This window comes from Cricetulus griseus, chromosome 5 (genome assembly GCF_003668045.3).
Source record: "Cricetulus griseus strain 17A/GY chromosome 5, alternate assembly CriGri-PICRH-1.0, whole genome shotgun sequence".
In the NCBI taxonomy this organism is placed as follows: domain Eukaryota; kingdom Metazoa; phylum Chordata; class Mammalia; order Rodentia; family Cricetidae; genus Cricetulus; species Cricetulus griseus.
Genome location: NC_048598.1, coordinates 8,001,445 through 8,145,623, shown reverse-complemented (window position 1 = coordinate 8,145,623; position 144,179 = coordinate 8,001,445). Strand labels below are relative to the sequence as shown.

Genomic DNA, 144,179 nt, shown 5'->3' with positions numbered 1-144,179 from the left:
GTGTGACCCAACCCCTCCCCCAATACCCAGAGAGTAGTTTAAAAGTCATTTAAACACAGGCTACATGTGGTAAAAGTTTCAAGCAGAAATCAGGTTGAGACAAAGGGAGCCCTAAAAATACTCGTGAAGTCTGGCTACAGATATGAGAACCCAGGCCCAAGTGTTCCTTTATAGCCCTTGTGACAGCAACTTGAACTCGCTGAGGGAACGGGGTCTCACCCAGGTATCCCTGCAGCTGGGGATGGGAAGCCACCCAAGCATAGCTTCCCACTTTTCATGCGGGCTGGGAAGTCACTTCTCCGCTCCTGCTATGCCCTGGGGATGCTGAACTTGCCCTAACTCACAATAAGAAAAATACTATGTGTTTGCTGTTGTTGTTGTTGTTATTGTATTTTTTTTCTTGAAGAATGACATAAGGATTTTAATTGAGAGTGCACTCAATCTATAAACCACTTTTGGCGGGATGGTCATTTGACAACATTAACTAATCCATAAGCACGGTGGAGGGGTCTTTCCATGTTCGAGCATCTTCCTTAATTTCTTTCTTGGGAGTTTTAAAGTTTTCATAGTAGAGGTCCTTCACCTCTTTAGTTAGGTTTGCTGGAGGGCTGCCGTGTGTAAGTCTGTTTCCCCTCATTTCCTCCTCAGTGTGTTTATCATTGGTAGACAGAAAGCCTACTGATTTCTTACACGTTAAGTTTGTATCCTGCCTTTTGCTGAAATGAGCTCTGACACAAAGTCAAACTGCCCTCAAACTATCTATGCTTATACCTATAGACATTTTACTCTCAGACTTAAACAGAGAGGCCTTTCTGTCCATTGCGTAGGATGAATACAGAGACTCGGGGCTAGGATTAAATGACCAAGTGATCGTTGAGATCTCAGCTCTAAACAAGACATTTATACCATCCCCTCTAAGGTCCAGGGACGCTTCAGGAGACGGTGGAATGAAAGATAGGGAGGAGCTAAGAATCCTGGGTAAGACACTGCCATTGCAATCATGCAGTTGCCCCAGCCATGGGTGGATCTACACCCAAAACAGGCCTATCATCAGGCACAGAGAGGGAGGGGAGGGGGAGCAAAGGGGAAATGAGAAGGGGAAAGAGGCCTAACTCCCCCTACCGAGCTATTTGCTACTGATGAATCCAGAGAGACTGGGAAGTCGGCCCTCAGTGTGTCCAGCTGCCTACTCCACTGAGCTCTACCAGATAGATCCAACTCATTGGTCACATGGATGGCCTTGATTAAACTAAATGAGTTATAAAACACAATCAAAAGTATGATCGAGGAAAGGGAGTAGTAGGGATGAGGAGGAGCTTGCAGAGAGATGGGGAGGGAGACTCTGGGAGCAGAGAGTTAGCACACATTCTATACATGTATAAAACAGCAACTAACAAAATTCATAAGAGAAAGGAATATACTGTATGGAGGGAAGAGGAAGTCAGTATTCCTTCATCATGGTGGAGAAAGAGAGAGAGAGAGAGAGAGAGAGAGAGAGAGAGAGAGAGAGAGAGAGGTTCATGGTGATAAGTTTTTTTTAAGCCTGTTAATACTGCTACATTTGGTAGACACAGCATTCCTCCAGGTAGGCAGTGAGGAGCTGGCCAGCCTGCCATGTGTGGAGAAAAAGCATTATGTGGCTAAAACCAGACCTCTCTTCCCTAGAAGTCCTCAGCATGACGCACAGTACCTTTTCTATTACGGTGCGTATTTGCAAAATTCAGTCCCTGTCTCATTTAACAAATATTTATTGGAGGCCCCAATCTGCCACATTCCTTCCTGTGGGGGAGACAGCAGGCTCTGGACTACTATGGAAATTTTTGAGTCCTGCTGTTTAATGGGTGCTGGTAGAACCCCAATCTTTTAACAGGTGTTAGAAAATCAATGCGCTTTAATTAAGTAGCAATTGCTGAAATTCACCAGGCTGAAAACAAAACAAGAAGAAAAAACAAACCAAACACAGTTGTTTAGACAATTGTAAGGATTTTATATCACTTACTGTAATTATTGACCAGAGCACTCATCCTGCATCTAATGTGTAGGAAAAAAAAATAGTTTTTGCTCTTCAAAGAACATGTATGAGCCCCTGCTTCACTCTGATGCCAACATTGGAACCCATGGATGTCATAAGCTTACAGGAGAGAAGTATTGCATTGAAAGGAACAAAAAAGAAAAGAAAAAAATCATCGTTCTCTTTGTTGGAAAAGAATGACTTCCTTGTACATGAGGCACAGATGGTCCCTAGCCCTTGGGGTCTCTTTCTGTCATCTCATTCCTACAAATAAAATCTCACATAAATTTGCAGTTTATCCCTTAAGGAAGAGCAGCTAATAGGATGACTCTGGAGTAGAGAGCCAAAGTTCACGCTCTGGCTCTGCCATCTGTCATCTTTGTGACTATGGGAAAATGACACACGGTATCTGTAAGCCCCTACTTCCTGTCTATAAAACAGAATAATAATGATCATATAAGGGCCAATACAGACATTAGCCCAGAACCCAACTACTCAGCCACTAACTGTTAGCAGTATTATTCATGTTTTTGTTTATTGTGTGTAATGGTGTGTACATGGGTGTTTGTGCTCATGTACCTATGGGTAACCATGTATGCATGTACATACAGAGACTAGAGGAAACCTGGCTGTCATTCCTTATGTGCTGTCCACGTTATTCATCTGACACAAACACATTCTCTCACTGACCTGAAGATTATCTAGTAGGCTAGGCTGGTTGCATTGAGTAGAGGGATCTGCTTCCCTCCCACCCACCCCCATCTCCAGAGCTAGGATGACACCCACATACCACTGGCCTGGCTTTTTTATATGGGTTCTGGAGATCAAACTCAAGTCCTCTTGCAAGGCCTCAACAGCCTATGTATGCTGTCTCTCCTGCCCTTATGCTATCAGGACAGACAGAATCTGTTCTTCCCATTCATCAACACTCCCACTGTAGATGCCTTTTCTTCATGCAAATATTTCCTCAAAAATAAAATATGGACAGAACCCCACAGTTTTAGTAGAAGCCATAGGTAGCCATCCAAAACACAGGTTCCCAGACCACCTGGGAAGCCTTTTGAAAGCTAAAATGCTGGGTCCCTGCACAGACAACTGAGTCAGAACTTATCCAGATTGTCGCTAGCACAGGTAGGGTGGGCTTCCCAGTTGGTTTGGATACACCTCGGAGGTTGGAACTCCTGAACTCACGATACCACGCCAGGACTAGTGATTTTTACATGTGAAGTTCAGTCACTGCATGCCTGCAGGTCAGCCATGCTGGTGATTTGTCTTGTTCAGTTTCTGAAAAACAAATGTCCCTCTCCCTGACAACACTACAGGAGTTAATGATCCTTGAAGTGGTCTCAGGTCCACTGGTTTCCCCGAATAGGGACAATGGATGAAGAAAGCAGCAGCCAGGCTTGGGAAAACAAGCCATGTGGGCTATGAAAAGACCCCTGCTGTCTGTGTGAGCACAGAGGGAGTCAGCTCCACTTGGGAGCAAAGACACAGTCCAACTGAATATTAGAAAAATATGCTCTGACCATTTAGAGTTCAGAAGGATCCAAAACCAATTTAGACTCCAGTTGGTGGACAAAGTTCACATTCAGCAAAACAGCTCCAGCAGTTGCATCATACACACAACAGGGCAATTCAGAAATACAGATGTCCAGCCATGTGCAAAACAATGCTTTAATTTTTTTTCTTCCCCTTCCCACCACTGACCCCGGGAGCAGGCTGGGAAAGCTTAGCATCTGTTGCTACTAAGAATAGGCTGTGCCGGCGATTATCTATGAACTTGTAAGCACTATGCTACCTTGCACATTCAGGGGCCCTTTCAGTAGAGAGCTGGCCCTGCAATAGGGCCAGCAGAGGTCCTTGCCAGGCAGCGATATTCCCAGTATGTTCACTGGGTACACAGGTAAGAGTCCAACTCTAAGACCTAAGTGTCTCTATCAGGAGACCAAAGTTCTAGACTCTAGAATCAAGAGGTTAATGTGATACAAAGGCTTAATTTATCATGAAGTTCATAGGACATACAAGCCGCAGAAGATCTGGTTCCCTCTAGCAAACTGCTAGGCATGTAAGGACGCCAATCCACAAGGGTAACTAGCCAGAATCTTTGCTGTGGAAAACCTCCACAGACACCTCCAGGAGTGTGAGGACCAGGAGGACAATGAAGGACCCCAAGGCAAGGGAGGGAGGCCTATTTCAGCATTTTTCTGGCAAACATAAATGTCATGCACCACAGCAAGACATGCCTCAGAGACCTGGTACCTCCAGCCATGCCTCTGCTACCAAAAAAAAAAAAAGAAAAAAGAAAAAAAAAAAAACTCATCTCAATCAGAGGAGCAAGTCATTATGAAAATGAAAGAAAGTGACATGTACATCCATCTTTCTAACAGCAACCCACTCAACAGTAAGTTAGTCTCCACCTTAAAAGCTCTTCAGAACTGTACAGACTAGGCCATGGTGTAGACTTAGTTCATATCCATAATATATAGAGAGAGTCTTCAACACTGGGGAAATCTTTCTTTCCCAACTCCTCCACCTACCATGTGACAGGCGGTGTTATTTGTTTAAACTGTTGGCTGTCCTCTTCTGTAGGCTGCTCCTAATGCATCCTTATCTTCCCTTGTGCCCTCTTCTGACCCTTCTAAAATCAGGCTTGGTGGTGTGACTTGCAGAATATGGGTGGGGACTATCACCATGCCTAAGTTAGGTTCACTGAATGGAGAGAGCCCCCAGAACACAGCATAGTCAACTCAGAATAACAGAATAACAATTGCTGTGGGCCATTGGGACTGACAGCAGAGCTTTTGAGGTGGACCTTGAGCTTATAGAATAATACTATGTTTCACAGAGTCCAAACTACCAGAGCCCACCTATACATTCATGTTTACAATCAATTGGCTAAATGTATCTTCTCAATGTACCAACTTTGAAAAATAAGCACTTCATATAACTCTACAATTCTATTCTCCAGCCTCAGAGCTCTCTTGTAGACTATAGGAAGCCTTCCTAGCTGCTTTACAACTCAAGATGGTGGCAGTCAGGCAAGCTCACACAAAAGGACAAACCCGCTTCCAGAAAACAGAAAACACCTCCTGCTGCTGCTGTGTGGCCAAACTATAATCTCAAAGGTCATCTTTCAGGTTGCAAATATCATCTCCCTCTAGAATCTGTCCTTTACCTCCCTAAGCCACGTTAAGCGATTATTTGGCCTCTGGGATGCCTTACTTGAAACCAATCACAGTGTCGACTTTTGTTTTGGTTGTTTGGTTTGGTCTGCCTGTCTTCCTCACTAAGTTCCAGATTCCCTGAAAGTGAGGCCTGTACTAGTTAGCTGTAATTGTTAACTTGGTACAGCCTAGAGTCTCTTGAGAGGACAAGCTCAGTTGAAGAATCGCATAGATCAGACAGGAATGTCTGTAAAATATTGCCTTGATTGTTGACTGATATAGGAGGGCCCAGCCCATTGCAAGTGGCACTATCTATAGTGATTCTGCACTGTGTAAGACTAGCTAAACACAAGCCTGGGAGGGAGCCTGGGAAGCAGCATTCCTCCACGTTACTGCTTCCAGTTCCTGCCTTGGGTTCTTGCCCTCAATAATGGACTGTGATCTGGAAGCCAAATGAATCCCTTCCTCCCCTAAGTTCCTTTTGGCCATGGTACTTGTTACAGCAATAGAAAAGAAACCAGAATAGAGTCCATGCTATATTCCCGCATATGCTGTCTGCAGACTCAATTGATGCTTCTTACTCAGATAAAGGGATGAAATTGGCCTCCCAGTGTGAAGTCTTGCTGTTCAAAATTTAAGATTCAGAAAGCAGAATCCAGCCCAACAGAAATCTTTTTGAGTGGTAAGAGGCATGGCTTTACACATTCCGACTTAAACGCTGACTTTACTATTTAAACTAAGGCACTTCCATTTCAATTTTTTATACTCGGCTCAGCTGGACAGACCCAAAGACTTGAGAGACTAACCTTCTGCTTTGCACAGGGAAAGGGGGACTGCCATTCTTGGAGGCTAAGGCATGGTCACCTCTGAGTGTGTTCAGCTCTCTGTGTCCCTGGCCACCGAGTCAAAGGGGACTATTACTAAACATTACAGCATAGTCCAACAGCTGCCATGTCGTGTTTGTCACTGCAGGATGGGAGACCCAGGGGATATTTTTCACACACAGAGGGCTGCCAAAATGGTTTCCTGCGAGAAGGAAGAAGGTGAGTTACTAATTACCCAGAATTACTAATCAAAAGCAATCAGCAAGATCGCTCAATAGGTATAGGCACTCACAGCCGGGCCTGACAGCCTGAGTGCAATAACCCATCTCACGGAGTAGAAAGGAGAGACCTGACTTCTACACTCAGCGTATAATGTACACTTGTGGCCCCTGCACGCCCCTCCAGGCACCATACATCAAAATAAAGACGGCTTCTGTGTGCCAAATGTTCACGGCACATGCACGCCTGCACGCAGTGCCACTGGGGCATAGATTTCCGAGGCAGCGTTCTTGGAAGATCTCACTCTCGTGCTTTATAAAGATCTTGCTGGACTTCCTGCTTCTGCCTGGGCTACTCTGTGTTCCATTCTGCACTGAACAGCCATAGTGAACCTTTAGTGAAACCACCCTGTCTTCAGAGGACTAGCCATAGCTCTTAAACGGCCAACAGGATCCTGCATGGACTTTTCCTCATTATCTTCCTAATCCCATCTCCTAGGATATTTCTGATCGATCGTCCTAGGACATGCCAGGGACAGTCTGGCTGCTTCCTGTGCAGTGATGCTCCTCCTGCGCAGCCACTCTGATCTCCTTCCAGTCTCTGCTGAAATATTACCTTCTTAAACAACACTTCCATGCCAGGCCATGTGAGAATGTTACTCATCCTTCCCTCTGTCCCCCCAAACCTGATCTACCCATGGTCTCTGGAGCATTTATCAGACTGTGCCTTCTCCTTGAATCCTTAGTACTACTTGTCTGTCATCACCAGAATTACAATCTCCAATGGCAAGGGTTTGCTTCTGTGGTAACCACTTGGTGCCAAGAGAAGACACTGGATAAGTACTGTTGAATGAGTTAGTATCCCTTGAGGAGGTCCTCTCTTTACTTTTGTCTTTCCAAGATTGCTGCAAGTGTGAGACATTTATCTTAGGATTCTATTTGTACCTGTCATTAATGTAGAGATCTTCCCATTTTAAAGCCTTGTGAGAAGGAAAATTAACCCTCTCAGCTACCCTTCTCACACCTCAGTAGTGAGGTAAGTCATGAGAGCAGAACTGGGAAGTTCTCGAAATAGTGCGATGCCCAAGAATAGCAGTAAGAACTGTACTGAAATGTTCCTAGTCCAGGAGAGAATGGAGAGCACGGGGTGGTTCAAAAGCACATCAGAGTCCTGGGAGGCGCAGTGCTGCCCAGGTCCAGTCCCTGCTACACTTCCCGAGAGCTGGTCACAGTCCCACCTGCTTGAAGGAAAATATCATCTGGAGAATGAAAACCTCCGTTATTGGACGCTTAGCTTGGTTCGGACAGTGGAGTTCACATTCCATTCTTGGCTAGATCCAAACCCCATGGAACGTGTCAGGATGGGATTCAAGCCATAACATGGATGTCAGTGTTTTGACCAAACACTATCCTAGGGAATTATACATTAACTTCTGTCTTAAACCTGTCTCATGTACATTAAAAATCAGCTTCGAGGACAACCTTTGGAGGCTGAAGAGATGGCTTGGTGGTTAGGAGTGCTTGCTGCTCTTGCAGAGGAGCCATGCTTGGTTCCCACTGCCACGTAGCCGCTCATAACTGTCGCGATTCCAGTCCCAAGATTCAGGACCCTCTTCTGCCCTCCTCAGGCACGGCATACTCATTGTGTACACACATGTACACAATCTCACACATACAAAACACAAAAGAATCTCCTTCAGAGCCCACAGTTGCCTAGTTGAAGACACCTGAATGAAGGGATTACTCCCTTGTCCGATGTCAAGATGCTGCTCACCTCATGTGCCCAATTCACTTCCCTGTGCACTTATCAAAGACCCTTCCATATGGCAGACAGGGAGCAAGGGTTCTGCATGATCTGTCAGTAACAGATCTACCTCAACGTCTGTAGGTACTTTGGAAATGGGAAAGCACATGGTAAGAACTCTGACTGTGCGGTGGATTTGGGGGACCTCCCTTGCAGCACCAGCTGATCAAACAGAGGCCCCACTGGATCTGAAGCCTTCCACACGGGTGTCTGTGAGTAAACAGACCTGCATCGTCAGAGCGTCCACTGACTCTCACAGCTGCAAACTTGAGTGACGTCAGGAGCACCTGCAGTCTGTTTAGAGTGTGCAGCCTCCCAGATGTGCCCCACCCAGTGCCTTTGACTCCACTGGTCTGGGACAAGCCCAAGGACGCTGCTTTGTAAGATGCCTTCAAGTATACAAACACGTCTGTGCTTGGAATGCCAACTTCAAGGCTTTGTTTTTTAAGTTTTATTTGATTTTATGTGCATGCGTGTTTTGCTCACATGTAGGTTTCCAAACTATGTTTGTGCTCAGTATCGTGGAGGCCAGAAGAGGCATCAGGTCCCCTGGACCTGGAGTTATTGATGTTTGTGAGCCCCTAGCTGGTTACTGGGAACCAAAACTGGGGCCTCTGAAAGAGCAGCAAGGGTTCTTAAAGCACTAGCCATCTCTCCAGCCCTCATCTTTAAATCTTAATGGGGCCACTAAAAGCCTTGCACTAAATCCTTCAGTGAGTTCATTGTTGTGACTGTTCAGCTAGGCATTCACAGAGAGACTACCAGCTATCTCTGCTGTAACCTAAGTCTGGAATTCCAGTTCTTCCTCCCTCCCTCCCTCCCTCCCTCCCCTCCCTCCCTCCCTCCCTCCCTCCTCCCTCTCCCTTCCTCCCTTCTTCTCTTCCTGTTTTCCTCTTGCCTCCTTTTACACAGAGTCTAGCCCAGGCTAGCCTCAAACTCATGATTCTCCTGCTTCTGTCCCCCTAGCGCAGGGATGGTTGACATGAACCTCTGTTCCCAGCTGCCTCTAGAATCAGGCGCTTCCAACCTTTTGACATTGCAAAAAGAAGCTGTCATCTACAAAGTTCACGCTTGGGAAACACACAATTGGATTTTTTAAATTGAGAAACAAAACAAAACAAAACAAAAAAAGCCCTCATAAAGTCTTAAGTGTGTTTGTGTTGGGCCACATACACAGCCACGCCCAGCTATGAGCAGCCTGAGTGATGGACAGGTCTGTGAGAGTCCAGCTTTCACACTGAGGCTGGTCCACCTCACCTTTATGTGTTATTGGGACGATGAATTTAACAGGAGAAAAGAACAGGACTGCTTGAGGGCGAACCAGGTCAGGGTCAGTGTGACCTGCATGTCAGCAGCTCTCCTTTGACCTGGTGAAGAGAGGAAGAGGCGCCCTGCTGGCTACTGCTATCTGTTCCCAGCATCTCCTTGGAATGGAGGGATAGTTCAAACAAAGTGACAGGGAGGCTCTTGAGCTGCTTGACACAGGCTGACTCCACTGAATGCATGTTCAAATCACAGTCTTGAAGAGAGATTCACCCACATCCTGGATGCTTGCACCCAGCACTCACTCACTCAGCTACTATTTCTAAGACAAAAAAAAAAAAAAAAAAAAAAAAAAAAAAAAAAAAAAAAGCAGAGCTCCACTGCACAGAAATCTGCCCTCCCGAGTGTGTGTGTGTGTGTGTGTGTGTGTGTGTGTGTGTGTGTGTACACACACGCTCTTTTGAGACACGGTCTCTCATTGGTCTGGAGTTCACCAATTAGGTTAGAGGGGTCGGAAAGCCTCCCACTATACAGGAACCTAGAAAATCTGTGCCCTCATCTGCACCTTCATCCTCAGAGATGTTCAGGACAATACCAGATTCCCCGAGGAGTGCTGGGGTTTCATATGTCTTCTTCACTAAAGGAAGAGGAAAGCTCTAGACAACTACTAACTGAAAATAACGAAACAGGAGAATCTAAGGAGAAAAACTACTCCAGGAACCAGGAAAGGGCTCAGCCTGCTTGCCGGGCAGAAGGGGAGGGGAAGATTCATAAGGTCATAGGTAAAACAGTTACAGAGTCAATGGGTCTGGCTTCCCGAGGGAGAGGAAAAGCAGGAAGAAGTGAGTTTGGAGCCTGTGGGGAGCATGGAGCAAAGCCAGGTCACACCTGAATTCCAGTGTCAGCTCCACTACCAGACAGTTCTGGGACAAGGACAAGGAACTCACTTCTCCAAACCACAATTTCCTGAAGAGAGAGAGAGAGAGAGAGAGAGAGAGAGAGAGAGAGAGAGAGAGAGAGAGAGAGAGAGAGACTGTCCCCTCAGCCTTCTGTCACCTTCCATCACTAACCCGGATCCTGAGGATGGGTAGTGTGACCTGGGTTAACAGGAACGTGAGGGGTTTGACAGAGGTTTGCCTTTACTCATTGTTTCCATTTTCCCTTCCAAAACACTGGTCAGTGAACGGAAAGAAACAGCACATTTTAACTCTTTGGTTAAGAAAGTGGAATAAAACTAGAAATTCAGAACTTAGAAACCAACTGTAATTTGCTTCATACAAGAACTACCCCAGTACAGATCGAATATTTTACTGTTTTTATTCCCATTGTTTCCCCCAGCCACTGTGAGCCTTTCTATACCAAAATCAAATGATAAACATAAACTCTTAACAGAACTGGGGCTATTGTTTTGCTTTGTACTAGAAAACCCCAGCTTCAGTCACTCTAAGTCATGATAGCTCTTAAGAAGCGAGGCCAGGCATGGCACGGTACAAAATAGGATATCCAAAGAATTAGGCTTTGGCCAGGGTAGTAAAATCATCCCTTTCTATGCAGGACCTTCACATATAATTCAAGAGACCTAACTAACTTGATCTGTTTTTCTCTTCCTGTCCTTGGCGAAGGGACAACTCAGCCATTGAATTCCTTGAGTGTTGGCTTGTTCAAATCTTATATTCTGTGGATTCACGCCCCCAGAACAGTGGTAGGCATTCAGTCAATGCTAATGGAACCAGATGATGTTCCAAATCAGAAAGTAGCAGACATCTGTGGCTTTGGTGACCCCCATTCTAATATGTGCAGCCGAGGGGCTTGTGCTTGGTCTCCAGGTCCAGCTGGTTGAGGGCCTAACCTGTGACAATCCATTTTCTCATGCAACCCAGACATGTCAACAATAAGGCTAGAGATGATGGCACCAACATGACTCTCCCAGGAGCCCCCCTCCATCACTTTAAAGGGGGGAAGGGGATCTCCTTTTATTTTGGTTCAGCACAAGAATCATTAATTGAACAACTACAGTGTGTCAAAAATAGGAATGCAGAACACAAAAACTCTGCAAAAGGGACCTTTCATTAACACCCGAGGGCCCTCCAGAAATGGCTTCTGCATGGATCAAAGGATCAATACTTTAAAGCCCTCTGTAATCCCTGCACACCTGGTAGTCATTCTTGCACGTGGGGCAGTGTGTTACTTCCAAGCTAGTCATCAGCTCTGCTCATGAAACTGACTCGACTAGAAAATCCCAGGCACTCTGATGACTGCTCACCTACAAGCTCTTTTTCAAAATCCTGCCTCCCCTCTGACCAGTTCCCAATGGAGACAGACATAAAAGACTTGGTATCGCCATGTCAAAGTAGGAAGAAAGGGGACAAGTATACTCACCAAGGTACCCACAGAGCACCTGGGACTGTCTGGAGCAAAAGCTGCCCACTGAGCCAGAGGGTGTTGTAACAACTGGGCAGACAGCTAGGAGTTTTAAAAAGCAGTCATTAGCTATTTTACTGAAGACATGCCCAGCCCAGAACTACACTAAGATTCCAAGTAGAAAAGATACTTGCTGGCTAGTCTTACCATCCCCCACACCACCCCTCAAAATCGCAGGCATCCATTAACCAGGGCAGGACATTAAACACTCAAAGGGTTTACTCACACCCCAATTTCTAGTCCCTGATCTCCTGCTATGCCATACCCAGCAGCCCAAGTTGCCCAATGCAATTGTCCTTTTGACATGCTCTAGTAATAAAACAACAATTTACAATTTATATACTGAAATGGGGAAAAGTAATACCTTGAATTATACTAAAGATGAATAAGAAAGGTCTTGACCCCCTTGGACAAAAGAGTCTATTGTTAAGAACAAAGCTTGAGTTTTTGTTTGGCTGGCCTGTTCTTAAAAACCACCTGTCCTCATTTTTCACCCACGTATGAAAACCCTTTCCCATTTGGGTCAGAATTCCAAGGGCCTGCTGATTTAGAGCTATGGGCCTACTATTTCATAAGTCAGCATGTTTTGAAAGAATTAAACGTGTCTTCCTTGGAGCTGGGCTATTCATTTGGACACCCTAAGGTTTCTATGTTTAAAAGAACAGCAACCAGATTTAAATGCTGCTGCTTTATTCTCAGAGAAAGAAAACACACTGAAAAAAAAAAAAAAAAAAAAAACCAAAAAGCCACACATGTATGCAAGCATGTCAAAGGGAAGAGAAACCTCTGTTGAGTGCTCAAAGCAACACCTTTCTTCTCATTAATGGGATCTTTGCATGAGAAGACAGGGATTAAAATCCATTGATTTCCCATGACCTTACCCATGTTTCTGTATGTGCAAGACAAACATGTAACCTCCCTGCCCCCCAAAACGATGCCAGATTTAAAAGACTGGCAGAGAAAAGGCAATTGAGCCATGCGATGCTTTCCATTATCTGGCTGGTGTGGTGACAGAAGCTTCACCTACATCGAGGTCTGGCATGATGACAGTCCTTTTCTAGTGCTTTGCATGGGCCTAGAATCTGTGTGCTTTCTGTTTGCGTGCTTGAATGGGTGTATCTTCTACAGGTAACCAACACCCTTCAGAACGGGCTAGAACCTTTTTTTAACAAGACAAAGACCTCATGGACCCCTCCACACACGTCACTTTAAATAAGACAGGGACAGCCCTTCCCACACTCTGTAACTGACCATCTCCAACAGTCACCCCACTAACAAGTCCCCAGTGACACATGTTCACCCACACGTGGATCTGACTTCCAAGCCAGAGCACTCTTTGGTTCTGGAATGGGGCTCCGAGTGGCCAGTGCGGGCGGGAAAGGTGAAGTCTAGTGATGACCCTTTCACCCACACACGCTGTTGTCATGTAGCTAACATATGCTGCTTCCAGCTGACATCTGCGCCCATATGCCCCCCCCAACCCAGGAAGCAACTGTGCTGTTTACTTTTAGAGTTTCTCCACAGTCTGATAGGGAGAGGGTATCCCTCACCCTGAGTGTAAACAGTTTGTCACAAGATTAGCAAGTTTTCTTGCTCATATCTGACCTGTACAAAGTCACGCTGAAAGTTATCCTAAATAAGAATCTTACGGCATATAATCAGAGATGGGCAGAGATGCAGAGGCAACTGCTTGCTCAGCCTCACTGGCTCTTCTGTGGAATGGCCCTATGCATTTCTTGGGGGGAACCTAAGTCCTTTCCCTGGGAAACAGCACCTTCTTCAGGCCAGCGTGTGCCTTGATAGTGAAGAGATACCATTCTGCCCATTGAACTGGAATGACTGACACTGCCCAAAGCTACCTCGACCTCGGGGACACAGGTGAGAGCCGAGGCAGGGAAGTGCTGCCCTTGAATCCTTAAGTATGCACCTTTGGTTTGCTTCTATTCCACAATGAAGTTGAAATATTAATATCCTTCTTTTCCCTTTTCATTCTGTCCTGTTGCCTTTTGTTTGTTTGTTTTTAAGCAGGGCCACAGTGGGGCTATGAAGAGGACAATAGTGACTTCTGGGGCCACAGAAAGAAGCCCTCCCTGTTTAAGCAACCAACATTCACACATGACTGTATAAGCAATGATACGGATGCACATTTTTGGTTCTTTCAGGTGACTGAAGCTCTGGTGGTCTGTGCACTTTGTGAGACTAGAAAGACGACTAAAACCCCCGACAGAGTCATGTCTTAAGAGATGAGACTGGCCAGAAGAACCTGTATCCTCACAGTGAGAAAGAGGACTGGGAACTGTATGTATAGACTATAAGATGGAGTGTTTTGCATGGATACTTTACAAAGAATCTAAAGACTATGATGCCAATGATGAAAGCTCTGGTGGCTGTTTTAGCCTAGAACTGGTATGACAGAAAGCAGTGTAATGAATCCACTACTTGCAAAGAGATACTTTTTCTTTAATCTAGCTGGTTGCATAATCTTGAGGGACCCTGAGGTTTAGCCAAAGGCCCTTGTAGATTCTGAGCGGGAAAGAATCAAAATAGTAGTTTTCAAATTTGACTGTGCCCAAGAGTCCCCTCTGGTGCAGGTGAAGAATGCAAGCCTTCTTCTCTCTCCTGGTTATCACTCACAGTTATACAAAGGGTTCTTGAAACCTGGTTCTGGGCAAAGAGGTCAAGAGCTCCCAGAGGACAAACCACCTGGGAATACTGGGTAGCACTTGTTGAGTGTCATTGAATGGCACCTAAAACTCTCAATCAGGGCTGAAGAGATGGCTTGATAGCTAAGAGCACTGGCTACTGTTGCTCAGGATCCGGGTTCAGTTTCCAGGCTCAAAACTGCCCTCCAACTGCACATGGTACACAGATGTACATGCAGGCATGCTCATACACATAAAATAAATATATCTTTTCAAAAGTCTCAATAAACTTCCTGTCAAATTAGCTCCTGAAAAATCCCCACACGGTCCCCACACAGTATCTCTCTTTCAGTAAGAATAATTGCACAACTGGGTGCTACCTTTTCCTCACCACACTAAACTACAAGGACTTTCAACTGTTCTCAGAATGTTCCTACGACTATTACAGGGAAAGAGAAGGCTGGAGTTTGACTCATGGTCTTCCTTCTGTAGCATGAACACACATGAAATGAGAGCTGGTTGTACACCCACTATTTCCTGACTGACGGTGACATTTTCTGAGAGTGGGATTCTCTTGGACTATGTCCCTCTCTAAGACAGAGTAGTGCCCACCACCCCCATCTACAGAAACAGAAGAAAAGTGGCATGTCAGGGCACAGTTCCCTGAGGCCTGCCTAGTGACTTCAGCTAACACATTCAACAACCTAGCAACCTGATGAAGAGGTGAGGGGATGTACACTGTCAAATCAGCAAGGTTTGTTGCGGTTGTTGTTGTTCATTTGTTTGTTTTCGAGTTTCAAGATGCCTCGGATATAAACAGGATGGTGAAAGACAGGAGAACCCAGGGTTTCACAGACATCTCTACATGTGGTCCTTACTGTACCAGTGCCTGGAGTGAAGTCTACGGTTTAGATCTGGTGCTGTCCCACCGCTTCCAGACCAGGGAGAAACTCGGAAGGATTCCTTCCGCCATGCCTATTCTCAACTTCCAGAGCGGCAAATGCCAAGGGATAGACTTGGATGTGGGAAGATACACTAACAGAGAGACATCCCAGGGGACAGTTTCCTCAATAAAGCCTCTTCCTCTGCAGAGAAATGGCCTTTATCTGGGACTGCTCTTTTCTTCATCTGCCCTAGGGTCAGAGTACACCGTCTACACTTTTCAGGACTTTCTGAGCTAGCTGCTCCATTGCAGAACTTCGTTATAAATCAAGTAGAAATGATTTCAGTGTGACCATGAAGACGTCAAAGCAGAAGTGAAAATGAGATTGATTAGTGGATGAACTATGAGTGGCCCTCTTAAAAAAAAAAAAATTCCCCAAATGGAAAAATGACAAAGTCCTGCCACATCTGGTGCAGACAGAATAATCGGTGATAAATTTGGTCTAAGCAGCACTGAAATTACCAACAATGAAAACAGTCCAAAGCTTGAGAATTAAATTGCATTTCTCAGAATATTCCCACTTACGTTTTGGCAACAATAAATATCCCTGTGCTGTTAAAAATCCACCAAGAAAAACTACCAGGTGATTTTGACGCTGTTGCTCTCAGGTGGAGTGACGGGAGAGCTCACCAGTCCTGTTTCTTGGGCCAATTGGATCGTTCTTGTTCACAAGCAGGAAGGAAGGAGTGTTCTATGGCAGCCTGAGGTTATGAATGGATGGTGATCTGTGAACTGGCTTGTTGGGACAGAAGTGGTGTTTGTCAGTGTGCTGTGGGCGAGACAGGGAAAGGCACGTGAACAGAGCCAGGATCCAAGTCATGGCATTTTTCTTTTTCTTTAGTGAGACTGGTAAGATCCTGTTGCATTTCCTGCAACTAATATCACGAGAGAGAAGTTCTCACATAGTTACTCCATGACTGTGCCTTCAGATCTGTGGAGTCTCCTCTTCAGGAACAACCTGCCTCTTAATTACCAGTGAGGAAAGAGCCAGGAAGGCCTGAGGCAGCAGAGACACTCTCCCTGGGAACAGAGTTGCATGGAGCCGGCTAGTGTGAAGGAAAACAGCTGCCTGCCGAGGCTTGGAAATGCATTCAAACTATTTTCAGACGGTTTGGGCTTCACAACATCCACAGAGGATTTTCCATCTGCCTTTGGTTTCTCAAGTCATTGTGGCTGAGGAAAAATCCTAGCCAAACATTTCTAACTTATCAGGCCTAACGAATCCTAATGCTGTCTGAGAGAATGAAGAGAAGGTGGCAGTCCACAGGACAGGGCTTGCCCAGCTCTGTGATGCTTCCCCTCTTTCCAAAAGACCTAAACCCAGTCAATTGCCTCATGAAGAGCAGTTTTCTGGCAACATCGAAGTGGTGTCCCTGGGCTGCCCTAAGAAATCCAGGGTTCAAATTCACAGAGGAAACATCATACAGGCTACTCTTAACCAAGACCAGAGTGCTCAGAGTGGGTGCCCCTTGTTTGGGTTTGTTTGTCCTCCTCAGATCATTTGGGGTAACTCCTGAGAAGTCCCTTCCAGCCCTCGAACCTAGCTTCCTCCTTGAGACTTCCAGGCTCTAAGCTCCTTCACTGGCTGTAGCCTTCATATGTGATAATTCAGGGTTAGGACAGAGGTAGTCTCTGGTCAAAGTGTGTCTGCCATGTTTAACCATGGCTGCCTCACCTGCTCACCTGGTTAGCGCTCTCTCCACATGTCTTGCTTCCTTCTTCTCAAGGTTCTCACTAGGGGAGTTGGGACAGATCACCACTGTGAGGAGGTAAAACCTGGCCCTAAGGGCCAGAAGCAGTTGTGGTAGGTGTTCTCATCACATGTGCGGTACCCATGATTCACAACGCTAGCTTAGCTGTTATTTTCTTCATGATTACACACTGAGAAACTGAGGTCCAGGCAGGTGAAGAAACAGGAACTCATGCTACAAGGCCAGTAACAGCAAAGGCACACTTTGATGTCAATGTCACAGTTCTGAAAGCCAATATCAGAAGGCCATGTTATCAGTCAAGATGGGACCCCGTTTTTCCAGCCTCCACTTCCCTTCTCTTTGGAGCAATCTCCTTCCATCTACTCTCTTGCTTCTACTTATTGGATCTGGCTAGCTCTAAAGCTCAGGCTCATTCTGCCTTCCCAAATCAATGAATTCTGCGAAAGCATCGTAAAATGTTTGGGAGGGGTTGCAATACAGGTCAAAAGCAAGGACCTGATAAATCATAATTTTTCTATCAACCAAGAGCACAGATAAAAGTTGAACATTTTGAAGGGGGACAAGCCCCCAGTTCTGTGCAATCTGCAGAGATCCATTTGCTTTTCTGGGATAATATTCTGAACTTGCAAATGCAATTCTCCGCAGACTGACCAGTGATGCCTGCAATTCTAGCACCTAGGAGCTAAAGCAGCAAGAGAAAGAGTTCAAGGCCAGCCTGAATTGCATATCCTAAGGTCTGGCCTGCATATTAAGACCCCCATATTTACCAAGCAAACAAGAAAAGTAGTAGTGTCTGTTTCCTGGGTCTGTGTATTAGGGCCACTATTATCATCAGAGAGCAAACCCTTCATTTTTGGAACCTATTGTGGATACCCTGACATCTGTATCCTCAGATGTCAAAGTGGAAATGCTAGGCCAACTTCACAGGGTGACTTATGAAGATGAAATGAGGCCCATGTAAATATTTCAAGCCAAGTCTGGCACAAAGAAGGGCCCAGTGAAGGTTTACTTTCTTCTTGTCCACATCATTATAATTCCCTAAAAGTACAGAACCAGGAAAGGAACCTGTGCTGCCTCAGCCAGAGACACTGAGTCCTTTCTCCCCTGATGTTTAAGGGGAGCAGCCTTCATCTCCAGGTTTCCTGGTGCAGGTCATCTTGCTCAAGAGGCAATGCTCACTCACTGGACACTTACCGAGCAAAGACAATGTGCTAAGACAGAGAGGAATCAGGGCAGCTACAAAACCAACTGAGCAAAACAGTGAAAGGAGACAGAAATAACAAATAAACAGCGGGGTCGAGATCTTGGGGTGCAGAAGAAGAGCAGAGCTTTCTAGACCTTAAAGGGTCTAGAGTCCTAACTTCTTAAGAGAGCTGAGGCCTAGAGGCCACCTGAGAAACAAGCAGAGGGAACAAGGGAACTGGACCCACTGGGTGAAGCTTCTACAGAATGATGTGGGGATGCCAAGACATCCCAAGACATTAGCAGTGGTACCCGGGCGTCACATTTAAATACCGCTAAAACCCATGCTATCTCATAACCAGTGGAGCACTAGAATAACTGGACTAATTGCCCCTTTCAAGTGGTGTGTGAAACAGGGGTACATCTAATGTCAATGGCATTTGCAAGTCAGTGAATAATGAACGACATGCAAGGGCCTACTAAGTGCCAGAAGCTGCCTGGGGCTTCTTCACACATAATACTTGTGCAATCTGCTCAAGCAGGCGGCTCAGTGTAGAAATGTGAAGGTCTGCCATATCTCACAAACACTGCAAGGTGCTAGACAGAGCACAACGGCGGTTTGAACACCCTACAGAGGGATAACCACCATCTTGAGGGGCAAGGGGCAATTGGATTGGAAGCCAGGAGTCAAGGAGGGTTTGATGGTCAAGGCCATCCAGCCCCACACTGGAAGCATGGTGTTGAGAGAGTACAGACAACCCTCTTCTGGCTTCCAGAGGTTAGAAAAGAGACACCCACCACCCAAGGCAGCTGGAGGTTAGAGCAAGACACACATTTCTTCTAAACAAAAGGTGGAAGTAAACCTTGCGGTCTAAACAAGCCCATCCCAGAATCCCTGACATGTTATTAAATGTAAATTAAAATACCTAGAGAACAATGAATTCCTGGGTTAAATACTATCTCTGTTTAAAATATATTAAAGAGCGGAACACGAGCACACCAGATGCTTTTAAAAATGACAACAGAAACATCTGTTTATCTCAGCCCAAGCCACATTTCGTCAGGCTGCTGGGAATCTGCAAAGTGGATTCCTTGCTGAGGCTGAAGGACAGACCGGAAATGCGAGAAGACAGCAGAAAGGGCTGCTCCAGGCAGGCACCTGCTTGCTGCTCACCTCGCTTGGGAACCTATGAAGGAGATGGCAGGAGCTATGGGGAACGACCTGGGCCTTCTCCCAGGTTCCTCCACCCTGCCTTCCCGAACCTTCTAAACTTCAGCCTCAAGTGTGTTGTAATCTCCGGGCAAAGGCCCCGGAGTCACTGACCTCCTCGATTCTAACCCAGATCTGACGTGGGGTCAGTAGTGAGTCATTAGCCCTTTTTTTTCACATCTCCACTTCCTCTAGGAAAAACGATTTGTCATCCTTTCATATCTTTACACGGAAGGTGCTTGAGGACGTTACATCAGCATCTTTCCACCAAGAAGACAACTTTCAAAACCTGCGCCTCCTCGCCTTGACCACGGGAGGCGCTGTGGAGACCCAGAGGTGCAGTTAAGTGGACCACACCTGCTCTTTAATCTTGGGGAACCCCAGCCTTTAAAACATGGAGGTCTACTCAGGAGAGGGGCAGCCTCACTTGGCAACAAAAACTACCTTCCTGTTTCAGCTATAAACCATGTTTTAATTTGAGGTTCCTCTCACCTAGTCTGCAGAGTAAAAATGCAGGAAATCTTGAAGGAGGGGCATGCAGAGGAACTCAAGCGTAACCACAGTTAGGCATTAGAGGTAGTGCTGGCCACAATGCAATAAAAAGAGGGAATTAAAGTCTGGCCTGTTGTGCATTAATAACAGTCATTATGGAAGTCAAGAGGTCCAAGCCAGTCTTTCTCTCCAACCCCCCCTCCCCTCTCTGACACATATTCATATATAAACATACACAGACAACCTTTCATGAGAGAATATAAAAATAAATCCTCTGTGTTCTGCTAATATTCTCCTCCATTGGGCAGCTGGCCCAATAGACCAGCAATCTGTACATAGAAAGACAGATTCATGAATTGAATACTAAGTCACATTCCCCAAAACCATCATGTCATTGGTATTCATTCTACAGCCCACAATTTCACTTGGAAAATTACAGGGGTACCAGAAAAGGAGAACTGCTTAGCATTAAATGTTTAGCCTTCATGTGAAAGAATTACAAAGGAAACCTAGCTGTGATTTTTTCCAGGCCATACATACTTCAGGCCACCTAATTCTAGGAGACAGAATAAGACACCGTTGGCTCGCTACTTCCTTCACTTGCCCCGGCTACAGATTCCGCTCTTCATTAACACAAATGGAAAATCCAATATGATTCCTCTATTATTTTTTCTATTTGTTGACTGGCATCTTACTGATATTGACAAGTATTCCTAGCAAATGAGGGACCAACCCGGCCACAGAAGGTGAATGAATGGGAAACTTGACTGTCTCTAACATAGGAGCGTCAATATCACAGTCATAAAGTATATGCCACACACAATAGCCTAATCCATATTCTATTCCAATTATTCTCTATCTTATGATTTCATTCTATTATCTTTTCATCATAAAGATACTTTATTGTTGCTATTACTTTTAAAATAGTATGAGGAGCAGAATTCAGCAGCCCAAGCTAAACGCCAGGGAACTGTGGCTTCCCACCATGGGCACCATTGAAATTTGAGTCTGGATAATTCTCCGGTATATGGAGAAGTTGGATAGACTGCCTTCTTCATTGTGATAGGCTAGAAATATCCCTGGATTCCATCTAATGAAGACCAGAAGCAGCAACACCCCACCCCAGGACAAGGAAAACTATTTTCAGACATTGTCAGTTGTCACAACAGAAGCAGGAGAGGAAAGGGCGGGATACAACCCTGCCAGAGTTAGACCCATAACGTGTGCCTGCTTTGCTGTGAAGAAAGCACAGAGGAGAGCCAAGCATGTGGTGAATTTCTCAAGTCCCAGCACTAGGGAAGGCGAGGCCAGAGGGTTTTGAGTTGGAGGATGACCTAGACTATATGACAAGTTTTAAAGCCAGCTTGAGCTATATCATGAGGCCCTACCTTAACAAACAGAGGTTGGGATACAGCCCAATGGTGGGTTCTGCTTCCTTGAAATACAAATTCCTCAGACTTAAAACAAACAAAAAATAAACAAAAGGAAAAACTACTTCCTTGTCCCCACCATGTCTCTACAGATTTGAGTATCAATTTAGATTCTTCTTAAATGCAACAGAGTCAAATTTCCAGAATTTCTAAAGCCTTGCACAGCGCCTTTTGAGTAGCTGCACCTTGAACTTCAAAGGTCAAAGTGCTCACCATCCACTAATTTCTGCTGGGCCAGCAATCAGTAAACTACAGCCCAAATCCACTTCGAGTCTTAAACTAACAGTATGTGAAAAGATCAATATGAAGAAATTCAAAACTAATCAGATCTCTTCTTTAAATGTTGACATAGTATTATTTATACCCCCATAAATACATTCTTGGCTAAAATTCATTCTAGGAGCTTGGCACCTGGCCAGTTCTATTAATATCTACTTTATTTATATAGCACACTTGGCCAAGGATAATATTTAAGACAAAGTATGCCTGAGGGCATATACAATATCTCTTATATTTTCACTTTTAAATCTCCACATTGCTAAAAATAATGAGTTTGAACTTTATAAAATGTCCCACCAAGGGCTATCAACCATCTCTAGTGATATATAGTCACCAAGTCTAATTAGGGCGTATTTGTAATACTTGAGTTGAAGTCACTCCCTGAACACTAATAAGTTGGTGGATGGAAAAAAGAAAAGAAAAAAGAAGCGGTGATCTTTCCCATGCCTTCCTCCATGCACTTATGGCCCCTCTTCAGAGTCACTGCAAGACATAACAGGTACACACCCTCCTTTGGGGCACCACAGTGACAGCCGAAGGCGCCAAAGGGGAAAAGCTGGCATATAAGGCAGCCATAGCTACATTTCCAGTTTTCTTTGCTTTAAAAATACAATGGAATGATTTTCTTTCTTTTCTTCTTCCTTTTTTTTTTTTTTTTTTGGAAGCTCTCACTATATTCCAGGACTTTCTAGTCCTGGAAAATCAGTTAACCTACTTTCTATAAAATTATCCACAGTCCCTGTGCAGTTGTGTTGAATCTACTATTAATATGACATTCTACCCCTAAGAGTCTACACTGGACACACAGTGTCTCAAATCTCTGTTTCTCATGTGAAAATACGATGGCATTTGTGTGTATAGTGTGTGTGTGTGTGCACATGCACATGTGTGTGGTTTTTAGGCTTTCATGTATTTGGAGGTTCAGTGATGGACTAGAGATGAGAATCCACGCGTTAATCTTAGACGGCACTGTCAAATCCTCCTGAGAACCTGGGAATGTTTCTTCTTTGCTCATGACCATGGTCCTGGGTTGTCTGCTCACCTTTATCCATCAGACTGAAGTGCTACCTCTCTCCACACGCAGGCGATGTGAGACTGTGTCTTCTTTCTTTGCAAACATCCTAGCAGCTAATTTGAGCCTTTGCATGTAAACACCAAAGGAGGAGTTACTGACCCCATATGACATACCTGTCTGTCAGCCCGAATATTAGTGGAATCAACACACACATGCAGGAGAAAGCTAACTGACGCAACCCTTTGCTCAGCCTCAATGGTTCTGGACTAATTAGAATGCACTCTCTTCCCTAGCCATGCTGTGGCTCCGCCCCAGATAGAAAGCCTTATTTCCCAGGGGCTGAAAAACAGGGTGGTGTAAGTGTCACCACTGTGGTGGTAAGAGCCATAATTATAATAATAAAATTACCCTGCTGGGCAGGGTTCCCTGCCTCTGTAACTCTATGAAACAGCAAGAAAATCTACAGGGTAAGAAAAGTGACCAGAAAGAGGGCGGGTAGACACATGGGTAGGCACTCTGAGGACACCAAGTACAAGACAAGGCAAGTCGAATAGCGATGGCTCGTCAAACTAAAAATAAATATTAGAAGAGAAAAGCACAACCCTGCAATTCTAACTTCTGGGATAAAATTACCAAGATGGCTGCATTATCTATTTAGGCAAGACACCGACTTCACTCACAAAGGCAGCCATCGAGGATATAGGCATGAAAAGGGGAGGAGAGAAAGGATCAGCCAATGAAAAGTTTACGACGGGGACTTGGAACACAGGGATGCTGAAGTTTTTATTTTTCTTTTAGTGTTTCTTCCTGGTGTTTAACCCTCTCAGGTAATCACTCAGTGCTCTTGCTGCTGCAATCACAATCTCTCTTTCTCCCCGCTTCTCTTCTCCCAACAGCACTGCTTCCCTTCCCCCCAAAGAGCACCACAATAAATCACTGCTACTGTATGCCAGCTGTTTTGAGGACAATGCTCGCAGGGAAACAGGGTGAAGATATTTAAAAAAAAAAAAAAAATCAGCTGTCTTTCCTAAACTCGATCTCGGAATGCTCAAGTGTCTCCGCTGCTTAAGAAAGTGCAGGAGCAGAGTTCAAGGTTGAAAAAGATATCGGAGAATCCCCCAAGAAAAACGTCCTGCTCTCAGCCTAGTAAGGGCCAGCTAGAGAAACGGAACGGGAAGTGAAAGCGACTCAGCCCAGTTAGAACCGTATTTACCCTTTCTACTCTCCACGTGAGGTCAGAAAAGGACTTGGCTACTCGGTTTTGCGAGGGGAGGGGGTGTGAAAACACCCAGAGAGAGCCATAGTAGATCGAGGATTTAAGGGGTTTTCAGTCGTCGTCCCCCCCCCCCCCAACACCCCGCACGAGCGCCCGCAATCCCGCTTGGTGCTGGTGATGCTGACATTCTTAGGGCAGTGAGAAACAATAGCGAAAGCTTGGGGAGCCCCCAAATAGGTCAGCACTGAAAGGGGTGCCTTTGGGAAGGCTAGTTCGGAGGCACTTCTTTTTTAACTCTTTGCGCACCGGTTGGAGGACACCCCTACCCCCACCCCACGCCAACCCAGCAAAGAAAACAGGTCTACCACTGTCCCCTAGCCTAAAGTCATCCGGGAAGCACTTTCTTTTTGACAGAAGGGACCTGACTCCCTAGTTGGTGGACCAGGGAAGAGGGAGAAAAATCAAAGGTCTTTAAAAAGGACTGGGGCGTTTGGGGAAGGGAATTATAGAGAAAAAAAATTAAAACAGAAGGTGAAGATTTGTAAAACTGCGGATCTCCATCCCGCGACTGGAAAAGACGTGGAAGGAGCGAGGGACAGAATGGAAAGGGGCCGATGGGGACCTGGGGACCTGGAGAAGAAAAGGCGGACGCCTATGGCTGCTGTGGTTCTGGGGAGCTCCGGGCCAACCTCACACTCGGGGATGGAAAAGGCGAAAACCACGGAAACTGTACTTACTTTCGGAGGGGAAGTGAGACGGCATGTCGATTTTATAAACCTCCTTAGCGTAGTACTCTTCATCGCTCCGCTCTCGCTCGCAGGCAGCTGCCCTCCGGCTTGCCTTTTCCTGCAGTAAGTCCCTGGTACTGTTGTATATGGAAATCACCTCCGGGGGGACCTCGTCCGGCTCAGGGTAGTCTTCCGGGGGGCTGGTGAGCTTCAGCTTACTCAGGATCTGCCCGCGGATGGCTTCGATCCTCTTGCGCATAAACTGGTCCATGTCGAGGGTGCTGCAGGTAGACAGGCTGAGCGCCACCGGGACCAGATGCAGGAGCAAAAAGGTTCTCAGCACACAGTAGTGCATGTTTCTAAAAGGTGGAATCGTCGCTGGTGTTGTTGTTTAAAGTAAGAAAAAATATATATATAAAGAAAACAGTAATTCTCAAAGCGGGTCAGGTAAAGTTTGTTTTTTTTGTTTTTTGTTTTTCTTTTTTAATGCGAAACTTTTGCAAAGCAATCGAAAGTCAATGCCCAATAGAAAAACGTCCCTGGCTGGGATTCCTTTAAAAAAAGAAAATGCAACGCGTTCCCAACGTGGAGATATTACTATGCGATGCTCAAGGGTGGGGGTGGGGGCTCTCACTTTAGGGAGTAAGAAAGGTTTGTTTTTTCCCCTGGAAGGGAGGGGGTGAGTGGCTCTGAAGTAGAAATAAACTTAAAAGAAAGAAATGGAGTTCAGTGTGTCAGGCTCGGGTGCGGAGTGGCGGATCTGAACTCGGATCCTTCGGCCAAAAGGGAAGAGACGAGAAGGTCCTGGGGCTGGGAGGAGGTGCTCAGGGCCGCGGGGAGAGCGGAGCCGCGGCCGGGGCTGCGCCGGGCTCTAACTGAGATGTTCAAAGACCGAGCGGCTCGGCCCTGCCTTCCACACGTGTGTGGATGAGTGTGCGTGTGGATGTGTGCGCGCGTGCGTGTGCGCGCGCCGAGGGCGAGCCTGGCGAGCCGCGGGGAGGCAGATGCGCCCCGGCGCAGCTCACTCGGGGACTCGGTGAGGGTACTGTCCGCCCCGGAGTTCCTCCGAGGTCGGAGCAGGCAGCGACGATCCTGCTCCTGTGGCCGCGCTGTGGCCTACACCCGGCCGGGTCGCTCCACGTTGCAGCCGCCGCTGATGCCTGCAAAGGGGGCTAGCCTCCAGCTCCGTCCTGCAGATCCTGCTCCTCTGGCTCCAGGCGGCCACGGGGCGACAGAAACCGGCCACCTTCTTCACCCCCTGTGGAACAACACCGCCTCCTGGGCGCGTCGGCCGCGGGGCGCCACGGAGACTCGCACCCTTCCCCAGCCTCTCCTGGCTTCCAGCAAGTTTGCACTTTCTCGGTTAGGGTAAGAAGTACCTTGCGACCCTAAAATAGACCTCTGCTGAGACCGACTCCTCTCTGCAGCCGGGTAGCTCCAGAACGGCTCCTTAAACCCTAACGCTTCTGCTCCTCATCCCTGTCCCCTGCCCCGGGGCTCAGCTCTCTGCTTGTTCTCTCACTCTCACGCCCTGGCTCTCTGGCCGGCAGCTCCAGCAGCTCCGCTCCGAGCAAACCTTCTGCTGCCAGCAGATAACATCACGATCCTGCCCGGAGCAGAGATTTATAAGTGCTCCCCAAACCACGTGTTTGCCTTCAACAAAGTGACGCGCTAGGATTACAGTCAGAAGTCCTCTGTTACTAAGACCACGAGCTCTCGACCGTTGAGGGGGTGTGGAAAGGGGGACGGCCCGAGGAGGAGGGCGACTGGCAAGAGAGATCCGCAGCAGTCACAGTCTGTGATCTCCGAGGGACAGGCAGCTAAGCATCTCCTTTTTACACGGTGGGGCTCATTCATTCGCAGGCTCCCTGATTTTTATTGGTCTGTTTACAACCTAGCCTTCTGTTTGTGAACTAGCAAACTAGCTAGCGGAAACAGATGCACCTCTCCCCCCCAAAGATGCTCTGTTTTACTGCTCTGAATAAAGGAATCACTGCCTTCCTCCTGTGAACCCGCTTCTCGCATGGCTCGGTCCTTTCTTCCTAGACAGGTATTATCTCCCCCCCCCCTTCATTCTATCCGCAGCAAACACACAGGAAACCTGGATTTTAGATGTTGGATGTCTACTGTTCCACAGTACTCACAGGCTGACATCTTCTACACACCGACCCCGATGGACACCAGAGTCATTCTTGCCACTTCGCCTCTTCACCTTTAGTCAAAGTCAACATTTCAATTTTAGCAGTGACTCTGTGCCCACACTGACTAGACACATAATTTAAACTGGAAACTCTGTGTTCCCCTCAAAGTCGACATCTCTGTATCATTTACTGGTTCAGTCACTTCCTAGTTGAAAACGAACCAAGCCTGTAGGGATGCATGCGGTAGACGTGTGGGAGGGACCTGTACTATTGGTAGAGCGAGATGGGCAAATAGTGATGGTAGCTGGCATACATTACACACAGCAATGAAGAGCATTGTTTCCATTTCACAGCCAAGGAGACAGAGGCCATAGGAAGTGAAGCCCGTGGTTGCAGAGAACAGGAAGTGATGGGTCTGGACTTGGCAGGGACTGCCCGCTGCCTGAGTTCTCTCTCACTAATGCAATTCTGAGAGACCCCAGTCCCAGAACATCTGACCACCAGGGATTCCGAGGTCAAGTCAGTGTGGGTGATTGACAACAGTCTACTGCCCTCTTACAGAACCAAGATTCCCACCGCCACAGTCTGTGTTCTAAGAATTCTGCAGAAAACTTCCTAAGTCTTTGATCCCGTCCCCACCCACCTTGAACACAAAATCCCTCTACTCCTCTGGACCTGTACAACCCTGGAATGAACGAATTGTTCCAACACATGCCTAAATGACTCTGAAAACTATATAGAAACCTCTGTCATCGGCAGACTTCACCATCAGCTTCACATGGAGACAGCTCTCCTGGCAGGGTTAGACAGCTGTCTATGATCCTGTAAGCTGGAGAGGAACCCACCCAGAGCTACTGTTGGCTGATAGTTTGTTTCATCAGCGAAGAGAAGACACAGAGCCATAGCTAGAGCTGCTGGGAGGGCCAGTGCCACTTTGGAATACAGGGGGGGTTCTGCCACGGTAATCTACTGAACACCTAGGGAGGGCTTCCCCTGAAGCCAGTGAGCATCTCACCGGGTGCTGAGACTGACCTGGGGAACGGGCATGGGTGACTCTTAGGATAGGTGGGTGCAGATAAGGATATGTGCAGAGCAGCAATAGCCCCGTGTTAACATGTACTCCAGTCATGCAGACACGCACCCCTATATTATCAATACCCACACTCTTGCCCAAGGCAGTTATTTGAGCACGTGCAGCTCTATATCCCTTAGGCCTGAGAAGGGACCTCTTCCTAAGAGGCTCCTTTAGTTTCCCCAAAGCCCAGGAGGTGACAAACACATTCTGGGATGGGCAAGCACAGTCCCCATGTCAGCAGAAGAGGGAGCCCGGGAGAGCAGCTCTCAAAAGCTGTGCTGGTGCATCCCATCCGTCCATCTTCAGCAGCTCTCAGGCCTTTGTGGCCCATAGTCAGGAAACAAAGCCACCGCATCTATTACTACTGGCGTGGCCTCGGGGCTCCCTGGGCTGTCTGGTGAAAGAGCACCCTCGAGTACCCCAGTGCCCAGGAGGACCATCCAGGAGTTCAAATTCCTGTCCCTGTGGCTCATGAACCTAACAAAATTATTCAGAGGCTCTGTTCACGTCATGGCCCGTGGGAATGGGAATATACGCAAAAGATTATAGTGAGGAATCATTATACCAGGCATAGAAAGCGTTTACATCAAGTGGGGCCTCGAGTCTGCTCCCTGAACTTCAGCCGCCGCTCTCTCAGCCTTTCTCCATTGCAGTCAGGGGTCACTGTCAAGCATGTCTATGTCTTCTTCATCAAGTAGAAACAAAAAAGGGTTCAGGGAAGGATCCATATGGATCTGCTTCAAGGTCACACGTGTCTTGTTTTAAAGCTTACAGAAATTTGGCCCTCCATAATTGTAGAAAGAACAGCTAAACACACACTTTTGAGGAAATGCAATAGGAACTTGCTATCAAAGTTCAGTCAGTCATTCAACAGAAAGGTCTCTTAACACCCTAAGTGAGAGGTTTGGTTTCTAGGCCAGAGGTTGAGGGGTGAGGAAGCAGCTGTTCCAACAGCAGCCTTCACTATTCATTGATGGGTCTGTTATTCACTTGGGTGATGTGGAATGCCTAAACTGCTCATGGAGTCCGTCCTCAGTGTCACAGAAACAGCCTGACCTGGATCTCCTTCCTCTCACCAAGAAAAATTAACTTATTTATAACAATTCTGAAAGTTTTCTCAATGCCTTCTAGCATTAGAAAACAACAACAGGAAGTGGGGAAATATATGAAGCTGAAAAACATTTTTTCAATCATCAAATTATGACAACGAGTACAAGAATGATTGTTTTCCATTCTTACTTGTAACTTCTATCTTCACAGTCATTTATTTGTGTGTGTAGGCATGCCACGGCACACCCGTGGAGGCCAAAGGAGAGCTCTCCCACTCTTGTTGTCTTCCTTCTACCATATGGGTAGGTTCTGGGAATGGAACTCAGGTCACCATGCCTTTACCCTTGGAGCCATTTCACTGATCTGTGAGTTAATCTTTGATTCCACAATTTAAAAACAAGGCTTGGTCCATATTAGTCGCCCCCCTCAGGATCAGTGTACATTTTAATAAACAAGTTCAACTTAAGAGCTAGATGCAGCCCCAGTGCTGGGAGACAAGACAGATGGCCAGCTGACTGCACCCCCCCAGCTTCATGTTCAAATGAGAGATCCTAGCTGAAAAAAATAAGTTGGGGGTGTGGGGGGTGACAGTTAAAGACATCTGACAACAGCCTCTGGACTACACACAGACACACAGACACACACACACAAACACACACACACATACACACACACACCCCACAGAAACACGTACCACAAACACACATATTCACACACATACACACACAAACACACACGCGCGCACACACACACACACACACACACACACACACACACACCACACCACACAGAAACACGTACCACAAACAAACACACACACACACACACACACAGAGAGAGAGAGAGAGAGACAGAGGAGAGAGAGAGAGAACAATAATAACCTATTACTATTTCATTTGGCATCTATAGTCTGATCTCAGTAAGTGATGAGACAAGGGCAGGGAACATGAAGAGAAGGCCTTAAAGAGACCTGTGGTTGAGGCAGGGTAGGGGGGTGGATAGTTAAGTGTGGATGGTTAAGTTTAAGCAGTTAAAAACAAGGAAAGGCAGAGCCCAGGCAACCTTACAGAACTCATCAGTATGTGCTGACAATGCTCATGGCCCAGGCCAGTCATGTCTCCCATTGGCTTGGACATAGTTCCATCAAGAGTGCGGGTGCCCGGTAGCTTGCGCTGCCATCCCTCTCCAGGTTTCTCTAACGTTTAGCAATGCCTCTAATTTCTTGACTATGGTGAAATCCATCCATTAAGACAGAATTTAACAAGTGGCATAAGCACACAACGGCAATGCTGAGAGGCAGGGGCCAGCAGCAGAACTCCCTGCTCATGCTTCTATTATAAACCACCTGTGTGGCCCATAGAGACCCCACACAGAGCCAGGGCACTAGGGAAGATGAGCAAAGTATTTGAGCCAAATAAAAATTAAAATGAAAGAAGAGAAGACATGTGACAGAATAGAGTTAGGGTTCTCATAAGTGAGTCTGACGGAACGTAAGTAGGCGTCTTCTAGTGTTGTGTGTGTATGTATGTGCCCACATGAATGCAGACATGTTTATTTGCATACTGGGTGCTTGTGTGTAGAGGTTAGAAGACAACCTCTGGTCATTCTTTAGGCCCTATCCACACTATTTTGAAACAGGGTATGTAACTGGCCTTGAATTCCCTGAGTAGATTAGGCTGACTGGCAGTGAGCCCCAGGGATCCTCTGCCTCCACATCCCCAATGCTGAGATTATAAACACATCTGTCATAAAGGACTATATGTTTCTAATGTGGACTTGGGGGATCAAACTTAGGTCCTCCTGCTTGCAAGGCAAGGACTTCACTGACTGAGCCATCTCCACAGAGCCCAGATGGGAATATTTGTAAGATGCCTAAGTTGTAGATGGATTTGTCATTGCTCACCTCAGGGGGCAGCAGGCTGTGTGAAATCCCACGTATGCACAATTCTCCTAGCAAAGTCACCAAACTATACTTGAAGCGGCTCTGTCTTTCTACTGCTTCACGATGCAATTTAAAAACAGACACACAAAAAAGACAGCAGCAACTGAATAAAAAGAAAATCTCTTTGTGGCTTTTATGACTGATGGAAAAACTGGTAAATAAGTGTTTTAAGAAGTAAAATAGATGTTAATAAGTATTTTTGAAAGCACAACTAGATAGATGGCTTTCAGAGTCTTGACCACAACTCTGGTGACCACTTCAACTCTCAGAAAAGAAAGTTCCAGAACTTATAGACTTACTGAAAGCTCCTAGTAATGAAATTTACCACATATTTCTCACACAAATCCAGGAACTCTGGGAAGAGGATGCAATTCATAAATGCACCCAGCACAAGGAGGCAGGGTGTCACAAGGCTGTCCTAAACGTCCGGTGAGGATGAAGCCACTCTCAAACATTCATCTGGAGGAATGGTTCCAGCTTTCACCTTTTCCAGTTACAGGGACCATGTGACATGTCCCCAGGCCCTGTCCTTGCATAAGCAGTGGATCCCAACATCATTTCACTGTTCCATTTCAAAAATACCTGCTCTACAATTTTAGCAGTTCATATAAAACTACAACATCACAAAAGTCTCTAAGAAGTGTGGGCTGCAGGGAAGCCTATCTCTATGTAGGAAGAAAATGGGTAATTAATAAAGAGGAGGAGGCTAGCAAAATGCTTCCATGGATAACAGCTCTGGCTCTAGAAGCTGGTGGCCTGAGTTTAATCCCTGGAACTCATGCAAAGGTGGCAAGAACACTCTACAAGTTGTTCAAGTTGTCCCGGGACCTTCACACACTGACTCCACATGCACTACAGAGGAGCTACTGATAGCATAAGAAAGATGGGACTAACAGGCATTGCATGCCTTCAGTGTATTCATAAAGTCGCTGTAGAAAACCAATGACAACTTCCGAAGTGAGAAAGCAGTGCTACCCCTCCCGTGTAACACCAGGACACCAGGAGGGGAAATAAGCACAGAAGTGGGACTGGTGGGTTGACTCAAACCTAGCCAGCGGCGTTCAATCCCCGGGACCCACACAGTGCAAGGAAAGCACCGGCTCCCATAAGTTGTTCTCTGCCCTCCATGCTCAATTATAAACTATAACTTAAAAATATTTAAGTACCATGACTCACATAATACTATCTTTTCATGCTGATCTCTTCTGTTTAATAAAAGCGGTTGCTCCCGCAAACCAAGAACTCCTGGAAAGTTAATGTCATGCACCTGAAAGAGTTGTATCTGAAAATGTTTTGTGATCAATATTTCTACCATTTATGGTTTCTGAGTCTGGTCTGTATGTCTTTTTAAAAACAGCAGCATCTTTACAGTTCCTAAAAAAATGGCAAGCTATTCATCAACTAAAGAAAGAAATCACACACAGTATGTCACGGTGACCCAAGCCTCAGTGGCTCGGAAAGGACCTTACAGATGACTAGGTTTACTTGCTCCTTGGAGAAATCCAAGTTGGGATTTCATGTTGAGTGGGGTCATTAGTGAACACACTGTTCTAGGGTCAGTCTGGCTATCTGACCAGCTGTAACAATTTAATCCATGCCAGTTACTCTCATGTAGAAAGCAACTACTCAATTTGCAGGGGAGAGCAATTCCATCAGAGGACTCAATGACAGCAGAAACTCTGCCACCTGGGGGACAGTAGTGGTATTTTACAACTCCCTCACAGCTCTACACCACCTGATAGAGATCATATCACTTGTCTAGTATAAATCCCTTTTAAAAACTAGCACACTTAACATTTCAATTCAAGGATGTTTTTCTATTACTGAACATTAAGTAAAAATTACAGGTTTTAAAGTATAACATTTTTAAAAACATCCTTGGTGCAAGAGATGTGGCTCAATTGGTAGAAAGATTGTGTAGAAAGTGGGAAACCCTAGGTTTGATGCTGAGCAGGGGATAAAGGTTGTGCTGGGGCACATGGGTCATCCCAGCACTCAGGAGACAGAGGAGGCAGGATCAAGAGTGCGAGACCACACTCATGTTGAGGCTAGCCTCAGCTCCATGAAACCCTGCTTCAAAATAAACAAAAAGGCCTTGATCAACAACAAAAGGACATCCTAAATTATGCTTGAGTAAGCTGTTATGTGCTAACATCTTCTTTACAAAGCATAACAAAAAAACCGCCAGCCACTGTGTTAAGCAAAAGGGAACAGTCTGTGGCAATCCACTGCATCTCAGTACTAAGACGATGGATGCCAGACAGCACCCAGATAATCAAAGTATAAACTCTGAATTATCAGACATGCTCAGGCAAGACCTGTAATGGCTTCTGCAGCAACACACTGTGCAATAAACTGACCTCAATGACCAAAACACGCCCTGGGGGTGAGAGAACTCAAAGCTGCTATTGCCGGGAGGAACATCTCTTGTTACCTTGTGTGAGTATTTCACACTGTCTCACATACACATGTCACACTTAGGACCAGTAACTTAAAACACGCTCTATTCTCTAGAACCTAATGAGATATTAGTAGCAGCTAACATAGCAGACATCCATTCTCCACAGGGGACATTTAAAGATGCCCGAAAGCCCTGTTTACACTATCTTTATTCCTTTATATACATACCTAGGGCTATTGTGTATAATTACATTCAGCATATAATTAAAAATAATTACTAAAATATAACTGCAATAAAATAAATGTATAATCTAAAAGTAGTTCACCTTACTACTTTTGCAATCCCTGTCACTAAGTCAACAACTTCATCTTTTCATTTTAAGGAAGCCTTTTTAACAGCTGCCCTTAGGCACGAACTGCCAGCATCCACTATTGTATTTGCCATTTAGGGTTATTTGAACACAAGCACTGCCATACAATGGCTAACATGACTACTCCTGGGTTGGTAGTATATACCCAGTAGATACAGTGGACAAAAGGCTAATTTATTCTCAGGCAGGATCATGAACATTCTCTCACTCTGCTCAGAACATCGCGTGGACTATTACTGAAATTTTCCATTTAGTACTTTTGAAACATGGTTGTTCATGGGTTCAAGTGAAATTACTGAAGGCACAATCACCTTAAAGAGGAACTACAATAAACCAAGAACACAGGTGTCCACTTAAAAACCAGCTTTCATTCATCAAGAGGCACAGGGAAGCAGGAAGGGAGAAGGGGAAGAGTAAGGCTTCCTTGTTTAATGTTTCCCTGGGGTAACTGGTCAACCTGCTGAGACCACTCCTCCTTCCCTTTTCTCACAAAGAGACAACGACTTTGGTACTTCAACAAATATTAATATTTCTCAGTGTAAGGTTTGTCTTCTCAGACTCTGAAAAAAACAGTCTTACAAAAGACCTCACTATATTTAACTATCTCTAATACATTTGACATTAAATTTTCACTTAAGTCTATCCATGACATTTTCTGTGACATCATTGGTATGTTTTCATGTCTTCAGTGATCATTCTAAATGGGAGAAATATGAGATTTTCAGGTAATGATAAGACCCTCAAATCACTGAATTTTATTTAATTTTTGACCTATTAAAAACAATTCCAAAACACAGCATTTCCTGTAAGTGGGGTCTTGACCTAAAAGGGACTTCCAAAGAGAATCAGTAGACTGCTGAGTAGCTACTGACAATGCTGGCCTCTCTGAAAAATGCCCTCTGCACCTATGTCACTTACTGTGAGGTCATGCACTCGAGGGTCACAGTGTCCTGTGCAGCCTGGCTGCTCCTCACACCGCTGCCCTTGTGGAGGGTAACAACACAGTGACCCTCTTGGATCTGAGCCTTGGTTACACACTCAGAGAACCCGGTGCTATTGTACAAAGACAAATATTATTGTGTAGATGTTATGCTTCCGCTACTCAGTATTTGGGGATAACTGCTGTGTCTGGCTGCCGACCTGCTGTTTTGGAGCTGATGTCAGCTCACTGTTTATGTCCTTTCCATGGCGGGGTATGCTCTTTGCCTAAGACTGGTCTGGTTCTACAAAGGCAAAGAGGCAACTGTCTAGTAGCCTGATCAACAGCTGCAAGGCCACCCACGCACACACAGACACAGCTCTCAGCTGTCTCTCTACTACAAGCCCAGTTGGTCCTGACCCCATACAAATTTGGTGTTCCCACTTTGATGTTTATGAACTGATTGCATTAAAAATGCAGTATAATGATTCCAGGGTTAGAGAAACTGTTATTTATACAAAATGTGGTTAACACCTCATCATTTAAACCGGCTGGGCTAATAACACCCACTGTGTTGTTTTCTATTTCTCCTCAACTCTTAAGGTTTGCTCTGGCAGCAGGTCCAGTGTGCACTGGGACAGGAAGGAACCCTGAGATAGCTAAAGGCATTTCCCGAGGAAGCTCCCAAGGAGGGATCCAGATGCAGATGGAACTCTGCAACAGGGAAGCTCATTGCTTAAATGGTGCCCAATGTCAGGGCTGGGAAGTTCCTCAGTGGTGCAACATAACCTACTCATGCCGTTTATAGTGGCGACACTTAAAGTACAATATTATTCTAAAGCTTGACTCATGTTAAAACCCTCAACTATTTGTTATTAGCAATGCCCCAACACTTGAAGACAATAGCTGCTCCACAACATTTAATTGTATAACAGTGTGTGTAACATACATATATTTCAAAATGTGTGCCCCAAACTGGACAGCACAATTACTGTTAGAACAGTACTTTATGTATATATGGTATAAGTTACAGTCAAGAAAGTATAGGGGACCATCAACACACATGCCCATGCTACTGTCTCTTCTGTTGCTGTGATGCAGCATTACCAGGGAAACATAGAGAAGAAAGAGTTTGTTTGGTCTTATTGTCCCAGAGGGATAGGATTTCATGATGGCAGAGTGGAGGCATGGTGGAGGGGACAGAAAGCTGAAAGCTCACTTCCTGGGTTACAAGCAGAATGAAGCCCGAGTCCCATACTTCCCTCAGCAAGGCTGCATCTCCTAGGCCTCCCCAAGAATACCACCAGCTAGGGACCAAGCATTCAAATGCCCAATGGCATTTGGGTAATTTTTTACTCAAATCAGCATTGAATATAACTCCAAAATTCACCCGTTTCAGATTATACACACACACACACACACACACACACACACACACACACACACAGTGTGACTTTATTATCTTCAGTGTCAAGACATGCTGAGTAGCTATAGGCAGCTTTGAAAATTTTTAATGTAAAATTAAAAACTTATTTCTTCTGTTATTTCTACCCACAGTTAAAATGGTCACCAGCCATCATCTGTGCCAGTGGCCACCAGAGTGGAAAGGGCAAACATACACCGTGTCTGTCACCAGAGTGCCAGGAAGGCACTGGCTTAGGAAAGCGGAAGGTGCTACGCTCACTGTGCTGGTCTGTCTGCTGACCTGTTGGGATCAGTCTTTCAATGTGCACCCCTGCTGTGAGTAGGTGAGAGGGTACCTCAGACACAACTCACAAGAGGTCCCCCTTCCCACATAAAAAGCCATCAATGCTGACTCACCAGGTTACACTCAGTGAATGAGATGAGAACTTCTGGGGCCCTCTAAACTACCATGTACAGACTGGCTTACAGGATCAAGGGTTATTTAAGAACAGCCAGAATCCACTTTCCATCTGTGGAATTGTGACTAGCTCCAGGAGTACTCAGCCTTGAGTTCAAGCACGTCACCCTTCTAAAGGCCTCAATGCTCACCAATGGCACCACCCCTTCCTTAATCTGCACTCAGGTCCCCGGGAGGATATATTTAACAGGGCTTTAGAAAGGACTGGCCCAAGAAAGCCACACAGTCAGTCCAGCTCTGCTGTAGCCACCAGTGATATCCATCTGCCCTACTGGCCAAAGTTCGGACTCCTGTTTGCTCCCGGAAGGAGTGTGAGCTGTTTGTAGGCATGGGGTAGTTCTCTCGTGTTTGCAAAATTAAGTTTTCTCTGCCAGCTAATCTCAAGTAGTCTTTGTGCTCACAATATGAGTAAGGCTCAAAGTCTTCTGCATCCATGACACCCAAGAAGTGACAATGAGGATCGATCGTCTCCTTTGCAATAGATGACTGTGGGGAATGGGCATGGCCGGGCGCAGCACCCTCTGTCAGATGCAAGAGTGATTGCCAGCAAAAACAAAGCTAACACACGGCATCAAGAAATCATGGCCACAGCTTTGCACTAGCTTCCTATTCTAAGGCCCTTAGTAGCAGAAAACCTAAATTCCATTACAGCTCCTTTTTTAAAAAGCTGTTGGGGACAGCGCACATATGGGTGTGTGAGGATGGGTCAACTTTAAGTACTGCTGTTCCTCAGGAGCCATCATCGTGTTTTCAGACAGGTCCCCAACTAGGTCCTGGGGACGACTGGTTAGGCCAGGTTACCGCCTGTCACCACCCCTAAAACAGGGATTACAAATGTTTGCGAGTTCTGAGGAATCAAATGCAGGTCCTCCATGAAGCCCTTTAGCACTGACTGTGGAGTGTAACCTTAGGGTGAAAGAGGAGATTAAACTTCACCATTACCGCTTGAAATAACCCCTTATTCTGCTGTCGACACAATCCATACAACCATGGCCCAGCACCTAAAACAGCTATCCCGTCAATGCCATTGGGATTTGAGAATTCACTTTCAGACTCTGTTAGCTATCTAAGGCAACAGATGTCAGGAGGTAAAATTTCTGAGGTTAAAAAAAAAAAAAAAAAAAAAAAAAAAACCTGGGGGCTAGAGAGATGGCCCAGCAGTTAAGAGCACGTGTTGCTGTGCAGAGGACCTGGGTTTAGTTACCAATGCCCACACCTTGGTTCACAACTAATGGGGTCCAACCCTTTCTTCCAGCCTCTGAGGACACCAGGCACACACATGATGCACAAACATACATGCAGGCAAAATACCCACAGACAAGACATAATAAAAAACTACCTTAAAAAAAAATGTATCACTGGTTTCTTGTCAGCAAGTTTCTTAAACACCAATGCTGTCTGGTGTGGTGGGATGCACTTGGGAGTCCCAGTTCCTCAAGAAGCTGAGGTAGGAAAACCCTGGGCCCAGGAGGTTAACGCCAGCCTAGGCCACACAGCAATGCTGACCTCTTAAAATGTATTCAAAAATAAACGAATAATCACACACACACACACACACACACACACACACACACACACACACACACGGGGGGGGGGGGCGTGGGTCTCTGTTTAAAAGTGAAATTCATACGGCACACAGCACACAGCAATACACTAAGCACATTCATGAAAAGGTCCTTCCTCTCTCACTCATGACCCTTTTAACACTTTACACAATGCAGGTAACCAAAAACTACACAGGGGAAAGGCTGCCCAAGCCTGCCATGGGCCAACTCATCTATCCACTCTCCCATCTTTTTATAGAACTGTTATTCACCTTCCTTGACGTTCCTTCGAGATTGCACTTGAGACATTTTCTCAGACCTTACAATTTCTCAGCTCTCTGCAGCAAAACACATTTTCTGCATGTTTGCTGTTTCCATCCACACTTCAGCCTCCAGCTACGCGGTGATGACATTTGCCTTTGCCTTTGTTAGACACCCATAAACTGCTTTATATCCATGTAGTCCACAGATGCCCAGAGAGCAGGACGAGTTTGGTGATGGCCAGTAGCACAGAGAACATTTATCAAAAAGCCCTTGCAGCATCCATAAAATTTAAACATCCCTTTCTTCACTCAGCTTTTTATATGAATCTATTTTTTAAAAGAAGAATTTTTTTAAATTTTAATGTGAATAGGTGTGTTGCCTGCATGTGTGACTGTGTGATGGTGTGAGTGCCATGTGAGTGCTGGGAATTGAACTGAGCCCTCTGGCCTTCACAGGTACTGGATGTCCATGGTGCACAGACACAGATGGAAACAAAACACCCATACACATATAATACATAGAAAAACAAACAAAAATAACCATACAACAAAATGCTGTTATTTTTAGATAATGACATTGGACAGTGTGAGTCTCCACTTTATAGAATTCAATGTGGAACCAGAAGAGACTTAAAAATCTTAGATGACAGAGGAATTTTAATATGTTTAGAAATCCAAAGGTCAAACGTGACAGAAGTAGGCCATTTACAACATGAACCCCCAGAATGAGCTTAGCAACTGGGTGTGGTGGTGCACACCCATACTTCCGGAGAGGATGGAGTTTCCAAGACAGCCCTGGTACCTCAGAAGTCTGACTCAAGAATCACATATAAACATGCTCACCTTAGACTTCTCAGACACACTGGTTCTGCATAAGTATTCTGAAGCAAAACAAAAAGACACTGAAACCTCAAAGACATGTATGTCCACATGACAAAATTATGTCATGGCCTCTCTCAAAAGCGACACTTTCCTTCAGCTGTAACTCGATTTTAGTGATGGAATAAAGGTTTCTGCAAGAAGAAACCTGCGAACATTTTCCTCCTTACTTGCATTTTGAAAGCTAAGCTCAACTAACACAAATCTACACCAGGACAACCTGTTCCTCCTAAGCAGCCATCCACCCACTTTCATCCAAATCAGAGCTTCAGGAAAAGCTGCAGACACTTAGGATGGCCCCAAAACAGTCAGCAGAAGACAACGAAGTGTGATTTTCATTCTGAAGAGTAAAAACGTGTGTAGGTGGTTCAATCTTTCCCAAATTAGCTGTGTGCTGTACTATTCGGAAGTGTTAGTCTGTGTTAAGTAGTATCCACGCTAGCATTCCTGTATTGTTACTGGGAAAAACGTGTTCACGGTTATTTAGAGTAAAATGACAAACACACCAGCCACATCATTTACTACAACACGTGAGCTTCAAGGAAGTAGTACGAGTGAGTCCTCTTCAGTCTGACAGCAAACTCCAGCCAGGGCTAATTCTCCTGTAGTTACAGAGTATTTGTAGCCCTTGAACTGATCTCAAAACACAAACACCTGTGCCCCAGCACACCCTGGGAAGGGCTAGGTTCAGCACACAGCAGCTGCAGGTGCGTGCAGGGCTCATTTCACGAAAAGACAGAGAAATGGGTCCTTCTCAAAGAGAGCGCACCATATCCAGGACCCAGTTCCCCCACAAATTTTATCTCTTGAGCTGAGTTCCATGGAAATCTTGGATGCATATCAGACAGCTTTATCAGTGTTTCTAAAATTCAAATAAAAACATTACAATTTAAAATTTTACTACACAGATTTTCTAAGGCTTACCAACACAAATGGCATCACTCACCCCCACAATAGCTATATGGATCTGAGTACAAACAAGGAAAAATCTTACATCAAATTCAATTTAATCATAAATGGTCAGCACTTTAGAAACATAGCTGCATGATGGGTATGTGCTCACATGTAAGGATCCCAGAGAAATGGCATCTGAATGCTCAAGAAAGGAAAGTAGTTCTTTGTACAAATATTTTGGGAAAATGCCTAAAGTTACATAAGGATTAAATACACAATTTTACTACAGTTTGCACATGAAGGAGCTCACTGGAGCAGGTGTTCTCAGGAAGTCCGGGTATTTACCAGATGGCCTCATAGCTCCCAACAGTCAGACACAACGTCTTTGGAGGAGAACTGGAGGCTCCCATCTGCTCAGTCACTGGCCGACCCTGCCCTGCCGCCCCCGGGTTCATCACTCTCCTTGTCCCAGTCCTTCATACTGGCTCCCATCATGAAATCGTCTTGCAGAATCTTCCACCCGGGGCCCTCTTCTGACTTCATTTCAGTCTGAGAAAAGTTATAAAACCAAAATATTCACAAATCAATTTAGCCATAAGAAAAAGTTTAAAAATTGTATACTCCAAAACAAACTTCAATGTGTAGTTTTAAATGAGATTAAGCCAAGATAACATCAAATGACCTTATAAACTATGCTCACGGATATACAAATACAGATTAAAAGAAAACTTTCAACTCCACCAACAACACATGAAAGCAAAATAATTTCGAGCTGGGAGAAAAACAGAAAATAAAGGCTTGGCAACAATTTTAGACATCTAGACATTAATCAGCCTTCAGTGATAATTTATTAGAAGATCCCTGGCAATTATTTTAACGGAAGACTAACCAGGGTGTTCAAGGTGGTACCACACCCAGATTTTGTAAAAGTGTGAACAAAATACTCCCCAATTCTGGTCACAGTCTCACTACCTGACACAACCATGGAATCAGAGACTAATAACAAACCAAAATTATAAATAACTGAAGCAGGCAACAAACTATGTAGCCAATTTGCTTCGTGTGGTGTAATACTTGGAGCTAAGTGCACATTCCTTCCTTTTACAATACAATGGCACCACCTTGTGGCATTATGCAAGTAACGCAACACATTTCTCTGACATTTACTGCCTGTCAGGAACACCAAGGCAACAAAACCAAGTCCTATCCTCACAGAGACAGTCAGTCTGTGCAAATCTATTCCATTTGGGGGCTATGTATATGTAGTAAGCATTTTTAAAGGAAAAAAAAAAGCATCAAAATATTGGCAAGGTTTCACAAGCTAACTCTGCTAAAGCCTCTATTTTTAAGGACACTGTCACATATTAAGAGGGGGGGGTGGGTGTTCTACTCCATCACTTCTAAATTTGTGGAATGAAAAACTAAAACACGATTTGAGCCATACAACCCAGAGACCAGGCAGCATATAGATTTGGTAGACGGGGAACCGACTTAGTATTAATACCAGACACCCTGCTGTAATCTAAGCAGAAACCAGAGCACCAGGTACCCTGTGCTGTTGAGAACAATATGGTGCAGCGCTTGTCGGACTGCAACAGGAGGCAAACCTCTCCTGGGGTGCAGCCAGGTCCTCTTCCCCGATGACCTCTGAAAGCAGAGCCCTGATGCTACCCCAGGTTTTCCCTAAGCCCCATTTCTCTCGCTGGCCTCCTTAAGAGACAGCTGCTCCTGAGTGGCTGGCTCCTGAAACCAACAGTCACAGCCAATTTAACTAGTCAAAGCTTTCAATTGGGAGGGAGGGATAGAGGGAGGAAGGGAAGGACCGAGGGAGAATGAATTTGAACTAGGGTCCTACACTGTAACCCAGGTTATCGTGGAACAGATTACTATGGCCAAGCTAGCCTCCAGCTCACAGTAATCCCTCTGTCTTAGCTTTCTAAGTGCAGGATTACAAGCATGAGCCGCCATGCCCCGGTTTCAATTCAATTCAATTTTGTTTTTTTTAATTATTAACAACATAACTCAGAATTATAAAATGCAGTGAAAAAACAAATTACTCAGTGATTTCAAGTTCCGAGTGTATTACCCTTTTGAGAGTCAGTAAAAATAGCGTGGTACCTCAGATAGTCTTGGGGTTTCCAAACATATATTTTAAAAAGACTTCAGAGTCAATAATTTGAATAACTAAAATTCACGTTTAAGGGGTAAAATACAGAAAGTTTAGCCCACAGGATTAGGCAACAGAAACTTGTTTTCAGATTCACTTCGGTTTCAAAGTGGCCATTAGAAGCATTAAGGGTAAGCAAGGGCTGGCTTGAAGCTACTACACACGATGATAAGGAAAAAGGATGAAAAGATAAAACTAAGAAAATTACATACAAAAAGAGAAACAGCACAAGAAAAAGCAGGGGTCAGTCAGATGGCTCAATACTTAACTGTGCAAGCAAGAGGACCTGAGTTCAAATTCCCAGTGCCTATGGAAAACAGTGGGGTATGGCAGCATAAGCCTGTGGTCTCAGTGCTGCAAGGCAAAGACAAGAGGACGAAATACTGAGTTCCCAGTACAGGGACAGACTGTCTGCTACTGAGGAGGGCACCCACTCAGTGTTCACCTCTAGCCTCCATGCACACACCCATGGGTAAGAAGCCTATGATGCAAAGAAACAATGTGCCCCTCACTGGCCTGCTTTTACAGAAATATCCAATCGAGATCATTCAGAAGCAGCTGGTGTAAAGTTTAAAGATGAAGACAGCCCTTAAAGTGTTAACTAGTTTCCATTTAAGTTCAGACACACTGACAGCCAAGGCATGCTGAGGAAGACATCTGGAGCTATTATTAGTTCAATAGCAAATAATTAAACAATTTAACCTCATTCCATTCTGAAGAAAAAGTCAAACCCTAAAAGAATGATCAAATCTAAATTTAGCAGTCATCAACAAGTTACTGTCAATTTATCTAGTAGCAGTGAGTTTTACTTTAATTTTAGCTAAACTAAACAGTTTTAATATTGGCTAGTTGCATCTAAATAACTTTTTTGTTTAAAATGTCTAGCAAACTATTTTCAACTACAGTTATCTACCTACAATTAACTCAGCCTATTTCATCTCCCATTCATCCCATGAGATGAAGGGTACACAGGGCATTTCTTCACATTTGGAGGTACGTAACAGCACAAGCAGCCTTTCCCTCAGAAGTGGGAATGAACATCAATGGCTTCTCCTCGTGCAGGATATCCCACCGTCACACTGGTCAGAGGAACTGAAAACACCCCTCATGAATGTACAAGAGCTTCCATAAAGACGCTACACTACAGATGGAGACTCCAGGACAAGAGTACCAACACAGTGCCACTTCTCCCTGGTCCTCAAAAACCCTTAGCAAGTGACACTTAGTAAGTGTCCTACTTTCTAGCTTACAACTTAAAAGGCACAATGATAAACGAACAAACCCAAATAAATGAAACCCAAACATTCATCGTTAATTCTTCAAAACAACTACCTTGTTTCTTTTAAAAAGTCAGTGGTATTTTTGTTTTTGATTTGTCAGTTGTTTACTGGGCTAGAATGAATGACAAGATAAAATCAAATATAGTATGTTAACTTTGACTGGATTTTGGTACTCAAAGTTATAAAAGGATCTTCTGAATTTTATGGTATGTGAATCATATCTCAAAGCCCTAATTTTTAAAGATAATCTTTGGTGTACACATAGCTACAGTCTTCAATTATCAGTAACCAAAATTTAAATGAGAAGATGGGCAGGCAAAACAGGAACAAAGCAAAGAAGGGTTAATGACTTAAGAGACCTAGTAAGAGAAGCAGGCATCCTCACACTACTGTCAGTTAGAGTTTCTTCCTATGTGGTTTTCATAAATAACGTGGAAGAAGGTAGTCTACATTTTGCATTCAGTTCCCAATACTTAAATAAAAAAATACACTTGCTTTCTAGAAAATCCTAATTTCTTGTGAAAACAACTAAAAAGCCAATCCTAACAGGTAAATTTACAAAGATTCTTCTACAGGCATTCCATTATCTTCTACATCAAAAGCATGGGATGAGGAGCCGAGGAAAAGTCCAGGCTGCGGCTGTCTCTCCAGCTCTCTTTCTAGTCTGTGTCTGCTCCCGTGACTTCGATCAGATCTGTGCAGGCAGCAGCACCAACAACCTGCACAGTGACTGCAGCAGGGACAGAGCCATGCTGCATTTGAGTCTCAACTCCACTGAATGTGGTCAGTGTGAGCTGGATTGACTGTCTTGACTGGTTCTGACTTGGGCTTTTCAATTCTAAGAGGAGTCTACTTCCAACAGCAGAATCGAGAAAGGACACTTACACACCACCTAGCACACAGTAAAACTTCCCAGGCCCACTTACTCTAACTGAGGTCCTGTGTCAACATGTACCTAGCAGATTCCCAACTGAGAATGTGTGTGATCTTCTAGTGAGGTCTGAACACATTCTTAAAGCAAGACCCTGATAACAGTATGGCAGTCTCCACACACCTTTACTCCCAGCACTCGGGAGGCAGAGGCAGGCAGTTGAGTTCAAGGTCAGTCTGGTCTACAAAGTGATTTCCAGGACAGTCAGGCTGTTATACAGAAAAACCCTGTCTTAAAAAACAAAACAATTAAAAAATAAAAATAAAAACAATCCACTTTCTTGCTTCTTGTTAAGGAAGCCTTCTAAGCAGCAGTTAGAGATAACAGCAAGACAAAGTGGACAAACTATCCTTTTGTAAGAATTACATGTTAAAGACTCAAAATGTAAAATGAATGTTCCAAGTCTAATTTTTACTGAATTACTTTACGAATCTTTTGAATTTAAAACAGCGAGATAAGCAGCTGTAACAGCTCCCTTTAGAGTTGGCTGCAGGTGGCAGAGTTCCTTCTGTCTCTTATTTTCTAGGAAGACAGTACGCAGAAAGGACAGAGACCTCACTTTACTGACAAAGCAAAGCAAAAATAGCCATGACCTCAGACAGCAGCTGGATGCACAGACATTGTCCTGTGCACTCTGGGCTGTGACTCTCACCTCCAGGGTGCAGGCTGTTATTCTTCACATAGAATACAGCTTTTTGAATTTCATCAGATTCCAGAATCTGTGGCCTTGTCACTACATACAATATCTAACATCCCCAGAAAGACTCTCTCTCAACTGTCTGGTGCTCAAAATGATGACTTTTTACAAGAAACAAGAAAATACTCTTCAGATTTTAAAGTATGTGCTACAGGGTACTAACACACAGGTGCAGACTTCACAAAACAAGACAAGGCTCAACCTCAGCCAGGGTGTTGTTAATTTCAAGTTGAGGATAGACTCTTTACAGCAGCTTCACAGTGACTAGTTTACTCCACACTTAGGCCATATTCCTACTGCAAACACAACTCACTCCAATTATAACTGCTATTCATGTCAGATAGCGTCCTACAGCACAACTGCAGTGTTGTTGTAAGTGACTACAATGAGAAACTGACTTTGAACTCTTCTCATTCATAGTAATATAGAGGGCTCTGCTTGGAGTCTTGCTTTGTCTAAACTCAAATGTTTAGGCATTTCAGTAAACAAACATTAAGCTGGATTATTTACAAAGTAGGCATTCCACACATTCCATCTGCAGATCTTAAGGGGGAGTAAAGCCCTGTCCACAGCCCTGCGAGGGGCAATCTAAGGACAGTACCTTTCTCTACACATTCCCAGGCTTCTAGCCCTCCAGACCAACTGAAAATGCTGAGGCCATTGGAGACCTGTGTGACCTCCCTTCTAGGCTTTCCACCCAGGGGCAGGGAGTCCACAGGTTTAAGCTCCAGAGGAGCCCAGCTTTAAGAGGGCCTAACCACACAGGATCTGGGCTCTGAGACACCAAGGAAGCCAGTTTCATTGGAGGTGTCCTCAACACTGAGTGCCTGCTTATATTCCAGGGCAGCACATCCCTACCTCTGCTCACCATTTAAAGACCTCACACCACAAACAATTCTATATCATAGAAATAAACAGCCCTGCCGACTAGGCCAATGACTGCTTTCGGTAAGAATGTGCACCAACACTGGTTGTCCTGCACTGATTCTGAGATCTCTGTCCTGTAGATGCAGCCAGCTATCACTACTCCTTTCTAACATAGTGTTAGTTTCTGATGAATGAAATCTTGCATAAAGTCTGTAACTAAGGGCAGAAGTCACAGGGCAATGCTTTCTTAATAGCAACCAACAGTCTCCTTTGAAACTCACATTTAAAATACTGCACATGAAGTCCTGGCTTTGGGGAAAGAACTAAATCCCACAAAAGCTAATCAGAGCTTATCTGGCTTTTGAAGAAAAAAAAAAAAATGAAAGAATCACATTTTTTAAGGATAAGTAAAATAAACTAACCTATCGTCACAAAATCTTAAGAAAATCTTTACTATTTTAACATCTGTGAGAAAACAAATCCTTCCAGAAGGTTCCTATCTGAAATGGAAAAACAGTCGTATCTCTACAAGTCCAACTTTGTAAACACAAGCACTCATTGCCTCCTCACACAGCACCCTACACAAAGTGCCCAGCCACAGATGCCTATGTGAGGCATCTCTTACCTAGTCCAAGGAAGGCCTATGGCCTAAGGAAAATCAGTTCCCTACTATGAACCAGTTATTCAAATCCTGCTCACCATGTCAGACTGAAGGTAAACTGATTCCAACCTTTGATCTGCCTCTGCAATCTGTTCTTTTCTGGACACCAATAACCACCGCCTTTCCAACCCACATATGTGGGCCTCAGTTCAGCCTCTCCCCTCTTGATGATTCTGGCAGTGGCCTCCCATAAGCTGGCCACTAAAGCTGGCCTTTTACTGAAACTACCTTGCCACCCCTAACCCCTTTGTTTTCCTTAAAAACAATCAAATCTGGCCAGAGTACATACCCGGTGAAATCGGACTCTAAGAACTCAAGTCCAAATCCCTAAACAGAGAATGAGATTTACAATCTGACCCCAAGCTGTCCTAAAAATCCCTCATGGCCCATCAGAAAACACCTTACATGCCAACCTCTACAAAGAAGAAGACAAAAAAGAAAGAAAGGAGGTTGGGTTAGTCCTATTTGCCTGTGGGTTCCAACAATGGGGGGTGGAGAGGAACGTCCAGCAGCTGACATACCATTGCAGCCTGGCCTAAGAGCACCCAAAGTGAGGGGTGTTTAAAATGTACCTGCTACACAGTCTGACACCACGGATGTGTCTGCAGGAGTCTTCCCACACACTGACACACAGTGCACATATTACACAGTCTGACTGACACCACGGATGTGTCTGCAGGAGTCTTCCCACACACTGACACACAGCTACACAGTGTTTGGAACACCAGCAAACTGGCAGACACAGCTCTCTACAAGGCATCTACTTCACAACAGCTTTAAACCCAGGCTGGGTTCCCATACTCTGAGCACAGGGCTCATGACAGTCACAATTCCTGCTAACATCATCACACATTTTCCCAACTTATTTTTTCTAACTTCATAAGCAATGAACACAGCCGGCTTGCTGAAAATTGTGCAAAGGGCTCCTCTTTCTGTTTGTAAATTTCTACTTGGGAGTTAGGAACACTGGCTGCTGACATCTTCTCATTTCAACAATAGTCTTTCCAAAACAAACAAACGCCTATCTGTTACATTTTAACAGTGTCTCAGGTGTGATTCCCACCATGCAGTCTTTCTTACCTGTCTGGCTTTGGGGTTCGTAGCAGCAGAACTGTTCTCATTTGTACTATCCATTCCTCGGAGAACACTGATGAAATCCTTCTTGGAAACAGTTGACATCAACTTAGCTCGCTTCCTGATGGAACCTCCTGCTTCCTTAACCTTCTCACCAACATTCCTTTGGTGTTTCTGGACAGCATTGAATAACTGCACCACACCCCTGGAGTGTGAAACAGCGAGCAATGGAGGACAAACACAGCAGAATACTGTCTTACCACCACAGTCTAGAAAAAGGCAAGCACTCTCAGGTGGCAAATATGCTAATTTATTCTGGAAAGCAAACACTGAGCTGAACTGATTGGGGTCTGCTTAGTCGACAGTATAGGGACTTAATGGGCACTGTCGCTTTTAGTCAAATCAGGTAGTAAGCTTACTTTACTGTAAAGCATGTTGAATCCAATATGTCAATAAGCTACGTTTTCATATAGTTATTTAAAAATAATAATGATTAAGGAGCTATTGAAAACTTGAGTTTGATTTTTTTTCAAACTAAAATGATTACAGTGTCTCAATTTCTGGGGATCCTCACAGGCTAGGAATGGAGACAGAGAAATCCATAGCATGTAGAGACTCTCTGGTATCTATCTCACTGTGTAACTCCCACACAGATCAGAAAGTGACCAGAGTAACATCAACTGAAGCTAGATATCACTCCACTAAATATAGTTGTGGTTTTTAAGTAGCAATTTAATGTTGCCTTCTGTGAAGCCTTCCCCAATTCCCCAACTCCCACGGTTGTCACTGTACATAGAATACAACCCGTTCTCAAAAGGCTCACTTCTACAGATGATGAGTATTCAGCTCTAGATATGGAAGGTGACAGTGTACGGTGCTCACGTGTGTGTGAGGGATTGCAGGAAAAAGGCTGCCAAGGTAAAGCTGGCAGAATGTGTGATGTATCATCCTGTAATTACAACGTAAGCGAACCAACCCAGCACCATGCACTTAGACAAGCACCGGAGACAAATAGAGTCAGGGATCTGACTACACAATCCCCACAACTATAAAATGGGCAGATTCAAACCAAATACACACTCAGCATACTATGGTTCTGCCTCATGACACCTCTGAAGTTTCTGGTTACATTCGGTGTCCAGCAGTAGGGCCTGGAGGTGTGTCACTGGGCTCTGAGAAGGCAGAGTGCACCATCACAGCTTTTGCTTTTGCTTTCCTGTACTTGTCCTTAAAGGCAGAAGCACTGTCTTACCTCGTCGCAATCCTCTGAAGGTTCCTCTCTGCCTCTTTGTCTTTGACAACATCTGGCTTCACTCTGCACATCATTTCCCACTCCCTCTTCTTATCAAGCTGTGTTATAAATACGGTTATGTGAAAGATTATTAGGCATTTTTCAAAGTGCAGCAAACTTTGACATGATATTCTGTGAAAGGACAAAGGTAATAAATCAGCCAGTTCTGTGTGTCACGGAGGCTGTTTGTAAAACCACAGTTTTAGGGGCTGGCTCCCACAGCCTGTGGTTAGCATGTCATGTGAGAGGCAGAGTCTCTGAGGAGTCCTGGCATCAGGTTCTGGAGAACTGCCAGCACACACACACAGCCAGGCAGTGCAAGGCAGGGTGAGCCAGCCATTCCCAAATGCCACAGCCCACCATCCGTGGGATGCACAAGACCACACTGCCCACTCGAGTAAGGGCAAGCTAAGCTGCCTGTTACCTTCAGGGTGGATTCACCAACTCTCAGAATGAATTCTGCACCAGCTCTGAACAGAACAACATCATACACACATACTGACGTAATGTCTATTTTTCTTTGTATAAAGCCCTTTACACCCTTCTCTCCTCTCACAGCCATCTAACATTGCTGTCATCACACTGAATCCCAAACTCAAATGACTGTTTTCCTACACTGTGCAAGCACTTAAGGGGAGCTGTAGGAAGAAGTCCCACAGACAACACTCGGGCTGGTGTAAAAGGGACTTCAACAACATCCCGGTACTGGAGCCTGGTTTGACAGACAGACAGACTGCCAGATCTGCCTCCCAAGCTGATATACACTGACCGGATGAACTGCTTGCCTAGAGGGCCTAAGCATTTACACCAAGAACTGTAGGAAATGCTGGCTTTTCTCTACTTCTGTGGTAAGAACATGGCTAAGGCTGGGTGGTAGTGACACACACCTTTGATTCCAGCACTCAGGAGGCAGGGGTAGGTAGATCTCTGTGAGGCCAGCCTGGTCTACAGAGCAGAGTTCCAGAAAAAAAAGAAAATAGCCAACAACAACAGAACACGGCTAATACTCCAGATCTGACCACACAGAGCAGCCTGGCTCCTTTAGAAAAGGCATTCTTCTCCTTCAGTGCACTTCCAAGTCAGCAGACTCAGTACCACACAGTGAGAAACAACCCTGACAAGTGACGTGGCTTTGCTACTGACTTCTAGAGATTGCCAGCTCTGCCACTGAGGCTATCGGCAAGCGCACTTCCATGCGCCCGTGCACAGCACATCTCCAGCACTCAGTGACCTACACACCCGCCCTCCGCTCTGCATGCTTGCCCTCCCTGGAATCTGGAGATTGTAGGTGACTTTAGATTCTGTCATTTTTAAAACTGATTCTAACTTTGGCCAGTTAATAAACAAATACTCAAACCTCAAGGGAGAAGCTCCTTGTAAGGTTTAGAGACAAGGGTTTATCCTAACGCACAAAAAGAATTACCAGTAACAGCAACCCATGTGTCCAGAGAGCAATGCTGGAAAAGCCCAACTCGACAACTCCTAAGTGGAATAACCAGAGGAACAAGGGTGTGCCAGACATAAAAAGCAATATACTCTGATTCTAGCCTCTTTCTTTCATTTGTACAGAAACTACACCTTGGAAGTTTGTACTTCTATACTGTCAGTACAAACACGGAAAGTTACTTTTCTTTCATTAGAAATTACTTACTTTTATAACCAAATATTATTGACACACTGATACAGTACAGAGGACACGAAAACCTCAGCATAGCTTCTTTTATACTGTACACCAGCCAACTTACATGCAAACATAGGTCTTTAATCGAGGTTGGACTAACTTCTACCATCAGTGACTGCCCAGAGCAAGAATTCAGTCTGTTAGCAGAAAACCATTCTGAACTCAGGCTCTTCAATATTCAGATTTACACTGCAGGGCTAGGCTTGCTCAATGGTCAGCACAAGACTGTGTTCCTGACTTAACCCTGCTAACCCTGAAACCCCCACATAAGAAGCCCTTAAAGCTGAATGCTGCTGGCACAAACTCCAAGGCCAGGACAGACAGGCAGACAGACAGACCTGCTTCCTTTTCTCCAGCCTCTCCTGCTTTAGCTTCTCCTTCTCCTTCTCCAGCTCCTTGTTTTTGGTGAGGATGGTGGGTTTACTGCTAGGAGTCTTTTTGTTCAGGATTTTAGCCATGGCGTCTGCCCAGCCAGAATTAGTCCCAGCACTTGGCTCTGCATCTTCCTTTTCTTCTTCACAGGAGTCAACATTGTCCTCACTGTCAGCTTCTACTGCGCCATCCTCCGACAACTGGTCCATTTCTGATTCACCGCTTCCTTCTGAACCTGAGAGTAAACATAAATTAAACCTTAGTGCCCTGCCAGGCACTCCGGAGCCACTGTCTGCAGCACGCACAGGAGTACCAGGATTCCCCATGTTGCTAACAGCACCAGACAGCAGCCCACAACACTGACAGGGAAATCAGAGTGGCTTCGAGACCCAGGCTGCAGAGATAAATCCAACAAGTGCTCCACTTCATGTCTGTGGGGACGGTGGGAGATGGGGAGGTCCAATACAGAGAGCGTTTTTTACTTTTTATTTATTTATTTATTTACTTGGTTTTTTGGGACAAGGTTTCTCTGTGTAGCTTTGGAGCCTATCCTGGCACTCCTCTGGAGACCAGGCTGGTCTCCGAACTCACAGAGATCCGCCTGCCTCTGCCTCCGAGTGCTGGGATTAAAGGCATGTGTCACCAATGCCCGGCAGAGAGCTTTTCAGACACAGACCTCAGTTGACTTCTAAACTTACCAAAGAGACTAACCAAGATTAGTTTTAAGAACTTAAGTATTAGCCCGGTAGTGGTGGCTCACGCCTTTAATCCCAGCACTCAGGAGACAGACACAAGTGGATCTCTAAGTTCGAGGCCAGCCTGGTCTACACAGAGATAACCTGTTTCAAAAAAAGAAGGAAGGAAGGAAGGAAGGAAGGACTAAAAGTATCAACTGGTTAAGAAAGACATTTTAGTGCCACAGTACCATTTCCTAAGAATTTTGCCCCACATATTAAAACTCTGAACTTGTGTCCAGAAAAATACGAAGAAGCAGCCTGATTTTTAAAATGGTGGATACAACAATAAAATTTTGTGATTTGGTCATTTCTTACATTTTGGGAGGAAGAAAACAAAAACCACATGATACAGTCAGGAAGCTGAACTGCAGTGCTGAGTAACAATGGCCATACTGACCTCCAAGCTAAGTTCCTAGGTGTGCTGCAGGTTACACCATGAGGAAGCCCCAGAGAGAGAGCTCAAACATCTGATTAGCACTTTACTCAGGGACGGGTTACAATGCATGCCTTTCAGGTACTAATTTTGAATACAAGTCAGGCGTCCCTAAATCCAAAAATCCAAATCCCAAACACTGTAACATGAAAATTTCAGGTGCCATATTGATCATTTCCTTGGATTTCCCAGTTAGGGAAAAGGGCAATCTGCCAGCAAAGCCTACATATAGGTTAGTGTAATCAATCAGCAAAAAGAGCCAAGGACCACACAAATTCTCCCCAGAAGCATCTCTGAGGACTTTGTATACTAACATCTAAATAATGCAGCTAGTTAAAAATATATTAATGAGCTGGGCGTTGGTGGCACACGCCTTTAATCCCAGCACTCGGAGGCAGAGGCAGGCGGATCTCTGTGAGTTCGAGGCCAGCCTGGTCTCCAGAGGAGTGCCAGGATAGGCTCCAAAGCTACACAGAGAATCCCTGTCTCGAAAAACCATGTATGTATGTATGTATGTATGTATGTATGTATGTATGTATATGTTTTAGTCCTCAGAGTCAGCAGCTTTTAAGAATCTCTCTCTCTCTCTCTCTCTCTCTCTCTCTCTCTCTCTCTCTCTCTCTCTCTCTCTCTCTCTCTCACACACACACACACACACACACACACCCCAAAGTAGGTTTTTAGTAAGCTTTAACATGATATAAAGAGATACAACCACTAAAAGTTTTAAGAACAACACCATCTGGGACATTAGAAGCAACAAAGGCTTTATCAGCTCCTAGCAAACGTCTGAACTACAACACTGACATCTAGTGTTCATGCTGATGAACCTGCACAAAGGCAGCAATGAGCCACACTGAGGCAGAGAAGTCTTCCCATGATGCAAGCCACTGCAGCTCACCACCTACTGGAGGAATACAACACAGGCACCAACCTGTAAAAAGTTTACAGCATTATTTTATACACATCCTACCAATGAAAAAAAGTGATGTTCTTGTTTTGGTTTGTTTTTCCAGCAGTTGAAGGCCTTTATTAGGGGTAAGGAAACTCACATGCAGCAGACACAAAGAAAGACAGGGAACACAAGAAGCCAAGAAATCCCTATTTTTTTAAAGAAGCTCAGACTCGGGGTTTGAGTCCAGCATTTGCTGCTAATGAAAATGATAATATTCAGTATAAATAAATAAAAAATCATTGTAATAAGATCTGGCAACAAACACATACCAGTATCGAGAGGGAGCTGAGGTGCAGCTCCGCTTAGAGCACCTGTCTAGCAAGTGCAAAGCACTGCATTTATCCTTCCCTACCTTCTCCCAAAAGACATAGACTTCTATGTCTTCATATGTCTTTCTGGTTCATGAGCATGTTCCATTTTGTTACAACCATAACTTAAATATTACTGGAAAGTATTACAACTTACCAAAAGTTAACCTGAATCACTTACCATCATTCAAGTTTACAATGCATACAACTACAGTTATTTTTACCCTGGGTGACTGTCTGCTTGTCTAAGAAAAACGTGTCAAAAAAAAAAAAAAAAAAAAAAACGGTTACATTAAAAGAGGTTTCACACCTCAAGATAATGCTCAGGCAATGACTTTCCAAATAAGCCTCCAACAGCTCAGGATGTAGTAGGAAGAACTGACAGCTGGGACAGCAGCAATTAAAAAGCTTCTGCATGGCGAAGGAGAGAAGTAACACAGGGAAGACAGAGAAGAGTAGGGAAAAATCCTACCAGCTACACATGTGGTAAAGGGTTAACAGCTAAAATACATACTCCAAACTCAAAACAAGCAATGCTTACAACCTTAAATACAAAACACTATCACTAGCAGGTAAAATGACTCTGAGGTAACGGTGCCTGTAAGCTGTCCCCAGACCTCTGCGTGTGAGCACCCACAAAATAAGTAAATGGAGTTAAAAACAGCATCAGAACCAGAGGCTCCAAATCCTGCTAAGCAGTTTGTTTCTCTTAACACCTCTGGCAAGGGCCGAGGCCTTTCATTACGATGCAATAGTTTATGACAGTTACTTCTTGGTCCTGAATTCCAAGTTCACCCATCCCTTTCCTTACACACCCTTGAAAGAAGCCCTGAGTGATGGGTGTTGTCTTAGGAGCTGAGGGTCAACTGTCTGTGGACTCATGGAACTTCCAAACAGCAAACACACTTAAGGAGATTTGAAAAGCGGTGGTTTAAAAAGAGCAGGGTAGGGCTGGAGAAATGCTCACTAGTTAAGTTCATGTTCTTCAGGGTCCCTTTCTCAGCATCCACATTAGACTGCTAACAACCACTTGTATCTTCAGAGGATCTGAGACCTCTAGCATCTAGTGGCACACCCGCACTCACATTCACAAGCCCCCTGCCTCCGCCACCACCCATCCAACACACATGCATGTCATTTAAAAGTAAGAAAGCAAATCTAAAGAAAGCAGGGCAGTAAGCCACAAAACGAACCTGACAAGGAGCACCGTGGCGCATTAGAAACATAAGAAGTCTCCAGTGGATCAGAGGCTGGAGCCAATGAAAAATCTGACGGACTCGCAAGCTTCTGAAGAGTATTGTAGGCAGTCCAGGCAAAAGGTAGAGTAACTCCAGAATGAGGGCACGCCCCACGCGCGAGCAAGGATTATGCACAGAAAACAGCCATTATCAAGCAGCGGAGAGGCAGGTGATGACAGGAGACCAGCCACATCGGGCAAGTTTAAAAACACGGGCTGCTACTCCGGGAGGTGAAGCCCTTCGTTAATGACTGGACACGCACGATCAGACAGACACACGCGGGATGTGAGTTACCAGCTGCCCCACTGGGGCGTAGGACGCAAACGTCTACCCTTCCCTCTCAGCTAAGAAGCTGGTGACAAGAACGACGAAGTCCGAAAGCAGCAGCAAGGGCGGACACGTCACGGTGAAAGACCTCCCCCAACACAGCTCCCTTCCATTCTCAAACCGTGGTCAAACGCCGCTTCGTTCCTCTCTCTACCAAGCACTCCTCTCCTCCCACTCACTGAGTACCAACTACCCTGCCCCCGCCCCGCTGCACTGTAACCCTGCCTCTTCCCTCTCGCGGCCTTTTCTAGTTTTGCTCCCTGCTCTCCGAGCCCATCTGACCCTTCCTTCCCCGCCTCGCTGCTGCCGTTTCTCAGGAGCAGCTTAGGGATCGAGCCCCGACAGCCGGGCGTCTGCGAGCCGAGGCGCCTCGTCCCACGGACGCCAACGCCGGGAAGCGCAGCCCGGGCCTCGGGGAGCTCCGCTCGGCCGCGTTACCTTCTCCGTCGGAAGAGTGCTTGAGCTCGTCTTCCGGGTTCGACATTTCGGCCTTGGCTACCAGTTTCATCTTTTTCTTCCTCTTCAGGGAACGCTTCAGCTTTTTCCCCGCGCGCACACGTGAGTCCTGAACGGTCGCGGCCATTTTGGCCCGCCGGAAGTGCCCCTCGGGATAATTCAATCGGGTTGCAACGCAAGGAACTTCCTCCTCTCGTTCCGGTGTGACAAAGTTCCGGAACACGCTTGTCCCGCCTGAAGTTCCCGGCTTGGACCCTCGGGTGTAAACAGAGAAACGTTTTGATCGCCAGGTGTTCTCCCGCGAAGGTGAAGTCGGTTCTGGGTCTCACCCCTGCCCCAACGGCGGCCTCTGAAGTCGGCCTCTGTGTCCGGTCCGGCCGGCCCCCTTCCGCAGAAGGACGGCTCCCTGAGTTAGGAACCGCATTCCCAGTCTCTAGCTTGAGACCAGTGAGTGAGTAACAGCAGCACAGTGGCACAATCAGGAAGCAAACTCGAATTTTAACGTCTTCTTCTTCTTCTTCTTCTTCTTCTTCTTCTTCTTCTTCTTCTTCTTCTTCTTCTTCTTCTCCTCCTCCTCCTCCTCCTCCTCCTCCTCCTCCTCCTCCTCCTCCTCCTCCTCCTCCTCCTCCTCCTCCTCCTCCTCCTCCTCCTCCTCCTCCTCCTCCTCCTCCTCCTCCTCCTCCTCCTCCTCCTCCTCCTCCTCCTTCTTTTCTTCTCGGACCCAGTGTTTTCTAAAAAGTGTTCCAGAGCGCGGTGCTTTCTGAGTAGAAATTCTTGCTGCCGGGTGTGAGTCCCGCCCTAGTCCTACCTGGCACCGTCCATAAACTGCACAACTGCTGTGGTAGCCAAGGTGGGGGCGACAATGGGGTTACCCTCCTAAATTAAGCCTTAAATCCTATCTAGTGCAATTCATTCAACTAAACTCGAACTCCACCCTTTCTTCGAAAGTCGAAAATACAAGGATTTTCGCCAGCGCTGTGAAAGGATCTTATCACCTGAAATACATCCCAGCCCCTGTCTATAGCAACCAGTACTCCATCCAGATTTTCCTTCCTTATTCAATGGTTTAGCACCCAAATTTTGTCTTAAAAAGGAGAAGGAGAAGAAGGAAGAAAAAGAAAAGCAACAGAAAATAGGAATCTTCACTTCAATGTATTTTGGTTGGTGTCTAGGCAGGAAATAAATATATACATCCAAAAAAAAAAAAAAGACATTTCAAAAGTAGCACCGGAGATATGGCATTGTAAAGACAGTTTAGGACCCGGTCAGATTCCAGCCTAAGCCTCTGAAAAGAGCAATTCTGGTTCAACTTAAAGGACTCATTGCTGATTCCTGTGGTCACATCTCTTCAGCAGTGTGATGCTTTCATTTAAACACTGCGCCAGCCCTGAGGCTACTTTCTGCCGCCTCATATTCAGCACTTGTTCCTTTTTAAATATTTACTTTCATCTTTTCCATACAATATATTTTTTAATCATTTTTTATTTGAATTAGAAACAAGATTGTTTTACATGGCAATCCCAGTTCCCTTCTCCCTCCCGTCCTCCCCTACCACCCCCCCAACTAAAACCCTACGCATCGCATATCCTTTCTTCTATTCTTCCCCTGACTCAACCTTTCTGCTCCCTCATGACCTCTGCATCCCTTCTCTTCTTCCCTTCTCATTCTCCTAGCTCCCTCCCCCCTCTTTCCATGCTCTCAATTTGCTCAGGGGATGGTGATCCTTTCCCCTTCTCCAGGGGACAAAGTTTGTCTATTTTAGGGTCCTCCTTGTTTACTAGCTTCTCTGGCAGTGTGGATTGTAGGCTGGTAATCCCTTACTGTATGTCTAAAATCCACATATGAGTGAGAACATACCATGTTTGTCTTTTTGTAATTAGATTACCTTGCTCAGAATGGTTTCTTCTAGTTCCATCCATTTTCCTGCAAGTTTCAAGATTCCATTGCATTTTTCTGCTGTGTAGTACTCCATTGTGTAAATGTACCACATTTTCTCTCTCCAGTCTTCAGCTGAGGGGCATCTAGGCTGCTTCCAGTTTCTGGCTATTACAAATAGTGCTGCTATGAACATGGTTGAACAGATGTCCTTGTTGTATGAATGTGCTTCTTTTGGGTATATGCCTAAGAGTGGAATTGCTGGATCTTGTGGTAGACTGATTACCATTTTCTTGAGGGGTCGCCACACTGATTTCCACAGTGGCCATGCAATATATTTTAATCATTGTGTCTCACCTCCCCTAACTCCTCCAAGAGCCTCCCCACCTCACTACCAACCCAACTTCATATTCTTTCTCTCTCCCCTTCACTCCCCCAAACAGGGGAAACAGCAACAAAAATACCAAAACCAATGAGCTAGTTGCTATTAATATTTCATAGATGAGAAAACCAAAAAAGGAGTAATTGTTCAAAATCACATAGGCAACAAATCTACTCAGACTTAAGCCCTCTGCACCACAGTCGACTTGGCCACTGAACTGCATAGCCTGCTTACAATTGTTGCATTTTAACACTTAGAAAACATGAAATAAAAATAAGCAATAAAAATTCCCAGGTAGCACTGAAATTCAAAAATTAGAAAACACATTATTTTCCTCTTACAATGATCCATAGTAAGTACAAAGACTCAAGTAGAAATCCACTGTCACTAGGATGCTGTTATTAGTAGAAGACCAACACAAAACCAACTCAACAGACATTTTTGGAGCTGTTTTTTGTTTGTTTGTTTTTTGTTTTTAACTTTAGATATCCTTTATGTATATATTCTGCTTTCTAAGTTTGTGATTTCATGAGATTTCTGTGTGAACATGCGTGTCTCTTCCTCTACAAGTGTTTCTTGTGCTTTTTCTTTAGCTATTTTTCTTCCATTTGTTTGTTTTGTCCAATTTATTTGTTTTCATTTTCTCTTACTATTTTTTAGATGCCTGTTTTATAATAGAGAAAGAAAGAGTGTGGATTTGGGTAGGAGGGGAAGTGGGGAGGACATGGGGAGAAAAAACTGTAATCAGAATATATTGTATGAAAAAAATCTATTTTCAGTAAAAATGAGGAAAACCCCGTGTCCCAGAAACAGCTAACATTATCTGAACCCTGCGATAAAGAAGTGTGTGGCAGTTGTCAGCTAGTGGCCCTGAGCAAGCCTCCCCTGCCATTATGGACTCTCCCTCTGGAACCTAAGCCAAAATACGCTCTTTGCTCTTGGTCATGGTGTTGTATCTCAACCACAGAAAAGTGAGCAACTGATATGGTGAATCCCATAAGGTTTTGAGATCCATGAAGGAGTAACTAGAACTCCACTTTCATAAGCCAGGTGATTTCTTTTTTAAAGAAAAATTGAGCTACTTCTAAAGTCTGTACTTCAAAGTCCTGTTTTTGTAAGTCTCCTGAGTACTCTAACTTTGTTTTGTTTTCTTTCTGAAACAAGGAAGGTCTCATGTAACCCAGACTGACCTCAAGCTTTCTAATAGCCAAAGATGGTCTTGAACGTAGGAACCTCTTGAATTCCTGACTTTCCTTCCTCTGCCTCTCAAGAGGTGAGAGTGCAGGCCTGTGACATATGCCTGGTTTACACAGTGCTGGGGATGGAACCCAGGGTTTCACATGCTAGGCAGGCGCTTTGCCAACCCAGCCACATCCCCAGCCAAATTTCTCTTTTCAAGATACAGGTTTCTAAGTCCTTTGAAACTCTGTACAAAGGGACAGTCCCCATCATCATTAGTCTCTTTTTGTTGCTTTCGTTTGGCTTTTAAGATTTGCTTGATTTATAATTGTGTGTATGTGTTTGTACACGTGAGTACAGTGCCCGCAGAGGCCAGAAGAGGTTGCTGATCTCTGGAGTTACAAGCTGCTGTGAGCTGTCCAACATGGGTTCTGGGAACTGAAGTCAGGTTCTCTGCAAGAGCAGTGCACGCTGTTAACCATTGAACATCTCTCCAGCCCTGTCATTACTCTCTTCTTGGATGTCACCCCTGCTTGTGATATGATTAAGACCTCCTCAAGGCTCCTCCATTCCTAACCAGCCTGAGCCCTCAGGGTGCTTTCAGCCTTTTCAAAACCATTCCTAGACACAAGAAAAGGACAGACTACCACCTGGCTTGTGTTAAGTGAAGCAAGTGAAAACTGGCAAGAGTAGCAAGTTTTAGTTCATGTGAACAAATTATTCTTGGACTCCTGGTCTCACAGCCTGCATTAGTGATCTGGGCACTGTCATGCATCAAGGAGACACATTCCACCTTGCACAAAACGTACCCATTAATACCCACTCTGCTAGGGGAGTTAAGAGCTCCTAGGCAGCATTCATCAGTGATGACAAGATTTTCCTGGTATTTCTGAAGTCCAGCTAGCAAAAGAGGAAAATGGGTTGGTGAATCCTGCCAGGCCCTCTGACCTCCTTCTCAGCTGGTGTGAAGTACATCACTAGCTGTGCCTGAGGAACAGAGTGTCTCACAGTCAAAAGAAGCCTCCCAGAACTCAGCCATTTTCTTTAAGTCTTCAGAAACGGAGTCCTCAGCTTCCAAAACAGACAGGGATTTGTCCGACGATGAGAGCCCAGGGGAACTTTTCTAAGCCCGCCATTCTTTTGTGCGTTCAACCAGAAGGTACTTGACTGAGCCCTGAGAAGACACCAGTTACTGATTTAGGCACTGGGGATTCCTAGTAAGAGAAGGGTTATCTTTTTGTATGTGTGATGTTCATAACTAGAAAAGTGAAGCAGCTACAACTAAGTACAAAAACACAGTAGGCAGAGAACTCCCATCTGTCCCAGGAGCGTCAGCCCAGCTCAGCCCCCTTCCCCTGTTGTTGACACAGCTTACTTAATTGCCTGTCTGTCCATTTGCCTGTCTGGACCTCGATCCCACCATTCCCTGCTCTCAGACCAGATTCTGCTCTCCTGCCTTGCAGCTGGACTCCATCCTCCCACTTGGTCTAGGCTTTTGGTGTCAGAAGAGTTCATCTGTAGTCACAGCACCAGGTTTCTGAGACTTTTGGTGGCAGAGCATCCTGTGGCAGAAGGAATATGTGAAGTGTGTAGCTATCCATCTCGTGGTGGACAGGAAACACAGGGAGAGATAGGAACACGACTACCCTCAGCGACCTACACTTCTAGCTAGGTGCCACCTCCTAGAGTTTCTACAAACTCCCAAAATAACCCCTGGTGTTGTTTAACTCATGAACCTGTGAGGGATTTCACACTCAAGCCATAAGACTACAAAAGTGGCCAGTTACCATTTCACACTGAAGAAGAAAGTGCTCAAGCCAAGGTCTAGCCTCGCATTAGAGTGCTTGCCTAGCATACACAAAGCCCTGAGTTCCATCTGCAGCAATAAGGGTGTGTGTGTGTGTGTGTGTGTGTGTGTGTGTGTGTGTGTGTGTGTGTGTGTGTGTGTGTTGGGGGGGGTTGCCAGATTATTGTTAGCTTTAAAAAAATCTTAGTGTCCCTGCTGACAGACTTTTCATCTCAATGCCAGTATTTCCTGAACATGGGATTCACTTTTAGTTGATTTTCTTTTGCTACTATCTCAATACCGTAGGCTGGCATATACAAGAAAGAAGTTTATTTTTGGCTTAGAACTCTGTCTTAGGTAAGGGGCATGCATCACTCTGTGGTGGACTGCCTGCTGGCAGGATGCCAAGGTAGTACAGCAATGTCTCCCAGGGCAAGTGGGAGATGGAATACACATCCATTTCAGTTTCTTCTCTCCCTTCTGCTTTTTATTTTCTTGTGTTGGGAACTGATGACAGAATTCCAGGCATGCTAAGTATAAGCTTTAAAACCAGCAAACCTCATGCACAGCCCATCTCCTTCTTGGGAAGGCACCAGAGTTCAATCACGGGGTCTCCACTGTGGTCCCTTCCCAAAGGCCCAACCTCTAAATAGCATCTGCTACATTTTTATCCTCTAATGTCTCACTATGAGGATTCAATTTTAGAAGGAACGAAAGTATATTCAAGCAATGGCTACAGTCCCAAGCTATTAATAGCTACTTGGGTTAACTTTTGATTCAGAGGCCATCCTAAACAGCTATTTGGCCAAGAATGTTCTTTTTAATATGAAGAATATTAACTGAATCTCCAGTAATGGAAGTTCATATTTAGAAAACCCATCGGTAATACCCATGTTACTCTTTGAACATCTATTAATGGTCTGTGCATCACTCAAAGGAAAACCAACAAGAGTGAAATCATGCATTTTTCTTTCTGTAGAAGGATTCAGTAATGGCCCAATTACATTCTCTACCAAGGGGTCTCTCTAATTAGTGGTTGGAGCTTGCAGGGAAGCGCTGACCTTTTGTTCCTGTTTCTGCTAATGGAAAGGGCCTTGTGCCATGTGAGGGTGGGCATAATGAGGCTGGCCAGAAAGCTGCTAAATAACTTCATAAATCTATTCTAATAATTGTTGATTTTTCCATGCGGTAACCATGAGATGATTTTGTTGACTTCAGCATATACTCCGGGTGTGGCGGATTCTACAGTATCTTCTCTTGTAAACACGTCCATTTATCCCAGAGGTTTTTTTTTTTTTTTTTTTTTTTTTCAAGTAGAGATTAGTGGAGTGAGTGATAGGTGCTGTTTTGACTTCATTTTAACAAACTGCACCTTGGGGGGTGTCTAAAGGGCATATGAAGCCCAGGAAATGCAAACAAGGCCCTTCAGATCACTGAAGTCCAAAGCCAGACTTAGTAAAAATAATTCAAGGACAGGAATTGCCCTTTCTAAGTAGTAAGAAGAGGAGGCTTCAGCAGCTGCGGTAAACGTGTAATCGGTAGAAGTCAGTCCATGAGGCACAGATGAAAGAGTGATCAAATCTAAAACTAACAACCTTTCTCCACTATCTCACCACTGCCTCGGTCCAAACCTCTGTGACCCTCCAGCAGACTTCTGGATACCTGCCTGCACGAACATAGGGATATAGACTGATATTGTGAATTTGCAACATGCCTAGTGACAAAGAAAGTGGGATCTGGGGATTCTATCGCTTTGTATTTTATTATTATTGTATTATCGAGGGAGGGGGCCCTACCAATTAGAACACAAATAGTGGATGTCATCAACACAAGAAACACAATTCTCTCCTCAAAGGGGATAATTTACTCTAGAGCCAAATATGAGTAAACACCAGAAACACCAATCCAGGTTGCCTCAACTTCCATGTTCAAATGTGGCAGCAATTATACAAGCAAAGAAAGTCTCCAATCAACACACTTTTCAAACAGATGGGTAGAAACTTCAGACGGCCAGGTTACAGCAATCAGGGAAATCTGTTTCAGGCCACCAATGAGCTCTGATGACACCCTTAGCGTTGGGGTTGGTGGAGTATAGAGATATGTTCATGGATCCCCAAAGATTCCCCCAGTGGTGGTAAGGATATTATGTCACACACAGAGGTGGGCATCAACAACTTGATACAATTCAGGATCATCTGGGAAGAGTGTCCCAATGAGAGATTGTCTTGACCCTGTTAGTTGGTGTTGGAAGACCATTGTGGGTGTCACCATTCCATGTGCTTGGGTCCCAGACTTTTATGTGACTGCAGAAAGTGAGCTGAGTACTAGACCTGTATGGAGTCATTCATTCTCTCTGACTAGCTGCTAAAGTTCCTGCCTTGATTTCCTCACAATGAGGGATTACAACCTGGAATTGTGAGACAAATAATCCCCCGACCAAAGTTGCTTTCATCAGTGTATTTTTTTTTTTTTTTTTTTGGTTTTTCGAGACAGGGTTTCTCTGTGTAGCTTTGGAGGCTGTCCTGGCACTCGCTCTGGAGACCAGGCTGGCCTCGAACTCATAGAGATCCTCCTGCCTCTGCCTCTGCCTCCTGAGTGCTGGGATTAAAGGCATGTGCTGCCAACGCCCGGCTCTTCAATGTATTTTTTATGACAGCAATAAAAAAACAAAACTAAGGCAGTGGGCAGTATGTGGCTATTAAATGAGGTGAACATTGAGATATTCTGACCTTCCCACAGCACTGAAGTTCTAGTCAGTCAGCCTGTGTAGCCACAGCTTCTCTCCAGTAATACCCATTCACAGTATTAGGCTTACACATTCTGTATACTTTGGAATTACACTGTAATTTGTATAATATAGTTGTGACTTATATGTGAATGTCTTTTATAGAACGATTTTTTTGAAAGTCTAAATTTTGAAGATAACTATTCTGTATTGCTATGTGAAACATGCAACTAAAATAAATGAAAATTACTCATCTTCCACTGTTTGTAAATAGTGGGAAGCAGGTAAAAAGCTTCCTCTGGTTTATCACTCTCATCTTATTGTAATGACAGCTAACTTTTTATTGTGTTTGGTGTCTTTGTCTTTTTGACACGGGTTCTTGCTATGCATTAGTGGCTGGCCTGGAAGTTATGACAATCTTCTTGCTTATACTTACCCAATGCTGGGATTGCAGGTGTGCACTGCCATGCCTAGCTCAAAATGGTTTTTATTTTAATGAATAAATATGCTAATAAAGTTTTTTGAGACAGGGTCTCATTATGTAGCCCTGGCTGGCCTGGAACTCACTATGTAGGCCACTCAAACACACAGGAGTTTGGTTGCCTCTGCCTCCTGAGTGCTGGGATAAAAGGCATCCTACCCGGTAAGATAAGTCCTTATAAAAATATATAGATTAGTAGTTATGGTTGATAATTAAGACTAAGCTAGCAAATAAGAAATCCTAGTTATTGGCCAGCAGCATTGTAACTGTCCAGCCAGCTGGACTGACCAACCGGTCCCACCCCTATGCCTCACACTAGTGTCTGCCAGGAGTCCTTTAAAATATCCCAAGTGTAGATGCTCAATGGCAACCTTCTTCCTGGGACCACTGCTGCTGCGCCTTGTCTTCCCTCTGTCCTCTTACATTCTCCCCGGGGAACCTATCATCTATCTACAGCTCACCTCTGGGGCTCATCAATTTCATTCTTTGAATTCCCACGATAAGAACCCAAAGGCACTGGCTCAGAGCAGCTCTGGTACCCTCAGCGTTCCGGAGATCCTAGCTCCACAAGCCAAGCTCACTAAGAGCCGGCAAAACCTCCACCACTCTGAAAGGTGCCCGCCTCCGCGTTGCCATGCCATCCCCATCCTCTTCATCTGCCTTGTGTTGCCTCTTTTTCAGTGTAGATAGATTTGTCTTTGGACCGCCAACTCACAAAAAAAAAACCATCATAGAGACTTATTGTTAATTATAAAAGCTTGACCTTAGCTTAGGCTTGTTCCTAACTAGTTCTAACTTAAATAAGCCCAGTTTTAAATCTACATTCTTCCAGGTGGCTAAGCTACCTTTACTCTAGACTACCCCATCTTGCTTCCAGTCTGTTTTGTCTGGAGACTCGACCTTTCCTCCTCCCAGAGCTCTCTGTCCAGAAGTCCCGCCTACGCTTCCTGCCTAGCCAATCACAGTGACACATCTTCACACCGTGTAAAGAAATGGTCCTCAACATTCCGGGCCCTCTTGTCTCTACCTTTAACCCACAAGCATACATGTATTCCAGAAGTTCCCTCTCTCTCTGTCTCTCTGTCTCTGTCTCTGTCCCCCCCCCCCCGCCCTCTCTGGGACTAGAGTCTCCTGGCTCCTTCCACTCTACATTCCTTTCTTATGTATGCCAGCCTTTTCACTGAGAACAGAGCCCTAACTCTTACTTTAAGTGGTGTGAGCGTGTGTGGGGGAGGGAGTATCACCAATGTCAGTTACGGAACCCTGACTGCAAGTGTTTTCACTCAATTAGCCTTTCCACTTTATTTATGTCCCCTTCAAGGGGACCTGTAGTCAATATTCAAAGACGAAGTTTGGATGGAGATATAAAACACTGTCCCATTATTTCATGTTAGGAAACATTTCTTCCTTGTATTATTTCTCTAAACAGCTTCTAACGATAAGTAGCCCCTGGAGGGGAATAAGAGCACAGAGCAGGGACGGGACCAAGGGCGGGCATTATTTCATATCTACCTACATGCCTGTGCTTATTTCATATCTGCACACATGCCTATGCTTTGTCTTCATCCCATGGCATTACTTTTAAATTTTAGAAATCACTAACCCTCCGATAAATATGACAATGAGCAAAATGACAAAGAGGAATTTCAGTTCCTCTTTTCAGCTCCAAAGAGGAATTCAGTTCATAATTTATAAACAAAATTTTGTGCATTCATATCCGTTGCTTTGTCTACCAAAGAGGGTGTGAGACAAACAGTTGAATCTGCAAGGGGATACAGCTTTTTGTGTTTTTCAAAAAATAGTTATTTGCTTACTTATTTATTTGCCTATTTCTTGATTGGTTGATTATTATTGATTGATTACTTGTTGGTTGATTGATTGCTAATTTATGTGTGTGGTCTGTGCACACTTGTGTGTAGCTGTGTGTGTCCATGTGTGGAAGCTAGGGAAAGTCTTTCATTGCCCTGACCATCATTCTCCACCGTCTTCCCTCTAGACAGGGTCTCTCACTGAATCCAGAACTAGGATGGCAGTCAGAAAGTCCCAGCAATCCACCCGACTCCATCACCACAATGCTGGAGTTCCAGACACTTATGCACACACCTGTCTATTCATGGCTGATGAGAATTTGAACTAAGGACTTCATGCTTACACAGCAAACACACAACCCACTGAGCCACCCCTGCAGGCCCTTGCTGTGTCCTACTGTTAGTGGGTCAAGTGTTAAGATTGCTGGTGTGTAGTTATTAACTTAATGTCTCCCCAAAGCCAGTGCTTGCTCCTTGTGCAGCACTGTGTGTGGAAATGTCCACCTGGGGCTTCTCTTACTGCATTGCCTGAGCTGTAGGTAATCACACCCAGGGCTGTGCTCATCATTTCACGGTGGTGAGGAGAAGGAAGCAGAAGACTCGGGTCTACTTCCCATGGTTATCTAGACTTTGCTGCCATCATATCAACCCCATTGTCATATAAGCACAAAGGAGAATGTGTTCCGCCCAGTAGGCTAACAGACATGGAGTGACGGTGGTGGTGGTGGGAGAGTGTCTGGAAAGAAAACAATCACTGTTTAGCTCAGCATCTGAAGACAGTGAGCGGTGCTTAGCCATCCACTTACTAGTGGGGCTCTGCCATTTTCCCGCCCTCATGACAATACAGATGCTATTCTTTAAATCTCCCTGCAGACCCAAAGGACCCTGTCTCCTCCAGTTACCTAACCCTTCTCTGCAGAATCATGTCTAATTGAATGTTGAGATCAAAGTTTAAGTTTATAAGAAAGAAAAACAAGCGCAGATAAATAGTTATTATCTGACATCCTTATGAAAATTCATGACCTGCAGTTTTATCAGAGGCCTTATAAGAATTCTAATTGTGAAGTATGCCAGGCTATTAAATAGCTGGTGCACCTCCGTCTCTTGATAAGAAGTGAGTTAAGTAATTGTCCTGTTTAACTTCTGCTTGTTAACCTTTGAGGTCAACTAGTTTGAACATACGTTTAATGAAATCCTAGAGCCAGAATTTATGATATTGCCACTGAATGTTAAATTGGACAATTTACATAAGCAGGGCATTAACCTTCCGAGCGTTGAATAGCATTTTAGCACTCAGCCGCTGGGGACAATAAGGGGCATGTTCTATATATTTGTGATTAGCTTGCCTGGAAACTCTCAGGATGACCAATTGGCCTACCAAGTTTAGCAGCATAATTAAATGAATGGACTCAGCCTAAGTAAATTATCAGTGCAGTGTACAGTATATCATTACAGTCCAAAGGAAAAAAAAGATATGAATAATTTAATAATACATTACTAATTTATCAATGCTAAGTGACTTTGAGGAGGCTCATTGGAAGTTCATTGTTTTAAATTTGATACTTGATTTACTGTGCACGTGATTAAAAGGGGACAGATGTCTTCTCTTCACCAAAATATATTGAAGCAGTAAGCCTTGGATTTTTATTTTTTGAGGAAAGCGAAGCAATGTTTTCTGCTTTGGTGATACTATATAATGCCTGCTACTGAGCACTGCTGAGACGATCACGGAGTAACTTATCACAGTCAGACGTGTGGGGTTCCCACTACCAAGGCGGCCTTAGTGAGGGAGGGCACTAACCCTGGAGTTGTTCGGAAGCCCAGCTGGCGACACAGCAGCAATTATCATTATGGTTTGGAGGGGTCAAGCACCAGGGACTGCAAATTGCAGGGCACCTGGGAGTGCTCCTGCTGACGGGCACCATCGGTTCTCTCTGGGCTGCCTGCCTCAGAGCTGCATTCTGTAAACTCAGCCTAACGTTGAGGTCTATGGTGCTCCAGTGCTTACGGACCTACTTGGTGAGACAGTGTAGTGTTCTGAAGCCAGATGGGACCCCTGTGCCTTGGATTTGTAGAGCAAATCAGACCAGATCGCCGTGCATTAGCCCCAGCCCCACGTGCTTCCTTTCGGTTCCTTTTCTGAGGTTTCTAAAGTCCTGGGTCTTGTTTTCAATCCTCTCTGTTTCACTGTAACACTTCTGTCTCCTTTTGCTTTTAGTCTTTTAATGGCTTCTTGTGATGGAAGCGTTCTCACCTCTACTGGTCGCGTGTGTGCGTGCGTGCGTGCGTGCGTGCGTGTGTGTGTGTGTGTGTGTGTGTGTGTGTGTGTGTGTGTGTAATTCATCTGAGCATATACCTGTGGAAGCCAAGGTCACTGTCTGGTGTCTTCCATCTTTGTCTTTGAGACAGGGTCTCCTCCTGCACTTGGAACTCGCTGTCCTGGCTACCGGTTCTCCATCTCCTCCTGGGATCCGCAACAGGACTGTGGTACCCAGAAAGCTGATGTGAACCAACACCCCCAGGAAGAAGCTTTGCCTTGTAAGGCTGACTGACTGATTCTAGCTTCAGCGATTGTGGAGGGGTTGGGATGCTGCAGACCCAGAGCCTAATTATGGTTTATCTAGGACTGTCTTTACCTCCTTCAAATAGTTATTTATTGTCCACCTCCAAAAACATTAAAATATCATTATTAAAACATTATTTTACATGCTAAATTAATAACAACAGTAATAGTCACTGTCAACTGCTGGCAAAATTTTATTTACTTATTTACTAACTGCTTTTCTCTTTCTCTTTCTTTCTTGAGACATGCAGCCCTGGCTGGTTTCAAACTCCTTGTGTAACCCAGAATGACCTCAAACTCTATTCTGTTGAAGGGACCAGCTCCCCATTTCGGCAGCCATGACTGTAACACATGCTTGCCTTAACCTTGTCTTGGTCACTAGGAGGTCAGATGCCTGCCTTGTGGCAAGGAACCAATCAGAAGTTAGCTGGTGGTGCTATGCTTTACAGCTCTGGGTGTGCTTTACCGACAAGTGCACGACAATGACTCGAAGAGCATAGCAATTGCCCTGGGAGGGCCTATGGGCCATAACAACCAGTTGACCAATCAACACAGGGCAAAACCTCCAAGCCTGGAGGCACACCAATCCTGAGCCTGTGCGTACCCCTAGACACTCCCCTTACACTGCCCTATAAAATCTCTATGCACCCACTTTGAGCTGTCTTTCCTAGCTAACTGCCATGATGGGTGGATGAAAGACCGGAGCTAACATCGGGTTAGCTCATTAAACAACTTCAATAAAGCCTGGTGCAGTTTGCATCAAGCTTTCCACTCCGCCTGGTGATTGGGGTGACTGGGGTCCTGGGCTGAGATCCTGGGGGCCTGAGCTTCGGGGTGGGGGGTCTTACACTGTCTTTCTCTTCCTCACTTGCTGAGATTATGAGCATATGCCAAAACACCACACCCAACTAGCTGGCATTATTAAAACATCCCTAAATAATTGATTGGATAGCTAAATTAACCTCAGATAAAACCTGGTTGTTTATTTTTAATTTTCAAGTTATTGACGCTGTTATTAAATGGCAATTGCCAAATGATTGCAATAATTTGGGATGACTTTTCTAAGTGGATATTTCCCCAAAGGTTAGTTTCATAGCATATACATTATTGAGAAATAAACATTTTAATATTCAGATGAGGATTTTCAAGTAATATCTTCAAATATTTACGTATTTATTTAATGTGTATGAGTATTTTGCCTGCTGGTATGTATGGACACCATGTGTGTGCCTGATGCCTGAGACCAGAAGGGGATATCCCATTCCTTGAAACTGGAGTTAAAGCCAGTTACAGTCCACCATGCTGGGATGCTGGGAGCCAAGCTCATGTCCCACGAAAAGCAGCCAATACTCTTAAGTGCTGAGTCATCTCTCCAGCAATTGTTTGCTTTCTCAGTCTCTTAATGTTTCATTATTAACATTTCATTGTGGAAGTATTTACAAAGACTATTTGGCCTTTGATACTTTCAGTACTCGAATTTGGAGTCAGAAAAATGGGGTATTTTTTGCGCCTTGTGAATGGCTGATGTGAAGCCAGCTGTTAAAGTGCTGGGTTCAAGTTTAACCCACAGAAACAACTGGAATGATGGTGACATCTTTTGAATAAGAAAACATGGGGGAAATTTTCATGATTTTTTTTTTGGTCATTTTTAACTGTGATAAATAGTCTTTCGTTACCATGAACAAATGTCTAACAAAAAAGAAATGGTTGTTTATTTGGGCTCAGGGCCTCAGAGAGGTCAGTCCATCACGGAGAGTGGAGTGTCTCAGCTCATAACAACAGACCAAGAAGGAGAGGCCAAGAGAGACCAGAATCAACAAAGGATAATAAGGACCGTGCACAGTGACCCACTTCCTCCAATCTGGCTCTAGACCCCTAGGACTGTCCTTAGACAGCACAGCCCTCTGGGAACTGAAGAGGCTCAGGGTTAGGGCTGGGGTTAGGTGCCAGCCAGGCATTCAGATAATAAAGAAGCCTATATGACTGTTGTATATTCAAGCCACAGCAATAACTACCACTGTTCAGAGCCTAAGACACAATCAGAGCCAGCAAAGGAGCCTTTCAGTGCTGGAGGAAAACCTGTTTGTCTTCCAATTTTTCTGGTCCGGTGTCTCCACTCTATTATGCAAACTCCCTGTCAGTGTTCTTGCAAACTATGAAGACTTCTTCTCTTGCTTCAGGGTCTGAAATGTTGCATATGCATGCGTGGATAGTGTGACTGGGTGATTTTCTCAGTTTTTTTTTCCTGTGTATCCTGTGTCAGGGCAAACTGTGGAGTTGCTATTTCTCATTCAGTCTCACCATGCCCCACCCACCCACCCACCCCCCCCCCCCCCCCCCCCACCCACACCCACCCTCCCCACCCCCCCCTAAGCTCTTTCTCTGAGGCCTCCAGAGAGTCACCAGATAAGTAACTAGCTCATGGGAGTGACAGCCAGATCAAAATGAGTAACAGCAGCAAGGCGTAGCGGTAACACACATGGCCATCCTACCACTTAGGAGGCAGAGGCCGGAGGATAAGGAGTCGCAGGCCAGACTGACTCCATGAGACCCTGTTTCAAACAAACAAACAAACAATAAAAAAGATGACTTGAGTCAGCAACCTATGAGTCTCGTGCTTTTGAAGCCTAATAGATGTGGCTTATGGATTAGCTGGTGCTTTGGATTGGCCAAACCTGCATTTCTCTCTGGTGTGTTTGACACTCCAGAGCTAATTCTTAGCTGAGTATGGAGGTGCACACCCATCAGCCCAGCCCTTGGGAAGCTGATGCAGGAGAATCATGAGTCCAAGACCATCCCAGGCTATAGTGTAAGATCCTGCCTCAAGAAAAAAAAAAAAAGTTGAATTCTTGTAAAAAATGCCTGGCAATTTAGAGTAAGGTAGTATTTTTTTCTACTTCCCTCCCATTTTTTTTGTTACCATCCATTAATTGTACAAAATACTAGGCTTCCTTCTAGCCTTCTCATGCACTCATATTCATCCATCGTCACCTTCATGTGTCCTCCCGCCCTGTCCGGCGGCTCCCTTTCCTTTTCTCATAGTCCCATTTTTCTTTCATCTCCCCAACTATTTTAAAAATTAGATTAAATTTTAAATTTATTCTCAGTGCATGTGTACAGTGCTTTGCCTTCATATATGCGTGTTGACAACACGCATGCAGTGCCCTGGAGGTCAGAGTCGGGTGTGGGGTCCCCTGGAACTGAGAGACAGATGGTTGTGAGCTCTCTTGTGGTTGCCCAGAACTGAACCCAGATCTTCTGTAAGAGCAACAAGTGTTATTAACCACTGAGCCATCTCTCTACCCACCCACCTTCACTCTTAAAACTGCATTTCACATAAGAGGAAAGGCGTGCGTTAGTCTTTCGGAGTCTGTCATATTTCACTTAAGACTGTGGTCTCAGTTTCCATTCACATGAAATAATGCCATCCTTTATGGCTACATTAAATCTCACTGTGTATATACTCCTGTTTCCTTTATCCAGTCGTCTGAACTTGGTCATTGTAGTAGTGCTGCAATGCACCTGAGTATGCAAAGGCCACAAGATGCAATTTTCACCTTTCCTGCGTGGCACACATTTTTCTTATTTTGGTGGCACTGGTGATATGCACAGGGTCTTGCACAGGCTAAGCAAGCACCGAATCTCTGAGTTACATGCCTAGTCCTTAATTTTTGTTTATTTGTTATTTATTTATTTATTTATTTATTTATTTATTAGACCGAGTCTAAGCTGGCTTCAAACTCTTGACCCTCCTGGCTCTGCTTCTGAGTGCTGGGATTACAGGCATGTGCCACCACACCTGGCTAAGGTATAGGCCAGAACACATCTCTAAGCTAACATTTTGTGATTGATTGGTTTATAAAGAATAACTACTAAAACATACCTGAGTACCCAGGACCCATCTATACCCACACTACTCCCTAATTCATTAGCTTGGAGTTAGTGTTATTTTCCCAAGAAACCATTGCTTCCTAGACAATATAGGAGCGCAGCTTTTAAAACATTTTTCGAATGGATTGCAAATGCTCTTGAAGCCTTCTTCTTGCCCAGTATAATCATAGCTAGAGATGTTTTCCAACAGGCATGCCATTCAGCTTTCTTGTCTTTAGTTTGTGGCATCTTTTTCCTTATGTGCTCTTTCTTCCCTTTGATTGGAACACACTGCTTCAGTGGGCAAGGGTGAGCCTTCCTAGGGTCCTAATCAACACTTGGCTGAAAATATATACAGACACTTTTCATGTTTTATCTAACAGGGAAAGACTCAAGGAATTTGAAAAAATGAAGCATTCTTTGAAGTTTGTTGTCAACCCTTGTCCACTTTGCAAGGAACACCCTTCCTGATAACTGAAAGGAGCAGAGATTTCTCTGACATGTTTTCCACCCAGCCCTCTTCACGGGGATTCTTTTCATTGCTTTGGTAAGTCAATCACGATAACAGGTACCAGTTATTCTGTGTCTGCCTTGGGCTAAATAGAGCAGGTGACAGAAACCCCTTCAGGTTGTCAGGTATTGATGTAAAATACCCACAGACCTCATGGCTTATCATCTTCATCGAGCCAACTAACGCTTTTCCCATGTCGTTACATGTTGGTAAATTAAAGGAACCTTCTAGACAGTTCAGTCAACAGTTTACTGAAATGTACCTCATTAGTGAGGTTCAGCTGTCATAGGAGTGTAATTTAATCCTATTGAATTATCACTCAAAAATGCCTAAGTGCCTGGTTTTTATATACCGGATAGAGGGTTTGCTACCAACTCTGTCACATCTCCAGCTGATGAGAAAGGAAAGAAGCAAAAAATATGCAGGGCCTGTGCGTCCCCAGCTGTGCCCCTCAATCAGAGCACTTATGGCAACTCCTGAACAGAATATTACATTTCACCACAGATCAAACACAACCCTGCCGATCATTTTCTTCCCAGATCTAAGATGTGAAAGTGTGTGTGGGGGGGTACTTGCTGCTCCATCTTCTCTTTCCTCCATTTACAAGAAAAAAAGAAAAGAAAAGGAAAGAAACACCTCTTTGGTACAAAGCCAATTTGAACAAGAAGTTCAGTTTCTCAAACGTTGATGGAACTCTTTGTTGTAGGGTATTTGTGAACTGCGTTATGTAGAGCTGTGCTTTGTAAATGGCAAAACTTGCACGTGAGATTATTTCCTGATAGCTGTGGCCTTGCAGTGACTTCCACAGTATTTGGAGGTGAGCCGTGTCTGGGAAGGAGAGGAACTTCGGCAGACTGTTGAGTAGAGACATTTCTGCTTCATGCCTCTAATTCCTAGGGCATATTGTAACTGTCTCCCTATTCAAGCAGATAATTATGATGATATTGTCAAAGTGTGAGTTTTGACATGTTAATGTCAGCTCAATAAGAAAATGGAGTGATTTTTATATTATCAAATCAGCCAAAAAGGATATATCTAAGTCTTAAAACAAAATTAATTATTAGTTCAGTGGTTAAGAGCACTTGGTGCTATAAAAGAGGACCGGGGTTCTTTTCCCAACACCTGGGTCAGGTGGCTCACAACTGCCTCTAACTCCAACTCTCTTCTGGCTTCCTTTTTTAGAAACTTTATTTTATAAGTATTTGTGTTCTGCCTGCATATATCTGCATCTCAGACATGAGTTACAGAAAGTTGTGAGCTGCCATGTGGGTGTTAGGAATTGAACCTGGGTTCTCTGGAAGAGTAGTCAGTACTCTTAACCATTGAGTTATCTCTTCAGCACCACCCCCCCCCAGGCTTCAATGTATAAATACCCCCATGTACATACACAGAATTAAAAAGAAAATAAGTTTTAGAAAACTTATTCTCAGGAGCTGGAGAGATGTTTCAGTGGTTAAAAGCACTTGCTGCTCTTGCAGAGAGGACCTGAGTTCAGTTCCCAGCACCCACATGGTAGTTCACAAGAGGCTACAACTCAGGTATCTGGTGGCCTCTTGTGTTCTCTGTATGCACTGCATACACTTTGTACACACATGCAGACAGAACATTAATACTTATGAAATAAAAACAAATACATCTAAAAATGAAAATACAGTAAATGAATTATTCTGACATGATAGACGAGTTTCTGGTGATCAGCCATAATCACAAGAGCCAATATTTCACGTGTGCCTAATATATATGTCATTATTATATATTGACATATATAATATGTCAATATATATGTGTGTGGCATATTTTACAATAGTAAATTTTCTTTTTTCATGTCTATCAAGAAATCTAAGACTTGGCTGTATCTTGATCAACATTTTTGTGGATGAAAAAGCTGAAACTTCATTCAAGATGATCCAGCTGACAAAAGGTAAGAGCAGTACTCTAACCCACATAGCCCTCCTGGCCGGCCACTCTGGTAACAGATATGGTAGTGAGATATCCACCTGGCCCGCACCGCACCCATCACTACAAGTGCAGGCAGGGTGGATATCTCACTCCAGGCTATGAAGTCACAGGGTCAGAAACAGGTCCAGGTCATGGCTGGGTTTGAAATGAGTGCCAGCCACCAGTATTGCTGCTGTCATGTTCTCCTCCACTGTCACGGCAGATTAACTGGTGCTGGATAGGCATGTTAGTATCTTGTGGCGCACGCAGGTCGAGTGATAATGGATAGGGCCCTATAGCATCTGGAGGCCTGGCTGATGTCCCTGTGACGGCGTGCATGCGTATCTGACCTTACTGCCTGCTGAGCTTTTATGAACACAAGGACTGTAAATTACTCGGCTGCTCTCTCTTAGCTCTCTTACTTCCCTCCACTCACCCTCAGTGCACCTGTCAGGCTCCACTAAAGATACACTAAATTTTAAACTGGCTCTGCATAATAGGAGGATAAAAATGGGCAATGGAGCTTCATGGTCCCATTCAGATGTCAGATGGCAGCCGGGCTGACCCGAGAAATGAAAACGAATCAACCTGGGTGCAAAAACTTGGAAAGCACACCTGTTTGTATTGTTCATTATTCCTGTAGAAAAAAAAAAGGAAACACAATCAGAAGCATATGCGATGTTCTTTGTGTCCTCCAATGCCATGAAGCCTGTAGTGGACTTGGAGTGGTGGCCACGTCTTAGGGCGTGGCTTCAGATGTGTCCTTATAAGGAAGAGGAGGGGCTGGCTCGCTGTCTCTTGGGTTGTGGTCAGAGCATCCTGAAGGGCAGAGGCTGCATCACCAGGAGCAGGAAGACTGAGACGGTTATTTACCATCATTGTGTGAGTGCTCCCCAAATAAATACCTGTTAATTCTTTATCTGGGTATTTGTGGACTCCTTTAAACCCACATTTACTAAGCCACACCCTAAGGTGTGGCCACACTCCCTGTCTACCCGCAATACTAGATGCCACTACAGAAACCCAACAAGCAGCTCCCAGGTTGCTCTGCATGTAGAACTCTTTTTGTGACATCTTTTTATTTACAGAATTATTTGCTTTTTATGTATCTGTGTATGTGCACCACTTGAGTGCAGGGCCCACAGAAGACAGAAGGGGTGTCATCAGATCCCCTGGAGCTGGGGCTAAGTTCTAAGTTGCTCAATATGGGTTCTGGGACCAGAGCTCAGGTCCTCTGGAGGAACAGTGACTACTTTTATCCACTGAGCCGTCATTTCTCAGCCACACAGCATTTATTTTCTATGAGAGATACAAACACTCCCATGTTGTCTACACAGACTCTGGCTCGCTCACACATTCTTATGACTATGTCCTCAGCTGAGAGCATTAAGCCTGATTAGGAACACATTGCAGTTGGAATTTATCTATAATTAACACTATATCTTAGAGTAGATCTAAGTTCCTTAGCCATTGGGAGGATCTTGGGATAACTATTATTAAAGGTTTTTGTCTTGAGACCCTTATAGTCCATGAATACTCTATAGCATTACACCTCTGGTAGATATGAAATGAATTCAAGCAAAACCTTAATTATAAATAAAGGAAATTATTTTGGTGGCTCAATCATCACACAGATTCATACCATACAGACTGGCCTAAAAATTCCTTGGCAAATATTGAATTTTATAGCATGCTCTCAAAATGTGAGTATGCGAGATAACTTTTAAATGGGTGCTAGAAATTACATCTGAGATGGAAGACCAGACTAGCCTTCAAGCCAGCAAGTATTTGTTGACTACCTATGATGTGTTGGACACTCTTCTGGGTACTGGTGACATAACTGTGCCCAAGACTCTGTCCTTAAAACTTAAATAAGTTCACAGTTTTCAACAGGAATAATTTGGGAGGAATGGCAGTTTGCTTCCTTTATACATTGATAAATATATAGTATTTTCTGATACAATTCATAATATGATTCATGCTAAAGAATTAACTTGGAAAGTGAAAGATACATGTATTCTTTTTATTACTTTCTGGGAAGAACAAATGTGAAGCCTGCAGACCGCAAAGCCCTAGTGACAGGCGGTTCCAGTTGAGATGGTTTTCCAGTCCACTCTCTAGCCTCTTTGCTTACACGATGTCACTTTTGGTTGTCTTGTAAATAACAAATAGTTTCGTGTAGCTACTTATTTATGTGGTGCATTCAAATTTTAATATTCTGTTTTACAACAAACAGGACTTAAGGAGAGTGAGAGAAATAAAGAAAAAAAAAACAAGCAGTAAAGGCAAGCAGCCCTACCTGTGGTCATTAGTGGGAGATCCAGTTGTCCTCACATTATAGGGAATTAGTCACTTTTCAGAAGGAGCTTTTAATTGCTTAATCTAAGTAATGTGGGCAATGGCATACATGTTTTATTTTAGGACCTATCTAGCCCACTCGGAGAATGTAATGGACCTAATTTTCATTTAGTATAGGTCTGTGCAGTTCCTAAAACATCTAAATGGCTATTAATTTAATCAGGTAATTTAACTATAGCTCTAGAAAAGGCCACCAGCTAGTCGTCACACAATGATTAGGAGGATGACATTTCTATCCCATGATGCCAGAGGCAGACTTTGATACATCATTTTCTTTTTGAAGGTTAAACTCAGATAACCTGCCTTTGGCATTTAATTAGCTACATATTAAACACTCTTTTAATAATAAAATGATTAAAATTTTTATTGCTTCCCAAATGAGTCCCCTTTAGACAGATTTAATGGCTTTGTTAGATCACCGTAGTTTGTGAACCAAACCTCACTCAAGCCAGTGTGTGGTAATGATATGGTTTATAGCTTGCAAAATGTGTATTTCATTCAAACGGTGGCCATAATCATTTTGGATAAAACTGATAATGCTTTCTTCTGTGTTTTTAAGTCTGACTGTTAAATGTCATCGGAAAATAGCTGGAAACACATTGATTCAAATTTCCCAGATATGGCCACATTCAGGACTAATAAAGAGGTGATGAAGTTGTTTAATGTACTGAATCACATATGTTAATTGTTTACTCTTTGAAAAATTGTTTCTCGCATTAAAGAGAAAAATCCTAAAACCGTTCTAGAGGACTGACTGATGAAGAGGTGGGAGTGATCCGCAAAGCCTCACCCGCAGCCTCAGCTCTCATTAACTCTTTGGTGAAAATGATCACCAAGAGACTGATGGTCGCTCAGCCTTAGTAGGATTTGATTTGGGAAGGAGAGAGGGTCAGTAAAATGCTGTAGAGTAGGATTAAAGAGACAGAAGTCTCTCCTTAAGGACAAGGAGTAGATACTGCCTGAGTGTCTGCAAAGCGTCATTTTACTTTTACATTTAAACAACTTAGTTTTCATTCGATTTTGAACTTACCGATTAGATATGTACAGATTTTATAGTTTGCTTGTTAAAGGACTCCAGAGGCCCCTGCGTGAGGCCTGGCCCTCAGCGTGAGAGGAGTGGACCTAGGACTGGACCCTAGGTCACTGAACCCACACTTGAAGGGGACAACGGGAGCCTGTCCTCTTCACTACCTTGGTCTGAGCTGAACGGTCTTCAAGCTCTTCAGCCGTCCTGCCATGCCTTGCCACAGTGTCCGATGATGGACTCAAACTTCTAAAACTTCAGGACAGCCTGGTCTCTTAGTGAGTTATCTCCTGTGCTTGTTCTAGTCATGGGAAGTGAGTTAACACAAAATGCTCAGTTCACGGAGACTGAACAAAAATGCACACGACACAACCACCACCTATCCAAGCCGCAGAACTTCAGTGGGCCTGAGACTGCTGTAGCCTTCTTATTGACTTGCTATTACTGCTGCCCAGTTGCTCTGGTTTCTCTCACCCTCATAGCCTTGCTTGTTTTTAGACCCTATGTAGACTGTCAGTGGGCATGCTACTATTTTTGTTTCGTTTGTTTTGGGGATTTTTTTGTTTGTTTTGTTTTCTTTTCTTTTGTTTTTCAAGACAGGGTTTCTCTGTGGCTTTGGAGGCTGTCCTGGAACTAGCTCTTGTAGACCAGGCTGGTCTAGAACTCACAGAGATCTGCCTGCCTCCTGAGTGCTGGGATTAAAGGCGTGCCACCACAGCCCGACTGGCATGCTACCTTTGACTATCACATTTTTTTTTTATTTAAGAAAAAATTTAGAGCATCCTTTGTTCCTAGTTACTGATGTGCACAATTCCATTGTGTGAGCATATCACAGTTGCTTAACCTACTCTTGATGGATATCCAGGCTGCCCCACTGGTTTTTTGTTACTGAAAATGCTGTGGCTAGTCTCTGATAGTTCTTATTTTGAACATACATTTTCTTTACTGTTGAGGGCATAGGAGTGGGATTATTGGGCCATTATAAGACATAGAGGCTTAAATTCTGGAGAAATGGTGGGTGTGTTCTGCTTTGATGTAACTGTCAAGAAGTCTGTCTCTACCCCTCTTAGCTTGCAGAAGCAAAAGAAACTGCCCGATTTGCAGTCAGGGGTGCAAAAATGTTTAGAACTTTAATGGTTACTTTCTTTCACCTTCGTCCATAGCGTTGTTTTCTCATTCTAGGTTTCAGGAAGAGGGTCCCCCTTCATTCTAGGTCACCAGATCCTGTTTTAGCCTCCGGCTCCCATCTGGTTTGAGGTAGCTTCTTTACGGCTTGCATTTCCTTCTCAGTGAGCAAAGGGGACATTAGTCTGCACGATGATGGTACCCGGTCACTGGTGCAATCTAGCAACTGAAATACGAATACTCAGAATTAAGGCTTCATACAAAAAAAGCGCAAACTATCTCATTAGTTAGTTTCATGTGGATTGTTCATAGGATGATGCTATTTTCAGTGTGTGTGTTAAAATATGGTAAAGTAAATCTTCATCTGTTTTTAGTTGCAAAAACAAACTATTATATTTATTTATTCATTTCAAAAGGGGACAGCGCATTGCTATAGCAGGGGTGTGGAGGTCCAAGGACAACGGACGTTCTCTGCTTTTACCATGTGCATCCTGGGGATTGAACTTGGGTTTCTGGACTTGGTGACAAGCACATTAGCCACCAAGCCATCTTGCTGCTTATGTCTTACACACACACACACACACACACACACACACACACACACAGCTCTTAGAAAAGAAAACAACATATGTACATCCCATTTTATTTCTGTCTGCCACCCTGATGTATGTTTTCCTCCTGTACAAAATGTTAAGCAATAATCAATACGTTCCATTGTTTTCACAGTTAGGAACAAGCAACCCACAACAGACTTTTGAGGAATGACAGAACGACCAGAGAAGACATTTTGAGCTGAGCTGTACTGACTGTACATAGCAAACTCTGCTGAGAGTATTGGAGCTCTGTCCCTGCTAATGTTCTAGAGTTTGGGAAGGCACAATCAAGAAGGCTTGAGAATAAATGCAGTGACGGACCCTCGGGTCCTTCCAGAACAGATCCTCTTGTTTCTCATCCTGATTAGTCCTTGACATTTGTACTCATGCAAATGCCAGTGAGAAGACAAGGTTGAAGTCGGAGAAAGTTTCACCCAGTCTGAGGCCACCCAGGCCTCAGGATGTTTGTCCACATGGAACGTATCTTCCCTCAAACGAATAAACAGCAAAGGCTTTCTAGTTAAACCACTGAGCAATTCAAATTAAGTGGTGAACCAGAGACATCTGTGTTGGGTATAGCGATCCTATCAGAGACTCACCACATTAAATAAAATTAAAAAATGGGCATTCTTGCTGGGAAAAGCAGAGCTGATTCTCTGACTTCCAGAAAGATTTCCATGAAGAGTACTGGGCACCTGAACCTCACTGGTAAGTTGTAAAACTGAGTCTATGGAGGGTTTACAGTTAGTGGTCCCCATGCTTGTATTCTGCATCTGTGGACTCAACCAAACACAGATCAAGGATATTCAGAAAAAAATTATATAGACTTTCACATTCAAAGCATGCTGTGTGTTTCATAACACCATGCAACTCAATGCTATCGGAAAATACTAATGAACAAGCCATTTGGTTAATGTAAACCAAGCTAGCTGATGTGTTTGAACAGTTGTTCTGCACTGTGTAGCTGTCTGTGATGGGAAACTTCTGACCCCTGTTGAGGTTCCAAGAAGTATGATTTACTTTTATTTATTAAAACAATTATTTTTGTGTGAGTACACACATGCTGTTTGTAATGATGGCTGCATGGAGGTCAGGGGGAGTTTTGCAGACGTCCATTTTCTTCTTCCATGTGGGCTCCGGGGACTGAACTCAGGTCTCCAGACTCGATGGCAAATGCCTTTACTCCCTAAGCCATCTCACTGGCCCACGATTATTTCTTTCCTAAGAAATTCTCATAAATATGACAGCTGGTTTTTGAACTGCGATGTCGTTTGTAAACCTTGTTCTGCTGGCAGCATATATGCGTAGACAATCATCTGAGATTTGGGTGATTTCTTCCGTTAAAAAAGGTCAGTGCAGCAAGGCAAAGAGTAGAGATGCTGGAGACAGAGAAAACTCTCCTGTCTACTGGGAGTGACCCTGACACTCACTGTGCAGGCTCTTCAACAGACCAAGCCGTCATTTTCTTGGCTGGGATCAAGTTGTTTCAGTGAACCAGCATTCTCCCTGCCCAGCTCTACTTCCCTCCCAGGTGTAAATCATACTGAGAGACTGTTTTCCTGTAGATCCTTAGGATGGAAAACAGAAAAGACTTTTCCTCGCATTTTTGCAGCATCCCTGCCAGGGAGATGTGAGGACCATTCCTGCAGTGATGCTAAAGTCCTCCTCCAGTCAGCCTCAGCCATTCACAGGCAGGGATGTGGGCTCTGGGAAGGTGTGAGTCACATGTGCATTTCATGACTGGGTCTATATTTTTAAATCCCAATGTGGCATCGATAAATTGGATATGCCTACTACATTTTTATGTTTTTATTTTTACTTTTTAAATTCATTTTACACACCAATCACAGTTCTCCCTCCCTGCCCCATCTACTCCTCAGAAAGGGTGAGGACTCCCATGGGGAGTCAACAAAGCCTGGCACATCTAGTTGAGGCAGGAACAACACCACCCCACCACCACACATCAATTTAACAAAAGTGGCTGGAGAGAAAGATGCCATGAGACAGAGCTCAGGTGGAGGGGTTTCTTATTAGGGAAAGGGATCATAAAAAGTGGAAAGGGGAGGAGGGGAGACCAGCCTCCTCCTGGGACAGGAGCAGCAGGGTCGGGGGAGACAGACTGAGGGAGAGGCAGAGAGGAGGATGGGAGGTGGACAGGGCCCTTTGAAAAGGGAACGTAGTGAATGTGCACAGGTGGTGCTCTTAGTGGCTGCAGCTGAGGGTGTATCCTGTCAGAACCCCAAGGACAGGCCAGTGCAGATGCCTGAACACTAATAATCTCTCCATATGGAATAGGTTTCGAAACACCAGCTCATGCACTAGGCATAGATCCTGGTTGCCTATTACATTTAACATGAAATATTTTTTCTGTTAAAGTCTGGTGGTTGATTTGATTTGCATATGGCTTAGAATTTTAAATAAACAAAATTAGAGCAACTATTAAATGTGAACATTGGAATTTCTTAGGTATATTGTAATTATATCCAGGTAATGGAACATGCTATCCCCATGAATAATGCAGTCTTGGTAATTTGTTTATAGACATACAAAGATGTTCTTAATGTGCTTTTAAATAAATAAATAAACGAACAAATAAATCAGACAGTTTACAAGACAGCATTAATAATATGTCCCAGTCTTTGCAAAAATATCTGAATGCCCAGGCACCCGAATATTGATGATTATTAATTTAAGGTGGTAAGAAATTTTCTTGTGTATTTGCTTATGTTTTTCTAGTTTATGAAATTAAAATGTATAATCTATGGAAATATGTTGAACAAGATTGCAGTACACAAGTACAATCATTGCTACAAAAATTACAGACCCTTTCAATAGTAATTGCAACTTTTGTCTACAACTTCTGATGTGCTCTTTGACTAACGAGTTTTTCATAATTAGTATTGCTCTACCCATTTCATTGATGAGGGATCTGAATTCAGAGATTTCAAATGACTGACCGGAACTCCACAGAGCTGGTAAATAGCAGAGCCAGGCTTCAAGCATGAGTCTCGTTGTGCAGTTACAAACTGCCTTTGCAAGGCCAGAACCATAGAAATCTGATGCATTTTCTACAGCCTGAGCTGACAGAGTAAAGATCTCTGGTGTGGGATTGGGTGTTAGGCTGGGTTTTCTCACTCCAAAGCCCAAGCTTTTCCTATTACACTCCTATTACACTGTTTTCACGTTTGGTATTGTGTTGGAAAAGACGTGGTCAAGTATAGAGTCAACATGGGAGAGTAACAATGTGGTGTGGGAGCAATGGGTCACGTGGTTGTTCAGGGACCATTAATGTATGAGAAATCTGTCAGTTTGGGCTGCTGCAGTAAAAATACCATAGGTGGGGTAGCTTGTTTCCTTCCTTCCTTCTGTCCTCCCTTCCTTTCTCCCCTTCCTTCCTTCCTTCCTTCCATTCGGTATTATCCTCTTTAGTGTCTTTTTCTTTTTACCCCTTTTATTGAAAATAGATTTTTTCTCACATTTCTCAGTTTCCCTTCCCTCTCCTCTCCCCAGCTCCTCCCTACCTTAGCTCCCACCTGGATCCACTCTCCTTCTGTCTCTCATTTGAAAACAAACAGGCATCCATGGAATATTAATATAATATAAAAAGATAAAACAAAAACTAACACATCAGAATTAGACCAAAAAAAAAAAAAAAAAAAAAAAAACAGAAGAAAAAGAGCCCAGGAGAAGGCACAAGAAACAGAGACCCACTGATTGGTACACTCACAAATCCCATAAAAAAAAAAAAAAACACTAAACTACTAAGGATCTGTAGGGTAAAAAGAGAGAAGAAAACTATATATTAATAAAATAAAAATAAGATAATTTAAAAATCAGAGCCCTGACATGACATTATGAGACAAGAACCTTCCAAAGATGCCCTTGAGTTCATTTTTGGTTGTCCATCTACTGCTGGGCATGGAGCCTATCCTTAAGATAGGCTTGTTTGTTTATCCAGTAGAACTTCCTTGAAGGAAACTAAATTTTCATTTACAACTGGTTATATATTGGAGATTTCTTAAGGTTTTGGGACAGGGGAACATGTTCTATTTTCAACTCTAGGATCTCAACTGGTCCAGACCCATGCAGGTCCTGTGCTGCTGCTTCAGTCTCTGTGAGTTCATACCTATATTGATCATGTTGATTTAGAGACCCTTGGTTTCTTGGTGTCCTCCTCTCCTCTGGCTCTTACACTCTTTCCTTCTCCTCTTCCTGGGGTCCCTGAGTCCTGAAGGGAGGGATTTGATGGAGACAGCCCATTTAGATCCCAGTGTTGTAAGGTCTCTCATTCTCTGCACATTATCGGGGTGCATTTTTTCTATCTGTTCCAGGAAGAAGCTGTCTTATTTAAGGCCTCGATTGCTGTGAAGAGACTCCATGTCCATGACATTTAATTGGGGTGGCTTAGTGTTTCAGAGGTTTTGTCTAATATCATCATGGTGGAACATGGCGGCATGCAGGCAGACATGATGCTGGAGAAGGAACTGAGATTTCTACCTCTTGTTCTGCAGGCAGGATAGGTAGTCTGTGTGCTGGCCATAGCTTAGCATAGGAGGCCTCAAAGCCTATCCTCTCAGAGACTCACTTCCTCCAACAAGGCCACATCTCCTAATAGTGCCACTCCCTATCAAACACCTGAGTACCTATTCAAACCACCACAGAAGCTTCTCCGATGATGGTCGAGCAACGTTTTATGGCACTGATTCATGAGTATAACAAAATGTCATTGGAATTCATCTTATTGCTACTTTTTTTCATTGTGTTTTATTTTTTAGAATAAAAATTCTAAAATTTATTTTAGCAGTATTTTACCCTGTGTGCCTGAGCTATCTAATTCCAGTTTTTTGGTCACCCAAAGGGTGTCAGGTGTGGTGTCTCTCTTGGGGAATGAGCCTTAAGTCAAATCAAATGTCAATTGATTATTTCTATAAACTTTGTGCCACAGCTGTGCACTAGCTCATCTTTCAGGCAGGATACCATTGCAGAGCAAAGGATTAGTGGCTCTGTTGGTATTTGCATTCTCCTTTGGTAACATACAGAGTACCTGGCTTTACCAAGACACTAGCACATAGGTGCAAAGGCTCTATGTAGGAGCCAGCTTGACATCTCCATATGGTTGTATGGGTGTTGTCCTTAGTAATGGAGCTGTCAGTTTGTGGAGAGCAACCTATAATCTTGGCAACAGCCTAGGTTGTTTGGGGGTTCCCATGGGCCCATTTTGGCCAACAACTCACCCAATCTCAGTACTGAAAACTTCATTTGGTGACAAGAAATGGCCGCTTGGAGCTCTGTCTCCTCCATTATTTAGGCAATTTCATTCATACCACTTTCATATATGAAAATATTTTAGGAAACTTCTCTATTAGGTTTCCATACTCCCCTCAAATGACCCCGAGTTCTAGCTGTCTTTCCTCTTGTTCCTCGTCTTGTCCCCCTAAACCCTTCCTCTTCCCAATTGTTCCTCTTGTTCCGGCTCCTTCCCCCTCTTATGGTACTTGAACCTAAACATCTGAGAGCAAGGGGCCAGCATGGTCAGGTTCTTAGCAAAAGCCTTCTTCCTGGATTGCCGATCACTATATTTTCTTAGTGTTCTTACTTAGCAGAGAGGAGAGGGAGTAAAGGAGAAGATGGTGAGGGGAGGCAGGAGGGGGTGAAGACAAAGGAGAAGGAGGGGGAGGGGAGGGGAGAGAGAGGGACCTCCTCTAGTTCTTCATGCAAGGCCTCTAATCTCACTGGCAAGGTCTTTCTTCATCTTCACACTCTGACTGCTTCCCAAACCCTGCAGCTTCCAATACCAACTCATCAGAGATTAGAGGTTCATCATACACATTTTGAGAAGACCCAGATGTTTAGTCCATAACACAATCTAATGAGGGTTTCAGGAGAAAAGTAATAAAAATGATTAAGGAGATGAGACAATTATTATAGAAGAGGAATGTGACTTTTTTTCCACTGATAAGAAGCATGAAGACATGACTAAGATGGATAAATCCTTAATGCATCCCCATTGTTCATGTGGAAAATGGGGTAGAAACCATTAACATCATATGGCTTCTATAAGGATTAAATGAAGAATCCATGCAGAATCCTTAGCCCATGCCTTATATTGAGTAAGGGCTCAACTGGCAGTGATAATGATCATTGCGGATAATTTAGTTGTTAGTGTCTATGTTGGTGGCTGGTTACATGAGTGGAGAGGTCATAAGTTAGATAAGTACAACAATTTCAGTCTTTATGATTTTACAGTTGTGAAACTGACAAGATAAACTATATAATTTATTACGAGGGAAATATAGCACATTCCCCGTGCTGAAAAGCTTCATCAAAATAGAGCTATTTCTATAAGGGGATGGTAGATAATGGTACTCGGGTTTGCCCAGGAGGAACAGAATGAGACTAACAATAGTTCTTGCTGTTGTTGACTGGAGTTCTGCTGTGGTCCAGCAACTGTGTGTGTGTATCATCTTGTTTTCATTTCTTAAAAGTCTTTTGGAATATGCTGTCATTTGTAGTTTACCGGAGCTTGGATAGTTCTATGACTGACACACAGATAGCATGGGAAAAGACCCAGAATTCTACTTTTCTACTGATCAGGTTAGTTATTGACATATGGTCTACTTAAAATAAGACTCCTACAATAATGACCAATATTAATTCCTCATATGTTTATGAAAATGATAAGGCAATTAATGAGGTCCCATTTTGTCACTTTGTCAATGAAAACTTCCAATGTATATTTTCAACTGAAAAGCTACATAGCATTTTACTTTAGTTGTTGTTATTATTATTGTTTGTGTGTGCATGGTATTCATGGGGGGGAGTATATGTCATAGTGCATTGTGTAGAGGTCAGAGGATAGGTCATGGGACAAGTTATCTCTTCCCACCTTTACCTGGGTTCCAGGGATTGAACTCAGGTTTCCAGGCTTTTACAGCAAGTGCCTCTACCCACTAAGTCATCTTCTGGGCCTCTGCATTTTACCTTTTGATGTTTGTGTTCGTTACTTTTCTCATTACTGTGATAAAATACCAGACACAGAAGTTTAATGAAGGAAGAGTTTGTTTTGGCTCATGTTTTAGAGTACAGACCATCATGTCACAGAAGGTATGATGGCGGGTGTTTGAGGTCACATCTCATCACATATGTCCCCAGGAAGCAGAGAAAGATGAGTTAGTGTTCATTTGACTTCCTCCTACTTTTCTTTATAGAGACTAGAAGGCAAATATTATTTAAGTCTCCTCTGGGGAGGAATCTTGCAACACCTAGAGTCTACAGCACTGGTTTGAGCTCGTCATCATTTGAGTTCTACTGGAGACATCAGTATTTTTGAATCAGAACAATTGCTCCATTATAAATTATACGCAGCCATATATTCATACTGTATTCAACAATACTTATCAAGCTTCCGTGTCTTTTTGACAATCTACAAAATGAAACCAAAAAAAAAACCTATTGAAAGTAAACAAACACTCATACACTCATTGTCTTGTAACTTTTGCTCAGCTGCCACTGCAATGTTTTTTTTGTTTTTTGTTGTTTTTCTGATTGTACAGTGGCACTAACCACTATTGCTAGGCTGAACTTAACAAGAATCACTGAAGCAGCTCTTGGGTGTGGTAGACCTTTGGTTACAGGCACCAGCTACTGATCTGCCTTTGGTTTAACAATCTTTGCCAATGCAGCGCTGATCAGAATAATGTTTTGTGTGAGCCCTGTGGCCCAGGCATGACACTAAATGTTTTGTTTACTACTTCTGTTAACACTCTCAATAACATTACAAGCCAAGTACTGTTGTCATCATCAATATCAAGATAGAAAGTGTGACTATCAAAGGATTACATGGTTTGCCTGAGATTCACCAAGAAAATTGAAAAGCTGATTTTTTTCAGTTTTCTAAAATATTTTTATCAATTCTTTGAGAATTTTATACAATGTATTTTAATCATGTTAATCTCCAACTCCTCCCCAACTCTCTCAGATTCACCCTATCTTCCTACATCCACACTATATACACTCCTGTTTGAAAATAACTCATTGGATCCAATTTGGAATATCTATACACTTACTGCTTTAGGTCCACCCACTGGAGTGTGATTGACCTACAGGGAGCCACACCCTTAACAAAAACTCAATGTCTCTCTCCTAGAAGCCACCAACTGTCAATAGTTCTTCAGTCAGGGGTCAGGGCTCATGAACCCCTGCCCACGCTTTGAAATAGTGTCTATTGTCTTGATCTTGTGTAGATCTTGTGCCGACAACCGCAGCTGCTGTGAGGTCATTAGTGCAGCATGCCCCAAAGACACAGTTTCATTCCAGTTCTTGACATCTCACTCTTACATTCTTTCCTGCTCATCATTCTCATTAGTCCCTGAGCTTTATGGAGTGGGGGTGTGATGTAGATGACATAGACGACCCATTGCTGGCTGACCATTCTACTGGTGCTTGTTCTCTGCACTTTGACTGTAAGGCTGAAATCTGAAACCAGCATTTACTCCTCAGAAGTACTTTCACCACTTGATTTTTTTTTCTAGAAAACAGATTCTTTCCAAGTTACTTTGAATAAAATTACTTGCAGCAATGCAAGTAGGAGAGGAGCGGGCAGTCACGTAGGAGAGGGATGGAAGTTGGGGGTGAGAGGACTACTAAACTTTCAATGATGTTAGCTAATAGTCACTTTCCTTGTTGCTATCACAAATGACCTGACAAAAACAACTCAAGGGAGCAAGGGGATCCTTCCATGATTTGGGAGAAGACATGGCAGGAATTGGGAAGACATAGAGACAGGGCCAATAGGCACTTAGTCAGTTGCATCAACAGTCAGGAAGCAGAGAGCTGATGAAGGTCTGTGCCCAACCCACTTTCTCCTTTTTATTCAACCCAGTGCCTAAGCCCATGGAATGGCATGGCCTACATTTAAGGTGGCTCTTCCCACCTTATTAACCTAACCTCTGAGGGGTTTGTTTCCACGGTGATTGTAAAATCCATCAAGTGGACCACATGAATCAGCATAGAACTTGACTGGAATCCCACTAGGAGTTTTGACAGGTGTGGCTCCTGTTAGTCAGCAGCATCGCTGAGGCAGAGGTGCGGGTGTAATGCTGGGTGCACATCATCCCTAAAAACACCTCGTGGGCATTTTTTGGCTGGGATCTAAACAGAAGTCATTTCTTTGTCCAAATGTCTGACCCATCACCTTGTATGAAACACTGTTGAGAACTCTGATTTAGATTCTGTGAAATACCAGCGGATCTCTCAGCTACATCTAAATCAATGGCCCTTAATAATTTATGCTCAAAATTTCCCCTCAATGTTGTTAAAGAACTGGAGAACCCACACTCTCAGGAAATGTAACAGGCCATTTATGATTCTCATCCTTGGTTTGTTCATTTGAGATATACTACGGAGCATCAGTTTTATGCCTTAATGGAAATTTCTTTAAAGGCATTCCAATTGCACGGCTGTTCCATATATGTTTTGGCTTAAAAGAGAAAAATGTATCTTTCATGCAGACCTATTCTCTTGTATGCAAATTCCTTGCTGGGGACTTTCCTGGGTTTTCTGTGCAGTTCTTAGGGTTCAATTCATTACCCCTGCTCATTATTCAATTTGTTGGGCTTTGAGCACCTGAATAATTGAAAGCTATGTGAGTGATATAAATTATATTGCCCACATTCATAATCTCCATTTTAGTGTTTATAGCTTTGCTGTAAAAATTCACTGTGCTGGAAACTTACATACAAGGTCTTACATTGAAAACAAATTAATTTGTAAATACTTTTTTATACTCTGAACTCTTTTATCAAATTTTACACTTTTTCAGATATAGCTTTTTTGACTTTTGGTGCCCAGCAACACCAGTGAGCAGTTTCTGTCTCACAGATTGACTTAATCATTTTTTATGACAAACATTTATTGGCAGACAGTGGAAGGTGGTGGCTAGGTCAGTGTCTTCCTTTTGAGAAGAGTGGGAGGGGACTAGGACTTTAAGAGTTATAATCCCCATTTTCTGATGCCTCCCCATGTATTAGTTACTTTTCTATTGCTATGATAAAACACCATAACCAAGGCAACTTATAAAAGAAAGCATTTAGTTGCATTTAAGGTTCTGAAGGGTTAGAGTCCATGATGGCCAAGTGAAGGCAAGATAGCAGGAACAGCTGAGAGCTCACATCTTGAGCCACAAGCAAGAGGCAGAAAAAGATACTGGGAATGGTAGGAGAAGCCTACCCTCATTGACACATCCCATCTAACAAGACCACACTTCCTAATCCTTCCCAAACAATTCCACCAACTATTGACTAAATAGTCAGACATTTGACCCTGGGATGGGGGGAGCTTTCTCATTCTAACTACCACACTCCTCAAGTCAATATAAAAGCAAACTATGATATCCTCCATGGTCTCTTCCCCTTGATACCTCCCAATCTTACCACGGACAAGAGGACTAGAAGGTACCTCAACATCCTGTGAGTGAACAAATATTTCTGCTCTGTAAACACACAGTAAAACTCACTACTCGATGGGAACAGTTCTTTGCCTTAAAACTGAAAAGAGAAAGGAAGAATAAAAAAGAACAGAAGAGAAGGGAAGGTCAAGTAGAGGAGAAAATAAAAATGAAACAAAGTTGTGGATGTGACATTTTCTAGGTTGGTGTTGAACTGGCTAAGTCTTACCGACATAAATCTGGTAGGACCTCAGCTTCATCAGGGCCTCCTCTGCCTGCTACTGTGTTTGATTCTCCATCATGTGATAGTTTTTAAGATTTTTATGGAACCTTACATTTATTTCTACAGTGGCTACACCAGTTTACATTCCTGCTAACGGTGTGTTATGAACTTTTTTGATGACACATGTCAAAACAAAATGCCATTCCAGTGTTGGCTCCTGTGGATACACCCATCAGCAGTGGGCAAGAGGTTTTACATCTTTAAAAAATAATGAACTCGGGAAGGCAGGAAGCTGTCTTGTGCCTAAATAAAGAACCTGTGCTGTGCTTTGGAGACAGGTAGAGAGAGCTAAAAGGAAGCCTCTGATATCTCTGGATACAGGTGCACAATTACAGTTGTTGCAGATGGCCTACACTGCTAACTTACACAATCTGGGTATCCTCTCAGGCTCAAGGAATCGTAAGTCAAGTGACAGACAAAGGTGAGTAAGTGCTCTCAGTCCTCAGAGAAAGGTAAGGCTATTCTCTGCCTTCCCTGGGTGAGGCAAGACTTGACCTGGAAGGAAAGGAAAGAGGCATCGAATAGCAGAAGGAAGAATGGTTCTGAGTGAGCCTTTGATCCCCCTGGACCTCCTTTTTTGTTATCAGTAATGAATGTATACACATGGATGCATTTTCCAATTACTAAGGGAGACAACTCCGAAACATATACATTTTATAGTCATAAATGGTTTATTGTATGAAGGTAATTTTACCATTATTGATACCATTCAATATCTGAGACAAAATATGCATTTAAGCAAATTTGCATTTTATTATTTTAAAGCTCCTTGGGACGTTCTGGCTCTCTGTGCAGACACTTTGGTTTGCTAGGCAACAAGAATTGATAAAAAAAGACACAAAAGCTACTTATCTTTTACGGGACTTGTACATAAATCTTACACCTATAACATGATCGAGGGGCATGAATTTCCAGGGCTTGTTTTTGTGTCACCGGCTGGGGGACTCGGTGCTTTCTACAGCAATAGCCAGGAGTGGAATTGAGCTACTTGCTCGTGTCATAAATAAGACAGGATGTCATGGCTGTTTTCATTTGACTGAGCAGTAATGGAGTTAATTATACTTTCCATCTCTTTGTTTTTGATCTGTGTTTCCAAAGTCATCTAAGCTTTAGGGCGTTTTCTTTTTAACCCTTCTCTCATCTGACTAGATTGTAGAATTTAACACCTATGAGTTACTGGTCTTTTACATCTACCCCTTCTCATTTGTGATTTTTTTGAATTGTGTTTTGTCATAATTCTCCAAAGAAATATGGACAACAGAGGCATTATTTTGTACTTAATAGTTAAGATTTATTACAAGCATTTTACAAAAATTATTTGTATGTAGGGAAGTCTTTTTTTCCAGCACTAACATATACTAGGCAGACAATCTGCCACTGAATTATAGCCAGACTTAATTTTTTATTGTGTGTGTGTGTGTGTGTGTGTGTGTGTGTGTGTGTGTGTGTGTGTGTGTCTACATTTATTTGCACATGAAGAGTAAGGTATACATGCCACCACAGAATGTGTGCTGAAACCAGAGGACAACCTTATGGATTTGATTCTCTCCTGCGATCTTTATATGGTTCTGGGACCTAACTCAGATCATGAAACTTGTGACACAGATGTCTTGGCTTGTCCAGCCAGCTCACCAGCCAGAGGCACTTTTGAAAAATATTATATTTTTGTATTTTGGGGACATGGTCTCACTAAGTTTCCTAGGTTGGCTTTGAATATGTTATGTAGGCCCAGGCAGTTCTTGAATTTAAAGTCCTTCCTCAGCCTCCTGAGTGGCTGGGAATATATATATATATATATATATATATATATATATATATATATATCAGAGGGAAGGAACTACTTTAGATCAATATTCCACATAAGCAAAACATGGTAAGGAAAAGTGAGTTCTGGAGTCAGACCCAGTCAGGCATGGCTGAGAATTCCCTTCATTATTTTTGCTGATAGTAAGAATCACCATACAGAAAAGGACTTTTATGAGTTTTCTGAGTGAGTATTACTTATTGATTGAACTTGAGGGGCTAGAGCTAGATAAAAACACACAAAAATCTCTATGAACATACATAGAAACATTTGGGCATATCAGATTAATTTTCCATCTTTATTGATATGATTTATTTGTATCTCTATAAATAGGAATGCTGAAATTATTGGTCAATGCAGAGAATTTAGTTTTAATTGCTTATCTTTCAAATTTCATTTAATAGATGTTGTCTTGTTTATCAGGCAGCTAAACTCCTCAAGAAGACAATTCAGAAAACTATTTGCATCTTTCCATATCATGGACATTAGGATGATTGGAAATAAAAGGGTTCTTGTGTTGTTTTCTCTAACCCATCTTTGGACAATTGGAACAGATGAGACAGAAAAGGCAGCAAATACTAGTCTCATGTGCACACGCGCGTGCGCACGCGCACACACACACACACACACACACACACACACAGACACACACATACTGGTCATTAAAAACAAAATAAATATACTCTATGATTTGCTTTTTTTTAAAAAAAATGTGACTTGGCTTTTGGTAGACACATCCTTTGTAACACTCCCTCGGTCATGAATAGCTTTCCACAAATTTTGTAATATGTCATAATTCTTATGTGCGGGATCTGTTTTTATAGATAACACAATCACCTGGCTGTTTATTTTTATTCAAATTAAAAGTGTGCTGGGGATTCTGAGAATGAAATGACTTCATCTTGTCTTTTGTTTCTGTACAAATGAGTTTCACTCTGGTTCTTGCCATAATTGAATACTGTTGTTTTTACAAAAAATCCACAGATTGATTATCTTATTGTTTGTTTGAGACAGGGTCTTCCTATGTAGCCCAGTAACTGAAACACACAATCCTCTTCCTTCAGCCTCCAAAGTGCTGGGATTAATTACAGAATTAACCTCTCTATTGGGTTGAATGAGTTGTTTTTTAATCACACACTGGAATAGGTTAAATGTAGGAATGTTACACTCAAAACAGGTTTGGGAGCCATGAAGGGATTTGTCCACGGTCTAAGAAAGAGAAGCAGGGGTGACCTGTAAAGCTGAAAATGCCTTAGTTTTCAGCCTTAGGTTCATATGGAAAGTTCTCACATAGGGGTGTAGAGGAAATCATGACGGTATTCATTGTCAAGGATTTCTACACACTTGCCCAGGGTCACTATGCTATGGCTGGACACCGAGCTATGACCCCTCAATGGCTTCTTCAGTCCTTTAGGACAGCGGATGGGAGCAGTGTGTGTGTGTGTGTGTGTGTGTGTGTGTGTGTGTGTGAGAGAGAGAGAGAGAGAGAGAGAGAGAGAGACAGAGAGACAGAGAGACAGAGAGACAGAGAGACAGAGAGAGACAGAGAGAGACAGAGAGAGACAGAGACAGAGACTCAGGTTAACCCTGAACCCATGCTAACAGGCCCAAGGGAAGCCATGGCAAGATTCTGTGAACTGACATGTATCCCATGTGAGAGTCATCTGTTCCTTGTCAATAAAAACCATGTGCTATAAGAAAAGGAATCAGGAAGGCATATGGTGAACCAGCATTTTTATTCTAATTTAGTGATTTAATTTCTACAAGATCAGGGTTACAATGGATCTGCTGTTTAAAAGTCAAGAAATAAAACATACTTACCTAGAACAACTCTATAAGTGTGGAATCAAAGGAAATAAACACAATTCAGTCAACAGTAGCTGCTGAAGGCCCCTCCTGAACTGTCTGTCATGTGATTGAAAGAGAGGAGAAAAGTGTGTCCTTCTATGTCCTGTTTTCTTTAACAGGTAACATTTCTACCTTTGATCCCCATAAAGTAAATTCTGACCCATTTTTGATATACAAAGCAATATGGGACTTGACACATCTTTAGCATTTAGGAACAATAGTACAAACAAGAATTCTGCCTTGTGGGTTTTCTGGGAACCACAAGAAAAATAGACACACTTCCAACATGTTTTCTGAATACCCCAGAAATTCCATTTCCAGGGAACCTAACTAAATAGGCACGTCTTCCCCATATGGCACTTCCTTGTCTCTGGGGCTTCCATGACGGTTTGCATACCCTCTTCTGCCAAGAGCTGCTGAGCCTGAAGAATACAGTTTTCCTGTATTTAGCTACAAACTGATAGACAAATGGGCTCCAGAGGCCCCTGGAGCCTGGGCATCCCCCTTAAGACTAGGGTGTTTATTACTGATAAAGTTTTGATCAAGTTTACATGTTCAACACATCAGCTCCATGGAGGAGCAGGGCAAGTCATTGTGAAATTTCAACCCAACTGCGCAGCTAGACTGTTTTCCAGGAAGGTGTCTTTCAGCCCTCCTCCATCAGGGTCTGAGCGTCTGATCCACGTTTGTATTCACGCGATCTGTGCAGAGTGGTTTTCCACTCAGGTACTGGGAAGGTCAGCGATTATACCAGTAAACTCTGATTTCCCTAATCTGTGACAAAACCATAAATGTGCTCCTTGAAGCCATTTAGCGTCAGGGCAAACCCCAAACAGCTAAAGTGACTGAACTCAGTCAGCTTTCACCGTCGCTTCCACCAATCAGCTGGCTTTTATGAGTCTGACATTGCCTTCTCCCCCGACTCTGTCATGTTTGATTAAAATTTACCTGTGTGGTACAGGCATACAGTCTTGGAGGTGTTATTTTTCAATATTAAGATCGATTAGGATAAAGTAATTTTGTGCTCTATAAAATACGCTCCTTTGAAAGGAAGATGCCGAATGACCAATAAAATGGGATGACTGTCCTTTAGACTGATTATTATCAGTGGTGTGCGTGTGTGTGTGTGTGTGTGTGTGTGTGTGTGTGTGTGTGTGTGTGTGTGTGTGTGTGCGCGCACGCGCGCAGCATGTAACATGTTTATGCATGCATTTGTGTGTTGGGGAGGTGCACACCAGTGTGTGTGGGGGTGTATGTGGAGGTCAGAGGTCAAGATCTGGCACCAGGTGTCTTCCTCCCCATTTCCTGAGACAGGGTCTCTCAATGAAGCTTAGCCCTCCCTGATTGGTTAGTCCACTCCTTCCTCCCTCCCCGTAACCCGGGTCACAGTTGCCTCTGTGCCCAGTTTTTTTGTGCTGGTGTTGGGGTTACGACCCAAATCCTCAGACTTGTGCAGCACTTGACTGGCAGAGCTGTCTCCCCAGCCCCTGCAAATCATTAGAAATTCAGTGTAGCATGGAGAAAGAACAGAAAAAGCTCCAGATTTCTGACTCAGGCTGCACGGAGGGCTGGCATTGGAGCCTGTTTGTAGTAGTAACACAGAGAAAGAGAAAAATGGGAAATAGAAGAAAAAGATGGAGGGATTTAAAGTTGTACCTGTCACGTGTGAGAAGTCTTGAGACACCTGGGTGGACCATTCCTGTGTTGTTGGCAAAGATTAGAAGACAAAACTCAGCAGTACCAGCTTTTGCATACCCCTTTCTTCCGGGGCTTGCTTGTGTTATTTCACAATGCCTGTGGGGCCAATGTCATCTGGGGAGTCTTTATGCTTTTGTTTCCTCTGAACATTTATATATTTAATATTTCTTCAGGTTTTCTTAAAGCACAATGAGGTGCAAGCAACTTTTTAGATACCCCCTCCCCCGTGCAGTTCTTAGTGTGTGTATGTCCACGCGCCCATGGATGTCCACCTCGGGAATTGTTTCTCAGGGGCAGTCAGTCCACTATGTGTTTTCAGAAAGGGTCTCTCCTTGGCCTAGAGCTTCCTGAGCAGACTGGTCAGTGAGGCCCAGAGATCTGCTTGTCACAGCTTCCCCGGTGCTGGGATTACAAGCCCCTACATCTATGTCTACTTTTAAACTGTTATTTTCTAGCAGTGAGACCTGGACAACCCACTTCACCTCCCCACATCTGCTTCTTTACCTTGAAAAAGCAGGATGTCGCTAGCTGAATTAAAGAGTCACCACAGAGATTAGAAGAAATAATATGTAACGCGCCCAATCAACTGCAGTTCTAGGGGACACGGCACCATCTTCTAGTCTCTGTGGGAACCAGGCATGCATGCACGGCATAGAAATACAAACAGTCAAAAGATGCATGCACATAAACCTAACTAAAACATCTGTAATATGTTAGTTTCCTATATAAGACAGGTAGAATTGAGAACTTTCTAATATAGTCATTGCTTCTTTGGTCTGGGCTAACCGCTAAATTCATGCTTTTATTATTCTAGTTTCATAAAGACATAATTTAAAATGTACAAAAATTCAATTCTACCATCATTTTCTACTTCTTCTCTGATGACTTTTGTAGATACCTATATTATAGTATAATATGTATATAGAGAGAGCACGTAGATAGGTCATTCCTGATGATGGATCAGTAGATGAATGATAGATTATAAGATAAATAACAGATCAATCTATAGATAGATAGATATGTTGTTACATGAGCTCCCCCAACCCCTGAGATTTTTAACTTATTTATTCTTCACGGAAAACATAGTTAAAGGACAAAGGCACAAAACAAAATTCATGAAACTTTGAAAGAAGTTGTTCTAATGCACAAATTGATTCAAGACAAACTGTCAGGTCTTATGTAGCAGAACTAAACCCCCTGCTTTCACACTGCCATTTATATCTCCCCCCACAAGGGGGGGCTGTAACTTTCTTTCCTGAGATCTGTGTCTTCAAATTTTTCAAATATTTATTTAGTTTTATTTGTCTTTTTATTGTATTTAATTTCAATTTTGCTGTATGCATTTGTTGTACATGCAAGTAGGATAATTTTTGCATCTTTCTGATGAATCTCTCTTATAAAGCTACTGATGATTTTTTAATATTTATTTAGTGACTAGATTTCTGAATTTTTTCATATTGTCATAGTGGGGATTTTGCCCTTTTAACTTCTTAAGAATGAGGATTGCTGCTTTAAAACACAGTTAAATTCCTCTGATGCATATAGGTTTTAAAATAAAGTCAAGTTGATAGTTTATTACAAAACTTGAAGACTTAAATTATTGAAATTAGATGACTGATAATCCTCAAGTAGATTCAATGTGGAATACCTAGTATTTTTCCTTAATTTAAGAATGCTCTCTATCCCGTTTTGCCCCTTAAATAGGAGGCCGAGAAGGTTATTAAATGATATACATGTGTTATGGGTTATCCACACATGTTCTCAACACAGCATCTTAAGCTACTTAAGGCATGATGACGTGTTTACTCATTTACACGGTTTTTAAATGTGTGCTTTGTAGATGACGAGAGTTGTTTCATAACATTGGAAGGTTGTACACACCTTGTGTATGTGAGCATCTGTTATAACATGGGAAGGTGGGACACACCCTGTGTGTGTGAGCATCTGTTATAACATGGGAAGGTGAGATACCCTGTGTGTGTGAGCATCTGTTATAACACGGGAAGGTGGACACACCCTGTGTATGTGAGCATCTATTATAACACGGGAAGGTGGGACACACCTTGTGTGTGTGAGCATCTGTTATAACATGGGAAGGTGGACACACCTTGTGTGTGTAACATGGGAAGGTGAGATACCCTGTGTGTGTGAGCATCTGTTATAACACGGGAAGGTGGACACACCCTGTGTGTGAGCATCTGTTATGACATGGGAAGGTGGGACACACCCTGTGTGTGTGAGCATCTGTTATAACATGGGAAGGTGAGATACCCTGTGTGTGTGAGCATCTGTTATAACACGGGAAGGTGGACACACTCTGTGTATGTGAGCATCTGTTATAACATGGGAAGGTGGACACACCCTGTGTGTTCGAGCATCTGTTATAACATGGGAAGGTGGACACACCTTGTGTGTGTAACATGGGAAGGTGAGATACCCTGTGTGTGAGCATCTGTTATAACATGGGAAGGTGGGCACACCTTATGTGTGTGAGCATCTGTTATAACATGGGAAGGTGGACACACCCTGTGTGTGTGAGCATCTGTTATAACATGGGAAGGTGGACACACCTTGTGTGTGTAACATGGGAAGGTGAGATACCCTGTGTGTGAGCATCTGTTATAACATGGGAAGGTGGACACACCCTGTGTGTGTAACATGGGAAGGTGAGATACCCTGTGTGTGTGAGCATCTGTTATAACTGGGAAGGTTGACACACCTAGTTTGTGTGAGCATCCGCTGTGCTTGATGCTTCCTAAGAGTGGGCAGCTGCAAACTCAAGTTTGACTACTCTCATGCCCAAAACTAAGATCCTTTTACTGGCACTGGTTGATTCATATGAAGAAAAAACACTGACCTAGGAAACTTTTATAACCGCTCAACGGTGTGAATACTCAAATTGTTCTAGAAGCAGTGTGAGAAAGAAAAATCTATTAGTAAAGAGGATTGATTATTTTTTATTTGAAAAGGATGTCATGTGGCTTAGACCAGACCTACACTTCCTATACAGCTTGATATGACCTTTAACCCCTGATCCACCTGCTTCCTACCTCTCAAGTGCAAGGATTACAGCTGTGGACTCCCACACTCAGCAAAACTAAACACCTGTCATATTTGTATATCACAGACACAATCTGAACAGTGCTGTGCTAGTGAACTAAAATGAAAACAAGCAAAATCCAAATGACCAGCAAATAGAATCAGAAAAACAACCATGCCCCCGTGACTTCAAAAAAAAAAAAAAATCCATTCTCTTTTTTTCCTGAAAGAGAAATAAAAGGTTGTGTAATTTCTGGTAACATCTGATAACATGACCACACAAATAAACACATAAAGTCTTAGAGACTTAACTCTTTAGCAATAAATCCCTATTTTCTGTTAGTAGCTGCTGTCTATTTTATGGGCATTGACTAAGCCACAAATACCGCAGCGGCAGAGAGCCCTCATGTTGCAGAAGACACTATTGAAAGAAATGTGCCCTGCGTTCCACAGGGAATGAGACCTTGTGGCAGGAAAAGAAATTAGGCTGTCCATATGTTTTTTTCTCATCACTAACACAAAATCCTCTTAAATGAATTGTAGGGGACACGCCTGCTAGAAGCTGGCTACAGGTGTTCCTGATCATGCCTGTCAGGGCGTGGTCAAGGTGAGGTCAGGATGATGCGCGATAGGTTTTTAAGGGGCTGCAAGGCACATGGAAGCCCCTTCCCTCTGGCCTGCCTGCCTTGCTGTCCCTGGCACGCTCTGGCTTGTGTTTGGCTGGTGTTTTTCTAATAAAGGTTATCTTTACCCCAAGATCCTTTTATTTCTCAATTAATATCTGGTACCCAACAGGAACCCAACACCCATCTGTGCTCAGATCAAGCCCCATTCTGGGGGGCCTCTGCTTTTGGAGCCGAAAGGCCTGGAAAGGCCACACAGCCCAGAAGCCGCGTGACCCAATAGGGCTCTACGACACTACTGCACGCCAGGTCCCTGTGTTGCAACCAATTGAGTTCGACCCGCCTGTGCACAGAGATCCTACATGCTTGTGCCTTGACCAGCTGCTACCAAAGTTCCAGGGAAAACAGTGAGTTAAACCTTCTTGGCCTGCCGCCTGTTGCATCTGTTGTACTCAGTCCTGGCGCTCCACCCGATTGGGAGAGTTTTAAATTTCACACAGGCTTCTTCGAGGTTTTTACTGCCTTAGGCAGCAAATACCACAGCCGCATTCAGCCGCACGCATTCATTTAGATCTAGCTGCCTGTGCATGCCTGCAGCCTGGAGTTGAGAGCCGCATGGCTGGGCCGATTTTGTCCTGCCTTACCAAACCGAGCAAGTTTTCCTTTCTGTGCGGGCCTCCAAAGCCAAAAAAGCGCTACTGCCGCTGCAGTTTCTGTGGCCTGCAACCGCTGGCAGAAAAACCAGGCGTCCTCTGCTGAGACTGCACATACTATGTCCCCCTCCTGCGCTAAGATTCCCAGCTCCAGGTCCCAAAGCTGCCCTACAGCTGGGCTGCCCGCTGCACCAACTCAGCCATGAGCCTTCTGCATCTGCAGAGCTTGGTCTCCACCCAGTACTGTTCTTTGAAGGTTTTCCCACACCTAGTAAACAGAGCCCCAATCCGTTCTTAACACGCTCTGTAAGGATTTTTCAAGAAATTTCGGGTCCAACTCAAAAACAACTGCAACTGAACACCCGCGCCACCTGCTGGTCAAAAGTGGTTATTGCATCTGGAGTAGACGCAGCCTGATTCATCCAGCTGAAAACCTCCTATCGCATCTGGAGTAGAAGCTGACTGGTAAATATGGCCGAATATTTATCATTCGCCTCAATTGGTAACATTTTTGCTTCTTATGTAAATTCAATGTTCAAGGAAGGTGCTGATCTGCCAATAATTGGCCTGTATGCCTTACTAGCTGTTAGCGTGCTAATGCATGCATTATCACTAGCCAGAGATACCCCAGGAACAGGGATAAAGCTAATTTTACCACCTGCCTACAGGACATACAAGCTTTACGTAATGAGGTTTTGGAGACCAGACTGACCCATGATACATTTATGTAGCATGTAGAACAGAAGCTAGATGATAGGCTTTGCTCTATGTCTTATATGATAAGGGCAGAGCAGTCTATACCCAAGCAGAAATGCAGCGCATTTATGACAAGATAAATGCAGAGAGATGCTTCATTTCAGAGGCGTTAGAGGTGAGGCAGTCAGAGGACTGTGATAAACTAAAGAATATATGTAGCCAATTGGAAACTTTGATAGGCTCTCTGTCCTGTAATCTGGATACAAAGATGCAAGATAGCCAGGATAGGCTTAAACAATTGCATAATGCCATTAATTCAATGGCTGAAAAATACAAGATGGTAGATGATAGAGTTGAATCTAGATTCGAATGTTTGGAAGATGTCCTACAGAACAGGGCTAACAGATTAGAGAGGTCCATCAGGTCAATTGCTGAGGCAAATCATGACCTCGAGTCTAAACTTCAATTCCTGGACAGCAGTCTCCATGCCACCCAGATGCTAGCAAGAGACAAACGTATTAAACACCTAGAAAACTGCATAGAAGAGCAGTCACAGCAATTAACGGATTCACTATCATGCCTAGAATCTTTTATCATTAAGGAGATTGAAACTTTTCATGAGGATATCATTACTAGACTCAAGGATCGTTGGGATGACGTGGAGACAGAATCACTCCAATCCGAGGCACCTACTCCACCCAGGTATCTTGATCATTCTAAAGTCATTACGAGTACACCATTGGTATACCCAGCAACAATGGTAGAAAAGCCACCAACTAAAAAACACCCCCAGTGACAGGTGGCTTATGTATGGCAACCTATACAGCTGAAGGATCTTAAGCATATTAATGTTGTGACCCAGCGTGTCTCAGCCTTAATCCATGAGGTTCTGCCTGAGTGGGGTGGGGGGGGGTGGACCTGGAAGCTCCTAGCAACCCAGCGGCGATAAAGACCAAACACAGGCATCTTGTCATCTTTAGAGAGCTCTCAGTTCCATGTTGTAGAACTAGAGTCATTTCTTTATTTGCCATCTTTTCTGCTGTTTACTAACCATCCTTTCCTTACCACGAGGGAACCATTTCTCTCCTTGTTTTCCTCTCTCCTCTTGTCCATCACCCCTAACCTTCCTAAAGTTCCATCCTCATAGGTTACTCACACACCTCTGATCCCCCTGCCCAGGTGCAGGCCTATTCAGATGCTTAGGCGCATAGAGATGCAAATTAGGAGGCATATTACCCTGAGGCCATGGTAAACAATAGTAGCCCTACTGGCATTAATAATACAATAGTGGGCCGGAGCTTTCTGGAGCTCCATGTTTAGTGAAACCCAAGGCTGGATCTCAAAATATTCCATAGCGGAATTATTTTGGTTCCCCACATATTAAAGAATCAGTTGTCTCATATGGTCTTCATAGCCCATACGTAACACAGCTATTACATTCATGGTCAACCTTTAACAGGGTGATGCCCACAGATTAGGTAGGATTGGTATCAGCTGTACTTGAGAATTCTTGTCAAATCCAATGGAAGGCATTGGAAAGGGAGGGAGAAAAGCTTCTTGAACACCAGGCCATAAGGGACAGTTATGAAGACCCCCCTGGATAAGATTCTTGATGAGGGTATTTATGCTTGACCCACGGGTTCAGGCTGAATATGACAACCATATACTGTCCCTAAAGCACTAAACGCCTGGGATAAGGTTCATGAGCCAGGGGAATGACTGGAAGTTTATACCAGAATAGAACAGGGACCAGAAGAACTATTCCAGGACTACTTAGACAGGTTATCCAGGGTAGTAGAATTACAACTAACATATCTGGCAGTAAGACTGTATATATAAGAGCTTATGATAATGCAAACCCAATATGCAAAAGAATACTTTTGCCTTTAAAGATCAGATCAGCTCCGTTAGAAGAATGGGTTTTGCATACAGCCCACATTGACTATAGTGTGCAAGATACTGGAGTCTGGGCAGGAGAAGCTATCCCAAGAGTTTTCAAAAGGCAGCAGGAGATTAAGAGTTCCAGAGGTGATAACAGAAGGGCTTGGGAAGATGAAACACCTTACAGGGATCAATATAGGTACCAAGAGGCCAGGTTTCATCACTACTATGAACTAGAACCTCAGGTAGGAAGAGCCCACTCCAGGAGACCACGAATAATCAGGAACCTAGATGTTTCAGCTGTGGAGAATGGGCCATATAAAGAGAAATTGTAGGCAAAGAAATTCTAATGATCCCTCACATGAAAGGCCACTGCCTTCTGGATTGTGTAGAAGATGTGGTAAGGGCAGACACTGGACTAATGAGTGTAGATCGACCAGGGACATTCAAGGGAACCCGTTAAGGCTGGGAATCTCAGACGGGAGCCTCAAGAAGGCCCCCACATTGAAAAGGTCTGGTCATTTCCAGTAGCAGTGGAAGACAATCTCTCACAGGATGAATAGATGGTTCTTTGTCTATTGTGAAAGGTGACACTGCTATAGATGGTAGTTTGACTAGCGATGAAGAATCAGATAAGACTGGACAAGACAAAAAGCACATATTTTGGCAGACCTCCATCAAAGATAAAAGGTCTCATTTAAAAGTAAAAATCAATAATAAAATTATCAACGGCATTTTAGACATGGGAGCTGATGTCACTATTATTACACAAAAATCCTGGTCACAGAAGTGACCACTTAGGGAAGCAAATTTAAAATTTTTGGGAATTGAAACTCTATCTAAGTTCAACAGATTGTTCACTTAGTGGTCTGCATTGGACGGGAAGGACAGAAAGGGAGACTAAAACCTTACATGGCAAATATAGCTATAAACCACTGGGGGCATGATCTCTTACAGCAATGGAACACTCAAATTAATATCCCTCCAGTGTCAGATACGAATTATGTACAATCTCTGGATAGTAAAAAAAGATCTGGTAAGACACTATGGGAAATGGTTACCTGTAGGGGAACCTGTAGCCACGCCTGCTTAGGGGCTGGCTACAGGTCTGTAGGTGAACCTGTAGTAAGCCCCTAAGCAGGTGTGGCTACAGGTTCCCCTACAGTTACCAACCATCCAGGCTGTACAGAAACTAGGTACAAATGATAGACCTTCAGAGGAGCCAAAGGCTTACAGATGAGCCTGTCTGGGTAGGACAGTGGCCTTTGATCTCTGAGAAGCTAGAGGCTCTAGAAAAATTAGTACAGTAACATTTAGAGGCTGGACACATAGAGGAATCTACCAACCTTTGGAATTCTCCTGTATTTGTTATCAAAAAGAAGTCAGGTAACTGGAGAATGCTGATAGACTTGAGAGCCATAAATAAGTAATTCAGCCTACAGGCTCTCTATAGCCTAGAATGCTATTGCCTTCCTTAATAGCTTAAGGATGGCCGATCATAGTAATTGATCTGAAAGACTGGTTTTTCACTATACCATTACAAGAAAGTGATAGAGAGAAATTTGCATTTACTGTACCAACTCTTAATAACTCACAGCCAGTTCGAAGATATCAGTGGAAGGTTTTGCCACAAGGGATGCTAAATAGTCCTACTTTATGTCAACACTTTGTACAACAACCTTTGGAAATAATTTGTAAGAAATTTTCACAATCTCTCGTTTATCATTACATGGATGATATTCTTTTATCAGATTCCAATAAGGAAATTTTGGAATGTGTGTTTGACATAGTGAAGGAAGTTCTGCCTAGATGGGGGTTTCAGGTTGCCCCGGAAAAGATACAAAGAGGAGAGTCTATTAACTATTTAGGTTATAAGGTAGACTTACATAGAATCAGGCCACAGAAGGTACAAATTCAAAGGGATTGTTATCAAACTCTTAATAGTCTTCAGAAGCTGCTAGGAGAAATTTCTCAATTACAGACGATTATTGTGGTAGAAGGGCATGACTTAAAACATTTAAAATTGCCCTTAAAGGTGATAAGGACCTAAACAGTCCACAAATATTATCCGCTGATGTAGAAAAGGAATTACAATGGGTAGAAAACAGAATATTGGATGCGCATGTAGATCAGATAAACCTTGATTTAGACTGTGTTCTGGTTATCTTGCCATCCAGAGAATATCCTTCTGGAATTCTGATACAGAGGAAAGATACCATATTGGAGTGGGTATTTCTGCCAGATAAACAGAATAAAAAGTTAAAGACATATATAGAAAAGATTTGTGATTTGATTTTAAAGGGCAAAGTAAGACTTTGTCAACTGTCTGGAAAAGATCCAGCAGAAATTATAGTACCTTTAACTAATGAAGAAATGTGGGGGACCAAAATATTTCCGCTATGGAATATTTTGAGATCCAGCCTTTGGTTTCACTAAACATGGAATACTGGAAAGCTATTGTATTGTTAATGCCAGTAGGACTACTATTGTTTACCATGGCCTCAGGGTAATATGCCTCCTATTTGCATCTCTGTGAGCCTAAGCATCTGAATAGGCCCTCACCTGGGTAGAGGGACAATAGGTGTAACTTGTGAGGATGGAAGGTTAGGAGTGAGGGGCCAGCCACCAGAGGAGAGAGGAGAACAAAGAGAGATGGTTCCCTCGTGGTATTGGCAGGATGGTTAGGAAACACCAGAAAAGATGGCAAATAAAGAAATGACTCTAGTTCTACAACATGGAACTGAGAGCTCTCTAAAGATGACAGTGTTTGGTCTTTATTGTTGCTGGGTTGCTAGGAGCGTCCAGGTCCACACATCCCCACTCAGGTAGAACCTCATGGTTGTCGTGGGTTAAAGCTAAGACAAGCAGGGTCACGACAAAGAAATTTCCTCCTTATGGAAGGATAATGAATATTGGCAAATAGCTCTTACTGGCTTTTTGGGAACGATTAGCAACAACTATCCCAAAACTGACAGAATATAATTCATAAAAAAGACAGTCTGGATTCTTCTACGTATTGTAAGACAAACTCCCATTTCTGGAGTTCTTACCTTCTACACTGATGCCAACAAATCAGGTAAGGCTGGTTATAAAGCAGGTGAGGTAAGTAAAGTAGTTCAATGTCCGTATACATCTGTACAGAAGGCAGAATTATATGCAATTCTCATGGTGCTTATGGATTTTACAGACCTATTAATATAGTTACTGATTCCCAATATGCAGAGAGAGTCATCTTACATATTGAGACTGCAGACTTCATTTCTGATAATACAGAATTAACTTCGCTGTATTGTTTCTACAATTACAGGAAACAATCAGAAACAGAAGTAATCCTATATATATTACACATATCAGATCCCATACAGGTCTGCCAGGCCCACTAGCACAAGGCAATGATGAGATTGATCGTTTATTAATTGGAAGGTGCTAGAAGCCTCAGAATTTCATAGGAAACATCATGTAAATAGTAAAGGTTTGAAAGAGGGCTTCTCCATCACTTGGCAACAAACCAAGGAGATAGTGAGAAACTGTCCTACTTGTTCTTTTTATAACCAAACTCCACTGCCAGCAGGCTGTAATCCTAAAGGCATTCGGAGGAATGAGGTCTGGCAGATGGATGTCTTTCACTTTACAGAATTTGGAAATTTGAAATATGTGCATCATACTATAGACATATTCTCAGGGTTCCAATGGGCCACTGCTCTCAACTCTGAAAAAGCTGATTCTGTTATTACACACCTGCTAGAGGTGATGGCAGTTATGGGTATATATGCACAAATAAAAACTGACAATACTCCACCATATGTCTTCACAAAAATGGAACAGTTTTTCAAATATTATAACATAAAGCATATCACCGGTATACCACACAATCCTACAGGACAAGCAGTGGTTGAGAGAGCTAATAGAACACTTATGGAAATGCTCCTTAGACAGGCTGGGAAGACAAAACCCCTAATTATAGTTTGCATAATGCTTTATTGACACTTTCTTAATGCCAATAACAAAGGACAAACAACTGCAGAAAGACACTGGTCTACAGAAAAAACTGCTGAACTGAATCAGCCGGTATACTTCAAAGATGTACTGACCTCGGTATGGAAGCCTGGACATGTGTTACATTGGGGTAGGGGTTTTGCATTGGTTTCCACAAGAGAAGAAAAACTGTGGATACCCTCAAAGTTGATCAAAATTTGAGTTGAAAAAGACAAACCTCTTGACAAGGACAAGTGACAGTTATTTTACTGAGGTATATCTCATAAACTAAATAAAAACCTTCCAAAGGAAAGGGAAGTGTTTTGTTTTTATCTTCACAGGAAAACTCATCTCCAGAAGTCCAAGAACACTACATGGGTAGATGCTTAAGAAGAGAAGGTAGCTATAACCATCAAACAAAAGGAACATGCCATACGGTAAACTTTACAGCTGTCTCTCAATAACTCTGTTTCTCTTCATTTCCTAATCCCTATTCAAGTAAACCAATGCTGAATTTAGAGTTGGATTTGGCTTTCCTTCTCTAAAATCCAAGCACGTTGTTTAACTAAACTTTAGAGTTTCTGTATTGTATCAAGAAGCCAATTGATGTAATACAGAATGAAAGAAGAATTTGGGGACTGCCTTTGTCTTTCTTGGTTCTTTCTTTCAAGGTGTACACCGTCTCATAATCATTATTTTTCCACGATTGCCTTTTCCAGCATACATACATATACAAGCAAACATTTCTCTGCTAACAATTATGTTTGAGTCCCCCACAGCCAATGAAGACCTGCCTGACAGCAATCCCTGGACGCTCCGGAAGGAAATTGGACCACACCTCCTAGACTGCACTGGATGCAACTTACTCCATTTCAACTGATACTCCGACCAGAGCTTCGAATACTGACTTCAATCAAGTTGAGGATTTCAACCTAGATCTTCAATCAAGCAAATCCCATCTAACATGAACTGGATATAATCCATTCGAGACTTTCACTATACTAACATTTTCTTCCCACAGGACCCCACGAGGCTACTGCCATCCCATTTCAGCAGGAAGTAACTTGGAGGAGTAACTACGCCCCCTTCCCCCATTATTGTCTATCAGGGTAGTGTAAGCCTAGTTAGGGATAACTCACTATTGTTTAAGGTTAGAACTGGAAGGAGGTGTTCAGGCTTGGACACCTCTTTCAGATGGCTTTAGGGTTTAGTTAAAATAGACATAGTTAGGATGTGTCATAGCAGATTATTGTATCTTCTTGTATTTCACTTTTATGATTGTTAATTTTGGATACTTTACACTGTTAAGCTTTAATCCTCTTTTAGACTAAAAGGGGAATTGTATGGGACAGTGTAAGTCATGCTTGCTAGAAGCTGGCTGCAGGTGTGCCTGACCACACCTGTCAGGGCATGTAGGTGAGGTCAGGATGATGCGTGATAGGTTTTTAAGGGGCTGCAAGGCACATGGGAGTCCCTTCTCTCTGGCCTGCCTGCCTTGCTGCCCCTGGCATGCTCTGGCTTGGGTTTGACTGTTTTTTTTCTAATAAAGGTTATCTTTATCCCAAGCTCCTTTTATTTCTCAATTAATAATGAATGGACATAGAAGCAGTGGACATAGAAGAAGTGTGCAGTTGCCAAAGACACATATTCACTAATGAAAATAAAATATTTGCATCTGGCAGCATCTATTACACATGCGTTACTTTCCTGAGTCTGTTGTGCGTACAGGCTCAAATGGCAGCAGTCATTAAATCAGTGAAGATACGAGGACTGAAATGCCCTTGTGGTGGTGAGATGTTCCGGTTTATTTGGAACACAAGTATGGAGAATGAAAAGTACCTAATATCCCTTTAATAAGTGAATGAGGACATTTAATCACTTAAAACACAAAAATGTATACAATGAATATGTTGCTTTATTAGAGGAACCAGGATAAGTACAGCCACACCTTAGAAGAATCAGGATGAGTATGGATTACTTAGAGGAACCAGCATGAATATAGACATCATCAGAGGAATCAGAGTGAATCCAGACATAAATACAGGAACCAGGATAAGTGTGGATGAGGTCGAGTATGAACTTGAGTAGAAGAATCAGGCTGGATATAGGTGTGATTAGAGGAATAAGGATTGGTATGGTAGTGATCAGAGAAATCGGGATGAGTGCAATATGACTGGAGGAACTAGGGTGAATATGGACATGGTTAGATGCATCAGGATGGGTACAAATAGAAGAACTAGTATGAGTCTGGACATGGTTGGAGGAAACAGAATAAGTATAAATACGTTGCTTCTAGTCTTAATGTAGCATACAGACTTCCAGTACATTCTTGCTGGCTAAGGACTCTTCATCTGTCCTTCATTAATCTTTAGTCTGTTATAAACCCTCCCTTGAGAAGTGAGTAAATATGAAGAAAAAATATTGAAAATTGTATGAAGCCTTGTAGTAAATGTAGGAATACCAACATTGAAACCAGGAGAAGGAAATGGTCAGAGAGAGGAGAGCCAGCACAATAGAGTTCGGTTGCAAAGAAAGAAGTAAAGACCAGATACTGCAGGGAAATTTGATAAGATGCAATTCACACTTGGCAGTAAGAGGTGACAGACACATCAGCCTCTGACAAAAGTCAAATATGCAATGGCTGAATTCAATGTTGAAAATATGACAGGAAACTACACTTTGGGTGAATTTTTATTCCAAAGGGGATGGTAATGAACTAAGGTTGGCTTTTTCCCCCCTTTTTGCCTGGGAGAAGTGAGGCTATGATTATAGGGTGAGATCTATAAACCAGAAAAGAGGTAGAAGAAGGGAAAGATGCTGAAGCTGTAAGAAAAAGAAGAAAGGAGATGACTTAGAAGTCAAGGCCATTTTGTTGGCTTGAAAGGGCTGCTTGTTAAGGACACAGATAAGCTTGAAGAGAAGAAACCCAAGACAAGAGTGGGCAAGGCCATGATACTTTAAGATAGAGGGACGTGGGAGTTGAAAGGACTGTGGAGGACAGTGGTGAAAGGTCAGAAATATGTTTAAGGTAATGGGGGAAAGGAAAGCTTGATTTAGAGTGATAGTGAAGTCAGAGACTTTCAAACTTTAAAGTTTTCTTTGAAATACAGTCTCTACACAGCAGGTGTGAAGAACACCAGCTTTTCCTAGGTTTGTCCTTTAAACAGACATCACGAGGTTAGACCCAGAATAGTGCTTAGGACTTTGGGCTCCTTTGGTTTCTGTGCTTTCCATCTTTGAATCTTGCTTCTTCATGTTGCTGGAAGTCAGACTTTCAAGTGCTAGATGATTTCTTGATTTTTCTCTAAAAACCCAATGCTTGGGTTTGGGTGGTTGGGCAACAAAGGTGCACATCTCACCAGATGAAGGGGCTGGTGAGAAAGCAGGAGTACTGGAGTCTTATGATCCACCATGGGTCCAGGAGGGCTTTAGTGGAAGAGAGACCAGGAACATAGCACCGGGGACTCATGGGGTGGAGCAGAAGGAAGAGAAGGTTCAAGTGCTATGGAGTTATGACATAGAATTTTAGAATTCTAAGGCTATGAACCATCTGGAAAGAATCCTCAAATACTCCATGGTATGACCCTGGAGCCAAAGTTGGGTCATGGTGAAGGCCATGGGCATGATAGGCCATGAGGCTTTCAAGGAGAAGGTCAAGCAAAGATGAAGAATATAGATATGTATGCATGCCTGGTGGAAGTCAGAGTTGGAGGGATTTGGATTCCTATCTATAAGGACAGTAAAGTGGTTGATGGAATTTATACCCCTGTGGGCTTTAGCAGCTGATGACAGCCAGCCAGCAAAAATCAGAAACTGGAAACTTGTAAGAGTCAAATGTTTGCTTAGGGTGTTGTTTAGTTTTCTGATGTATTCTGTCTTCTCTGTTCTCTGCTTTGACATTCCTTGTGAATGAGTCTCCATCCACCCTCATTGTCTTCTCTCTTCATTTCCATTTATACTGTTTTCACCTCCTTAGTGCTAGCAGCCAGGAGAGTTTCCACTTCCCATTCGCTGGCATGTTCCAAGTCCTTGCCTGTCAATCATCCAGGGGATGCTTGCTCCAGGGGTGGATAGGGAGCACATTTCCATCCTTCCCCCAGTGCTCTCCATGGATAGGGAGTACGTTTACATCCTTCCTTGTAGTGCTCCCCATGCCAGAATGGTCTATGTATTCATTCCCAGTCTTCCTGAAGCATGTGTTTCATTTGGAAAGTTCCACTTTTTCACTTATAGTGCTCATTCATTTTCTGTCACTGGTTTGTTCTCAGAGAAGCCTGTTCTTTTATGAACTGTGGTTTTGCTTCTGAGGTCTGTATGAGGACTAACTGGAAAGTGAGGTTTCATTTCCTCTCTGTGTTCTCTGATTTTTGTGTGGCATCTGTATGTACTGTTTGGTTTCTTTCCAGTGGTTTTGGACCTCTCTTTTTATATTTTTTGAACAAGGGGACAGATTTTGTATACATGTAGTCTTCTTCAAGCATGTTTTAGAACTTTTATTGGGAGAGAGAGAGAAAGTGTGTGTGTGTGTGTGTGTGTGTGTGTGTGTGTGTGTGTGTGTGTGTGTGTGTTTGCATGTGCTCTACTGGCATAGCTTGCCTGTGGGGGTCAGGGGATAATTTGTAGGATTTGGTTCTGGAGACCAAACGGTTCATCAGGCTTGTCTGTCAAGTGCTGTTACCCTCTGAATCACCTCCCCAGCCCCCAAACATATGTTTCTTGAGAAACACTTTTCTGGGCATTTAGCAGACAGGTGGATCAGAAAGATGTGAGCATGAGCAATGGGTACTACAAGCTTTCCCATGTGTGCATATGATCCTGGAATCTTGTGATACCTGTGAGGATGCTGGAATTCGAGGCAGCCTGCAGGCTTCCGGGGTTCCCAAGCTGCGGTCTGGATGCCACACTTCGGGTACTGAAGCCTGAGAAACCCTTGAGCTGCTATGGTTCTTGGAGGGTTCCTTAGAACAACTATGTTGTTTTAACTCAATTGCAAATAATTGGGTTTGTTTTGGATTATGATTGGATATATTCTACATGAGTGGTCTAATTATGGCCACAGCATAGCACAATAACCACTGACATAATAACAAAGTTGATTTTGACGGGAGGATACGTACTATGGAATTGTTTACAGATGTTTTCACAAGCATAGGGATGATAAATCTTGTCAACAAATCCTTGGGCTGGCAGGATGGCCTAGCAGGTAAATGTCCTTGGCACCAAGCCTGGTGATGTGAGTTCAACCCCAGGAACTCACATGGTGGAGGGCGAGAACCTGCCTCTATGAATTGTTACCCCCATATTCCCTATCACACAAATGCCCTCCTCCTCGTATAAATAGATGTAAACAAAACAAGTCCTTGTCTCCAGAGCAGGAAAAAAAATCTAAGAGTAATAAGGAAATGTATAGTGAAAGCCAACCATATCCGTGTTCAACTGGAAACCCATCATTTTATCAAAGAGAATGTCAGACTGCTTAGCAGACACATGCGGGGAAATCCCAGGCAGGTCATTACAGGGTTAAAACTGAGCATGTGAGCTGCTAAAGTACATGCCACTTTGAGAATAAAAATAGTGTGTACCTTATTAAAAAGCCGCCTGACAGGGTCACCAGCCCAGTCACAGAATACCTACCAAGAACAATTTCAATTTTAATAGGTTTTACTATGTATTTCATAAGCATGCCCATTGAAATTGAGTCATCAAAGCCTTCCAGCTCCTCCAAGACAGATTTTAGCCCGAGAGCTTGGAGTAATTATCCAAGTGCATGTTAGCCTGTGTAGCCATTTCAGCTTCGTTCATCATTTCAAACAGCTACAGACTCTGCCTGCTAATTTCTTCCGATGGATTAGCCGCTCTCACTTGTCTATCTTCCCTTTCCTTTTCTTTTTTTTTTTTTATTTCTGGGGGGTGAAATATTGCCTTCTCCCCAGGTTTTAATAAGCTGGGCAGGCATGCACCACTGCACAACTCCTCACTGCTATTTCTTTCAGCCCAGGGAATGATGTTCGGGGGCGGGGCGGGCGGGTCGTGGAAGAGCTGGGTATAAACGTGAAGGTGAAAATTTAGCAGCCAGCCACCAGCGGCACTGAGACAGGCTCTGCGAGCGCCGTCTTGGGCTGCTCTGTCCTTATTTGCTGGGGTCTGGAATCAACCGCTCTGGCTGCACCGTTCCGGTTTCTCTGGGGCCCAGACCTGTGTTTCCTCCCCCTGAATCCCACCTCGGCTCGGCGGCCCGTCTCTGTACCTCCTTCCCATTAAGGAGCCACAATTCACAGGGCTATTCATTTCTAGTTGGAACTTCCTCCAGCCCTCAGTTCCTCACTGTAATGACCCTGCTTGAGCCTTTTAATCCAGGGGTTCAATGATTTCTTTATTCTCTGACCTCCCAGTGAGAACACACAGCTTCCCATGCTGGGATCGCCCCCTCCTTAGGCGGACGGCATAAAAAACAGAGATCCCAGCAGCACAGGAAAAAAGTTCGCATTTTATCTCTACTGCTTAGAAGCTTTGTGACCTTGGAGGAGTTATTTCACCTCTCTGGGCTTGTTTTCTCAGTCTTATCAAAAGGATACATTTTTCTTTTGAAAGCCTGAGGGCTGTAGCGGGAAATCAGCAAGCGCTGTCCAGGAGTGCAGTTCGGCGGGGGAAAGCTTGAGGCCCGAGGTTGATTCCTAGGGTGGGGTGGGGATGGTGAACCCGTGTCTACTCATCATATGGAAGGGAGCTCTGCACATGGGACCGGCCACGAGTCTTTTGTCCTTGGTAATTGAGCAGATGGGCTGTCTACCTTGCTTGCCCTTGCTATTAATGTCCATTAGCGCTCAGATAGCTTTACAGAGGATTTTTTCTTTCTTTCTTTTTCTTTTTTCTTTCTTTCTTTTTTTCTTTCTTTCTTTTTTTTTTTTTTTTTTTTTTTTTTTTTTTTTTTTTTTTTTTTTTTTTTTTACAAACGCGGCCAGGATGAAAGCAGGAGTTCGAGACTGGCTGCCTCGCTTGCTTCAGACATCTCTAGCAGCACAGCCACCTCTCCTCAGAAGATCTCTCAAGTTCCACAGCACCGTTTTAGACAATGCCTCCCTGACACCTCCCCACGACCCCACTTAGTGTCCTGACACTAGTTTGAAAGACATGGATTGAAAATAGAAAACTGACCCTGGTGCCCAGAGTCACGAGAACAGCGGGTGGACTGCTTCCTCAGACAAAATCTTCAAACAAAGACAAAGGTAGATTTCCTAGCCTTGGGGGGGGGGGGGCGGGCAAGGCCATTACCCTGGAGTTGGCAGGAAACTCCTTTGCCTCTTTCTCCAGAGTCATACCGTGTTTTCTGACAAGGTGGAGATGGCTTTTATCCAGTTCAGGAGAAAGTATAAAAGACAGTAATTGGTAAGTCATAAGGAGAGCGGCTGCTCTGAGGTCGCTCTCGCGAGAGATTTGGAGGTGTGCAATGATTTGGAATTACATTGAGGAGAGCACCGTCTAGGAGCAGAAACTTGAAACTAGTGGGTTTTTTCCCTTTTCTTTCAGCACCCATACTCTTCATTTACACATAAATTATGTAGGTGGATAAAATTTCATCATTAGAGAATGACCTTGGTGTTAGGACACATTGATATTATGGGCGATGTTCTTTGAATTTTTGCAAATTTTTGACATTAGTTATGGTTCAGCGCCAGTATCAAGATCATTAGTATTGAGTCAAGTACTTCTGCGCTAGCCAGGTACTAATTAAAATGATGTGTCCAATTATTTATGTATATTTCATCCCATGAGATAATATATATGCATAAAATATGTTTCAGCTTCAATTTTTCCTCTCTCTGAATTATTATTTCTTTATCCTGTTTTTGTTTTTGGCAATAGCCATTTAACACCGGAAAAGATAATGTATAATTCTCAAACCTCATAGAGAAGAAGAGTTCTGCTTCCCCTTGGTGCTCTGTGTAACCTGTTAAGGGAAATCTCATACTGTGTGTTGCTTTCTCCTCCCGCTGCAACAGAGTAAGCAATCATAAACCAGTTTTCCTGTCCTTGTTCCCTTCAGTGTTGAGGATGTCATGCAAGCTAAGCACACACTCTGCCTCTAAGCCACATCCTTGCTTATCTTCTTAAGGGAAGAAAGAAAATCGAGTATCCAAAAGTCTCTTTCTTAAAATTTGAGTAGCTTAGTTTATTCTATGGAGCCTGGATTCTGTGGTGGAGAAGGATGATTGACAAATGCATATCGGTTTATTGTGATTGTGTATAAGAGATAACTATCATGAAAGTCAACTTAGAAAATTACTTGCACAATACAGAGACTGTGTCATATAGAATGTCACACACACACACACACACACACACACACACACGTCTATGTAATACACACATATATACATATTTCCAGTCAGGGCTTCTCAGTGTAGCCCTGGCTGTCCTAGAACTTGATCTGTAGACCAGGGTGGCCTAGAACTTAGAGATCCACCTTCCAAGCACTGGGATTAAAGGTATGCGCCACTACTGCCCAGCTCATGTAACAGGTAATCTGAGGTGTTATTATAAAAGATGCTGTTTTTAAAGAAATAATTGTAATCTTTTTGTATTTATCTATTTATGCATGTGGGGTGCACATACGTGTGAGTAAGAAGGCCTGCCACAGCATCAGTGTGGAGGCCAGAGGAAAACTGGCAGGAATTGCTTCTCTTCTACTGTGTGAGTCCTGGGGATTGAACTCAGGTCTCACTGGCCCTAAAAAGCTCAGGATTTTAAAGTGAATTTATCCTATGCCAAACAATCTGTTATTTGTCATCCATCAATTAGGCATCTTCTGACCTGGAGGATACCTGCAAAGGACAGCTCCCCAGGCACAGGGAAAATGACACCCTTTCAGAGGAAAAATGAATTTTGGAAGGATGCTACTCATGCATCCTTCCGGAAAGGTTAAGTAACTAACTCAACAACTCACAAGATCACAGTTAAATGTTGTCACAACAAAAACTAATGCTTAAAACCTGATTGAGGATCTAATTCCTACAGATGACAAGTCATAAAGAAGAATAGGCATGGTGGCACGCAACGTTCATTCCAGCACTCGGGAGACAGAGGCAGGTGGATCTCAGTGAGTTTGAGGGCAGCCTGATCTACAGAATGAGTTTCAGGATGACCAGACCTACATAGTGAGACCTTGTCTCAAAAACAAACAAACAGAAACAAAAAACAAGCTGGGTAGTGGTGGTGCACGCCTTTAATCCCAGCACTCAGGAGGCAGAGGCAGGCAGATCTCTGTGAGTTCAAGGCCAGCCTGGTCTACAAAGCTACAGAGAGAATCCCTGTCTCAAACAAAACAAAACAAACAAACAAAAAGAACACAGAATCAACATAAATGACTTGTTAATTATTCTTCCTCAATTGAGACATTATGGTTTGTCTTTCAAACACATCTTATTTTAATGAAGGAGCCAGGCATATACAGAAGTTAAATAAACTTTTTAAAAAGTTCATCACTGAACACGAAAGAACAGAGCCTCAGTGTTTACATGCCTTCTTCTAATAGTTCACATGTGGACTGTTGACAACTTCACACATCACAGATGATTTTTTATTCACATCTTGTTATTCTTACCTTATAGTCACTGGTCTAGCAGCACACTCTGGAGACAATGTATGAGGTACCCCTGCTCCCTCGGTGAGTATTGCTGTTCCTTGTAGCTTTCAGGACCATGGACAAGGCTGTGTAAAGTTCCCCTGGGACTAATGTGTCGTGGGATTGAACAGAAGTCTTTGTGAAGTGTTAGTTTCCTAACATGGGTGCTGGAAATCGGTCTTCAGCCCTCAGGAAAAACAGTATGTAGTCTGTTGACCACTGAACCTTCCCTTTAGCTTCTACTATTATTTTCAAAGAACACAACTCATCTTGTATTTTTAGAACTTTTAATATTGTGCACATAAAATTGTTGCTTTGTTATCATGAAATAGCCCCATGGCAGTAAGAATATTGTATTGAGTATTCTTTAAACATAGTCAGTGGCACGGGACTACCCTAAACCAAAGTGATCTCACTAGGGAAAGTCAAAGTGCAGGTAGCTGTCTTTTGCGTTTGCTTCTTAACATTGGAGCTGTCACAAGTATCACAAGTCACCAATAATAAGAACTACTGGGGCTGGAGTGATGGCACAGCCATTAAGAGCACTTGCTGCTCTTACAAGGTTGGGGTTCAGTTCCCGGCATCCACATGGAAGCTTACAACCATCAATCACTTCAGTCCAGGGTTTCATATCCTCTTCTGCTCTCCATGGGTACTGAATACATTGGGTGCACATACATAACATGCGGGCTAAATGTTCATATACATAAAATAAAATAAATAAATCTTAAAAAAACCACATGGGTATATATTCACAACTTTTAAAAAATCTCATGAAAGACAATATGAAAAGGCGTCTACAATATGGTATTTTCTATTGAAAAGTTTTACATCCAATGCACAACTTGATGTGTTTATATAAACATTTGGATCTTCACAAGCCAAGAGATCTTTCTAACAGCTGATAAGAATGGGCCAGCACTAGATTGTTTTCAATAAAAGGGTCCCCTGCTGAAAGACATGGGATCAAAAAGGAAGAAGGCAGCAGACATTGTAGAGAACAAAAAGACAATATTAGACTTTGTTGTCAAAATCTTTATCAGCCTTAGTTAACTAGTATGCATGGTGTCTTGGGAAGTAAATTCTATTAAGTCAATTTTAAATACCTTTGAAAAAATAAAGGTTAAGTGTTTTCCCTCAAGCTATATCTGGACTAGAAATTTTTAAAAGGAAAATGAAAATGAGTATTTAATAATAAGAGTTTTAAATAAGGTAGTGGATATAAAATTCTTTACTTGCAACATCTGGTATACAGTTTTGCACTAAATATATGTTGAGTATTTTAATAATTGTAATAGTAAAATAAAAAATTTAATATGCCTACATTTCTTGAATTCTACAAGCACATACACAGAGAAATATTCATATTTATATATTTATATATAATTACTAACTAGAAGAATTATAGAAATTCTAATGTATGGATTTAAAAATTCTTTAGCCTTTTTTTTCTTGAGAGAAGTTCTCCCAATGCAGCTAAGGCTGCTCTTGGGGTCACCATAAATTCCATGTGTCTGTGATGCTTTTCTTGACTATTAAAAAGTTGTGTGCTCCGGTCTGTTGTACATGCTTCTGATAACAGGGGTCACCTATCTCGAGTTGGGTAGTGCGTGAATGTTCACCATCTACCCAGTTACATCACCTTCCATGTGTTTCATAGTGTGGTGTTCTGATTCCTTCTCGCCTTCCTTCATAACAAACAAAGATTGTTGCCAGTTGTCTTACAGGAAACAATGAAAGCATGTCAATTCTGAGGACACATGGACCCTTGATTGAATTCTTTCCCACCTCCATGTCCAGAAGTAACACTGGCTTGAGGTAATTATAAACACGTGCAAATTCCTCTTAGAAAGTTTGGGTCCTGGCTTTGCATGAACACATGGTATCAGCAGAAGGCAACCTGACTAACGATGGCATTGTAGAGTTCAAAGACTCAAGTGCGTTGAATCTGGAAGCTTCAGTCAAAGACCAACACTAAGTTATCAGAAATCAGGGACACTATGCCCAGCTCCCCAGGGTTAAGAGAAAGAGGGAGACTTCAGAGAGGCTACATCTGGGTGTTATAAAGATCAACAGAGTTGGGAAGATTTCTGTGAAAGCCAGGGCATGGGTCTCCACATTCATAGCAAGTTTCTTTCACTTAGGTAGAGTCATATAGATAACTCAGTTTTAAATACCAACAAGAATATTCTCTATTATTTAGTATCAATACATGCTCTGACATGCTACTTAACCCTTCTCTGCTGCAGGTAAAAATAATGAAAAGTAACAGTACCAATGTCAGAGTTGTCATGAAGAACAGATGAGGCAACAATATGAAGACCCAAGAGTAATATCTGCACACATGGCCTCACTATACATTTAATCAATGATGGTTCTAATTATGATGATGGTGGTTTACAAAAGGCTTACATGAGCAATTCAAGTTTGATGCTGATGGTTACCCCACTTGAGTGTAAGTATTGAATTTCCGAGGCTGAGTGAACATGCAACATGATAATTTCATCTAAGCAGATCTCCAGTAAAGATTTGCAATGATGAATTCTATAAGATTAGAGCAGCATATAACCCTGTCAGATGCACCCAGATCCTGCCGGATGGTCACATGAAATGCCGTCTTTCTTCCTCTCTTGCTTCTTTCCCTCTGTACTGGAAAGCACCTCTCTGTATCCCTGCAATTTGTTCCAAAGTTTGGGTCCAGACACTAAATTACAAAGACATATATCCTGTAAGAATTATAGTTACAGCTGTATCTAAAGACTGAACTGCAAGGTAGGATTGGCATATGTTACCCCCAGTGAATAAACAGTTAAAACCATCTATAGCATTAGTGATAAACACATTCAGGGAAACAACTGAGTGAACCATTGACAGAAGTTACTTTATCAAATGAAACTGTTGGACATCACAGTACAGCAACATCATACTGTACCACTGTTGGGGATAGTCTACGTAACTGTCCACAAGTTAGCAGTTTCACGTTGAATGAATTTATCCTTGAACAACAGTGTGCACTTTTCTCTTACTATGACAAAATATCCAACCAAAAAAAAAAGTAAGGAAGGGTTTATTTTGGCTCACAGTTTAGGCATGCAGACCATCATACTAGGAAAGCAATGGCAGCAAGGGGCACAGCTGATCACTGCATCCAGTCAGGAAGTGGAGAGACATTAGTCCTGTGACTCAGCTCTCTTTGTCTTTGTATTCAGTCCAGAGCCTCCAGCCTGTGGAGCACTGTGTTGCCCATATTGGTGCAGTTCTTCCCTCCTCAGTTAAGCTAATGTAGACTGTTAGGAGCCAAAGATCTCATGGCTTGGCATGAGATCCTAGGCCATGCTTGGCTGGCCACATAGTTGTATATTAACCTTTACATAACAGCTCATTAGAAACTCAGCTCAAGAAAAGAAACAACATGACCCAGTCCTCCACCCACAGGCTCAGTCACCTAGGCAACCCTTCCTGGACCTCTTACTCATGAACTCTTTACCCTGCCAAACAACCTCTTTGTGGCTTCCTAATGTCCTGCCTACATTAACACCTGGTGCACAAACAACCCATTCTACACCTCTCCATATCCTGCTCTGCTGACTATATAAGCTAGCCTGAGAAAAATAAAGTTTGCCACTTGATCAGAATCCTGTCTTGTGGTCATTATTTCTGTGTCTCTTGTCCCCATTGCCTATCCTTGACTCTCTTGCCCCAGGTTGATGTCCTGTGGGTTGGGACAATAGACCTCCCTCACAGACTCACCCAGAGGTTCAGAGTTTGGGTGATTCTGGACCCTTCCAAGTCATCAGTCAATGTACAACATCCCAGTACAGTGTCAGCACCCAATAGTCTACTGAAATAGTCCATCAGTTCTTCTAAACACTAAGCTGGTTCTCTATGATGATTTTCTTGAATATTAATATGAGGAAGAAAAAATGACTGAAAAGAGGTGACTTTTTCTGTCAGTGAAAACTCTAGCTGTGGAATGATGCTTTTCTTTGGTTGTTTTCTGAACTACAACGTCTATGAAGGGGACACTGATGGTAGGCCTGTTCTCAAGCTTTTCAGTTATTTTTGCTGGAGCATGAGCTACCTCCAAATACCATGACTCAAGAGCAGCAGTTATTTCACTACACCAGTTTGAGTCCCACAGGTGGGGAAACTGAGGGTTTTCACTGTCAGTTTTTCTGGTCTTCATCTCACAGACAAATGTCTTCAGTGGAAATCGGCTGATGAACAGGTTCCTAAGGATGGGAGGGCTGGTAATAGCTTTGCTTGTGTGCCCAGTGACTTGATGGGATGTCACACACAGACAAGTCAGCCTAATGAAGCCCCTCATATTCATTCTTAAAGTAGTTAGAGAGGTTGGCTGGATTCTACCAGAACCAGAATCTCAAAAAACCCGTGAGAAACTAGTCCACCATTCTCGACCTGAGCTTTAAGTCTTACAGTTTCCATTCATCTATGTGTTGTTTGCAAATTCTAAGTTTTAGGAAAGGGAATTAGACCCACCTATGGATACAAAAGCAATAGATGAGCTTGCCACAATCTAAAAGTAACTCTATAAACGTGGAAAAATTTCCAGAATTTGAAAGGTCTTCAGTGTATAGACATCTGTAGAGAAACAGCTGGCAATAAGCCATCCACCCCAAGTTGATTTATAGTGGGAGACACAGTAGCAGTTGATTCTGTGGTAAGGTTCTAATCACTAAATGTGTAAAAAGAACCCATCGCCTTCTTTACTTGTAAACATACATAGCTCTACAGGAGAGAGCATCGCCACAAAAGCTTCTGATGCCAGGTATGGTAGAAAGGTTTCCATGACACTGTGGATAGCATTAGAATACCATAATGATCTGATCAAGAGGCTAGTTCCCACGACATGCTCAGGAGGATGAGCTGCCTATGGATCACCATAGGAGTGAAATGTCTAAGTTTTTATATCCAAGCTGGTGACACAAATTGGATGCCAAGGTTTTCATTCCTTTCCAATACTGTATTTTTTGTTTTTTTATGAGATAAAAAATGATATATTACTAATTTTTGACAGACTATTCCAGAAACTTTAAATTTATAGTTAAGTTTAAAGACATGTAGAGTGAAAAAATGGTATGTCCAACATAACTTCTACAAATAACATTTTGCTATGCTCTTTGAGTCACAGACATTCCTATATGTTGTCATACTAGGCTTGTTTGAAATGTATATACCCAAGTGCTAGAACACCATGAAAATATTCATTCCAGAACACAGTGGAACCAAAAGGAGACTTACGTTTTCCCGGTTGTCTCCTGCATTTAGGTAATGTGCCTCTAGTGTTTGGGTATGGCACACAGTATAAAATTCACTGAGAATCTGACAGCATGGAAAGAATTCACATTGAGGCTCCATCCCTCAATGTCTTAGTTCAAGCTTAACAATAATGTTCATAACTACCTGGTAGGGCCAGTAGTTTCAATTTCTAATTTAATTAATTATTATTCAGGAAATTTTAGTTTGGGAAGAAAAATTATTACAATTTTTTAAAATTAAGACATGAAGCCCACCCTCTGGGGTAAGTCTAAGTTATACCCAGGTATTAAGAAATTAATCAAAGATTGCCAGTAATATAATGGTTCCTGGTGATATGAAACTATAAAAATCTAATTTATTTGTTTTCATATTTAACACTTGTAACAAATTTCTAAATAAATTCCTTGAAGGTAATGAAGTGTGTGCCACATGACCTCAGGTTCTTTGATTTAGCTTGCATTACACCTGTGGTTCTCCATAGCCACAGATTTTACATATTCAGATTTTACTAATATTAGGACAGCATTTTATTGGAATCTTGCTGTAACTGACAGCTCCAGGACAAAACAGGGAAACCTTTGATCCATGACTGATGGAGTCACAGATGTGGAGTCTGAAGAACAGAGGGACTTGAGCATCCAGGGATGTCTGGTACCATGGGGGGCAGGGTGGAGACGCCCTGAAGATTCTGAACAACATTCTGCATATCATATGAAAGACGGGATTCTTTATCTCTATCACAGGGTGGACTTACACACATATTTTCACATATACATTACAAATCCAATAATATTTTTCAAATATTGAGGTCAGCTTCAGTCCTTTTAATACTATGGATAAGCATTTCATTTTATTACTTTGCAATGAAGTTGGCTACGTGGGCAAAGCTACTAAACGCTCAGTAGGTGGGCTGACTTGGTTAGCGTTAACTGTCAGCTTAACACCCCCCAGATGACCTGAAAAAGCACTCTCAGTTGAGGAACTGTTTTATCAGATTGATCTGTGTGTAGCACAGTTCCCTGGCAGGTGGTCCTGGCCTGTATGAGAAAACTACATAACCCTGAGCCTGTGAGTGAGCCAGCAAGTGGCATTCTTCTGTGATTTTGGCCTTCAGGTTCCTGATTGAGTTCCTGCCCTGACTTCTCTCAATGATGGACTGTGACCTAGAATTGTAAACCAAATAAATCCTTCCCTCGCCTAAGTGGCTTTTGGTCGGAGTGTTTTTTATCACAGCAACAGACAGGAAGCCAGAGCAGTGACTCGTAGAATATACTAACACACACACACACACACACACACACACACACACACACACACACACACACACACACTTATGCAATTGTTTCACCTACATGCGGACCGTTTTTACCAATCGGAAGAATGATGGAATCAGAGGAGGGGAAGACAAAGGGAAGAGGAAGCTTCACTTTGCTGCAGATGACGGATTTAACTTTCAGCTTCACAGCCATCCCTTTTATGCTCCTTGATCAGCACAGCTCATAGACAAACGGAGACACATGTGGTCCAATTTTGCCTTTCTTAAAAATAAGGGGTGTCCTTTGTTTTATTTTTGTTGTTTGTTTGTTTTGTTTTTGTGAGACAGGGTTTCACTATGTAGCCCTGGCCATCCTGCAACTCCTTCTGTAGAGCTGGTCTCAAATTCACAGACCCGCCTGCCTCTGCCTCCTGAGTGCCAGGACTAAAGGTGTGCGCCACCATTGTCCTGCTGTGTCCTTTGTCTTTTAATACAAGTACACAGGTATCTTTTTTTAAGTGTTTTTTTTTTTAAGATTAACTTTATTTTGACTTGTGTGAGTGTTCATGCACATGCATGTGCAGGCGCCTGGTGAGTCCACGGGATTGGAGTTACAGATGGTTGTGAGTTGTCTGCACGGGTGCTGGGAACTAAACTCCCTCCATCTGTCTGCAAGAGCGGCAAGCACTCCTAACTGCAGAGCCGTCTTTCCAGTCCCTGCTTAAGTATCTTAGTAACCTTGAAATTGCCAAATTCTGCCAATGTTTAGTTTCATTTGGGGATATTATACATCAATCCTCATATAAAAGTAGGCTGTTATATGGCATAAACTTCTCCAAAGCTTTGAACAAAGAAGGGAAGAATCATGGCTTTTACATATGAAGCATTCTAAGGGTTAAATTAATAGCAGAGATGATCAAATCCTTGCTTAAAATATGCTCCATCGTAGGGGGAGAAAAAGAAGAAAAATGATGGGTATTCACATGATTGACAGCTTTTCCAAATAGAAGTGTTGCTATAATTAAGCAATAATGTATGAGCGAGTGTGCGTTATGACAAATTGGAAGCTTGGTTGATTAGATTGAACATATAAGCTGTCAGTATAATTATCATATTTTAATCATTTTTCTCCATTTTTTTTTACAACAGCATTGTCTTCAGCCTCATTTGGTGCTTATTAGATTGATGTTCTTAGAGGGATCGTACAGCATAAAACATGTCCTCAAACAGGATGAACTTTAGATAAGGCTGTGGCTGTGTCTATAAACATTTGTAACAGTTGCTGCCATGTCTCTACTTGCTTCTTCTACTGTGTCTCTTACACTGGGGAAAAAAAAGTTTCTCTTACAAGATAAAAGTGAGTGAACCTGAATGTATGTGCCTCCATGGATTGCTGCTACTTTTCCATAAAATACATAAAGTATTTATTTAAAAGGTCTTCAGAATGGCATTCACTGCTTTGGTTCCGTGTAATTACAAATTTTGAATTTATTAGCCACACAGGAAGGCAATCTGGGGGCACATAGGGAGGTGACAGTCAGGGTTCTAGTTAACTGGGAATCACTTGAGTAACCACCAAGGGGTAAATACTACAGCAAGGCCACGGCACTATTAGGTTCCCACACTTAAATGCAACCTCTGTGCATAGATTAGTCATAGTTTTCACGGAGGAAGCTGGGATAGACTTTAAAACATCTTGAATGTTACTTTTCCTTTTTTCTGCCTTAGATCAGAATTCTAGCCATGATGGTCCCAGCCCTACATTGCCCCAGCAAGAGAAGAAAGGCCCTCAAGTCCCTTAGGTGCTCTTTGTGAGCCATGGTAGCCGGGGTGTTGTAAAATATAGGGTTTGGAGTGTAGAATAATACATACACCTATAAGCTGGAATGATCTCCATCGCTAGCTTATAAACCACTTCAGGACTGGGAATGCAGCTCAGTGGTATAGCCGGTGGCTGCATAAGTTCAATTGAAGAAACAAACAAACAAAACCCTCACAAATTTCAGCTGAGGTGACAGCTCCATTGGTATTGCTTGCCACGCAAGCATGGTGACTGGCATTTTACCCCTTGGAACTGATTTCAAAGTGGAGCTGGCATGGCTGCACACCCTTGTATTCTCAGCTCTAGAGAGGAAGATCCTCAGAGCCAATCTATCCTACTTAGTAAGTTCTGGGCCCGTTAGTGACCCCCATCTCACAAAACATCGTGGGTGGTGCTCTGCCAAAGACGGCCTGAGGATGCCCTCTGCCTTCCATACATATGGAAGTATGTGCGTGTGCCTGCACCCTGTGAGGGAACACACAAGAACACACATAAACATACACCCAGAGTAAATAAACACTTCAAATGTTCATAGACAGCAGTGTGACCACCCCGTGCACGGCATCTTTTCCCTATCGGCAACCAGTGTCTAGTCTCTTATTGTGCTCACATGGCGTCGCGCCTGTGATACAGGTTCCCCCCTGAGTTTTATGCACCTACACACGGAGAATGGTGCCCCTTTCTCACTTAGGTGACCCTAACTCAACTTTCTAGACTTTGAGTGCAGGATCTTTTTTTCTGAGTCTCTTTCCACTTCCTTCACACGAAACGAAATACTACAGTGACCTTTTAAATTCCCCGGTCTTTTTACAGTCTTAGAAATTCAGCATAACAGGAGGAGTTTCATCATCCTCACACGTGTAGGAGACAAAATACCGCAGAGGGAGGGGTGACCTCCAAGGTGGCACAGGTTCAGAGAGTCCTGCCAAAACGTCACTTGCCTCGGCTTACATTTTGTTCAAGCCCTACAAACGACGGCCAGATGCACCTGGACGGCCTTTTGAAACATACCAGTATGTTAACATTCTATACTTCAATTCTTGTCTAAGAATGTAGTATTAAATGGTTCCAAATGGCACTTACTTACAGGCTTCAGGCTTTAGTTTTTAAAATGTGCCTTTGCCATTTCTTTGGGGAGCCACGGTCTTGTTTGTTTTCATGAGTATCCAAAGAGCTGTGGGCCAGTTCTTTAAATCTAGTGGAACGGTTAGCCAATTCCTTGTGGGTTTGGCAGTGCCTGATCATTTAACCAAGTGTCATTATAAGTGTTTTTGAGTTTGAGGTCTCAATTGTTGTGTAGTTTGGTTGATGGATGAAATGGCCTCAAGAAAAGGAAGAAGTGGGGAGTGAAGACAAAAAACAATGTCTGTCACGTAGCCCAGAGTGACAGCGCAGATCACCGCTCTTAAATCCCCCGTCCACACAGCATTGTGAACAGGGTGACTGATGAAGAATCCTATCAGTTCTGAGCTGTTCAGGTGTCAAACTGATAGGACGAAGTGGCACTCCCAGGATGCTGGTCCTCAGCTAACACAGGCTGCTCCTGCTCTGGCTCCCCTCCTCTCTGGGTTCTGGGCTGAGGGTCAGGTCACCCTAGGGAGGTTTTGCACTCTGGCTTTCTAGGTGGTCACCATTCACAAGCAAGTCTCTCAATGCTTTATCTTCCAAAACTATTTTCCAGAGACTTAAATTTAGCCATTTAATGAAATACGGGTTGCCATCTTAAGGGCACAGTGGGGCTAGATTCTGGCTACTTAACAGGACGCACAACTGAGGGAGTATAAATGCCCTGTAGGGTCCTGTCCCCCCTCACTCACTGGATCTCGTGGGTCGCCATGATTGCAGTAGAAAATGACAGTCCGTCTGCCTTTCAGCTTCAAAACTGTCCTTCACAAAAGAACATGTGGCTCTTTTATTTAAAGGAATATTCAAAGAAAGCGAGCTCCTTAAGAGTTAGAAGAACATGAACGGAGCTTAAAATTGCTCTGGTAGGACTATATCAGGCTCACAACCACCTGTAACTCCAGTTCCAGGGAGAACCAATGCCTCTGGTCTCCACAGGCACCACACTCATGGACGTACACACACACACACACACACACACACACACACACACACACACACGAAAAATGCACAAACTATACTATACACATTTCAGACAATACATTATGGGTACTTTGCTCTTGCTATTTGATGATTTTAGGTCTTCAGGTTTTTTTTTTTTTTTCAAACATAGTATTGTTTTTATACTGTTTAAAAGAATTCTGTTTATTTAATCTGTACTATGTATGAGTCTTCCAAATTATCACATAGCTTTCATCAATCAAGCAACAATCTATATTCTTTTAAGGTTTCTTTATTTATCTATGTGTATCTATGTGTATGTATAAGCATTTGTGATGTAGGTGTCAGCATAGGTCAGAGAGGGTGGCAGATCTCCTGGAGCTGGACTTGTAAGTGACTACGATCCACCTGACACAGGTGCTGGGAACCAAACTCGAGGCCTCTGGAAGAGCAGATGTACTCTACACAGACCCATCTCTCCAGCCCCATGCAACAACCTGATACACACACACACACACACACACACACACACACACACACACACACACATATATATATGTTCTGAATTTTCTAGAAAAGCAGTTATTGTCAGTTCCCTAAGTCACTTAGTGGTGGGTGACCTTTTTCCTTGGGATACTTTGGATTGGAACTCAATCATAATGCTTCTATTATTAATACTGATTGGCTTATAGTGTATCACGAGACCCATGAAATCTAAAGAAGTGTGTGTGTGCTTTTGCTCATACCTGCATTTTAAGTATCAAGAATGTTTCATGGCTCCTACCAGGTGTTGAATAATAAATGCTAAATGAAAGAACATGAAATGCTAGTGGATTTCCAATTCTATATAATAAGATTTCTTCCTGGACGTTGTTTAGTTTGGAAGTGATGTCAGGAACTCTTACAGACAGTTTGCTCTCAGTGTGTGTATGAAGCCAGTCCCCAAAGGAGCAGACCCACGAGGCTCAAAGGTGCCAAGTCTAAGCCTTGCATACAAACCCCTGTATTCTGAGCTCCCTGGGATGGTTTTCTTGCTTAAGCCATTCTGGTTTGGAGTTTCAGTCACTTTTTGCTGAAATGAACTTCACTGATACACACTTCTGAATGTCAACATCCGCAGTTTTAACAAGCTAATAACATCCAAATGCAAAGTCCTGCTTTGGATAGACTTTTACCTTACCTTGTGACTCTGTTGAGACAAGATTTACTGCATTTTCATATCCAGGAGAGAATCACAAAACCACAGCTTCAGTTTCTTTTTTGTTTTAAAGATTTTATTTTTGTTTTTAATCGTGTGTCTGTGTGTAGGTCTGTGCACATGAGTGCAGGTGCCTTCAGAGGCCAGAAGAGGGTGTTAGATCCCTTGGAGTTGTAGTTGCAGGTGCCTGAAGGGGGTGCTGGGAACTGAACTCATATTCTCTGTAAGAATAGTGTGACTTCATAACCACTGAGCTCTCTCTCCAGCGCCACAAATACAACTCAAGGACATTTTTTTCTCTTCTTTTCTTACTACATAGGTGAGGGTGACCTTAAACTTCCCATCATCCTGCCTTCATCTTCCAAGTGCTAGGGTTACAGGCGCACACCAACATGCTAGATTATATAGTTCTGGGGCTAAAACCAGCTGAGCCCTCCGCAGCATCTTAGAGCAATGCCTATTTTTGAGCAGAGGAGGAGGAAATAGACTACAAAAGGATGTCACATGGTACACCACTTATAGTCAGCTAGGCTTGGATTTGCCTTTCACTGGACCAGATTTCACTATGATTCCTTTTGATCTTGTATTTCCTATTCAACCACTGTGCTTAACATGTGTTATGAACATAATAGTCCCATTTGGCTATGTGGAAGCAGGGGTTGTTTCTGTCTAGAGCACTTAGCAGAGTGAATGGGCAATGCCAGCAGTGCTCTATTTAGAGAGTGAAAATAGTTGTGTGTATGAGTATACTACAGGAGTAATTGGGCAGGAATTGTCTTGTTTTGGAGTTCATAGAATAAATCTAAGACGTATGGCAACAAGTTGTTTTATTGTTACAAAAAACAAAACGTATTTAATCACATACTACCAGCCCTGTCTCAGACCCCTCCAATTGTGATAAGTCTCCTGTCCCAAGAATACAAGCAGAGGCTCTAGGAAATTCTCCCAAGGATGCTATTATGAAGACCCCTGTTCTGAGCAGACAGTAAGATTAAAGGGACTTTTTGTTCCCCTCTACACTGTCAAGCCAATCCCCATCAGACTCAGATTCTAAATGGGGTAGATAAGGGAAAACAAACTGTAGAAAGTTTCTCTTGATGTTGGCCACCGGGAATAACAATGACAAACACATAGAAAGGTCCTTTTCCTCTTAGTGGCAAGAATCTAGTGAAGGAAATAACTCTCAAGGAAGTAACAAATAAAGCAATTTTAGGTAGCAATAAGTACTATGAAAAATAGGTTAATACACAGAGAATGGCTGGCGTTGGGTCCAAATGAGGTTAGATGACCAAGCAAACAGGAGTAAACATTTATACTTTTGTAGCATTTGGACAGAAATAAGTATGTAGGAAATATTTAGTACTAGCAGTTGAAAAGTTAATGTTGTTTCTGGAAACCCTGGTTCTCTGCATTGTGCAGATGCCAGAGAGGAAGATGGCATGCTGATTGTAGGAATTACAGCCATTTTGGGGAAGACAACTATGTAATTAGCAAATAGTGATATGGAAAACGAGAGGCTAGGGGTAAATATTCTAGGACATAACAGAAGGGGACAAAACAGTGGTTAGGAGTGACCAGGGAAGAGGTGGGGATTGAGAGAGCTGTAAAATATGTTATTTTACAGTTATATCATCAGAAAACCAAATGCTGAAGATCATTGTTAACATCATTATGGGATGCCTGTTACAGGCCCATATTTGATCTGTTACAAATCTCCGACATGCTTCTGTATGTAAAATGTGTCATTGCAAGATGAGGGCCCATTAATATGTGCACAGGCTCAGCGGCAGATGGCTCTCACTGTACAGACACCATCAATGCAGATATCAGGCATGGGGACATCCCATTCCCTGGACCTGCTTCTGGAGCTGGGCCTCTAGGGTTACGTAATGGTAAAGGTTTGTATTATGCGACTCTCTCTCTCTCTCTCTCTCTCTCTCTCTCTCTCTCTCTCTCACACACACACACACACACACACACACACATTCAAACAATCACACATAATACTCCAGGGTGCATGTTTCAGTGATTATCTGCTTTTGCAAACACATTGCAATCTTTTATTTTTGGAACCATGCAAATGTGTGCTGCCCGTGCCCCCATCCTGGAGATCAGACCCACAGCACCATGGATGCAGTCTACTGCTGGGCTACATTCTTAACAAATGCCTTCTTTTAGGAAGAAGTGACTGATATTGGGGGCGGGGTGGGGAGAAAAGGAAAGCCTTTTACATTCACAATCTACTTATTTCTTCAGAAAATAGGTATTGTTGTCAAGTCGTACAGCCGGCAGTGAACAAAGGCAAGTGAAAACCATGCCACCCTTTCCCACGGTTGTTGCAAATAGCACAATGTCCCCGTCAGGGTGAGGCAGGGTGTTATAAGGGGAAAGCATGAGAGCTTCATTTAAAGAGTCCCCAAATGTATATACCAGAGGTAAAACATGCTCATGTTATGAGAACAAAACCAGGTAATTTCTCTGAGGAAAATGGACACCTTCATTAATGGACACAGAACGTTGTTATCCCTCTAAACACTTGGACACTGGCTTGTGTTACTGACCGTAAGTCTTTGCCAAAAAAGACTTCTCTCCAAAGCAATTGGAGTTTTGAAACAGAGAGCAAGCACATAAGAATTTATTTAGGGAAATGAAATGAAATGTTGCTAAAGAAGGAAAAATGTTTTATTATTATTTGTTATTATTATATACAGTCATTCCTGGCATAATCTGACTAAGTACACAACACTTACGGTTCTCTTCAGTTTGTGGGAATTTCAACTTGTCACGAACAAATTAACAGACGCCATTCTATGTCCTTGGTCGCACTGTGTGAGGACAGCCTTTACTCTATCAGGAGTCCTGGGCATCCGGAATGTCCTTCTGAAAGTATACGCTGCAAATTTACAGAAATTAGGGACCTGTCTCCAACACTGTATGAATGGCATAAATGAGGAAGCCAGGCATAAGCTCTTTATTAAAGCACATCCCATTTACTGGTTCAGTCTAAAGCTCGTAAGAAACAATGAGCAAACAGATGTTGATAGACTGTACATCTGGTATGGCAAAGGAATTTTTGAGATGAGTGAGACAGGAGCCGTTTTTTCCACCACCAGCATCTCCTTAGGGCTGCTCGCTGGCACCCCTGGGATAAAGATGTCAAACAGCCCCCAAAAGAAACAAACTCAGTACCAGGTTGCGACTGTGTCAACGAACAAGATGGGAATCCAAGGCAATTTCCAAGCTGCATTTCAAAAATTGTCAACAATTTTCACACTGTTTGGTCAAATCTTTTAAGGAACATAAATTATGCAGCAGCTTCCCCTCTGGCTGTTTCACTGGACACTGAATATGCAGAAGAAGACATGAGATTTTGCAGACATTCTTAGTTTTATATTTTGAAATTTAGGGGTTTAAAAAACAGCAAAGAGATCCTATTATTCTTAAATAGTGGTGTTTTAAATAATTATTTGAGGAACATATTAAAATAAGATGAACTCTCTGAGGAAAGCATATCTTAGGAAGCAATGTTGCTGATTTTATAGAACTGTTGCTAGAACCTACCACTACATCTCTTAAGCAAGCTTAATTTCAGCGAATGTGGACAGATTCCTTTGTAGTATGCTTTTAGTCTTAGATATCAGCCTGCAGTAAATAATGTGAGATTATTCAGATCATTTTAATACAAATGGTATTCCAGACTGAGGGGAATAGCTATTTACTAACAGTTTTATTTTACGAATTATTTTCTTTAATATGTATAAGGAACAAGGATTGTCATTGATTTAAAGCTTGTAGTAGTTTTATCTTTTCTTTTTCAAAAACCACTTTTAATATCTTGGTGGGTTTTTGATTTTTTTATGCGTTTACGAGGAAGACTTGAGGAAGGTTGGTTTTGATTCCAATAGTGTAATATAAAGCTCATTTCCCACGGGCTAATTTTTGTTGGCATTAAACTGTTTGTAAATGTATATTCATGATCTTTTAACCTGTTTCTTCTCATTTTGAACCTCTTGAAAAATATCTTCAGTATAAACAATGTTTAGGAAATATGAGCAGGAAAGAGGCCTCAAAACAAAATGGCTAGGAGAAGATGAGTGTGGCCAGCAAACTTTCTGCAGCGTGGAAAAGGAAGAATTCCTTCCGAGCCTTAATTTGGTCTTTATTTTACTAAGGCACCTTGAAATCCCCTTCTTGCCGGCCACCTCGCCTCCTCTTGGCCACCAGATGTCAGGCTTTCATTGTGAATTTGAATTCCTCCAGGCCACAGCAGATGCAGTATTCTTTTTATTCTTTTTATTTGTAAATGCTTGCTCTTCTGAAATTATTTCTCTGTCTCAGGCCCAGCCACGACTTGAGAACTTGATTTTGAATATGAAAATAAAGCCATTCGTTTGAGCCGCTGTATGCGCGCACGGGCAGCTTCCGGTGGGAGCACTCTGATTTCAGTTCACTCTTGACTGAGTTTTAGATTTAGGATTTCTTTACATTTATGAAATATACATCAATAACCATTGCCCTTCATAAAATTGACATGCCTCTGTGCCCCAAAATATGACTACATTTTAAGCAAAGTATTGGAAGTATGGGTAATTTTTATTTTAAGAACAACAAATAATGCTTTTTCATTTTTACAAAAAAAAAAATAAAACAGATTGGAAAGTATGGAGTTTTTAATATAAAAACCAGCGGAAGGGCTATTGTTTCCTCAGTAACATCTATAACAATTACACAAAAATTTCTAACGTTCTCATTTGATTAACAAGCATCATTTAATTTAGTCTTTAACGTAATTTTATTTGGAAAAACAGTAGACATCACATCACTGTTATTTTGTGTATGCTATGATGCATGTTATTAAAACATAAATTTGTCCTTTCTTTTAGTTAAATGTAAGGTGTTATGGGTAGCGAATTAGTGTGGCTCTATTACATGTTTTTAAAGAGTCATGACTTTTGCTTCTATGTGCAACCCCTGAAATGAGCTCATGAAACAAAACCACAGCCTAAGAAATGGCTATGGACAGTCTGTGGTATGTCCTTTTTGATTCCACAAGATGGGGAAGCGTGATGGCGTCATGAAGAAGTTTACTGGGGCAAGAAACACTCAGCGACACCTACTTTCTGTTTCAATCATTCAGAAGGTAATTTTAAGAAGGCGAAGCATTTGCCACATAAATTTAGCATCTTTTAGTGTTATTAAAAACGGAAAACTGTAAAGGCGCTGTCCAGTTACACTGAGGAACATGTAGGAAGGAACGTGAGGAAAACAGGGCTATGCTCTACAAGAGCCTTCACTTAGGCCCAGTCTCCCAAGCCTGTGGAAACCCGCCTGTCCCTGGGCTGTGTATGAAAAGAACACAGTTAACTTTGCTGTCTGCCATCCGTACTAAAACTCTATCCCAAATTGTTCCTCCCAGCTGAAAACAGTCAAGTCCTAGACTTGCCAAGACTAGCCTTGGTGGTCCCCATGCCTTTTATGAAGCCTTTTGACTGCTGTTGGTTTTAGAATTTTATTGAAATAATGATGTAAATAAGGACTTCGTTATTTCATCCACGTTCACAGCTACTTCTCACTCCACTCCTCCAGTGTGATTTGCACTCTTTCAGCTGGACATATTTGTGCTTGACCTTTTTTTCAGCTGCAAAAATTTTTCTTTTAAAAATAAGCCTCCCCCCTCCCAATATGGCCTCTTAAAGGATCTGCATGTCTTAGAAAGGAAATAAGACTTAGCCTTCCCTTGCTAGTAGGGACACCATCCTCACTACAGGGACTATCCAAAAACTTGAATACTTGTCAAAGGTTCACTTTATAATCCAGAGGGTGGTTTGGTTTTTATTATGATTTACAAGGGAGCTCTGCTTAGAGTAATTGACTCATCGCCTACTTACAACCCATGAATTGTATAGTAGTTACAGAAAGTAAAATGTAGATCCCCCCTCTTTCCAAAAAAAGAAGAAAAAAAGGGAGGGAGGGAGGGAGGGAGGCAAGCATGAAGCACCCCTGCCCCATTTGGAATTTCTGAAACACATGAAAGATCTAGGTCATATCATGGATCAAAATCCTGTTACCTTCCCGAAGAGACCTGAAAAGCCCTGAAAATGTGAAATAATAACATATCCCATTTTGAGCAATATTTGCACAGTTAAGAATAAAATCATCTCTGCTCTATGATCCCCTTGCCTGCTTTCCATTGGTGAGTTCACAGGAGTAAAATAACAAAATTCTTGTTGAGCTGCAAGCTCTCCCATCTGAAGCTTCAACCACAAAGCTGTCCATGTTACACCCAAATGGAGGAGGTACAGCATAATGCAAGCCTACTTGATAAGTTCTCTGACATTCTTGTCCTTAAAGGAACACAAACACCTTATGCTATAAAAAAAAAGAAAAGAAAAAAGATTCCATAACCATTCTAAAATGAAAAAAAACATACCCTGACCACATGACAGTGCAGTATGGTAACTGAATTTTTGGAAGCTTAGATACAAGGTAAGTGCATCCTAAAGAGAGGTTTTTTTTTTGTTGTTTGGTTTGGTTTGGTTTGGGTTTTTTATTGTTGTTGTTGTTGTTGTTATTGTTGTTGTTGTTTTCTGTCCTGGTATTTTGGACACTTAAGAAGATAAAAAAAAGCATTTTTCTTCTAATCCTTTTTTTTTTTCAAAAGTGAAATGGTACCCTTTACTTTACAGCTCACTTAACGGCTGTTTAAAAAGAAAGCATGGTTCACCCCTTCTGCCCATGTCCCTTTCTTTATTGTTTACAGCTCACTTACTGGCTGTTTAAAAAGAAAAGGGGGTAGTTCACCTCTTCTGCCCGTGTCCCTTTCATTATTGTTGCAAATATTTTTAAAGCAATTCTTGCTTATGAACATGATCATTTTGTCCATGGCAGAAAATCACACCTTCTGAAGGAAAAGTAATACTTTGTCAAAAGGCATTTTCAAATGCCTTTGACAGCATCGTGAAATAAATACAGTGAAATTTAGGTGCACCCACTTAAGGCTCTCTGCTTATGAAACATAACTCATTAAGCTAATATGTCATTTTTCTCATCCCAGGCCTCAGCTCCGGGAGGGTGTTTCTCTGGAGGGGAAAAGAAACTTAGAGATTTCCTGTCAACTTCATCTGGCCGATGGGAGTCTTGATCTCCCCATCCTAATATCTGCAAGTGCTGGGAAATCCAATTCATTAACTTTTCCAAATGGTTTTAAAAGTTTTCTTCCATTGGGGACCATTTTGACCTTCTTTATCCATATGAGTCTAGAGATCAGAAATACAAATGACAGTAGCTAGGAGCCATCAGCCAGTAGCCTGGAAGCCTGCTCTATGTGACTATATGATGTACAGGCAAATTATCTTTGGGCAAAAAGTATTCATATTTTAAATGAACTGTTAGGAGCACAAAGCCATGAAGACAAGCACTTTAAGATCACAATGGCACCACTTCAATGTTTTGATCCTAGAAATGAAACCCAAAAGAATATTTGGAAACATGCTTACTGTAGAATATATTTTAAAACGTCACTAGAAAATGGACTCCTTCTCTTCTCTCACTTATGTGCTTAGCCGAAATACTAAATGTATACCAAAATTCTAAGAAATGAGCAAATTTCAGCCCAGTTTGATGGCTTTTCTCAAGCTACTTAAAAACTATGAGATAAATCTTTTTTTTATAATTCATTTGCTTGAACAAAAATGAATAAAATTTACATGTGTTTCTCTACTGAATGGATTCATTAACATTTAGAATATGGTTATAGAACATACTAATAGTCTAAAGGACAGTGGTCATTAACGAGAAAAGATTCTTAAATGACAATTTTATTTACAATTTATAAATGTTTATAGACATTTCTTACAACAGGATTGTTTCATGGGTTAATATAAAATATTGTGTTCATAAAAGCAAAGTGTGTTTTTCAGTTCAAATTTAGAATGCATTGGAGTTTTTAGGATATAGTAAATAGTTTGAAGACCTGATAAGCTGAGAAAAATGGAGGTTTATTGTCAAGATTATCCAGCTTATGGGTGGTGACACTGAATTATGTAGACATAGAATTTATATTTTCTTAAGTTTCACATAGCTGTATTATGTCTACCAAAGGGGAGAGATGCACAAACTAGGAATATTTCAAATATTTAAAACAAAAAGTAAATCATTACTCTTTCTTTGTCTTAGTCAAACGTGACTTCCTTAAGGTAGGACAAATTAGTAAATCTCTGTAGTTGACACCTTTAAAAGAAAAAAATTAACTCTAATATCAATTTGAGTGACAATATTAGTGAGGATTATTATAAAATTAATCAAATACTTTAAAACCTGATCTATAACAGTCAATGGTTTGATAAGATAATTTTCTTAGAGAACATCCCATTTCTGCTCTGTCTGCACCTTTTAACACTAGAGGTTAGACATCATAAACGTCACTATTTTACACACTTTCAGAGATTATAAATCTTACAGATGTCCTGAAACAAACAGAATAATATTTTAAGCAAACAGGCATTCCAAACTATATCTTTGCATAGATTATCTTTGGGAGACATGGTAGAACAAGTTGTAGCTATGGCTTGAAAGTTTTGTGTGACCATAAGCTTCTCATTGAATAATGAAAAAAATACATCTTTCATTACATGGGTTTATTTTTATTCTTCGCTCGATACAGAAAGTATGTACACATGGATGCTTGTTAGCCTTGTAGGAAAAAAATAAAAGATTCTCTCCAAGAATTACTAAGATCTTGAGATCTTGGCTCCCCTTACTCCTGTATCTGAGTGATGAATAAATGTGTGGGGCAGTGATCTCACCAAGTAGCACTTGGGATAAATATGAACCTTCCCAATTCTGGGTTATCTTCTATCTGCCCTTCTGTGGCCTTCTGTGGCTGGAATGACACACTTCTATCAACCCTCTCACACCCAACTGACCAAAGAATCAATGAAGGTAAGTTACCAATCCTGGCCCAGAAATATTTGTATGGATAGTTTACAAGAATATTAATTTATTTATGGTGTTAATTGTAAGAATATTAATTTATTTGGAGTGCTAATTATGACAGTCCATTCTGTATGACCCTGACCCTGCTACATTTATTCCTTATTTAAGACAACCGCCAAATTTTTTTCTCTCTCTCTCTCTCTCTCTCTCTCTCTCTCTCTCTCTCTCTCTCTCCACACACACACACACACACCAGAGAGAGAGAGAGAGAGAGATCGAACCCTTTGAAGGACAACTTCAAAATCTTTTTCTGTACATACAAACATTAACTGTAACCTTAAACACTGAGTGGTCTCTGGTAAATACATCTTGTTAAAATGTTTTCTTTGCACTGGGTCTCTAAGTGTGCTCCAGGACTGGCTGTGTTTTCTTTCTTTCTCCCTTCCTCCGCAGTGCTAGCCAAGTGGAACTGAATGTTTTGGTAACTTTCAAGTCCAACATCCTTCTTTTCAACACCCATCTCTTGAACAGAATTTTAAAGAAAAACAACATGCGGATAGCCACCCACCCCTGAAGACAGTTTAAATTTTTTCCCTAATTTGCATAGCAAGATTTAATTTCCAACTCTTAAATATGACGAATTGCTGAGATTTTCTGCAGTTAATGCCTTTAACAGCTCCCAATAAACTTCATTAATCAGGCAAGCTCGGGCCCAATGTGTAAGCCTGGGAGCAGCTAATTTGCTTGATGAGACCCCGACTTTAGTGAATAAACTGGTGTATAATCTGAGGGCTTTATGGTCTTAATTACAGCCTAATCAGTTCGGCGGTTGGCGGGCAAAAAGAGAAAGGAAATAGGATGGGGGGGTCGTTTCTTTTCCTAAAAGAGGAGGCAGCCGCACCCTCCTTACACTTCAGCTACTGTCCTCCATGCCTTCTCCGCGCGTGTGCGCTTGCTGCCTTCCGTTCTCCGATCTGTTTCTCACCAAGGCCTTTCTCTCTGCGGTCCCTGCTGCAGCCGCTTCCCCTGCTCTCCCCCAAAGCCCAGCTCGCTTCCCCATCTCTGGCTGCGCACCTTCCGGGGCTGCAGGGTCACTTTGCTCCGGGCCTCCTCGGCGGCTCCCTCTTCCCCCACCTCCCCTCCCCGGCTGTGCACCCTCCCTGTCACCCGTGGGCCGCCTACAAAATCACTTCAAGGGCAATGGAACTTGGAAGGACGAGACAAAGCTTGGGCATATGGTCCGATCCCCAGATGTTGCCTTTCTCCTTCCCAGGCCCAGCTCCCCCTTGCCCACTGCAGGCGCAGCCTGGCGCCCCCTTGGCCAAGTTCACCGCCTGGGAGAAGTGGCTTCATTCAGGTTAAGTCTTTTGTTTCTCCGGCCTCCCTTCCTAGCTGATTAGCACCGCCAAGTCGAGATTTCCTGCGCGAGTGATGGGTGCTTAACTCTGCAAGGAAGGGTCGTCTGGTTGGTGAACAGGACTTGGGGTGCAGAGAAGGGATGCGGAGAGGCGAGGTGCTGCGCCGGGACAGGGTACTGCGGGGGTGGCCCGGGCACTGGCCTTCCCAAGCTGTCGCTCCCAGGCGCTGGCACCTTCCAGGCCTGGGTGGGTGTTATACTCGTGCTGCAGATCACAAGAATCACCCTAAAGGAAAAGCGGGACTCCTCTCAGATCGGCGTCTTGGGGACACCAGCTCTCGCTCATTGGGGTGCGTTCTGGCACCTCCGGGCCCCGCCGCGAGGCCGCAAATGCCCCTTGTCTGTAGGTGACCCTCATTTGAGCAGTTGGGAACTTCGCGCCTTGGGTGGAAGTGACAATCCTGCGAGCCGCGCTCTCGGTCGGCCTGGGAAAGAGCTGGGCAGGCAGAGACCTAGTGCACCCAGGACGCGGCAGGGGCAGCCAGGCTCCGGACTGTCAACCCGGTCCCGCTGGCTGGGTGGCCAGCTGCTTGGATCCCCTATTTCTGTCAGCCAACCTCTCACCCCCACCCCCGTTGTGGGTCAGCAGGTGACCCCTTGCTGAGCCAAACTGCTTTTGGTGGAGAGTCACGCATATGCGGCCACAGCAGCTGGCTCTTCCTCTCGCAGCCTCCACCCTCTTAGCCTTGATGGACCCGTGAGCTCCCAGAGCCAGCGCCCCCTCCTCTCGCATCAGCTGCCATGATCTCTGCAGAACCACCCAACTTTACTGGAGAGACCGGTCAACAAAAGAGTGGGAAGCTTGGGTCTTCCGCAGGCAAACAATGAAATAACCGAGGAGCCTGTTTGCATACAAGTTGCCCTGAGCAGGATTGCCCAAGAACAAGCCACCGCGCGCACGCAGCCGTTCTCGTCTTATTTTGTGTGTTTGTATTTGTTTACATTGAAGGGTGGTGGAAAGAAACGATGCTGCACAGGAAAAATAAAAGGGCAGCCGCAGTCTATTCCACTCATTTTTTTCTTCCTAGAAGTCTAAGCATGTCCAGATGTTCCGTATGAAATCACGGACAGTTCAACCAAAAATGCCAATTCTAACCCAAGAAAGTGAGATTACACATTTAGACGTTGTTTTGTTATTGTACTGCCCCCATCCCGGGTGATTAGGCTTTGTGAATGTTTCCTGTTTTATTTAGGCTTCATCTCAAATCTTCAAATAGCTATCATTTGTATTTCTAAAAAGTATTTAGTCATTTTAGAAATCTAACCTCCAAGTATATAAACCATACACACAATAAAATCAAATATTTCATTCTTTTGCAACAGGAAACATAGTTCTATGCCAATTGACAAAATCAAAGGAAATATCCATTGCTGTGGAAAAAACACTTTACAATGTATCTTCCCCTATATATTTTCAGTAAGCGGTTGAATTAGAAGAAAATGATTTAAACTGCCCGTGTTACAATTGCAACTTCTTCAAAAGAAAATCATGGCAATAAGTTAAACCGTTTTTATATCTAGACTGTCATAGTAAGTCAAAGGTTTCTAAAACACCATCAGGGTAGAATTAATATATATATATATATATATATATATATATATATATATATATATATATTGCTTTTCTAAACTTAGTCATTTTGGACAATAGATGGCCCTTGGCCTTTTGTTCTTTTTTTTCCCTGTGATCATAAAAGAACAAATGTATTGCGGCTGGTTGAGTGAGACATTTCCCAAAGAATGGCCACGCCAGCATCTTCTACTTATCTAAACCAAATTACAGTGTAATGATATCCAGTCTTGACGCGTGGGTGCTCTCGTACACCTGAGCGGCCAGGGCATCTTCCTGCCTAATTTCTTTTTTGTATTATGTCTTGATAATGAAAATACATTATTATTTCTCCTTTAAAACCCTTCTCTGCCCCCTCCCATGTCCAAGTTCTGAAAATTCTCAAACCGGCCCAGCGAAATACAAATGCACAAAGCGACAGGCGAAGCAGGCCCTGTGTTCAGCACTCAATCATCGCCTGTCACAGGTGCAGCCACTATGCATTACCCCGCCATGATTGATAGAGTGGGTTTGTGCAGACTGGGGGAGCCGGGGAGGCTCAGATGGGGTCCTGTCATTTGGGCTCCCTTTCGTACTACCTGTGGGGAAAAGCAAATTCTTTGTGGGGATTGGTTGTTTAGTGAGTTTTAAATTTTACTTCTTCGTATATGATAGAAAGGTCATATTTCTTAAAACCGAAGCATAGCTTTAAGGTTGATGTTAGAGAGATCTTCATGCTGGGGGAAAACAAAAGGGCTAATCAGAACACAACAGACCTTGCTACATGTAGCCTGGACTTGTTACAGAACACACCTACAGCCACACTTCTTACAATTGTGTTAGTAGTCATTACTTCTTAAATCCTAGCGTGGAAACAGAAAGATACACAAATGTCTTATATCTCCTTATACCTAATATTGAACTTGATAGCTGTATCAGAAGGCTAAACAGAGGAGTTAATGTCATTGTGAATTCATTACTAGATGTTGAATTGTGGTATTATAATCCATTCGGTAATAAACAAAATCCTTGACTAACATCCAGTTTCAGTTGTACATAAAAATGCAAGATAAAATCAGAATCTTTACCATCTTACTTTGTGGCAATACCTCATTTTAGCTGGGGTGAAGAATTTTTCTGTGTTTGCTTTTGCTATGATCAGCCAAGATCTTAATTAATGTAAGATCAAGGCTGACAACCATTACACCCATGTTATGTAAAACTGTAAAATCCTCTAGGTCCTTCATTTCTTTTTGAAATGGCTAAAGGCAAAATGATTTGCATAAGGAGATCTCAGATTTTAAAATGTAAAACTTCTTTCATTGGGATTATTAAGTGGCTTTCAGCGATGCCCACAGATGTTCAGGCCCCCACTACAGTGCTTGAATATTGTTCTTGTGGGTTTTTTTTTATACACAGCCTAATCAATTGTTTAAAATGATAGGACTGGGGAATTAAATGGCTTTTTAAATGTTCCATTTTTTGACAGCAGGGTGTTCTCTTATATCTATACTTCTCATTTTGTACTGCAGCAAACAATATTGTTTCTCTGAAAAATTCTGCCAATGAAATTATGATCCCAAATCTGCATTTTTAAAAGCTGATAAATTATATACAAATAAAAGGAGGACTGAGCACTATAGCTCATACATCTTTTACTGGGAAAAGGACCACATTTATAAGAGATTTTTTCTTTTGTTTTCTCTGTGATTGAGTCAATCTGGCAAACTCAACAGTCAAAAACAAACAACAACAACAACAACAAATCTGGTGACTCAAATCTCCAGCATTTGGGTAAAGGTTTACATAAGAAATGTTTATAAAGATACACTAAATACAGACTAGTGGTAATTTATATAGCAAGTTTCTCCTTTCTAAATCAAAATTGAAATGAGAAAGGATGTGAAAATTTGGGTGGTTCTCAGTAAGCCCTCAATGTCTAGGAAGTTCCTAGAAATTGCTGCCCACCAATTGCTAGTACCAAGCAAGTGCCTGCATCTATGCAACCGTGGAAATACTGTGTATAAGTTCAATCACTGTCCATCATTACATTTTTTAAGTTGGCACAACAGCTTTATTTTCAGTATTTTTTAAAAGCAGGGCTTTAAATATTCAGATGGTTCTTCATTATTTTAGCTTCCAGGAGAGTGTTTTGCAACAAAGATACAATGTTAAAGCATGTACCACTTTATTGTAATTAGCGTTCGACTGTCCTGGATTCATGGTTAACTCTGTCCATTTTGTTTTATATCAACTATCAAGCAAGAATAGTAGCTATGAAGTATTCATGATGCAGAATATTCCTCCAGCATTTGATTTACCATCAGATGAAAATCATCGCCAGAACGAAGGCACTGCCTTAAGTTGTTTGTAGTTGAAGAATGATCTCCTATGTGCACACAAGACTTGCAATGAGTTTCTGGTCTACACTGAACCACACTCAGAGCTAAAATAACAGAAGACCATTGCTGGTTAAGTGAAACAGAAACTTTGTGAGACATCAAAAGAAAATTTGATGGGTGCCGGGTGTAAGCACATGCCTGTCCCCTCTGTGCCAGGAAGTTACAATTTTATCTAAATATTGATCTAGTTTGTAGCTGTAGCTCTGTGGAAGAGTGCTTGCCCAGCATGTTCAACATCCTAGATTCAGACCCTGGGCACTATGATAAATAGATAAATACCTAAATAAATAAATATTGATGCATGATTCAAAACTGAGAGGGCAAATAAGATATCACACAGGAGCAAGGCAGCTGCTTCTCTATACATTCCCAAATATATTATGCTAAGTAGCAGACCTAAAGTGTGGCCACTAGGTGAATTTGTCAAAGACACAGTTGCTGGAGTAGAACAAACATTTTCCTGTTTCTGTCTTTGGCCATGAGGACACTTTGGAAGGACAGGGCTGGTGCCAAAATGTTGCTCAGTCAAAAAAAAAAAAAAAAAAAAAAAGCATTTATACCCCTTTAGATAGAAGTGTGCACTTACATGTATAGATGTGTGCACACAATGGGAGTTTTCAAAGGGCAGTGTCATGACGCACTGGAGGGCAGAAACCAGAAGCAGTGTTGGGGAACGAACACAGAGAGTTTAAATTTAAATGGTGATCTGGACCAGTTTGAGTAATGGCACTCTGCCTGCTTGTTTAGGCTTTGGGAGGGTCCCAGACACTGAGCATCACTTCCCTTCTGGAATTCTCAGGTTCAAAGCAACAAAGCACCTATGCAAATTCATCTCCAAGTGAGCAAGGCAATGGGACAAGGAAGGACCAACAGAGAGGACAGCTACCCCTGAGTCCTCTACTGGAAGACACGACCCCACCTGTACATTGTCTCCTTTCTCCTCCAGTAGACCTCAGCAGAGTTACTCTTTAAATAGTATAGTGTTTTATTAATTTTTTGAGAATTTCATACATGCATATGCTCATATTTAGCCTTTCTTCATTTTCCTCTCGTGCACCCCACATTCACCCCCACACTTTCCCCTTCCAACTTCGTGTTTATTATTATTATCATTATTATTATTATTATTATTATTATTATTATTATTATTATTATTACTGGTTTTTCGAGACATGGTTTCTCTGTTTAAAAGCTTTGGTTGCCCTGGAACTCCCTTCATAGACCAAGCTGGCCTTGAACTCACAGAGATTTGCTTACCTCTGCCTCCTGAGTGCTGGTACTAAAGGTGTGTTCCATCACTGCCTGGCATGTCTTTATTATTTTTTAAGTAACCCACTAGGTCCAGTGTTTGCTATCCATGTGCTTGGGGGTTTGGTGCCACCCACTGAGCTTACCAGACTGCCAGCGACCGCACTCTTAAAGAAAATTCTCCCTCCCCTAGAAGCTATCAACTATCAAAAATCCTCAGCTAGGGATAGAAGCTCTTGAGTCTCCCCCCACAAGCCTATGCTAGAACGTTGACTGGTTTAGCCTTGTGAGTGTTCTGTGCTAGGGCTCATGGGTGCAGTGTCCTGTCTTGCTTTGCTCCAGTCCTCTATGACCTCTAGGTCTCTCAGTCTTTCTTCTCCCTCCTCAGTGTGGGTCTGTGAGCCTTGTAGGGAAGGCATGGGCATAGGTGGTCTATTTGTAACTGGGAACAGAGTCACTATTTTTATTTAGTATCTTACAGCTTTATTTTTTTCTTTTATAATTCCACACATGTGTACAATGAAATAAAGTTATATCTACTCCCTATTTCCCTCCTCCAATTTGCCTGGTTCCCCACGCACCTACCATCTACCTCCCAACTTCATGTTCTCGTCTTTCTTTTAATTTTCCTTTTCTTCCTTTTAAAAATAACCCACTAAGTCCATTAGGTACTGCCCATATGTGCATGGATGTGGAGTCGTCCGAGGGCCCATAGGCAACTTGCCAGTGACTACACCCACAAAGAAGTATGGTTCTCCCTCCCTCAGTATCAACCAACTGCCAATATCTCCTCAGTTAAACCTGGAGCCTCTTGAGATTTTCCCCTAAAGTCTGGCT

The 144,179-nt window shown here is 43.0% G+C and overlaps 2 protein-coding genes and 1 long non-coding RNA gene across 8 annotated transcripts in view; 1 reads left to right on the top strand and 2 right to left on the bottom strand.

Annotated features, from left to right (window-relative positions):
- Tgfb2 (transforming growth factor beta 2) overlaps positions 1–26,555 on the bottom strand; it is an 81,793-nt gene extending 55,238 nt beyond the window's left edge. Inside the window, exons 1-2 of one of the 2 annotated variants that reach the window (XM_027418738.2) lie at positions 24,564–26,555; positions 11,664–11,747 (exon numbers count right to left, since the gene is read on the bottom strand). In XM_027418738.2, coding sequence (XP_027274539.1) covers positions 11,664–11,747; positions 24,564–24,909 — 430 coding nt within the window. In that variant the 5' untranslated portion in view covers positions 24,910–26,555. The remainder of the gene's footprint in view (positions 1–11,663; positions 11,748–24,563) is intronic. The other variant, XM_027418739.2, reaches the window with a different exon arrangement.
- Positions 26,556–40,005: 13,450 nt separating this feature from the next.
- Rrp15 (ribosomal RNA processing 15 homolog) lies at positions 40,006–55,549 on the bottom strand. The gene is made up of 5 exons (XM_027418737.2): positions 55,372–55,549; positions 50,902–51,170; positions 48,844–48,941; positions 47,598–47,796; positions 40,006–40,463 (listed from the first exon to the last, which is right to left on the bottom strand). Exons 1-5 carry the CDS (start codon positions 55,514–55,516, stop codon positions 40,329–40,331), a joined length of 846 nt encoding a protein of 281 aa, XP_027274538.1. The 5' UTR covers positions 55,517–55,549; the 3' UTR covers positions 40,006–40,328.
- A 23-nt stretch (positions 55,550–55,572) lies between these two features.
- Positions 55,573–101,518, top strand: LOC103162392. Of its 5 annotated transcripts, XR_003486048.2 has the most exons (6): positions 55,579–55,840; positions 72,442–72,605; positions 74,405–74,490; positions 79,741–80,315; positions 83,670–83,721; positions 83,939–84,364. It is a non-coding gene; the product is annotated as an uncharacterized LOC103162392 (long non-coding RNA). The 5 variants fall into 5 exon arrangements; XR_003486051.2 differs by lacking the exons at positions 83,670–83,721; positions 83,939–84,364 and adding an exon at positions 68,035–68,163 and having other exon boundaries at positions 55,573–55,840; positions 79,741–79,950; XR_003486050.2 differs by lacking the exons at positions 83,670–83,721; positions 83,939–84,364 and adding an exon at positions 75,151–75,389 and having other exon boundaries at positions 55,574–55,840; positions 79,741–79,950.
- The last annotated feature ends 42,661 nt before the right edge of the window (positions 101,519–144,179 follow it).

Excerpts from the sequence above, each read along its gene's own strand:
- Rrp15 (XM_027418737.2), bottom strand. The coding sequence starts at position 55,516 with ATGGCCGCGACCGTTCAGGACTCACGTGTGCGCGCGGGGAAAAAGCTG. Across the intron at positions 48,942-50,901 it reads GGCTGGAGAAAAGGAAGCAG|CTTGATAAGAAGAGGGAGTG; the intron begins GTCTGTCTGTCT and ends TTTATAACACAG. Across the intron at positions 40,464-47,597 it reads CGAACCCCAAAGCCAGACAG|ACTGAAATGAAGTCAGAAGA; the intron begins GTAAGAAAGACT and ends AACTTTTCTCAG.